The sequence below is a fragment of the Ursus arctos genome, unplaced genomic scaffold (genome assembly GCF_023065955.2).
Source record: "Ursus arctos isolate Adak ecotype North America unplaced genomic scaffold, UrsArc2.0 scaffold_18, whole genome shotgun sequence".
NCBI lineage: Eukaryota > Metazoa > Chordata > Mammalia > Carnivora > Ursidae > Ursus > Ursus arctos.
The window spans coordinates 26,692,825-26,837,003 of NW_026622852.1; the positions used below are offsets into that span (position 1 = coordinate 26,692,825).

Sequence of the window (144,179 nt, forward strand, 5' to 3'; positions counted from 1 at the left end):
TTTTGATTTGTTTATTTGTTTCTCGTGTATTGAGTTTGAGAAGTTCTTTGTAGATCTTGGATACCAGTCCTTTATCTGTAGTGTCATTTGCAAATATATTCTCCCATTCCGTGGGCTGCCTCTTAGTTTTTCTGACTGTTTCCTTGGATGTGCAGAAACTTTTAATCTTGATGAAGTCCCATAAATTCATTTTATCTTTCGTTTCTCTTGCCTTTGGGGATACACAGCTTCTTTTTAACACTTGCTCGTTTCTCCTCTTTTTTTCTCTTGATTCATATTTCCAGTCCACAGAATGTTATCTTAATGCAATTTTTTCTGCTTGAAAATCTTTTTTTTTTTAAGATTTTATTTATTTATTTGACAGAGAGAGACAGCCAGCGAGAGAGGGAACACAAGCAGGGGGAGTGGGAGAGGGGAGAGGAAGAAGCAGGCTCCCAGCAGAATAGCCTGACATGGGGCTCGATCCCAGAACTCCGAGATCACGCCCTGAGCCGAAGGCAGACGCTTAACGACTGAGCCACCCAGGCACCCCTCTGCTTGAAAATCTTTTATCCAGAACCCTATTGTACTTCATTGCAGTAAAATAATAATCATACACACACACACAGATATTGCTTCATGGGCAGGTAGAGCAGAGCAGAGAATTTTTAGGGCTGTAAAACTACTCTGTATGAACTATAGTAGTGGATACATGTCATTATCTAAACCCATAAAATGTACACACCAAGAGGGAACTCTGATGTGAACTACGGTCTTTGAGTGATAATATGTCAATGTAGGTTCATCAGTGTAACGCATGTACTACTTTGGTGATTGGGTGAGGGATAGTGATAATGGGGGTGGCTATGCATGTGTGGGGGCACAGTTTTTAGGGTCTGTACCTTACCCTTAAGTTTGCTATGAACCTAAAACTGCTCTAAAAAAGAAATGTCTCTTTTATTTTTTGAGGGGGAGAGAGAAACAGAGAGCGTGGGTGTGAGCTGGTGGGGGAGGGGCAGAGGGAGAGAGAGAAGCCCAACGTGGAGCCCGACTGGGGGCTCCATCTCATAAGCCTGAGATCATTTGAGCAGAAATCAAGAGTCTGCTGCTTAACTGACTGAGACACCCAGGTGCCCCCAAAAGTAATGTTTATTTTAAAAATACATATGCAAATTTATACTTAATGTTTTCTTTCCTGTAGCTGTAATTTTTTTTTCTTCCAGATAGAGTTACCATTACAATTGTAATTCATACAGACATGAAAATCACATAATGATCGGACAGTGAACTGTGTTAGAAAGAATTCCATTGTGTGGCCGGGTTGGTGTTTACGGTACCTTCAGTTACCTAATGGACAGTTAATTTGACCCCCGGGCGGGGGGGTGGCGGTGTATTTCTGGTGGCCGCACATTTTAGTAAGATTTGGCGAGAGGAGAGATATACTTGTATTTGATTGATGGGAGAAGGGCCACTGGGCAAGGAGAGGACGAAATGAGAACCGTGAAGACTAACAACTTCTCTGCAGATCAATTTTAGGAAGCAGGGCGTAAGAAGGCTGAATTCTATGGAAACTTTGTACGTCCACGCCCCCTGGAGAACCTTCACCTGCCCTCCGGTGAAGGCGCACCCAGACAGAAGACCAAGGTCTTAGGTCAAGTTAACGCCCCGTGGTAACCTTCACTTGTCCTCCGGCGAAGGCGTACCGAGGCCTTACGTCACCGGGCCTCGGCAGGCCCAGAACCACTCTGCCGTCTCATTCCCAGTCCAGCCCTCACGGCTGCCGGTCCGACCGCGACCGCGCGCCCACGCCCTCGCCTCATCCGGACCCGGCGCCGCGCGCGCCCCCGCCGCGCCCCGCCCCTTCCGGCCCGGGAGTTTTGATTTCCTTGGCGGGCGGAAGCGGCTGGATCCCATAGCTTCTTAGAGGTTTTGGGCTCTCGCTGCGTCGCTCGGGACGGCTGGCCGGCTCCAGTGTGCTTCTACCCGGCCCCGCCCCGCCCGGCCCTCAGTCCCTCAGGTCAGTGTCTCCCCACGTAGGGCCGGGGTCCGGGCTCTGTGCGGCGCGGGGGAGCGGCGGCGCGAGCCCAGCTTGCTCCTGGCTCACAGGAGACTGGAGAATTTCCTCGGAACCCCACCTTACGAGCCCACTTCCCGGATGATATAGTCAGGCTTTCCGACCCCCGGTTTTCTCCTCTGTAAGTGGGGATAATGATCGTACCTACCTCAGGGTTATTGGTGAGGGGCAGGCAAAACGTTTGCCACGAAGGAGGCTGCGAGAGGCGTGAGTTCCCATTGCACGTTATGTGTTACCACTCCCTTTTCAGAGTCCAAATCCTTCCTCTTCCTTCACCTTCCTAAAGTAGTGGCTTAAGAGGCTCACACTAAAAGGTATATACCCTGACTGCCAAAGCAGTAAAAGGAGCAGCACCACCAAGAAACCGGTGGGAAAAAGGGAAACTCCAAGGGAGAGCATCCCAAGAAAGCGAACAGACCTGTAGCAGCTAGCATGAATAATTGTTCTTGAGCTTCACCTTTGTTATTTCTCTTTGGTAGTGGAATGGGGGAAAGTGGCGGCGGGTTTCAGAGGTACCTGGAGTCTTGCTTACTTGCTTAGAAGCCAGCGTTCCCTAACTTTTTCGTTCAAAATATGGTTTCTGTTTACTATGTTGTGTGGGAGAAATCGGAAACTCCCTTACTGCACCATCATGGGCTTCTTTCACCAGTGGATCTGACTTTCTTGTTTATTTACTGTGGACCAGCCAGATGGGCAGATGGGTCCCTTAACGCTTTTAGGAATGAATGCCTCTTCGTTGGTGCTCCCAGAATCCTCTGCAAAGGAGCAGGACAGGATGTTGATTAAATGTATCAATTACAAGGCCACCTTATACGCCATTCGGTATTCTGCTTCTTATTTGAAATATCCTCAGCATCAGTATCTTACCAAGCTCATAGATGAGATAAATGTATACCCGGTAGGTAATAGCATAGCTCAGATAATACCGTTAGTAAGAAATTGCTCCCATTTTGTTGCTCTCTATACAATTTAATGATAAATCTATTACCTAAGCAGATCCTTGTTGCCTCACAGAAGTTCAAGATCCCAAATATACATGCCGGCTATTCTTACTCCGAGAAGGACATCAGGTATCTGATTGGGGTCTGGTTTTCTTCATTATCCACAATTGAGAGGCTGCCTTTCACATGGATCGTATATTTCCTTTAGGTAGCTACAAAGTTGGGTTCCTCCAGTCCCATCCTTCCTATGTTCTATATTTCCAAACTCTAGAGGGTAAACAGGGCACTTAAGAATATTTAGAGCCAGCTCCACAAAATTTAAAAACCAAGTGAACTCTGCTGTCATTATAGCAGTTCGAAGTGCAAACACCAGTTTTCTTTTACAGTAGCAAAAATGATATTCCCTGGATTCAGTAGATATAATTGAGGCCCACATTTGTATTACTCATCCAAAAACATGGTATAATTTGGGGAGGGGTAGATAAAGAAGAGAAGGTGTTTGGTTCTGTCTTACATTGGCACAAGTTGATTTCTGCTAGTTGACTCAAAGCCATGACCTGCAAGTTCAAAACTCATTTGGGAGAAACCCATCAAGTTAATTGTGAATTCTTTTATCTCTCATCTGGGGAAATGAATTCCAGTGTCATGCAAATGGTTGTCTCCTTTTGAGTGTGGCAACAAAGCCCAGTCCTTTGTATGGAATTTAGACATGTGCAGTTGGCAATTAGAATTCTTATATTTTGTGAGGCCTTTGTCCATTTCCATCTCATGGTTTTTAAACTTTGAAATGTCTTTTGGTGTTTCCTCTTCAGCCCCTGTGTTCTGAATACCCTAATACTGCCTTGGTTGGGGCTTTGTTCTCTAATGAACCTGATAACCTACTTTTATAGCAGGCAACTTTCTAAACAGATTTATAGCCTGATGTTCCCCCATTTCTAATCTTCTGCTCTTTCTCTTCTACCTCATCAGGATCCCAAAGATTTCTTTCTCTCTTTCCTTTTTTTTTTTTTTTTTTTTTTTGAGGGAGAGAGTGTGTGAGCGGTGGAGAGGGGCAGAGGAGGAGAGAGAATCCTAAGCAGGCTCCAGGCCCAGTGCAGAGCCTGATGTGGGGCTCGATCCCATGACCCTGAGTTCATGACCTGATCTGAAATCAAGAGTCAGACGCTTAACTGAGCCACCCAGGCCCCCCGTTTTCTTTCTTTCTTTCCCTCTTTCTTTCTTTCTTTCTTTCTTTCTTTCTTTCTTTCTTTCTTTCTCTCTCTCTCTCTCTTTCTTTCTAGTTTTTTTTTTTTTTAAGATTTTATTTATTTATTTGACAAAGAGAGACAGCCAGCGGGAGTGGGAGAGGACGGAGCAGGCTCCCAGCCGAGGAGCCTGATGTGGGGCTGGATCCCAGAACGCCGGGATCACGCCCTGAGCTAAAGGCAGACAACGACTGAGCCACCCAGGTGCCCCTCTTTCTAGATTTTATTTATTTTGAGAGAGAGAAGGAGAAAGATCACAAACAGGAGGAGGAGCAAAGGGAGAGGGAGAAGCGGACTGCCCGCTGAGCAGGGAACCAGACTCGGGGCTCAATCCCAGGACCCTGGGATCATGACCCAAGCTGAAGGCAGATACTTAACTGACTGAGCCACCCAGGTGCCCCTCTTTTTTTTTTTTTTTTTTTAAGAGATTTTACTTTTAAGTAGTCTGTACACCCAGTGTGGGACTCAGACTCACAACCATGAGATCAAGAGTTGCACGTTCCACTGACTGAGCCAGCCAGGTGCCCCAGGATCTCAAAGAGTTGTGTTGACTATACTTTTACTGCTGTTGTTGCTTGTTTTGAAATTTCTTAGTCCTATGAACCCTGACTTTTGGGTGTGGTTCCAGTTTATTCCCACCTTGCCCCACTGACAAATACTCTTTAAAAGAGTTCTGAATTAGTAGTGCTGTTAAGGATCTTTTTAATCCTGTGCCTCAGGTGCCAGTGAGAATAAATATGACCTCTGTGATGTCTCCTTACCTGAAGTAACTTTTGCCACTCCAGCGGAAGCAGAATATTTTATTTCCCCAACTTTCTGTGATCTGACTTTGCTTCTTCCATTGCGCTACCCCATTCAGGCAGGTTCAGCTAGATTACAAGTTCATCCTGCTGATTAAGTTGGTCCAATGCCATCTCTTCCTAGGAAATGGCTATTTATTGGATCAGAACGTCTTTTGCCCATGATCTTTATCTTTCTTGCTGTAATAGCTTTGACATTGAGATTAAAACTGGTTTTTTTTTTAGGCTGATGTTTTCCTTGAGTTTTAATCTTCCTTCCAAAGCTCCTGCTCTAGTGTTCTATTCACTGACCAAATTTTTGAAGGCTTTTTACTTGCTGACAGTAATTTATCTTTTATCTCTAAGTAAAATGATTCATGGAATCAGAGTGCTTTAGGCATTTTAAAAGGAGACTTAAAAGGATATTTGAAAAAATACTCTTTGCAGCTCTTGGGCTTTTCATTCAGTTTTTTCTCTACCTCAATTTAAGAAGATGTCCCATCCTCATTGTAGTAAGGATCTCCCTTTTTACTTTTTTTTTTTTTTTAATAAATTCACCACACTCCTGAGGTAGAACTCTCATTCTAGATCTTCCAAAGTCATGAGCATTTAAAAAAAAAAAAACTTTATTTATTTATTTGTCAGAGAGAGAGTGCGAGTGAGAGCAGCAGGCAGAGGGAGAAGTAGCTCTCTGCTGAGCAAGGAGCCTGATATGGGACTTGATCCCAAGACCTTAGGATCATGACCTGAGCTGAAGGCAGATGCTTAACTCACTGAGCCACCCAGGCGTCCCAGTTATGACCATTTTTAAGGCTTATTAACGTGCCGGCCACTCAGCTCTGGATGAGACAGGATAAGGAACAGAGAACAGGAAGGTAGTGAACACGGTGCTGGCCACTCATCAATCCCAAGCCTTTGGCAGGCTTGCTAGAGCTCTGCCTATTGGTGAAGGGAGACTATCTGGCTCTAGAAATGAGCACTAACAGCAGGTTTCCACTACAAGAGGCAGTTATCAAGGTGGATGAGCCTTGCCCTTTCCAGTTGGAACTTCATTTCCCAAGTCCCAGTTGGATATGCATGTACTCACTTAATTTTTTGAGGTGTTAGAGAGAATGGGATCTGAGGATCCTGAACCCTGTTCTGCCATAGCTAGTCTACTGCTAGGTCCCCAAGGGAGATTTGTGCACAGGGGTCAGGCCAGGCAAAGGAGAATTTCCTTACTAGCTGGGTATGGGCTCAAACCCCTTTGTGAACTCTAGAGTCCTGGTGTGCTGTGCTGGGTTATATGAGAGATTCTTTGTGCCTGGCTCAGTGACCTCCACTTCCCTGGGCTTCCTGATTCTTGCTTGGCTTTCTACGGGGTATTGGGGTATCTCTTCCCAAGGTTGAAATCCCCAGCTCTGTCCTTCCGTACCAGCCTTTAAGAAGGGAGCCCTTTAGAGAAGCCATTTCTATATAGGTTCAGAGATCTTTCACCCCATGTCTACCCATAAAGAAAGCTCCACTTTGCAGTACTGAGACTTAAGTCTTAGGACTTTACCTATGTATATGTGAACTTTTAGAAAATTTTAGAAATCTACTTCCTAGAAACTTTTACTTGTTTTACTTTTTTCTTCTTTCTTGGCTTTCATGAAGCTATATTCTTCTAATTCTTTTCTTTTTCCTTTCTGCCTTTTCCCACTCCTAACTATAGGCCTGGTATGGGGAAGACCTTAGCTGTCTACATTTTAAAGATTTGTCTTTCGCTTTTAAGTCTTTACACTAACTGTAATTGATTTTGTGTGTGGTATGAGAGATACAGTATTCTTTTTTTCCATGTGGCTAACCAGTTGTCCCAGCTCCAAATCTGCATTTCCATTTGCTGGTACCCCTAAAAGCAGTTTCAGTTCAGTACATGTAGGCCTTTTTTTTCCCCCCGGGATCTTTGCACCTAAATTCCCTCTTTTCGGAATACTTTCTTCCTGTCCTTCTTTTTGGGCTCACAACTCCTGTTGAGGCCTACTGACCAAAGACCACTAAACACATCTGTAGTAAAAAAACATTAGGAAGCTTACCTGAGTTTTGAAAACAAAACAACCCCCCCCCAAAAAAATTAGGTGATTCTTAGCTTTGTGCAGCAAGAGAAACCATACTCCCTAGGAACCGAAAAGGGGCTTGAGGGTTTGAGCTGTGCTGGTGATTTTCAGAAGGATTAGGGAAGCAAGGACCAGTTTTAGAAAGGATACTGTCAAAGAGCTGTGGCATTTCAGTGGGTGGGTCTCTTAAGGAAGCAGGTGGTGGGAGGAAATCATTGGTGAGAAAACAGCAGTCAGTCAAAGAAAGGATCATGATCATTTCAACAGCACCTCCGATTTGATTACCGGAGGGCTGATTTTCTTTTTCTCACTTTTCATCCTTTGGATTGGATCTTGGCTTAAATATTACCTTCTCAGCAACCCATTCTGACCATTATTGCCTATTTCTTTCCCAGTGTGTATGACAACTTTTAATTATTTATTCTCTACTTATTTGCTTTTTGTCTTCTCTGCTGGAATGCAAGATTCATGAGGGCAGGGACCACATTTCTTTTCTTCTCCATTATAGAGTTAGTGTAAAATGCAGGTCTGACACATCGTAGGTGCTCAGTGATTTCATCTGCATGATAAATGAAAAAAAAATTCAGGGTTGACAGTCTTGACTACACTAGCACTTCTGCCTGATATACTGCTAATCTCTAGTTAAAGTCAACTAACAGCATATCCTCCACAAATGAGACAAAGCTGACATGATTGTGACCTTAGGTATTCATGTACACAACAGGGCTCTACTCATCCCCATGATTTTTTTTGTAATTCTGCTTAATTTTATTTATTTATTTATTTTTTAAAGATTTTATTTATTTATTCGACAGAGATAGAGACAGCCAGCGAGCGAGGGAACACAGGCAGGGGGAGTGGGAGAGGAAGAAGCAGGCTCATAGCGGAAGAGCCTGATGTGGGGCTCGATCCCATGACACCGGGATCATGCCCTGAGCCGAAGGCAGACGCTTTAACTGCTGTGCCACCCAGGCGCCCCTGTAATTCTACTTAATTTTAAAACTCAAAAAGATAAAATCAAGTAAGATCTACCTAAGACTTTTACAGCTAATTTTTATATATATTTTTTGATACATACTTAAGAGTGTAGTTGACCCTTGAACAACACAGTTTTGAAATGTGTGGGTCTACTTATACATGGTTTTTTTTTTTTTAAGATTTTATTTCTTTATTCGCCAGAGAGCAAGAGAGAGAGCACAAGCAGGGAGAATGGGAGGCAGAGGGAGAAGCAGGCTCCCTGCTGTGCAAGGAGCCCAATGCTGGACTCCATCCCAGGACCCTGAGATCATGACCTGAACCAAAACCAAGAATCAGATGCTTAACCCACTGAGCCACCCAGGCATCCCTCTTCCTTATGATTTTCTTACTAACGTTTTCTTTTCTCTAATTTACCTTATTGTAAGAATTTAGTATATAATACATATGAAACACAAAATATGTGTTAATTGACTGTTGATGCTATTGATAAGGCTTCCTGTCAACAGTAGGCTGTTAGTAGTTAAGTTTTGGGGAAGTCAAAAGTTAAATGTGGATTTTTGACCATGCAAGGGAGTCCTTGCCCTTAACCCCTGTATTGTGTGAGGATCAACTGTATGTGTACACATGTAAATTGTGGAGCATAGTAATAAAATATGTATCTCATTATATGTTTCTTAAAATTGTATATTATTGGAATCTTAATTTGCATTTCCCTGATGACTAATAAAACTGAACATTTTTTCATGTTTTTACTGGTCATTTGTGTTTTTTTATGAAATGCCTTTTTATTTCATTTGCTTTTTTCTTTTGGGTTGTCTTTTTCTATATTGTATATAATATATTCTGGATAAAAATCTATTGTTATAAGTGTTACAAATATTTTCTCACATTTATAGTTTTCTTTTTTTAAGACATGCAAAAGTTCTGAATTTTAATGTTTAATGTATGATTTTTTTATGATTAGTACTTTCTGTATCTATTTAAAAGATTTTCTTCTGTCCTAAAATCACACAATATTCTTTAAAATTTTTTAAAGGTTTATCTTTCGTATATGCCTTTCCTTGATCTACAGTTGATTTTTATATATGGTATGAGATAGGAATCCTGTTTGTTTGTTTTACCATATAGCTGATCAGTTTTTCTGGTATCATTTATATGCCTATGACATATTTATATATGCGCTTACAAGAGTGGAGGAGATAATCTCATAGTAGTTCCTTTTTTGATCATGTACTATTTCTGTCTTACAGGTTCTTTGTGTAATATTGTATAAACCTCCAGGAGGACTATGAAAGATTATGATGAACTTCTCAAATACTATGAATTATATGAAACTATTGGGACAGGTAATTGTTTTTTTCCGCAGAGGCAGAGGACAGATCAACTATTTGAGAATATAGTGCATTTGGGCAGTCATGAGCTTTTCAGTATAATTTTAAAATTCTTCAACCTACTTTAGAAAGAAAAAGTGGAGCAAGAGAGAGGAGAGTAGTAGGAGAGGCCTAGTAGATCCTTTTATTTAGAATAAACGTCACCGGAGAGTTTTGAGCCAAGGAGTGATCTATCTGACCTTTGTTTTAAAGGGTCACTCTGGCTGCTTGGTTGTGAAAAGCTTGGGCTGGGAAAGGCGGGGGCAGAAGCAGGGAGATGTTAGGAGTTTACTGCAGTAATTCAGGTGAGTGATGCTAGAGATGATGGTGACTTGTATGAGGGTGATAGCAGTGAAGGTAGTGAAAGGTTGGGATTATGGTGGCTAGTGAAAGGGTGTGTGTGTGTATTTTAATTTATTGAGGTACAGCACAATAAAATATGCAAAGTACACTCATCTTGATGGAGTTTTATGTATACATCCACCTACGTGTTCCCTGTTCAGATCAAGACAAAGTTTCCAGTCAGTACCTGCCTCTTTTCCCCCAAGTAACACTGATTGATGTGTTTTGAAGACAGAGCCAATGGGGTTTGTTGATGGGTTGGATATGGAGTGTGCTACAAAAGAGAAGGGCTAAGGATGGCTCCTGGGTTTTTGGAAAATGTTGAGTTGCCATTTACCGAGATGGGGAAGACCATAGGAGGGACTACCAGAAGCTTCTTTTTAGAAATGTTATGTTGGCAATTTCTTTTCTTTTCTTTTCTTTTCTTTTCTTTTCTTTTCTTTTCTTTTCTTTTCCCTTTCCTTTCCTTTTTTTTTTCTTTAAAGATTTTATTTATTCATTTGAGATAGAGAGATAGAGAGAGCATGAGCAGGGGAGAGGCAGAGGGAGAAGGAGAAACAGACTCTCTGCTGAGCCAGGAGCCCAATGTGGGGCTCGATCCCAGGACCCAGAGATCATGACCTGAGCTGAAGGCAGATGCTTAACCATCTGAGCCACCCAGGCACCCCTCTTTTCTTTTTCTTTCTTTCTTTTTTTTTTTTTTTTTAAAGATTTTATTTATTTGAGAGAGCGAGCACGCACAAGCAGAGGGGGAGGGGTTCCGGGAGAGGGAGAAGCAGGCTCCCCGCTGAGCAGGACCCTGGGATCATGACCTGAGCTGAAGGCAGAGGCTTAATTGACTAAGCCACCCAGGTTCCCCAAGTTGGCAATTTCTTTTAGATACTGATGTGTAGACATTTATCCAGCTTTTGATCCAGTTTTTAAACTGAGTGGATGTTTCCTGTTGTCTTTTTGTCTCAGCAACTTTATATTGTGTTCTAGTAGTGTTAATTATAAAGCAAATTTAATTGCAATGTCAATTGTAAAGCAAATTTCTAAACAGCAAATTCTGTTTTCCTATTTCTTCAACCCAAAGTTAAAGATACTATCATGGTAAAAAAAAAAATCTTCAGCTAGGCAGTGGATGAGGAGAGGTTAGAGACATGGCTAGCAGTTTGGAAGCAACAGGAAGAAAGAGCCACAAACTTCCAGGAAAATATGGATTGATAGAGCTTTTTAAAAGCAAATGGAGGGGCACCTGGCTGGCTTAGCTGGAGTGTGCAACTCCTGATCTCAGGGTTGTGAGTTTGAGCCCCTCATTGGATATTGCGATTACTAAAAAATAAAATCTTAAAAAAAAAAAAAAAAGAAAATAAAAGCATGTGGAAAGGTTTTGTGCCTGCGTCCTCAGGTTGCTCTGATGATGATTTTAGGTTACTCTTGCTTATCTCTTCATAATATGTTTTCCTATACTTAGGTGGCTTTGCAAAGGTCAAACTTGCCTGCCATATCCTCACCGGAGAAATGGTAGCTATAAAAATCATGGATAAAAATGCACTAGGGGTAAGTTTAAAATTATTTTTAAAATATGTATAGATCAGTTTTGTAAATTAAAACCTGAATTTGCTTGAATGTTCTGGTTACTACTTTTATTAGAATCATCTTTCTATAGCTTTTCTTTTTTTGGCTTGTTTTTTAAATCGCCAGTTATGTATAAATCTCTGGTTTTAAAACCAGGGAAGGGCAATTTAATTTTAATGCTGGGCAGTGGTACACATCTGGAGTTGGTAGGATCCATTCTCTTACAGTTGTTTCATAGTCTTGCATGTGTTTCTGGGTATTAATATCTCCCCATGACACTGTTACTAAATGTTGATCTCTTTTTACTATCGGTAGATCTTAGTCCTAGAGTTTTATTCAAAGTGACCTGAGAAGTTATCTCATGAAATCCTTTTTGTAATCAGCCTCTTTCTCTTCTACATGGATGCTTCCAGGATTGAGCTGCTCATTACCTCTTAAAGCAGCCCATTCAACCAATATGTGGTCTTGGTTTTAATGTACCTAAAGTTTTTTGTTTTTATATTAAGGGAAGATAAGTCTCTTTTGATGGTCTTTTTGGGCCTGTTTTACCCCTTTCCAGTGTTTGAAGTCACCCTGAGTGGTCTTTTGTTTTTAATTCTTTTACCTTCCTTCATACAGTTTCTTTGTTTTTCTTTGTTCTGGTCTCCTTCTGTTTGGAATTCACTAGTCTCATAGTATGGATCTGTGGCCCTTTCTTTTTTTTGAAGATGAGTTAGAAAACACTAAAAAAATCATTTTTTTCTCTAACTAAAAATCTCTGAGTGTTAAAAACGTTTTTTCTTGTGGATTAAGTTAGCATTATAATTAGTAGTAGTGTAAAACAGCACATTTTATAAATGTTGATAATTATCAAACATAAAAAATAACAATTTACTGAAAATACATTTTAAAATTAGACACATTGGACTTCTTTTGGTCTTCCTTATTGAATTGAGACAGAATTCAACATCAATTGTTACCTTATTTATTTTTATTTATTTTTCTTATTTTTTATTTTTAAGGAAAGAAGTGCTGGTCAACATACTTAGATAAGTCAGAGGGAATGTGAGGAGTTTTATTATTGCAGTATCACTCAATTCTTTGATGATTAGTGACCTAATCAGAACCTGTTTTTAATAATCTATCAACCGACAATTCAGGTTCTCCTTCAGTGTTTTTGTTTTTTATTGTTCAGTATTGTATTTATTAAACTAATAAAAAAGCATTAAAAACCATTTTTCTTGAGCATTTAAAGCATTGATTACAAATCTGATTAATTTAATCCCCTTAAGCAATTTAAACTTCAGTTATAACTTCAGTATGCCTTATTCATGTGAATGCTATAAATGCTTTAATAACAAACTATGAAATGTTTTTCCAAAATGTATTACTACACTGATACTCAAAACTTATTCTAAAGCATCAATATAATGATGTTAAGTCATTATTTCTAAACTTGTTTTTTTATTTTTTGTTGTTCTTTTGCTTATTTTACTTTCTAGGACTTTAATTATATTTTTTTTCTTCCGGGGTTTTAGTTATCAGATTCCCATTCCTCCCAAAAGAGAAGAAAAAAAGATTGTCATTTTGAAATAGTTAAAGTTACAGTTGATCCTGGTCAAGACCTGACATCTATATGGTCCTACATAATTGGATGTTAAGCCACTGATCATTAGATTGAGCCTCTTTTTACAATAAAGTTTTACTTGTTATTTCATGGATATCTAGATTTCTGTCTTTAATATGGACTTGGAAATTTTTTCAGCTTGGCTCTTCCCCCTTTCCAACTAACTTTGTGTTTTGAAAAATTTTAAGCCCATAGAAAAGGTAGAAGATTGAGACAGTGAAGACCTGCGTATCTTTCACCTACATCACCAGTTTTTAGCTCAGCATGCTTCTTGAAGGGACACTGCTAAGACTGAAAATGGTAGTGCAGGCATGTCTCTGTTATTTTCCTTGTTTGGAATGCTAACCTTCTAAGGGAGTCTGAGATTGTTTTGATTTTTCTGGATATTGTACTATTGACCCACATCAAACTTGTCTTTCATAAAATCCTCAAGGCTTTTTTTTTTTTTTATGTACATACAAATAATTTTTGGTATATTTTTCTGTGCTTTTGAACAATTTGTTTTGAGGCTGTTGGTTGCTTTTGCTACTCAGTATTAAAGCTGTTGACATTAATGCTTGGTGTACTTCCCAAATAGGTTTATTGCTCATGTAATGTGTTTTGTCACAGAGTGATTTGCCCCGGGTCAAAACGGAGATTGAGGCCTTGAAGAACCTGAGACATCAGCATATATGTCAACTCTACCATGTGCTAGAGACAGCCAACAAAATATTCATTGTTCTTGAGGTTAGTAGTGTGGTCTAGAGACTTAAAGGTATTTGGTCACCGTCTTAGTCCGTTTGGGCTACTATAACAGATGTCACGGACTGGGTAGTTTATTTCTCACAATTCCAAGGTCAAGGCACTGGCATGGTCAGGTGAGGGCCCTCTTCTGATTCATAGCTGGTGCCTTCTTGCTGTGTCCTTAATGGTAGAGGGGCCAAGGGATCTCTCTGGAATCTCATTTATAAGAACATTAATTCCATTCATGAGGGCTCCACCCTCATGTCCTAATCACTTCCCAAAGGCTCCACCTCCTAGTACCATCAGCTTTTGGGGGTTAGGATTTCGACATACCAATTCTGGGGGGAAATCAAATATTCAGACCATTTCTATTCACTTTATCAATAGTTAAGGGAAAAGTATGTTTCACCTGAAAGATTAAAAGAAATGTTAAGCGGCTTGCCTGTTTGAGTTCTAAAACAATTTAGATTAAGTAGACGTATAAAATAAGTTGGAGATTCATTGTAAATGCATGCTTTCCAATATACTCCTAATGGGGTTAGGATTAATGAACAGAATATTTTAGAATTTGTTCCTAGAGGGCAGGATCCATTTCCGTTTTACATGGCATATTAGTCTAGGGCTGCCATAGCAAACTACCACAAAGTTGGTGATTTAAAACAACAGAAACTTATTGTCTCACTGTTGTGGAAGCTAGAAGTCTGACATCAAGGTGTGGGCAAGGTTGGTTTCTTCTGGAGAATCTGTTCTGTGCTTTTTACCTAGTTTCTGATGGTTACTGACAACCTCTGGCATTCCTTAGCTTGTACCACTCCAATCTCTGCCTGTCTCTAAATGGCATTTTCTTCTCTGTGTGTGTCTTTGTCCAGATTTCCCTTTTCATGTAATAACACAGTCATTGGATTAGGGTTCACCCTGGTCCAGTATGACTTCATTTGGACTTGATCGTATCTACAAAGACCTAAATAATGTCATGTATATTGGTACCTGATGTTAGGACTTGCACATATCTTTTTGGGAGACATAGTTCAACTCACAGCCTATAGGTAACTTTCAATACACGAGTTATATGAATCAGACTCTTTCAAGTTTTAACTGCCCTTTTGGGTCTGAAACATAAAGTCTTTAGAACTTCCATCATTCATCTCTTGTTTCATTTTCTTTAGTCTCAGCCAAATAATTTGTAACTGCATATCATTTTCATAGATTAGCTCTATTTCAAGAGCATATTTTAAAATTCATAATGTTGGGGCGCCTGGGTGGCTCAGTCAGTGAAACAGCCAGCTCTTGATTTCAGCTCAGGTCATGATCTCGGGGTCCTGGGAAGAGCCCTGCATCAGGCTCTGCATTTATTTTTTGTATTTTTTATTTTTTTTTAGATTTTATTTATTTATTTGACAGAGATAGACAGCCAGCGAGAGAGGGAACACAAGCAGGGGGAGTGGGAGAGGAAGAAGCAGGCTTCCAGTGGAGGAGCCTGATGTGGGGTTCAATCCCAGAACGCCGGGATCACGCCCTGAGCCGAAGGCAGACGCTTAACGACTGAGCCACCCAGGCGCCCCCAGGCTCTGCATTTAGCAGGGAGTCTGTTTGAGGATTCTCTCTCTCTCTCTCTCTCTCTGCCCCTCCCTCTGCTTGTGCTCTCTCTCTCTCAAAAAATAAAATAAATAAAAAAGATGAGAATGGGTTTTAGTACTTTGCTACAGAAATATAAAACCCTGAATGGACTTAAAAATCATAGTGTTAGGGTGCCTGGGTGGCTTGGTCAGTTGAGCGTCTGATTCTTGGTTTTGGCTCAGGTCATGATCCCAGGGTCTCTGGATGGAGCCCTGCATTGGGCTCTGCATTTAGCGGGGGAATTTGCTGGAGATTCTCTCTCTCCCTCTCCCTCTGACACTCCACCCCCTACTCTTGCATTCTCACTTACTCTTTTTCGAATAAATAAATAAATCTTAAAAAAAAAAACCACACACAGTGTTTTTTGGTTTTCCTTCTACTTACTAGTCATAAAGCTGCTTGAGACCATAAAACTGCTATTGATCTCTTTTCTGGGGTAATTGTTGACTTGTTTGATCCTGAGAGGATATTTTTGAATATGCCTCACTTGTTTTCCTTGCCTTGAAGTTGAATTAATAGTATCTCTGAGTTAAGTATAATTTTTTGTTTTAATTCCCCTGGAGTGATTTTTCTGGATAATAACAACATTTCTGTGTCTCTGTTGTTACTGAAGTATTGCCCCGGAGGAGAGCTGTTTGACTACATAATTTCCCAAGATCGCCTGTCCGAGGAGGAGACCCGAGTTGTCTTCCGGCAGATAGTTTCTGCGGTTGCTTATGTGCACAGCCAGGGCTATGCTCACAGGGACCTCAAACCAGTAAGTGGCTGTCACACATGCTCTCCTGAGAGTTCAACACCATTTACCAGTAATTACTAGTTTTCCAAATGTTCTTCTGTTTGTAGTCTATCTTGGCTTCTTTTTTTCTTCCACTCATAATGGATCACTTTTTTTTTTCCTTTTTTCCTTTTGACTGCCGGTAGGCTTTTTGAACATACTTGATTATTGGCATTCTATATATTTGTCAGTTGTGGGCAACACTATGAATGTCTTTGTAATCAGCTGGGGAATATAAACCTCAGGATTTTATCTCTCGCAAAGAAGAGTTTTGAGTATTTTCGAGAATATTGTCATTGAATATTTTCCTCTCAATACTCTTTTCCTAACCTCATCTTCCTTTAATTTTAATTCCCTTATGCCTCAGAAGGGAACAGTTCAATGGAATGAACAGTCTCTAATTTTCAGGAACAGAATAAAAATGTGAATACTCTTAAGTCTGCAGGCTCTAATATGGATAATGGTGAACGTAGATTTTATGTTATTTGATATTAGGGTCAGGGACCTAGGGGTGCCTGGGTAGCGCAATCGTTAAGCGTCTGCCTTCGGCTCAGGGCGTGATCCCGGCGTTCTGGGATCCAGCCCCACATCAGGCTCCTCCGCTGGAAGCCTGCTTCTTCCTCTCCCACTCCCCCTGCTTGTGTTCCCTCTCTTGCTGGCTGTCTCTCTGTCCAATAAATAAATAAATCTTAAAAAAAAAAAAAAGGAACCTAGAATTGGTTGGCAAAATATGTCAATGTTGCTATCCTTCTCCCTCTGTTTATACCCAGCCCTTTGCTTTGAGTTCATTCTTTTAGTTTGGCACATATTGTGTTTGCTTGTAGTTGAACCTCAGAGCACCAAGGAGAAGAAAATGGTTTATGCTGAAGTGTCTTGAGGGGAAGCAGGGTATTTATCAACATTCTTCCTCTTCCCCTTCTGTACTTCTTGTCATTTCATTCTTTTTTAATGATTTTCATTCTGTTGTTCCCAGGCTGTTTAATATAAACAATCTTAAATCTTATTTATTGGTTTTGCTGCTGCCTGGACTACATCACGCAGAGCCTCCAGTGGCAGGGACTGCAGGCAGAAATGTAACTGGACAAAGGGTTTTAGAAGAGCGGAAAATGCTTATCATATGGAAGCAGAGGCCTGCATTACATTTACTGAATTTGGAAAAATACAAAATATTGTAACTTTCTTGTTGAACAGCTAGGTAGCTCTGCTGTCATCAGCCAACTCCAGTTCTGTTATACTCCAGGTTCTGTTGAGAATCTCAGATGGCGGGCCTGTCTTGTTGTGAACGTGTGGTGCAAAGGTCAAGAAGTCTGTAACTTGTTGGCCAAACTCTAGGAAAACCTTTATTCATCAAAGAAGAAAGAAAAGAATGGGAAGGCTAAATAGATGACCCCAGTCGTGCAGACTTTCAGGTTCCTTAACCGCACAATAAAAAACCACAAGTGCAAAATATATGCTGCTTCAAAAGTATTTGTAACTCTTGAAGTAAAGGGGAAAGAGAAGAAAAAAAATCTCTTGAAATTCCAGCCAAAATATATTGTGTTTGCATCTTTTTGTTTATTTTTATACTTTTTAAAATGTTTGCTTTTATCCCAAATATATATACTGTATAGTATATAAAGTGTTTCTCCCTTAAAAACCTGTCAATCCTTGAATACCTAAATTTCCTTTCTATTTTTAAAAGCTTATGATGGGAAATACTGTGGAAATAAATGTCTTATATGTGAAAAAAAATCTTATTTATTTAGAAATCGTTTTTAGAAATGGCTAGAGGTAGGATGTGATATAAGGAAGTCAATACACAGTTAATGAAAAAAATATCTTTGTTTTCCCAGGAAAATTTGTTGTTTGATGAATATCATAAGGTAAAGCTGATTGACTTTGGTCTCTGTGCGAAACCCAAGGTAAGTACAGAAATCAAAATGCATTTATTTCCTTTGTAAATACACTTCTTAGAATGTTATCTTGCAATGACTTCTCCTTAGCCTTTATTGAGCCTCGTTGCATCCATTAAGAATGTTAAATTTCATCCCTTTTAGAAGTTCTCTAGATGATTCTAATACACCAAGATTGAGAATCACTGCTCTAGGTGTAGGGTTGGTCCTGCTGAAAATCCCATGGGTATACTGTGAGAGAATTTGCAGTGCCAAGGTGACGTGAGGTCATCACAACATGAATTCTGAATTGATCATGTGTTTGCAGTTTGAGTATATTGCCACTAGATGATGCTTTTGTTCATTTAAATAGGAGTTTTGGGAATTTAGTGCAAATCTTTCTTTGTTATCCAAATGGTTATATAATTAACAGTTACATTTTGAGAGACAATCCCCTTTCTTTATAAAAGAAGAAGGAAGAAGTCCATTTGCACTTTTGAATTTACACTGTTCTCTATTTCTTTAATTTGCACTTCACAGTTAAGTACGGGTGTTCTCTAGTGTACCTTCTCTTTGAGGTGACTTTGAACTTCCCAGCTGTGCTGTCTGCAGAGCTCCTGTGTGGCTGCCTGTTGGAGGCTTCCTCCTGAGTTCTCTAATGATGGCACTCACAGTCTCTAAAATGAGCTGTCTACACTCATTAAGAACGTGGAAATTGCAGACCTGTCTCAGCCCTTGTAGTCCCATGATTATTTCCTGCCCCAATCAGAATTAGCGAGATGCAAAGGGAAGCAGATTTTGCCACTTCAGCTCAATGTTTGATTCTTTCTGATTTTCCTCTCCTTCCCTTGGCTCTTCAGAGATTGTCAGTGGAGCCTTGGGTCTGGGAGCCAAATGCTAGAAGGCATTTTTTTGATCGGCAGCCATGTAAAGAAACATACTTTAAGCAGATAAACTGGGCTAAGTCATGTTCTCCACAGGAGGCGGCGGCGAAGGTTTGTGGCAGACTCCATTAGCTTTTACTTATGGCTGCCACAGATTCGACCCACACAGACACCATCTAAAAAAAGCAGGGCTGTCTGGGAGAGGATTGCCTCCGCTTTCTGCTGCGGAGCTCACTTCTGGGCATGTTGTTGCAGTTGTAAATGAAATTTCGCGATTTCCCAAGTCGTTTACAAGTCGTAAGACTACAAGCGTTGAGTAGTCATATCATTTGCGTTGTGTCTTGAGGTGTCTGTGGGAGAGCAGAGGGTGTTGAGCACATTCCTCATCTTCACGGGTCTGGGAGCTCAGGCTGTGATCTGCATTATAACTGGTTCTAGAAAACAGACTCCTAAGGCACTGTTCGTTGCAGCAGATTCCTTTTTCCCTTTTCAGGGAAGAGAAGCTTCTGTATTTGTAAAGACTTGGTATTTGAGATAGGGTCCAGGAAAAAAATAGTCCCTTTTCTTTGAATACTTGGGGGGTGGGAAGACATGGGTTCTTGGATGTCTGCTAAGCTGGTGAGTATTTGAATGGACAGCTAGGAAAGTATGAACCTGACTTGACTGAGCTAAGGGGAAAAGGATTTTGTTCATGCCAGGTTTTAGTGGTGTTGGAAATTCAGAGAAGAGGGAAGCACGTGTGTGCATGCATATAGGCAGAGTATTGGGTTGGCTTCAGAGTCTCTTATTCTTTGGGGTAATTCTTCGTCTAGCTTCTCCTTGCTTGAGCTGAAAGAATGTTTATCAAGGTTTTAATTTCTTAAGGGCTGTAACTAATGAGTCTTTCATTTTTTCTTATTGGCAGGGTAACAAGGATTACCATCTGCAGACATGCTGTGGGAGTCTTGCTTATGCAGCACCTGAATTAATACAAGGCAAATCCTATCTGGGGTCAGAGGTAATCATTCATTGATTAATTCAGTATATAATCAGTAATCATTTATTGGTGACCGATAGTGAGTCAGGCATTGTGCATTGGGGGTATTACAGTAAGGTAGGAAATGATCTTGTTCATCAAAGAGTTTAGTTTATTCAGAGAGTCAGATATAAAGTAACACATGAAATGAATAACTTGCAATAAATATAATAATACATAGTATACTTGTGAAGCAAGGATGCATTTCTGGTGTCCTTGTTGTGGATGCTTTTGTGTTAAACAGTACCATAGTTTAGACTGCTTAGTCCTGCAGGTAGAGCACAAGGCCAGGGTTATAGGCTCAGTTTTCAGAGATGCTGGCTAGCTCTGAGAAAACTTGTACTTTGTTCATAGCCAACTATTTGAGGCCAGCAGTCCTGTGTAGGAGGCCCAGGCTCAAAAGGCCTGGGAATTGCCTGTTTTACTTACCATTTGCTACTACAAGCTAGTCAGTTCTTTCCAGTCTCTGGATTACTAATTTGCTGATGTTAATATCATAAGGAAAACAAGGTTTAGTTATTAAAAGCTCAGGATATGCTGGATTGAACAGTTTTTTTCAGTTCAGGACATCTCCAAATCTTTTTTTTTTGTTTTTGTTTTTTTTAAAGCTTTTATTTGTTTATTTGAGAGAGAGAGAGAGAGAGAGCAGAGAGCACAAGCGGGGGTGGGAGGGTGGATGGATGGAGAGGGAGAAGTGATGCGGGGCCCGATCCCAGGACCCTGAGATCATGATCTGAGCCGAAGGCAGACGCTTAACTGACTGAGCCACCCACGCACCCCTGGACATCACCCCTGGACATCTCCAAATCTTTAAAACGTTCTTGTACAATGTTGTCCATTGGGGAGCATCACAGAGAGCAGCTGATCTTGACTTGCTTTGCCTACAGAGCCCCCTTTCTATGTGAAGCATCTTTTGGAGCTAGTGTTATGTCAGAGAAACTTTGACATGTTCATTTACTTAATTTATAAGAAGAGAAGGTGGGAACTGACTTGTTTTGGTGACTTTTTATTTGGATATAATCTCAAACTTACAGAATAGTTGCAAATATGGACTGAGGAACTTCTGTATATGTTTAGTCATATTCACACTTGTTTACATTTTTCCCTAGTTGCTTGATCATTCTCTGTGTTTGTATATATGCATATTCTTTTTTTGAACCAACTGGGAGTAAGTTTTAGACTTCATACCCTTTAAGATTAAGTACTATATATATATTTCCTAAAAGTGAGAACCTTCTCTTTTATACCCACACTTTAGTTTTCAAAATCAGGGAATTTAACATTGATACAACTTATTTAATTCATAATTCATATTCCCATGCTGCTAATGTCTTCAAGGCTTATCCATGTTGTAGCATGTGTCAGAATTTTTTTCCTTTTTAGGGGTGCCTCTGTGGCTCAGTTGGTTAAGCACCTGCCTTTATAAATAAATAAGTAAGTAAAATCTTTTAAGTCCACAAAAATCCTTTGGAATGAGTACTGTTGCTCATTTCATTAAGGTAAAGAAGTTGAGGAAATTGAGGCTCAGAAATTTAAGTGCCTTCTCAGGGTCACACAGCTGGTAACTATAGGTCAAGATTCGAACTGAGTGAGGCTTTACTGCATACCTCTACTCTTTCTCTCTCCTCTCTCTCTCTTTTTTAGTGTATAATAATTTTTTTTAAAGATTTTATTTATTTATTTGAGAGAGAGAGAGTGAGCACGAGACAGGGGCAGAGGCAGAGGCAGAGGGAGAGGGAGAAGCAGACTCCCTGCTGAGCAGGAAGCCCGATGGAGGGCTCAATCCCAGGACCCCTGGGATCATGACCTGAGCATAAAGCAGATGCTTAACCGACTGAGCCACCCAGGCCCCCCATAATAATTTTTTTAGTAGAGTCTTTTTTTTTTTTTTACACTTTTAAAAAGTTTTAAATTCCAGTATAGTTAACATATGGTGTTACATTAATTTCAGGTGTACAGTATAGTGATTCAACAATTCTATACATTACTCAGTGCTCATCTTAAGTGTACTCTTTAACCCCCTTCACCTATTTCACCCATCCCTCCACACACCACATACCTGTATTTTTTCCATTGTTCCATCCAATCTCCCAGGAGCAGTGTGGTAATCGTACGCCTAATGCTCACAAGATTCCTAGGGGACTGATGATGAGGCCCTGCTGGTTTGAATGCATATGAGATTTTCCTATAGGATCTTCAGGAGTTTTCTTGTCTACTTTATTTTATTTTACTTTATTTTATTTTATTTTGGAGAGAGAGAGAGAGAGAGAGAGAGATTGAAAATGGAGTGGGGGATGAGAAACAAACTGAGGACTACAGAGGGGAGGGGGGTGGGGGAATGGGATAGACCGGTGATGGGTAGTAAGAAGGGCACGTATTGCATGGTGCACTGGGTGTTATACACAACTAATGAATCATCGAGCCTTACATCGGAAACCGGGGATGTACTGTATGGTGACTAACATAATATAATAAAAAATCATTAAAAAAAAAAAAATGAAAATGGAGTGGGGGGAGGAGCAGAGGAAGAAGGAAAGAGAAAATCTCAAGCAGGCTCCACGCCCAGCACAGAGACCAAAGCAGGGCTCATTCTCTCAACCCTGAGATCATGACCTGAGACGAAATCGAGAGTCAGACGATTAACCAACTGAGCCACCCCGGCGCCCCTCTTGTCCCTTTTAATATGACTTTCCATCCTTCTAGAACAGTGTCCCAAGGAATTGTCTAAGGCACTTGTTAAAAGAGGTAGAGCTTAGTCCTGTATGCTTAATAGATTTTGGTTCTGTTTTCTAAGGTGGGGCTTAAAAAAAAAAAAAGAAAAAGATTCTTCATTCTAAAATAAGTACTTTAGGTAATTCTGTTTTTCATCGGTCCAGATCATGCTTTAAGGAATGTCCCATGGTAAATATCTCTAATTCCTTCAGTGATTTCTCACAGGAAATGGTTTCAAACCCCTACTCCCTCTGATTTTTTTTTTCTTATTTGGCAATTGGTAGCTTATGGATTTACTTGCATTTGCTTTGGTTTATGATTTTAGCTGATTAATTTAATTCTCATAGCCAATTCAAAACAGTGAGAGGAAGGTGTTTGGATGAGTTAACTGAGGAGTATTTTTTCTGCTTTTTTCTCTCAAGTAGACTTTGGTAGACTTTTTTCTCTCTAGTAGACTTATGGGGATGTTACTTTTTATTTTCCTTATCTTTTTATTTAACCTCAGACATAATCTCTGTTGACCTCTTCTTTTTTTTTAATAATTTTTTATTATGTTAGTCACCATACAGTATATCTTTAGTTTTTGATGTAGTGTTCCATGATTCATTATTTGCGTATAACACCCAGTGCACCATGCAATATGTGCCCTCCTTAATATCCATCACCGGACTATCCCAGTCCCCCACGCCCCTCCCCTCTGAAGCCCTCAGTTTGTTTCCCAGAGTCCATAGTCTCTCATGATTCATTCCCCCTTCTGTTTACCCCCCCCCACCTTGTTGACCTCTTCTTATGGCATTTGATGAAGCCATGCTAGCCCACTCCTTCCTGTGCAGCCTCTTTGCTTTGAATTTAACACCCTGGTCAGGAGTGCTATGCTCTCAAGGCTTAATTTATAGATTAATTATTTGACATCTCTGAGGCATAAATGGTTAATTTCTGACCTCCTGCAACTTGGAAGAAAAAATTAGGTGTTTGCCTAAAAGATTATTTACTTGGGACATCTGAATAATTTGATGTGATTTGGTAGACAAGACTGAATTAGATTTGGATTACTTAGTACAGAGGCACTACCTAGATGTGATGCTGCTTGAGTTATTTTAACTCTGTTTCTCTCCTCTACCCAACCCCTCCTGCCTTTAAAAAAAATGCTGCCCTTTTTACCTCTTGAAATTTTCCTAAGGCTCAAGCAAGGGTGGGAGCTGTGACTTGTCCTCAGCCAACAGTGGCGTCATTATTGACTAAGGCCAAATACTGCTTGAATAAGTAGTTAGCGCTTAGGACTCATGGGACACATGGATATCTTATATAAAGGTTAAGCTCCTTTCTGGGATTTTGAGATTTGTAGGGGTGTTTGTGCTGGCAGGCTAATTTCTAACCTCTATATTTGAGAAGTCAATCTTTGAACTTTATTAAGGTTTCTTTGCATAGAGAGGACTTTACAGTGCAGTTTAGTCACATTTGCAGATTATCAGGAGTAACTTTTAAGACTTGTTTTGACATCTTCATGCATGTTTATATAATCCTCACATGTAGTAAACCCTCAATAGCACTACAGAATTGTCTTTCAGAATCAGAGACCTGGCTTTATCTCCTTCCTTATCATGTCCAATCTAGCCTAGCCAACTGTGAATTATTTTCTCTTAAGTGTTAAAATCCAACAGAAGAGAATGCATTGAACTGCAAGTCAGGAGACCCAGCCGGGTGGCCTGCCATTGACTAGGTGACTTTGAACAAGCCTTCCTTTCTGGGCTTTAGGTTCCCTGTCTGTGGAATGAGCAGACTGAATTGGATGGTCTCTGCGCTCTTTTTCAGCTCCGTGAAGATTCTGTGATTCTGTTAAGTGTACTACCATTCTGTAATATGTTCTAAAAATTTTTTTAAATTATTTTTTTCCTCCCTCTCAGGCAGATGTTTGGAGTATGGGCATACTCCTATATGTACTTATGTGTGGCTTTCTACCATTCGATGATGATAATGTCATGGCTTTGTACAAGAAGATTATGGTGAGTATTATAAGGCATAGAATTTCAGTGTAAAAGTTCTATACTGCATACTATTTGTTTCTATCCATAAAAGTACAAAAACTGGCAAAAGTAATGTGTGCTGTTAGAAGTCAAGATAATGGTTATGCTCTGGAGGAGGAATGAATGGAAGAGGAGTGTGGGGGGGTTCTGTTCTGTTTCTTGATCTGGATGCTGGTTATACTATACTTGTGTATTCAGGTTTTGAAATCTTGTCCAGATGTGTATGCGCTCATAATATGTATACTGCTCTGTGTGTATATTATACTGCTTCAGTAAATAGCTTAACGAGACAAAAACAAATGGGGAACTAAACACGTAAGATGATTTTTCTGAAATGATACCTTAGTAATTTACTTGGTTAAATCACATTCTCCTATTGAATTCTGGTAAAATAAGAGAAACTGTTTCTTTTTGACGGTAACATTTGGCTTTAAGGTATAATAAAACTACAGTTAAGAGTACTGTTAGTTTTGTTAAAATCCTATCTATCAGAGACAGGAAGTAGATTTGTGGTTGTGGGGGTTGGGGATGGAGTGGCAGTGGGGGTGTGACTGCTAATGGATATAGTTTATTTTTGGGGTCCTGAGAGCATTCTGGAATTATATAGTGGTAATGAGTGCACAACTTTATGAGTATACGAAAAACTACTGAACCATACACTTTAAAAGGGTGAATTTTAGGTTATGTGAATTATATTCACAGATCCTCAGAATCCCATATAACAAGGAAAACAGTGAAATTCTTTTTAAAGATTTCGTATTCAAAGCAAGTTAACGCAGGAAGATATGTAAAGAGGGAGAAAGAGCATCACTTTGTGTCCATAACAAACCAGGGTCAGACCAGCAGGGCAGCTTCTCTCCATGTAGTTTGAATTCAGTTCTGTCGAACAAATATTTCTGAAGGTCATCTTTGTATGAGATACTGGAAGGCATGAACAAGGATCTGTGAAACTTGATCATTGTCCACCAGGACCTGATTTCTTGTTGGAGACAGATAGAAGGCTATCTAAAAAGGGTGAAGGGCCAGGGATTCCATAGTATAACAGAGGTATAAATGAAGTTAATGTAGGAATGGGTGAGGGGTTTGGGAGAACATATTACAGGAAGTGAGGTTTGAGGAGGGCTTTCAAAAAAGGGTAGAAGTGCTTCAGAAAGGGATGTGGGAGAGAGCATGCTGATAGACAGTATGAGCAAAGAGAAGATGGGAGAAGCGTGGGGGAAAATGGTCTGACGTTTTCTGTGGCTGGACCACTGGGTCTCTAGCACCCTTTAGGTAGGGAGACTACCTAAATCAACTCTCATTCTTGGGACGTGGTATACCAAGTTGAAAGTGGTAATCCCAGTTGGCTCATTTCTTGCCCTATAGAACACGTTTAAGGGCACTGAGTTCAATCTTCAATTTTTAAATTTATTTGATTTAATACTTATTTCCTATGTCCCACCCTGGAAAAACCTTTAAAATCCCTGCCCAAATGACAAAGAGTGGGTTTGGGAAGAGATGGAATGGTAGTAGTTCCAACTCTTTAAAGGCTAAGGAGCTCTGATTCTACAGTCAAATGGAAGTCAGTTTGCTGTAGCTGTTAGTGCTGCTTTGGGGGAACTGTGCGTGCATGTGCTTCTCCTTGGGAAAGGGGAGCTAGATGGGGCAGGAGGCTGGCGGCCATCTTCCTGGGGCTGGCTGCTGAGGGAGCCAACAGCCTGTATGTCCTCCTTTCCCGTCTCTAGAGGCTTTCCCTAAGCTCTGCAGGCTAGCACGTGTTGCTTTGGCTCTGCTCCCTCACTCACTGTGGCCGCAGTTCCTGACCACACAGAGCCGCACTCTGCTCGGTCATACAGCAGAGTAGTGTTGGGATCTCAGTATAGCTTCAGCTTTGCTTGAAACAGAAGTGGTGTGGGATGGAGGCTGGTCTTTGGGCAGCTCAGCAACAGTTTTCCAGCTATGCTTTTTTAAAAAAGAATTCGGCCAGGCTCTTCAGTACTTCACTCTTTTGGCTACTCTTTTCTGTAAAGTAGTAGAGCTATGTTTCTTGTTCTAAAAATAATTTTAGTACTGTAAGCCACTAGTATATTTTACCCCACTCTTTTTTTTTGGAATTCCGTGCCAGGGAAATAAACTGACAGACAAATTTCTCCCAAGATGAACTAGAATTGGATCTGTTAGGTGGTATAGCATGAAATTTTATACCATTTAGAATTCTAGAAAGACAATGTGGGGACACATAATCCTAGAAATTCACTGTTGGAAAGGATCTTACAAATCATGTTTTCTCACCTCTGCTTCTTGTTTCATAATTAAATCTTGCCTAAAACATCTCCTGCCTTGGCTACGTCCATGTAATTTCTCTGCATAGTAGCATCATTTGGGGTGCTTTAAAATGTATTGATTGGGTCCAGCCCCCAGAGCAATTAAATCAGAATCTCATTGGTATTTTTAAAATCCAGGATCTCTGCTTTCTGTCCGTAGACAGAATATGGCAAATTAGTTTCTTCCTCTGTAAAATGGATGGAATGGTAGTTTTTGCAGTATAGGGTTGTTAGGATTAAACGAGTTAAGCCATGCACAGCATTTAGAGTAGTGCTCAATAAATGTTCACTATTATTATTCACACACATGTCTAAATTTGGTTTGCCAGTATTTTGTCCAGGACTTGAAATTTGTTCAGAGATTAATATGTACTTTCTTTTCTTAAACTGTTTTGTTTGTTTTTGGTTTCAAGATTTTACTAGCCACATAAATTTAATTGAGGGGTATTCTTCCTTTTACTTTTTCGTTAAACAGAACTCCTGATCATCCCAAATGAGTTTTGGGAGTTCAGTTTTGGACACAAAGAATATGCCCATTTTGTCTGATTTCTCAAAGTTATTGGTATAAGAGTATTTACTAGAGACAAACTATATATCAGATTTTTCTGTATGTTTTTCAGATTTTACATATATAAGGAATTTTATATTGTATTTCTTTATGCTATTCCCTTTCCAGTTTTTTCACACACACATGAATGGAAATTTCCTGAGGTTTTTGGCTATGCTAGGGGCAAAATGACTGTCAGTATAACTGGAGCTAGGATTGACATTCTTTTGTGAACATGGAGACTTCTGAGGATACTTGACTTCTTGATGATGAGTATGTGGGAATCTTAGTAAGACATTATGTCATAAAAGATCATATAATTTTATCCATGTAAAGTTTTGAATATTCACCTTGGCCATGCAAAGGCTCAGTAAAGATGTCTGACTTTGAACAGGCTAACTTCCATATACCCCATGGATATCCACCTAGTAAAACAAAATGAGGTACTGTATGCATTTACCAACTATAAACTTTGATTTTAGAATAATTATATCTCTTTTTTATAGTGATGATTAAACAGGTTGTAATCTTTGATTTGCAATGTTAAAATGTTGTAATCCACATATAAGAAGACTACTTGGCAGGAGGACGTGCATTCAGCTCTTCCAAGTGATATCGAGGCAGTAGGGACAGGTTGAACAGAAGGGGTAGGTAGACCAGGGTTGAGGGCGGGATATATTGCTGTCTTATCCTATTGGAAAGTAGTAGCTGATCTGTCAGGAAATTGTTCCTACCAACTCTGACTCTTGAGTTAGTAGCATGATGCATACATTCTTCTAGATGTGTGGATAGCTAGGAATCTGTGCTGCAGCTTAACTTACTTCTTTATAGGGTGCTAAAGGCGAAGAAAGATTGGTTAAAACTTCAGTCAGCCTTCTTGGCCAGGCGATGTAGAGGTTGGCTGTGGTCTACCAGCCAAATCTGGCCTACCACCTGTTTGTTTAAATAAAATTTTATTGGAACATAGCCATACCTATTTGTTCATGTATCATCTGTGGCTGTGGAGTTGAGTAGATGTGACTGGGATTGTATGGCCCACAAAACCAAAATATTTACTATCTGTTCCTTTTCAGAAAAAGTTTGCTAACTCCGGGCTTAGTGTCCGTGATCTGTAGTAGAAGGGCCCTCTCCAGAGCCTGCTTGCTCCTTTTCTAGAATATTGGTCTAAAATGCCCAGGCTTGTAGTTTATCAAGAAACTGACATTCAGTTAATTGTTTTTACAATGAAAAACAAAGAATGTATGGTAAAAAGCTAAAACATTACTAAGGAGTATATAATTAAAAAAAAAACAACAACTTCTCACCTAGCCCTCTATTTTCTTCCACAGAGACGACTATTTAGAAATTTCTCTTATACCTTTGTGGGAATTATCTGTACTTATACAAACCTTTATATATCTGTATATATCCTTTGGGATTATATAATCCACACAGTGAATGGCCCTCGCCCCCTTCTCCTTTCCTCCTTTTCATTTTATTTTATTTTATTTTTAAATATTTTATTTATTCATTTATTTTAGAGAGAGAGAGAGAGTGAGCAGGGGCGGGCAGAGGGAGAAGGAGACTCTCAAGCAAACTCCACACTAGGCACGGAGGTTGATGCAGGGCTCAATCTCACAATCCTGAGATCATGACCTAAGCTGAAACCGAGAGTCTGACGCCTAACCGACAGAGCCACCCAGGCGCACCCCTGCCCTTTTTAAAAATTTTATTTTATTTTATTTTACTTTTTAAAGATTTTATTTATTTATCTGACAGAAAGAGAGACAGCCAGCGAGAGAGGGAACACAAGCAGGGGGAGTGGGAGAGGAAGAAGCAGGCTCCCAGCGGAGGAGCCTGATGTGGGTCTCGATCCCAGAATGCCGGGATCACGCCCTGAGCCGAAGGCAGACGCTTAACGACTGAGCCACCCAGGCGCCCTTATCATAACCTTTTTTAAAGATGAGGGAAGTGAAGCAGAGAGTGGTAAAATAATTTGCCTGAAGTTATTCAACTAATTATTGGCAGAATTGGGATGTGAACTCAGGTGGTCTGCTTCCAAAGTCTGTATTCCGAACTACCATGCTATAGAGCATCCGAAGGAAATTAACCATTTTGTTCTCTGTGTTAAAATATATATTTCAGGTTTTTTCTTCATGCTTTTTTTTCTAGTATTTTTGCCTCTTTTAAGATTTTATTTTTAAGTAATCTATATCCAACATGGGGCTCGAACTCACAACCCTGAGATCAGGAGTTGCTCTCCACCGACTGAGCCAGCCAGACACCCCAGTACTTTAAAAATTTTTAATACTAATTTTTTGATCTACCAGAAATTAATATTGGTGTAAGAAGTAATCGAGACCCAGCTTTTTTCTAACAGTTTTTATTTTAAAATAGTTTTAGATTTACAGAAAAGTTGCAAAGATAATACAGCATTCCCGTATATCCCTCACCCAGTTTTTCCTATTATTATTTTTTAAATTTTTTAAAAAAGATTTTGTTTATTTGACAGAGATAGAGCCAGAGAGCACAAGTGCGGGGAATGGCAGAGGGAGAGGGAGAAGCAGGCTTCCCACTGAGCTGGGAGTCCAATGTGGGGCTTGATCCCAGGACCCTAGGAGCCCCTAGCTTTTCCTATTATTAACATCTCACATTACTGTGGTAGTTTGTTACAACTAAAGAACCAGCATTGGTACATTACTAATAACTAAATTCTGTACTTTATTCCTGTTTCACTAGTTTTTCTCTAATGTCCCTTTTCTATTCTAGGACTCTTTTGGGATACTATATTATATTTAGTTGTCATATCTTCTTTGCCCTCTCTGATCTGTGATAGTTTCTAGGGATCTTTTGTTTTTAAATAAATAATTATTTATTTATTCTAAAATAAGTAATTGGTTGTCCCAGACCTGCTTATTCAATAATCCATCATTTTCCCATTGATTTGAAAGGATGGTTTTATTATATATTAAATTTCTACATTCACATATTTCTTTTTCTGGGCTTTTTATTTTGTACTTATCTTTTTGTCTATTCTTGTCTGATACATAATCGTTTTAGTTGCTGTATCTTTATAATGCCATTTATTTTATGTCTGGTAGAATTAACCTTTTCTTATTATTCTATTTTTCCTCTATAATTTTTCTGGCTGTTCTGCTATGGTTTTTTTCCCTGGTGTACTGTTTAAATGAAATGTTTGGAAAGCTAATGGGTCCATAATTTGATGGAATAAAGTCTATTCCATTTTAAAAAGGGATGATTTGGTAATGTATCTGTGGTATTAATAATGGAAAATGAATGAGTCAGGATTGGAAGACCTGGCCTTGGGTGTTCTTTCAGTTGTATGAAATTCCAGCCCTTTCAGAGGATCTGTATTTTCATAGCCTAGAAGCACACATTTGTTTATTGCTTGTCCACGTTTTTATTTCTTAATTCTTTGTGTGTTTGTGAGTGTTATTAGTGCTTTCTTTTTCTTTTGAAAAACATTGTTATTAAATTATAGTACATCTTTATAATAGACTATTCTATAGCCATACAAATAAATGAGGAAGCTCTTTAAATACTGATATGAATGATATCCAAGATAGATTGTTGGGGGGAAAAGCAAGGTTACAACAGTATGTATAGTGTACTGTCATTTTTGTAAAAATGAAGGAAAGGGAGGCATATTTGCATAGAAGGGGATACAAGAAGTTAGTCGTTGCTGTTCCTTTTGGGGAGAAAAACAAGAGGAATGGGAGACTTTTCATTCTATGCTCTTTTAGATTTTGAATCATGTTAAGTTTTTACTTCTTGCCTAATTGTTCTGGCTAGGACTTCCCGTACCATGTTGAATGGAAGTGGTGAGAATGGCCATCCTTGTCTTGTTCCTGATCTTGGAGGAAAAGATTTCAGTCTTTCCCCATTGAGTGTGGTGTTAGCTATGGATTTTTCATTTATGGGTTTTATTATATTGAGGTAGTTTCCTCTTATTTCCAGGTTATTGAGTGTTTTTATCATGAAAGGGTTTTGATTTCTGTCAAATGTCTTTCAGCTGACATATCATGTGTTTTTTCTCTTTCATTCTGTTAATGTGGTGTATCACATATATTCATTTGTGTATGTTGAACTTTCCTTGCATTCCAGGAATAAATCTGACTTGGTGATGGTGTATAATTCTTTTAGTAGGCTGCTGAATTTGGTTTGCTAGTAACAAGTTTTTAAAAAGTAGAATGATGATTGGGGCGCCTGGGTGGCACAGCGGTTAAGCGTCTGCCTTCGGCTCAGGGCGTGATCCCGGCGTTCTGGGATTGAGCCCCACATCAGGCTCCTCCGCTATGAGCCTGCTTCTTCCTCTCCCACTCCCCCTGCTTGTGTTCCTCTCTCGCTGGCTGTCTCTATCTCTGTCAAATAAAAAAAAAAAAAAAAAAAATCTTAGAAAGTAGAATGATGAAGTTCCATGTGAGTTTTGAACTCCTTAAACTGATGTGGGAAGTGGAGGAGATGCCTTCTCCAGTAAAGTGTGAGTCTGTCTGTAGCAGTGGAGTTGTATGTTTACTTGAGTTGTGCTGAAGTCTCTTCTGTCTGAAGCATCTGCATCAGTCTTTTTGTTGTTGATTTTTTTTTTTTAAAGATTTAGTTTTTTTAGGTAATCTTTATACCCAGTGTGGAGCTTGAGCTCATAACCCTGAGATTAAGAGTTGCATGCTTCACTGACTGAGCCAGCCAGGTGCCCCTTGTTGATTTTTTGTGCTTTTTTCCCCCTACTTCCTTTTTTTTTTTTTTTCCCCTTCTAAGGAGATAGAGCATTCTGAAATGTTTATGTTTTGTATTTTCATGACCCTTTCACGTGGATTCTCAGAAAAAATAAAATGTTTGCGGGCACGGATATTCTTATTCTTTTGTTACAAAAGTACTACCTAACATTCATGAACTTCTTTTGTCAGACTCTAAGTGGCATAGTTAACTATTACTGTACCCTTCTTATAGATGAGGACTCTAAGGGGCAGAGACCTTAAATAACTTACTAGTCTTTTGGCTAGTAAGTGGCAGAGAGATTTGAACTCAGCTTGTCAAGCTCAGAGCTAGTTCTCATCACCATCCTGAAATACTGTTTCTCAGCTTTGTAGTTACTAGTTTCAAGAGAATCATAGACTCCTAGTTGGGAAAGTGACCCCTATCCCAAACTTCTTCTTGTGTCCATTCACTTGGAAATATTACCAGACACCCCAACTTGTCAGATTTACGAAGACTACAAGTTAATTCTCCTAATTCATATTATCGAGCGTCAGCTTTTTTACTCGCTTTAGGTGTCACTCCTGGGGGAGCAGCTGAGGTGGGTCCTCGTTTTCTTCATCAGTAGCGTTAGAGCCTTGCAGTCATCAGTCATTTCCAGGTCCGGTCCAGCTCTGAGTAGCTGTAAGTTGTCTGACTTCTCTTTGTTCACATTTGGGTTCCCTTGTTTCAGCCTAGCATTTCTGTGGAAATGTTGAATCTTGATTCTGCTCTCTTGAAATACCAGCTGTCTCTCCCAGCATTGTGCCACTTTGCACGTTTCTTAAGTATCTCTAATCCAAGTTGTCAATTGAAAAACTGAGTAGAATAGGTGCTTTGAGAATTGGGTTTTGATCTCTATCAGGTACACTTAACCAAGGTTTTGTGGTCTTATCCATAAATATAAACTGAGTGACCGTTAATGCCTTACAGAAATTGAACTACATTAGATCCATGGTGTTCCTCATTTACTGACTTAATTCTAAGCTTTGCTTTCTCTCTCTCTCTCTCTCTGTTTTTTTTAACCTGTCTGGGCCTAAGTTTCCATACTGTCTATTTGCCTTCACTTGCTGCTCCTTCAAGTTCACATTCACATGGCAGCCGTGGAATCAATGCCCTTGATTATTAATATATTATTTCTCCAATACAAGGTAAATTTTGGTAAGTCAGATATTTATACAGTGGAGTGAATATGGTAGAAAATATCTAATTCTTGTTCAGTAGAGATTTAACCTTCCTAATTAATATTATTTACTAATACTGTATATTCTTTGTTTCTCCTACTCTGAATTTCATTTTTTAGTTTTTCATGTATTTGCAAGTTGGAAATTGATTCAAATTAGGACTTTTATGCATTATTGTGGAATTTAATTTCACACATTATAGATTTTGAAATTTATTGTAATCTTGGCTCAGAACTATTGTTCCGAGGCGCAGTGTAATACAGTCTGCTGGTTGAATCTAATTAAGGTGTCGTATCACTTGCATGCAGTATGTATCTTTGCCTAGAATGTTCTAAAATTCCTCACTTGGGAATAACACTTCCTTCAGTTCTTCTTGGTCTGATTGAAAAACCCAGCAATATTTCACTGTATGTAACTCTTGTTTAAGAGGCAGACTGTGTTTATCTTTTGCATTTGTTGACTATTTTAACCAAAATGCTCAACTGCAGTTTCTAGCATGATTGCCAACAGACTGGGTATTAATCTTATTAATGTCACCTATATTCGTTTACCATCACTGCATTCAAAGACAAGCATGACTGTACTCTAGTTCTGGGTACACAAATATTAAGAAAGTATAAATAATTTAGTAAATGAAAGTTGAATAGCTTGCAAGTAAAATTGCTTTCTAACAAGTATAATTTATAATTTTAAAGAAAATGGGCACATTATCTTTTTATGAGATTATATTTTACAATTATGGAGTTGACTATATACTGTAATTATGTGTTGGAGAGATCGCCTGCCTTTCTTAGAACCATGTGAAAAATGAACAATTTCAAGCTCTCTAGAATTCCCAGGATTATCTTGCTTAGCCCACAGGGTTTATTTCCCCCTCCTGCTTGGTTTCTCTCTCTATTACCCATTTCTTGCTCTCATTTGCAAGGTAATCGTCCCTTAAATAAACAAGAATTCTCTAAAGACTGAGCAGAAACCAGGGTTAAGTTGCACAGCCCTGGTTGACAGAGGGCCTTTTATGGAGATGCTCTTCCCCAACAGCATTGCTCGTCTCAAGGTCTTTTCCATTAGATCTTTGGGTATACTTCCAATGTTGAAATAAGGAGGCTTTCTCCCTTTTTACCTCTAGACTTTCTTAGATTTTCCAGCACAGTACAACAGAAAAAGTACCGTATGTCTCTTCTAGTGCTGTCTACTCCTTTTTTGCTCTGTAACAATGTTTTTCAATTTTGGCACTATTGACATTGTGGACTAGATAATTCTTTGTTGGGGGGGCTGTCCTACGCACTGTAGGATGTTTAGCAGCATGCCTGGCTTCTACCCACTAGATGCCGGGAGTAGCTCCCAAGTCATGACAGTAAAAAATGTCTCCAGTTGCTAAGAGAGTAGATCTTAAAAGTTTTCATCAAGGAAAGTACTAAGTGAAGAAAACTTGTAAATATGTGTGGTGATGGATATGAATCAAACTTATTGTGGTAATCATTTCATAATATATACATATATTAAATCCTTATGTTGCACACATAAAAAGGTCTCCAGACACTGCTAGATGTTTCCTGGGGAATAAAATCACCCCGTTGAGAACCAGTGCCTTATAATATTGAACAAGTGCTTCATTTCCCTGGCTGAGACTTAGTTTCCTTATCTGTGTAATGTAGTTAATAATCCTTGCTTACTGCACATGATAAAATATTTGTGCAAGTGTTTTGTGTATTTTAAAGTATTATGTACAAATAAGAGGTTGGGTTAAGGCTAGCGGTAGAACTCAGATCTGAATTCTATTTCTGTCAGTATCTCAGTGCAGAGAATGAAGCTGAGGATGTCGGGTCTTGGTGATGGGTCACAGGCCTCATGGCTTACTGTAGATGGTACTCTACAGAGCTATTCCGTCCAAACAGGGAAAGTGCATGGGTACACTTCAGGATGTAATGGCAGCAGGGCTTGACTAGATGATGTGTTCTTTACTAGGCAGTCCTGAGGCAGCCGCAATGGGGCATGGCTCCATTGGGAGGACATGTGGCACTCCTCAGAATGACTCTAGCCTTTCTTACAGTACTGAGTATTTAGCACTCTGGCATGCATGGTTTTGGCTAACATACCCATCTCTGGTCTGTTACTGTTTTGGGCATCCCTCCTCTCCCTCCTGTTTCTTTCAAATTCAACAAACATTTATTGTCTCTTACGTGCAAGGCATTGTGTTGAGTGCTTTCACATATTCCCTTTTATTCCTTTTAGAATCCTATAGGTGGAATTACTTGTTTTACAGATAGTAACAATAGTAGTAGTAATAGTAGCATTAGTCATAGAGGCAGCAGTAGTAGAAACTAACATATATGGAGTTCTGTGCCTGGCACTGTGTTCAGTGCTTTACATGTATTGAATCACTGAATCCTAGCAACATTTTTTGGAGCAGGCACTTTTATTTTGCTTCTTTGTACAGATGAGGAAACTGAGGCACGGTGTGATTCAGTAGCTCATCCACATGACTGGGAAAAGGTAGATTCTGGATTTGAACCTAGGAAATTTGTCTCCAGAGTCTACTCTCTTAGGAAACAGGTCCAGAGTGATTAAATAACTTGTACAAGTTCATGGAGCTACTAAGAAGCAGGCGTAATGTTGAGTCCAGTCCGTTCCTGTTTCCAGTGTGCTGAGCACCATGCTTCTCATTGACCTGTTCTTGCCTCTTTCTGGCGAGGATGGCTTCCGTGTGCTAACTTAGGGCACAGTAGGGGGATCTGTTAGAAGATATGTCATGAATTCAGGATGGGATGGTAAAAGAGGTGATAAAATGAGGCAAAGAGGAACTTGGAATCAGTCTGGTGGAGCTTTTCTTATTCAGTGCTTTGTTCTGAATATTTCTTTTTACCTCTGGTTTCTGTAGAATACTGCTTCTTTTAGTTAAGAGTACTTTTGTTTTGGGTGGTACTTTCTGAATTTAAAGGCATAACATTTCTTTTATTTTGATAGATCTGGTGATGGGCCTATTATCTGTGTTGGAGCAGACCAGAAAGGGCTAGAACCTAGAACCAGACCTATTCTTGGGGTGGGCAGGTGCTGGTGGGAGAGAGGTATGTGAGGAGTTAAACCCTTATAGATGGTGTATTAGTTTCCTAGGGTTGTTGTAACAAAGTACTACAAGGCAGGGCCTTAAAACAACAAAAATTCATTCTCTCACAGTTCCGGAGGCTAGAAGTCCAAGTCAGGTGTCAGTAGAGCCATGTTTCTCTGAAGGCTCTTGGGGAGAATTCTTCTTTGCCTCTTTCTAGCTTCTGGTGTTTGTTGGCAATCCTTGGAAAGCCTTGAATTGTGGTTGTATCACTCCAGTCTCTGCCTCTGTCTTCACATGGCCTGCTTCCCTGTGTTTATGTCCCTGTGTCCTAATTTCCCTCCTTTTATAAGGACATCAGTCATATTGAATTTAGGGCCCACTCCTACTCAGTATGACCTCATCTTAACTTGATTACATCTGCAAGAGACTCTATTTCCACATAAGAACGCATTCACACATTCCGGGTGGACGTGCATTTGGGACTGCATCCAGTGCAGATGGTGTCCAGAGAGTAAGCAGCAAGGCTCCACTACCAGCATGAGGGGAGACCCCTGGAGTTCATGGGGGTTCTGACCAGTGAATGAAACATGACAGAGGACACCGCAGGAACAGATTGTAATTGGAGATTCAGGTAGGTCATAACCATTTGATCGGTATAAACAGGTAGGGGAGTCCTTACCCCAGGCCGCTCTCTACCTTCTCTGGGGCTCTGGCAAGAACAAGCCAAACTGTTTGAGAAAGCAGGCAAATGGTCATGTTACTAAGAAAGAGAACAGGTTAAGGCACCCAGGATTTGAATCATGAGAGGCCTCAGTCTCAGTAGTAAGGAGAAGCTCAGATAGGAGGGTGGGGCCAACTAGGTCAGGACCAGTCAAACAGCAACTGTGACTCACTGCTCAGTCCCAGAGAGTTGGCTGAAGCATCTAAAAATGCCCCCTTCCTAGGGATAGACCTGCATGGAGTAAGGAAAAGAGAATTAAAGGCTTTATCACTGTGATTCAGTTTCCAACACTGGCTAGAGTTAAGGTGCCCTGGCAAGGTGTAAGAATAAGAAAAAGAGTGGGCTTTCTGGATGATATTGAGTGCCCTGGATAAAGGAGATTGAAAAATTTAATAACATTAAATCTCATTTGTGAATTAAAGAAAACTCTTGCCCATTCTGGGAAACACTTCGTAGGCTAGCCTCTCTGCTCTCATCAGAGAGGCTGAGTCAGAAATGGAGTTGTTTTGACATTGACACCTTTTCTTTTTAAATTTATTGCTTGATAATGCTTCTTTGGAACTTTGCTTATTTCTTTAACATAATCAAAATCCAACATGCCATGTAGTCCTAGGACTCTGAGTGACCCATACATGTCTGTTTCTCCCCTCGCCTTGGAGCTGGGCTGATTTCTGGAGGATGATGTTCTGGACAGTTTATAAGAGCAGAGAACCCCAATGCTTGGGCTAGTCGATGGCTTCTCCATCTACCTGCTCCACCCTTCTAGCCTGATTTAACTGCTGTAGGTTTTGTGCGTGTGTGCATGTGTCCATGTGTGCTTGCCCTTGTCTCCCTGGACCTATATTATATTTCTGACTCAGGAGCCTTATTCAGTGCCTTTTGTCTTCTGTCATTAGTTTTGGGGACCCTCTGGAATTTGCCAGCAGACTATGTTCCTTCGCTCCCAAAGTTATCACAAACAATTCTGTGATCAATGTTACTGTTCATATATTTTTGTATGCCAGATTATTTGCTTAGGATAAATTGGTGGAAGTGAAATTGCTGGATCAAGGATATGCAATTTTGAATGTTTTTTATACATATTTCTATATTATTCTCCAGGAAAGCTTATATTCTCTAGTTGTATATATAAGCACTCTTGTCCCTGAACTCTTAATAACACTGGATAATGTTTTTAAGTTTGTCAGTTTGATAGACAACAGATGGTATCATATTTTTGTTTAAATTAATTTCTTTTTTATTACTAGATTAGTTGGACATATTTTCATGTTTATTGGCCATTTAAAAGTTCTTGTTTTGGGAATTATCCATGAATATTCTTTGTTCATTTTCTTTTGGAGTGTTTGCTTTTCATCCCATTCCTTTATTTATTAAACAAATATTAATTGAATACCTTTTATATGCTGGGGCCAGACACTATTCTTTGGGAACAGTACTGACAAAATCCCTGTGATTAAGGAGCTTAAGTTCTATTGTAGTGAGATAGAAAATAAGTAATATGATGAGTGGGGATAAGGACTGAACAAAAGGTAGGCATGAAAGGGAGGTAGAGAATGATTGTGGGGATGCTATGTTATAAAAGGGGTCGTGGGAAGCCTCACCAATACCACTAGTGTATAAGTGGAGACCTGAAGATTAAGACAAAAGCTCTGCTGATGTTTGGGGAGAGCATTATAAGGCAGAAGAAACAAACAGTGCAAAGGCCCTGAGGCTGGACTGTGTTTGACATGTGACTATAGTTTGGTGAATGAGGGGGAGAGTTAGGAGGTGAGTCTGAGAGGTAGCAAGGAGTGGGTGGGTGTGGGGATAGAGAGCATGCATTTAGGGCCTTGGAACCAGAATAAGGGATTTGGATTTTATTTTGAGTGATCTGGGGAAGCATTGGAGAGTTTTGATGGTGAAGTGGCATGACCTGAACTCATGTTTTAAAAGAACATGGGTGGTGGTGAGTGGAGACTAGACTGGGAGTGGTGGGAGGGGCAGTAGTGGAATCTGGAACATCAGTTAGGAGCTCTTGCAGTATGCCAGATGGGAGATGCTAGTGGCGTGGTGGAAGTAGTGACAAGTGGTTCTGGGTAGATTTTTAACATAGAACCAATAGACTTTGCTGATGGATCGGATGTGAGGTGTGAGAGAAAGAGGAATTAAAGATGACTCTGTTTTCTGGCCATTTCCAGAGATGGGGGAAAATGTGGGCAGAACAGGTTGCCTGGTGGTGAAATCTTAGTGATTTGTAAGAGCTTTTTATGTGATGAAGTTTATTAATATTTAGCCTTTAGGTGGAAAATTTTTCTTTCCTCAATTTGTTTTTAGTTAACTTAGTGCTGTTTTGCTATACAGAAATGTCAACTGTTAGTCTTTATAGTTTTTGGTTTTGCTGTCATGTTTAGAAAAATTCTAAAAATAATCACCTCTTCTTTACTTAAGTACTGTATGGTTTTGTATTTGCATTCCCTCTTTAATCTGGATGAAATTAATTTTGGCATAAACTGTGAATTAAAGTTCAATCTTAATTTTTTCATATAATTAACCTTTTATCCTAGCATCATTAAACAATTTGTTCTTTGCTAAGAGAAATAATTGTATCATTTCCTCTGAATTGGGAAAGAGGGGTGTGTGGTAGGTTGTGTAAAGAGATATTCTAGGACATATTAGTGTTTAGCAAGCCCCTGGTCTTGTCTTTGGTTGATGACTCGGTGACTGTAATTTCTGAGTATCCCAGATTGTAGACATTTGTCTCCTGAGCCTGTGCCATTCCCAAAACATGTACTTGACTTAGAAAATGGCTTACATCAGTTTCCCTCAATGATTGTGAATTCTGTCCTATGGATGATATGTGACCTGTTTTTAACCACAGCCTATGTCCTGCCACCAAATATGCTTTTCTGCTACTTGATATTGTCACCTGATAATTGTTTTGAGATTATAAACTAAAATTTGTTTTAGTAATATGAACATTGACTACAGTGTGTACTAGCTGTCCATTTAACCACATTACGGATTACAAAAACTTCCACATTTATGTATTCCAGTTACATTCTCTGTGCTCTAGTCCTTCTCTGATAGGTGGATAATGTAGAAGTGATGATATTTAATTTATTGGATTTTCTTCTTTAGGGCAAGACATATGTCTCATGTTGTTAATAATGTTTGCCAAACTTATAGTTGGGTTAAGTCTTCAAGTTTGGAAGTAAACTTCTAGCATTTTGTCATCTTAGAGATTTATGTCAAGGCTGATTGAACCTAAATCTCTTAAATGTTTCTTTATTTTTTGTAGAGAGGGAAATACGAGGTACCTAAGTGGCTCTCTTCCAGTAGCATTCTGCTTCTTCAACAAATGCTACAGGTAAACTTTGTTATTTATTTTTTAAATAATAGAAGTGTACTGTGCTTGTTTGATCCAACTGTAAGATGTCTGTGGTGCTGCTACATTTGGAGGACAATGCTGTTTTTCTATTAGCTTAACAAAATTCCATTCATTGTATCTACTGCCCTCCACAAGATCCTTTCTTAATTGTGTTGCAAATGCATTTCCTTTCAGACCTCTACCATATGTCTTTGCTGAGTGGTTTTCCTTCCTTTTTCTTGAGCATTGTCTGTTTTCTCTGTCCGGCTCTTTCCCTTTTCTGGCTCCCACTCTTGCACATGAAGTGTATAGTAGACAGGGAGTACATGCTTGAATGAGCTGATGGCCAATCGAGTGGACCCCATGACCTCGTGCAATGGTTCTCAAACTTTACTGTGTATCAGGATTGCCAGATGGGCTTGTTAAAACACAGATTGCTGGGTGCCACCCCGAGAGTGTCCAGTTGAATGATCTAGGGCATGACTAGGGATGTGCCTTTCTGCCCAGCTTCCGGATGCTGCTGATGCTGCTGGTCTTGCTATACCACACTTTGAGAACCACTGATTTAGGGAAATGGACTCTGAGAGCTAAAGGTAGGAGTGCTAAAATCTAGGTATCTACCCTGCCAATCTGTAGGCATGCCACCTCACCTGGTTCTGATCTGTCAAATGGGGATTCTGAGCCTGGCCTCACTGCTATGTAGTTTTAGGAGGACAAAATGAGATAAATAGGAAACACTTTGAAAATATGAGTACCTTATTAGTGCACTATTTTTTTCATTTTTATTTATTCAGATTATCTTTCAGTTTTTCCATCTATTAAGGCATCTCCACTTTTTATTCAGAATTTACCTCAGGCTCACCCACCTTGATTAAGTAGGGCCAGACCACCAAATCTCCAAAATGAGATTGAAAACACCTCATCCTTTCTTCTAAACTCCAAAAACCTTAATCTTTGTTGATTAATTTTCCTCCCCTCACATTTGAAAATTACAAATGGAAAAGAAAGGTGTGCTTTTCAACTTGTTCTACGTGATTGTAAGCTCATCGGAGGTAGAGATTGCATATTCACTATGAATGCCCTACATTGTGGCTGCTTGAATATTAAATTGGTGAATATTTCCTGTCAATAGGTTTTCCAGCAAAGACTATTACATCATACAATAGATTGACTGAACTTCATGAATAATGTCCATACCAATGAAGTTCATGTTTGTTAAACATTTATCTTCTAAGCGCATGTTGGTTACTATAGTTTTCTTGCCTCTATTGCCTTTTTTAAAGAATTTATTCCAAGGCCATTTTAAGGTCTTTGACAGCATTTTTGTGATGATAAAGTTTACATCTGTTCTGATGAATTTTGAGTTCTTGGAAGGAAAGGAGTTCTGTGTTCCCTATTTGAAATGTTAATCTCTAGCTTCTTCTCAATGGCCACTAGGTGGACCCAAAGAAACGGATTTCTGTGAAAAATCTATTGAGCCATCCCTGGATCATGCACGATTACAACTGTCCTGTTGAGTGGCAAAGCAAGAATTCTGTAAGTAAAATGAAGTCTGGTAGAATTTTTCAAAAAAAAAAACTTTGTTTGGTCTTTGTGTGGATTCAGGACCTACAGTGATGTGGTTTAAATAAAAGGAAATGTATTTTGTAGACTTGTTTATCAGATTGGTGTTTGTGGAGGCTTGTAACCTAATTATATATTTGTCTGTTAATCTCTAGGACAGTGGCTGTTAATTCAGGCTGCACATGAGAATCATTGGGACCTTAAAAAAAAATGCCTGTGCCCATCCTAGAACAGTTAGTGGTTAATTTCAAAAGCTTCCGGGTATTTTTTTACGTGTAGTCAGGATGGCGAACAGTGCTCTGGAAATCATAGGCAAGTCACTTAACTTTGCCAGATCTATTTATTATTCATCTGTAAAAAGTAGATTAAATCAGTTCTGTCTACTTCCCAGAGTAGTTATGAGGTTATAGCGGATCTCAGACTTTTAAGTCTGAGGACTTCTTTACACTCTTAATATTTATTTATTGATTCATTTAAAAAGTAACAGTAGTAAACCTATTACATTTTATCTCAAGTTAATTTTTTCATGAAAAATAACTTTAAAAAATAAGTTTAATGAGAGGAGTAGCATCTTTGCAAATTTCCTTAAAGTCTAGCTTGATAGAAGACACTAGGATCTCATCTGCTTCTGTGTTCTGTCTCTTTTGGTATGTTGTTTTGATTGAAGCAGATGAAGAAAAAGCAGCCTCACACAGATATGTACTAGGACGATGGATTAACACTTTAAAATTTTTTCAGATAATTAGGGATATTCTGTGATAGTCCATTAAAACTTAACAAATAGTGGTTTCTTACGGGTTAGTTGCTTGTGGAATCAGTGAAGTTGTTGTACTCTATTACATTAAAATCAGTTGGTCTATCCATTGGATCTCTTCCCAGTGTAACATTACGCGTTGGTCATTTGGAAAATATTGGTTCACTGACTTATGTAGATATTCCAAATGTTAACACTTTTCATTATACAATAGAAAAAAACCCTCACATTCCTTTCCTTAAAGTTTCTATTGATCTCATCAGAAAAGCTTTAAGAAGTGGAAAGCTATTAAACTAATGGTGACAGGTAACAAGTTTTTGAAAATCCTAATTTTATTTTTAAAGATTTGTTTCTTTTAGCGGGGGAGGGGCAGAGGGAGAGAGAGTCTTAAGCCGTCTTCACGCTGAGCACAGAGCCCAACGTGGGGCTCAATCTCACGACCCTGAGATCACAACCTGAGCTGAAACCAAGAGTTGGGCACTTTAACTGATTACGTCACCCAAGTGCCCCCCAAAATCCTAATTATTGATTGAAAGCCCAAATTGTATCATTAGCAACAAATACTCTCAGTTGTTTGTTTCCCTTTAAATGACAAGTTCATTTTGTTCATTTTTGAGAAAAGGCCAAATACCCAAGTATAAATATAGTTTGTCTTTTAAGTGAAAATGGTGTTCATGAAGAAAACAGGTAATTCAACTCATAACTCAGTCACACAGATGCTTTTCCTCTAAACAGCCATCATATTTTGGTATGCAGAAGGGCTTTATGCATATTTCCCGTTTTGTCACATAGAATATCAAAAGCACATGTACTGAGTGGCCAAGATTTAATAAAATTAGTACTTTTTACTACTTCATCAATGATATTCTTAATTGAAACTGTCTTAAAAATTTTTTTTGAACTGTGAGTGCATGACAAAGAATACGATATCTTAATATAGTTTGGTGTCACTGCATTGATTCATACTAAGGCACCAACAGTGTTACTCATCTTTGCTTTTGCACCATCACTGCAAATATTAACATTGTGAAAAATGAAAAACAGTATTATTATAAAAATAGTTTTGACCTTGGAGATCCTCAGGGCTCTGTGGACTACACCCTGAGAACTGGCCTAATATATATGTATGAAAGAACTTTAAACAGAGTCCTATGCGAGTTTAAGCAGTTATTTAAATAATTATTCTTGCATTAACGTTTAAATCTTTTTTTAACAAATGGCAACTTGAACTTGGCAAAAATGGAAATATTACTAAAGGATAGGTATGCTTTGATATTAGTTAACTATTACGGTATAAAATGAAATCTCAAAATTTAGTGACTTAAAACAATAATAACTTATAATTCTATGGACCAGCAATTTGGGCTGGCTCTAATGGGCAGTTGTGCAGACCTTACCTGGAGTCCCTCATGTGTCTGCAGTCATCTGGTGCCTTGATTGCAGCGGAATGGTCTATGCCTCACTCACAAGACCAGCTGTTTGTGCTGGCTGTTTGTTGGGCCACATTGTGTGCGGCAGGCTAGTCTGGGCTTCTGGAAATGCTTCCTGGATTCCAAAAGAGGCAAGAAAGTGGGCAAACTCTAATCCTGAATTTTTCAAGCATTTTTCAAGCCTCTGCTTATATCATATTTGCTAGTATCCCATTCACCAAGGCAAACCACATGGCAAAGCCTGGAACCTCTGTGAAAAGTGTGTCCTTCTAAGTCAGTACAATTCATATCCCTAATATATAGATAAGGAAATCAAGAAATGAAAAATAACGATTTAAAAAATAAATTTTGAAGGTGGCATCACTTTACATCTTTGCAGATTACTTTTGAATCTGGCTTAATAGAAGACACTTGGATACTTACCTGCTTTTGCATTCAGTCTGTTTTGCTATGTTGTTTTGATTGAAGCATAAATAAAATGTAGCCTCACATAGATATGTGGTTAGAGAAGTAATCTAATACTTTAAAGGAGAAATATTTTAATGGCCTTTTCGGGTAATTGGACACATTCTCTGATAATCTACTAAAATTTCTGCAGTGGAGTGGGGTATGTGCATGGGTCAACAGAATAGCTTGGTGGTTTTTCAGACATGCCACAATGTGGACTTGGTAGAGCGGTGAGGTATTTGCTTTCTGGAATAATCACACTAATAAATATAAATAAATACTCTTCCCAGTAGCCAACTGGTCTTGGAAAAACAGAGTAAGCTTGTTTTTAGCTTCTTGTCACTAGTCTGCCCACTGTTATGAAATGCCTTCTGATTCTCCTATGACTGTCAGCTCCTAAAATTTTTTCTTATTCGGGGTGCCTGGGTGGCTCAGTCGTTAAGCATCTGCCTTCAGCTCAGGGCATGATCCCGGGGTCCTGGGATCGAGCCCCACATTGGGCTCCTCTGCTGGGAGCCTGCTTCTTCCTCTCCTACTCCCCCTGCTTGTGTTCCCTGTCTCACTGGCTGTCTCTCTCTCTGTCAAATAAATAAATAAAATCTTTAAAAATAAAATTTCTCTTCTTTATATTCCCCTTGGTCGTCCATGACATCTTTTTTTTTTTTAATTTTATTTATTTATTTGAAAGAGACAGCCAGCGAGAGAGGGAACACAGGCAGAGGGAGTGGGAGAGGGAGAAGCAGGCTCCCAGCGGAGGAGCCTGATGTGGGGCTCGATCCCAGAATGCCGGGATCACGCCCTGAGCTGAAGGCAGACGCTCAACAACTGAGCCACCCAGGCGCCCCCGTCCATGACATCTTTAATATCTATTGAGCAAATGCAGTTAGAGCAGCAACTTATTTCTTTTCTTTTTAAAGTTTTTATTTAAATTCCAGTAGTTTCAGGTATACAATATAGTGATTCAACACTGCTGTACGTCACCTGGTGCTCATCAAAACAACTGTCCTCCTTAATCCTCATCACCCATTTCACCCATCCCTCTGCCCACCTCCCTTCTGCGAGCCATCAGTTTGTTCTCATTAGTTCTGCTAACCATCAGTTTATTCTCTAAAAGTCTGTTTCTTGGTTTGCCCCTCTCTTTCTCTCTGTCTTTCCCCTTTGCTTGTTTGTTTTGTTTCTTAAATTCCACATGTGAGTGAGATCATGTGGTATTTGTTTTTCTCTGACTGACTTATTTCACTTAGCATAATACTCTCTAGCTCCATCCATGTCGTTCAAATGGCAGGATTTCATATATTTCATTGTATATATATGCACAGCACATCTTCTTTACCCATCTATTGATGGACACTTGGGCTGTTTCTATAATTTGGCTATTGTAGATAATGCTGCTATAAACATCGGGGTGTATGTATTCCCCCCCTTTTAAAAAATATTTTATTTTTAAGTAATCTCCACACACAACACAGGGCTTGAATTCACAACCCTGAGATCAAGAGTTGTATCCTCCACTGACCGAGCCAGCCAGGCACGCCTCTTTGAATTAGTATTTTTCTTTCTTTAGCTAAATACCTAGAAAGATTGTGCGATTGCTGGATCATAGGGTAGTTCTGGATCATAGGGTAGTTCTATTTTTACCTTTTTTTTTTTTTTAAGATTTATTTATCTATCTGGGAGAGAGAGAACATAAGCAGATAGAGAATCTCAAGCAGGCTCCCTGCTGAGCACGGAGCCCAGTGCAGGGCTCGATCTCGACCCTGAGATCATGATCTGAGCCAAAACCAAGAGTCAGATGCTTAACCGACTGAGCCACCCAGGTGCCCCTTATTTTTAACTTTTTGAGAAATCTCCATATTATTTTCCAGAGTGGCTGCACTAGTTTGCATTCCCACCAACAGTGCAAGAGCATTCATTCGCCTTTCTCTACATCCTCACCAACACCTGCTGTTCCTTATGTTCTTGATTTTAGCCATACTGAAGGGTGTGAGGTGATAGGTCGTTGTTGTAGTTTTGGTTTGCATTTCCTGATGATGAGTGATGTTGAGCAAAAATGTCTATTCATGTCTTCTGCCCATTTTTAATCAAATTATTCATCTTTTAGGTGTTGAGTAGGGTAAGTTCTTTATATATTTTGGATACTAACCCTTTATCAGATATATCATTTGCAAATATATTCTCCCATTCCATAGGTTGCCTTTAGTTTTGTTGATTGTTTCCTTCACTGTACGGAAGCTTTTTATTTTGATGTAGTTCCAATGGTTTATTTTTTATTTTATTTCCCTTGCCTCAGGAGACATATCTAGAAAGAAGTTGCTGTGTCAAAAAAGTTACTGCCTGTGTTCTCTTCTAGGATTTTTATGGTTTCAGGTCTCACATTTAGGTCTCTAATCCATTTTTTAATTTGTTTTTGTGTATCGTGTAAGAAAATGGGTCCAGTTTTATTCTTTTTCATGTTGCTGTCCAGATTTCTCAACATTTGTTGAAGAGACATTCTTTTTCCCATTGGATCTTCTTTTCTGCTTTGTTGAAGATTACTTGACTATATAATTGTGGATTAATTTCTGGGTTTTCTGTTCTGTTCTATTGATCTATGTGTCTATCTCTGTGCCAGTACAATACTGTTTTGATTACTACAACTTTGTAATATAACTTGAGATCCAGAATCATGATGCCTCCAGCTTTGTTTTTTCTTTTTCAAGGTTGCTTTGGCTACTTGGGGGTCTTTTGTGGTTCCATACAAGTTTTTGGGATTGTTTGTTCTAGCTCTGGGAAAAACGCTGTTGGTATTTTGTTAGGAATTACATTAAATGTGTAGATTGCTGTAGGTAGTGTAGACATTTTAACAGTATTTATTCTTCCAATCCATGAACATGGAATGTCTGTCCATTTCTTTGTGTCATCTTTGATTTCTTTCATCAGTTTTTTATAGTTTTCAGAGTACAAGTCTTTTACTTCTTTCATTAGGTTTATTCCTAGGTATCTCATTGTTTTTGGTACAATTGTAAATGGGATTGATTCCTTAATTTCTCTTTCTTCTGCTTCGTTATTGATGACTAGAAATGCAGCAGACTTCTGTACATTGAATTTATATCCCGTGACTTTACTGAATTTGTGTTTCAGTTCTAGCAGTTTTTTGGTGGAGTCTTTTGGGTTTTCTACATAGAGTATCATGTTATTTGCAAATAGTGAAAGTTTTACTTCTTTCTTGACAATTTAGATGCCTTTTATTTCTTTTTGTTGTCTGATTGCTGTGGCTAAGACTTCTAGTATTATGTTGAGTAAAAGTGATGAGTGTTGACATCCCTGTCTTGTTCCTGACCGTAGAGGAAAAGCTCTTAGTTTTTCCCCATTTAGGATGATATTAGCTGTGGGTTTTCATATATGGCCTTTATTATGTTGAGGTATGTTTCCTCAGAACTTACTTTGTCAAGGGTTTTTATCATGAATGGATGTTGTAGTTTGTCAGAAGCTTTTTCTTCATCTATTGAAATTAACATATGGTTCTTATCCTTTCTCTTAGTGATGTGATATAGCACGTTGATTGATTCGCGAATATTGAACCAGTCTTCCAACCCGGGAATAAATCCTACTTGATTGTGACGAATGATTTTTTTTTTTTAATGTATTGTTGGATTTGGTTTACTAGTATTTTTTTTTTAATTTTCTAGTATTTTATTGAGAATTTTTGCATCTATGTTCATTGGGGGAATATTGGCCTGTAGTTCTCTTTTTTTAGTGGTGTCTTTATCTGGTTTTGGTATCAGGGTAATGCTGACCTCATAGAATGGATTTGGTAGTTTTCCTTCCTTCTCTTATTTTTTGGAGTAGTTTGAGAAGAACAGGTATTAACTCTTTTCTTTTCTCTCTCTCTTTTTTTTAAGTATGCTCCACACCCAGCATGGAGCCTAACATGGGACTTGAACTCACAACCCTGAGATAAGACCCGAGCTGAGATTGAGTCGTATGTTTAACTGACTGAGCCACCCAGGCGCCCCTAACTCTTCTTTAAATGTTTGGTAGAATTTGCCTGTGAATCCGTCTGGTCCTGGACTTTTGTTTGTTGGAAGTTTTTTGATTACTGATTTAATTTCTTGGCTGGTTATTGGTCTGTTCAAGTTTTCTATTTCTTTCTGTTTCAGTTTAGGTAGTTTATATGTTTCTAGGAACTCATCCATTTCTTTTAGGTTGTCCAATTTGTTGGCATATAGTTTTTCATAATAATCTTTTATAATTGTTTGTATTTCTGTGTTGTTGGTTATTTCCCCTTTCTCATTTGTGATTTTATTTATTTGGGTCCTTTCTCTTTTCTTTTTGATAAGTTTGACTAGAGTTTTATCAATTTTATTAATTGTTTTCAAAGAACCAGCTCCTGGTTTCATTGATCTGTTGTATTGGTTTTTTTTTTTTTTTTAAGTTTCTATATCATGTATTTCTTTTCTAATCTTTATTATTTCCTTCCCTTCGATGGCTTTAGGTTTCACTTGTTCTTCTTCTCGATGCTTTAGCTGTAAGGTTAGGCTGTTGAGCTGCAGTGTCATTCTAGCAACTAGCAATACTGATTCTAAGAACAGCAGACTGTGCAGGTGTGTGAACAGTGCAGTAGCAGGGCCGGGCAAGCTGGGATGTGTCCCTTGTGAGGAGGAGGGAGTGGGTGGTGCAAATGCCTGTGTTCAACCATTGGGGGTCATCATTTCTCCACGTGTGGGAGGGCTTTGCATGTCTTCTCAGCCATGATCCTAATAAGATAGGATACACTACTGCTTGCGGGAGAACAGAGGCCAACATGAAGAAAGTCTCTGATTTCACCAACAAAAAAAATTATTTTAAATTTGGGTGCAGTATAAAATAAATATATAGTTTTGAGTGTTCAAAAAAGTATCCAATTTTCCTTATATCTCAGTATAATGATTGCTAATATTTACTAAATACTTAACTATAATTGAATAGTGTGCTAGCATAGTAAGAACGCTCTATAGAGCCCTTAGGATTTTACCTTTAACAGTCAGGTGCTACCCTATGGGCTTTGAGTTTTTAAATCTTTTAGCTCATTTAATCTTCATACCAACCCTCTGAAGTAGATACTGTTATTGTCTCCATTTTGCAGATGAAGCAACTGAGACACAGAATCGTAAAGTGACTTCCCCAAGGTCAAACAACTAGTAAGTGTAGAACCAGGATTTGAACCTAGACATAAGGGCTCCAGAATGTGATGGAGCTGACAGGTCAAGTAGTTCAAATGTAGGGCGTGCAGCCTGTGTAGCTGTGGCCTTTCTGACGAGGATTGCTTGTCTGGTCTGTTACAACAGCTAATGGAGCAGGGTTGTCAGAGGTGGCGTTGTGGTTTGGTAGAACAAACTCTGGGCTAGGAACGAAAAATGCCAGTCTTGGGCACATTGCAGGAACTTTTCCGAGTCTTCGTTTTCTCACTTCCGATGTGGGTATTCTGATGTCAACCTCTTTTACGTATGTTTGGGTTATGTTTTGCCATTTATAGAATGCCTTTACATGTTATGTCATTCATCTGTCTTGCCTGCCTTACAGTACTGCTTTGGGGATCAAATGAGTAATATACAGGAATATAAGCAGTGATTGTTGCTTTTCAAAGTATTTGCTTTTCTCCCCTCAATTTTCTGTTTCTTCAAGAGTGAATTATAAAATAATTCAGATTTACTTGGATATTTAATGTATAGGTGCTATTCTATAACTCTATGCATGATCTCCTTCTATCATTTTCACACATAGCTCTAGTACCCGAGTATTGTATCAAATAGAAGTTATATTCATTTCTATTTTCTGCCCTACTGAACAGGAAATGTCGTAGGCACGGATAATCCAAAGTAATTGGCTAGCTTTTGGTATTCATTTTTGTACTTATTTAACTTGAGTATGTGTGGCTGAGAATTCAGAATATAGATCTTCTTTGACTTAAGGGGTTACATCCCGATAAACCCATCGTAAGTTGAAAATATTGTAAGTAAAAAATGCATTTAATACATCTTACCTGCTGAACGGCATAGCTTAGCCTGGCCTCCCTTAAGCATGCTCAGAACACTTACATGAGCCTACAGTTGGGCAAAATCATCTCACACAAAGCCTATTTTATAATAAAGTATTGAATATCTCATGTAACTTCTTGATTATTGTCCTGAAAGTGAAAAACAGAATGATCGTATGGGTACAGAATGATTTTAAGTGTATTGGCTCTTTATTCTCATGATCACGTGACTGACTGGGAGCTGCAGCTTGTTGCCCTGCCCAGCATCACAGGAGAGTATTATACTTTATATCGTTAGCCTGGGAAAAGATCAAAATTCAAGATTTGTAATATGATTTTTACTGAATGTGTATCACTTTTGCACCGTGGTAAAGTTGAAATATTGTAAGTTGAACCGTTATAAGTCTGGGACCTCTGTACTTGAAGTATTGAGTCTATTTGGAAAACTCAGCTTGAGATAAGCCATACATTTCAGACTTTGGTGTCTTGTCCACCCCACTCTTTATCGTCTCCAGTTCAGGAGTCTAGCAAAGAAGCCAGCATCGTTTTCCTACCCTTCCCTCCTTTCCCACACACACCTTGTGGTAAAGGTACAAAGCAGAAGGCTAGGGAGAGAGAGAAAGGGCTTTTTTTGGTTTGTTTTTAGGAGAGTTACTTTTTTTGTGTGAGAGAGAGCAAGAGAGAGCAGGTCAGGGGAAAGGGCAGCGGGAGAGGGAGAGTGAGAATCTTAAGCAGGCTCTACAAGTGCGGAGCCTGATGCGGGGCTCAATCTCGTGACCCTGAGATCATGACCTGAACCTAAATCAAGAGTTGGACACTTAACCGACTGAGCCACCCAAGTGCCCCTGTTTTTAGGAGAGTAACATTAAGATTATAGAGGGAACCCCAGAAATCTTCTCACTTGAGCAGTGGTTATCAACTGGTGTCAAAGAAGATGCCCAACTGGTGGTAAAGTGTCTGAGCTTCTGGGGTTGGGACCTTCCTAAAGAGGGAATCTACAGTAGGGGGAACTGCTAAGGTCAAAGCAACACAGTGAAAACTTATCTTAGCATTTTGGACTTTTATACAGTACCATTAGTATAAGCCTCTGTGGTCTCCACATTCTCCGTAACCCTTGAGGTTGTGCTCATACCAGCCAGTGATGCAGGTTGTTGTTTCTAGTGTTCCTCTATTTTCATGATGGCAGCATGACTTTCTCTTCAATCTATTATTACAAATATGGTGTCCAGAACAAGGAGAGATTCATGATATTGCTCTGTTTTGTGGGGCAGACCTCTCCCGGCATATTATGTTTGGTTCTGAACACTTCACACTGAGGACCAGTGACAACCTAGAGTGTGTGATCTAAAGAAAAGGCCAGAATGGTAAGGGGCGGTAGTCATTGAAATGGTGGTTAAAGGAACTGGAAAAGAGAAAACTTGGAGAGGATAGATTGTCTATAATAGGAATATTCAAATTCCTGAAAAGCTCTTACACCCAGGAAGAAGTAAAATTATGACTGTTAATAAAAAGAGTTAACCATTTTTTGAGGGGCTACTCTGTTTAGATGTTGTACTAGGCTCTCCACATATGTTACATGTATTGCAAGGCAGGTTCTATTTCTGTTTTACTGATGATGGAACTGAGGCTCCGAGACGTATAATAACCTACTCAAGGTCATACAGTTATTCAGTGATTTCACAATTCAAACCAAGGTCTTCCTAATTCCAAAGCCTGTTAGCTGTCAGATTGTACTGACCCTGAATGGAGATTGTAGGCAGACAGACCTTAAGGGGACAGGTGGGAGAACTAGCCATCCCAGCTGTTGTGTTCTCAGGAAAGGAAGACTTAGGGCAGACATGAAAGATCACTTATTGGGGTTGTTGTGAAGAGAATTCATCATGGCAAAGATGACTTTATTTATTTTTTAATTATTTTTTAAATTTTTTAAAAGATTTTATTTATTTATTTGACAGAGAGAGACAGCCAGTGAGCAAGGGAACAGAAGCAGGGGAAGTGGGAAAGGAAGAAGCAGGCTCCCAGTGGAGCAGTGAGCCCAATGCGGGGGGCTCGATCCCAGGACCCTGGGATTATGCCCTGAGCCGAGGGCAGACGCTTAACGACTGAGCCACCCAGGCGCCCCGGCAAAGATGACTTTAAAATTACATTCCTTATGAGTCTCTTCCGCTGTCATCTTCTGAACTCCTGTTCCAGGTCCAGGCTAGGCCCCTTCCGCCTTTTGGTTCTCAATGATTCGTATTTGGTTCTCAGAACCTATTTCTGGCCCCTCATGCATGGATCTGAATACTTGAATAATTACTCTCCTTAAGCAAAATAAAACTTGTATAGAGGCTATCTCACTTTTTAAAATTGTACTTTGCTAGTACCCTCAGCATCATGAGGGCTCCTCGGATTGGTGCTAAACCCAAATGTAGCTTGAGGTGCACTGTGCTACAAGTCTGAGCCACTCTTTACCAGCCTGCTGTACAGCTACTGATGTTAGTGCCTAGATAACTGTTCCTTGATGAAAATGCCATGCAGGTCTTACAGTGGGGAAGGAGGACAGAGTGTCTTGGCTACATAACATAATTTTAACAATTAATCAGATGATGATGGGGTGTGAAGGGCTAGGCAAGAGCTCCTCTTCTTGAACTGCTTATTGTCACCTGGTGATAGCTTCAAAAATTATGGAGAATGTTTTTTCCTACTTAAGAATTTGACGAACTCATGTTTTTACAGGCTGGTATTGATTTTACAAAGTAATTATGCTAACTTTAAGATTTGAAAACAATATATTTGTAATTTTTTGTTAATGAAGTTTATAATATTTTTTTGTAGCTTATTCACCTTGATGAAGATTGTGTAACAGAACTTTCTGTACATCACAGAAATAATCGGCAAACAATGGAGGATTTAATTTCATTGGTAAGAAATACAACATGAATTTGAGAATAATATTTTGTTTTATTGTTCTTTATTGATATAATAAATGTACTGATAAAATACATTAAAATAGTATAGCATTTTTCAGACCTATGATTTTATCATCAGCGTACATATTATATTTATGTATGATTTTCACTCAATTCTTTTCTCATATCTGCTGGATATCCTCTTAAAAATGACATTGATTAAAGAAATTATAGTGGGGGAAAAAATGAAGAAACGGAAGAAACTAGTCCACAGAGAATTGACAGAGTTCTGATTTTACTCCTTGAAATTCTCTAACATGGACTGTGATTCTGCTATAGGAATAAGTAAATACAAAGCACTTTTCTTCTTACCTAAAAGCAACCCTGTAGCATCACATCATCCCTAAACTTATGAACCAAATACCAGGAAATCATTATCATGATTTCTGTGTTGGATTCTTTTAGCTTTTTCAGATACTTAATCTCTAGATTTTTTCCTAGAGATGGAGGCACTCACAGCTGACTCTGAGTATAATCTAACCTTCTAGACAGGGATTGTGTCTAACTTTGCTCCTGGTTCAGTACTGTGTCTTTGATCATCTTCGATTTGTGTTTTTTCTCTTTTCTATTTTGCAGGGTAATGGCTGTAAGCAAATTTTTTTTAACTAACAAAGCTTTGCTAAGCCACAGTTCTTTTCAGTGAGGAGATATAAAGGATTTCTTTGAATGACATAATAAGCAAAGGTTCTGGAATGTATCTGGAAAACAGAATGATAATTTAGTTTTTCATGAATAATGCTTTTATTTTATTTTATTTTTTAAAAAAGATTTATTTGTGAGAGAGAGAGAGAGTATGAATGGGGGCGGGGAGAGACAGAGAGGGAGGGAGAAGCAGACTCCCCACTGAGCAGGGAGCTCAACACAGGGCTAGATCCCAGGACCCCAAGATCATGACCCGAGCTGAAGGCAGATGCTTAACCAACTGAACCACCCAGACACCCCAGATAATGTCTTTAAAGGAATGGCAAGAATTGGGAATCGTTGTAAGGTCTTTTATAATGAAAATTTGAAGTTTCCATTGAAGTAACTTTAGAAAAAAAAATACAACTTTTTCTTTAGGACAATCTTTAATAGAAGACCATATTTCAGATGCATAAGATTTCTTTTAAAATTTTTATTTTACAAGTTTTTAAACCCTTACAAAAGTAGAATGGTTTAACAGTGATCTTCATGTACTCATCATCCAGTTTCAGCAGTTAATGACACTTTGCCAGTTTTATCTGTATCCCAGCACCCTCTCCCATCTGCCCTTTCTAAGTAGGATATTTCAAAGCTAGTCCCAGACATCCTGTCCTTTTATTGAGAAAAAGTTTGGTGTGAGATCCACAGACTTAAAATCTGAATCTTTAAGGTAGTATACTTAGTCGGGCACCTCGATGGCTTGGTTGGGCATCCAGCTCTTGTTCTCAGCTCAGGTCTTTTTTTTTTTTTTTAAAGATTTTATTTATTCGACAGAGATAGAGACAGCCAGCGAGAGAGGGAACACAAGCAGGGGGAGTGGGAGAGGAAGAAGCAGGCTCCCAGCAGCGGAGCCTGATGTGGGACTCGATCCCAGAACTCCGGGATCACGCCCCGAGCCGAAGGCAGACGCTTAACGACTGCGCCACCCAGGTGCCCCTCAGCTCAGGTCTTGATCTTGAGGTCATGAGTTTGAGCCCCACATTGGAGTTTCAAGAATTATTGAAAAAAATTTAGAATTTCAAGAACTATTGAAAAAAATTTCTTTAAATAGTATCTTTTATGTGATCTTTACATACAGTTTTCAAACAAAGTGAAATGGAAGTAGGAATTGTTTACTTCTGATACAGAAAAAGTAAATAATGAAGCATGATAGAAATTGTTTTCTGGTGTTAATCTCTCTAAAGATCTCAGTGATTCTAAAAGCTAGACATGAGCGACATCAAGAATGTTGTGGAGAAAGTAATAGTTTTTCTTCTTTTGTACTCTTCCCTCATTCTTAAATGCCTGTTTATACTTATTTTGCAGTCCTAGGGATGAGTAGGATACAGAGATTGTCAACCTTATCTGAACACTAGAGTCCCATGGGTACTTGAAACTAATCCCAATGCCTAGGTCCCACCTCCAGAGATTATGATCTAATTGGTTTGTTGTGTGGCCTAAACATCAGAATTTTTAAAAGCTTCCCAAATGGTTGTAGTATGCAGCCAGGAGTTGAGAAGTACTCCTCTAAATCAGGAGTTGAGAAGTACTCCTCTAAATCGTTGCTATTCAGAGTATGTTCTGACCAGCAGCATTAGTATTACTTGGTGCTTGTCAGAAATGCAGACTCTTAGGCCCCACTTCAGACCTACTGAATTGAAATCTGCATCTTAGTAAAATCCCTAAGTGATTCATATGTACATTAAAGCTTGAGAAGCATTGGTCTAAGTCCGTGGTTTTCAGCTGGGAGTGGCTTTGCCTCTCAGGACATTTTTGGTTGTCACAACTGGGATGTGTATATGTGCTGATGGAATCTAGTGGTTAGAGGCCAGGATTCTGCTAAATATCCCAGAATGCACAGAACAGCTTTTCACAAGAAAGAATTATCTAGGCCAAAGGTGAGTAGTGTTGAGGTTGAGAAATCTTGGTTTAGGAGTTCTCAGAGAATTCACATTGGTCCTAAGTACTTTCCAGTTTAAATAGCCTCAGGGGACCCAGATTTGAGGTCATCTGTGGTCTGCTACACTTTTTCTGGCACTTTGGGAGCTTTGCCTTTATTTTGGGGGCTAGTTAGACAGGACAGGGAGAGATCAGTTTAGTGAGATCTATGCTGGTACGATGCTGCTGATCTTTGTGCAGAGAGAGAAACATTATTCTCAAATATTTAACTCCTAGAATTCCCATTTATATATTATACATGAGCACTTTAAAAAAAAATTATTTATTTGAGAGAAAGAGCATGAGTGGGGGTAGGGGCAGAGGGACAGGGAGAAGCAGACTCCTGCTGAGTGCGGAGCCTGACGCGGGGCCAGATGCAGGGCTGGATCCCAGGACCCTGAGATCATGACCTGGGCCAAAGTCAGACACTTAACTGACTGAGCCACCCAGGTGCCCCTATATGTGAGCACTCTACACTTTTTTATATGCAGAAGTTACAGTTTCATATGTGTTATGATTTCAAGCTATCTCATCGTAGCCCTCTTGAGACTCCCAGTAGTGGTGCTAGAGCTTCCTTCCGCCTGATTGCTTTCCTTACTTTCCCCCTGTTCTTCCTGCTGTGAGTGGCTGTGAATTGTGGGAGCAGCCAGTCATCTGGTAGGGGGACTTCACTGAGGGTTACGCATGCATATGAGAACCTATTCAGACCAATCCCTTCCCCCACCCCTGCAGTGCAAATCCCCCTGTATTCTGGTGGCAGAAGTTTAAAGATTGAGGGCCTTATGACCAAGGTCAGGGGAAGGATAGTGAGCCATTCCTCAATATCTCAAATACTCTGTACTGGTAACTGCCTGCCCTCAGCCCAGGTGCCCAGGCAGTTCTTTAACATGTAGCCTGTGTGAACAATAACTGGGGATTTAAAAAAAAAAAATTTTTTTTTTTTTAAGAAATGGAACCTTCTTTATGATAGGTAAACCTATTGCTTTACTTTCAGATATTTGACTTTCAAAATAGGGAGCTGCTTAAAAGATAAGGGAGACATGGGTTGTGTTAGACTTGTGGACTAACGTCACCTGGAAGCGTAACTAATGTGCCGATTCATCCGTTATTGAACACACATCTCCCCCGTGTATCTAATTGTAATGAGTAATGTGCAATGGCTATGGCAAAAAAAGTTATTAAAAGGATCCTTTTTGCTTAGAGATAAAGAGGGCTTAGGGTTGTAAAACTCCTAGGCAGGTTTAGGAGACTCCATCTAAAACTGTCCAGGTATTATTTACAATGCCTGGATTGTGCGATACTGTTGTTGATAAGCAAGTGGCAACTTGTTTCTAAGCCATTGTCTCTAATCAATTTATGGCATCTCTTTCAAAAAAGTAGGACTGTCATACTGGAGAGTGATTGTGACTGCATAGTTTTTACCCAGTTCCCATAGTACCTTCTCTATGAAACTTTTTCTGTCCTTCCTTCCAACCCATCCTGTCTGGATTAAAAGCAACATTCTGTGATAGTTTATCACAGTGTTTTACACTTTTTCCACTGGATTGATAGGTCTATTATATAGATTTCAAAGCGTACATGATGATAGTGGTCAACTAAAATATTAACTGATAAAATTTATTAATAAAAACAGTTTTTATTTATACTTTTTTGGTAGTAGGCCTCTTTGGATCATGTGCCTTGTGGGGAGATACATGCATTAAATATTATTCAGTATTATTAAGATTTAACACTCTTGTAGGGTAGAGAGTCACCCAGTCTTATGAGTCCATTACTTAGAAACTTTCAGTTATACACAGTGGATTGAACAGATATGTTTACATCCAACACTTCCCTAAAACCTCACTAAAATGATAATAAAGCGATAAAAATAAAAAATTCACAAGGATGTTGAGAATAAAAGAGGAAACAAAAAGTAATGTCAATAAAATTTGGGGAGTTATAAAATACATAAGTGGCATCTGACATAGCATTTTAAGCTGAAAGCTAAGTGCCTGCAGTGGGAAAAGAAAATAAGCAAACTGATTAGAGCCCTGGGCTCTGGAAAGGCTTAGGAATCAGAGGTACTAGGAACCTCTGAAGTTAGGAAAGTAAGTAGGGTGGAAAACAGGAAGATTGGTTGAAAGTCTGTACTAGAAGCAGTTGGACCCCAGGTCCTTTCTCTACCTTGTGCTGCATGATAGCCACCTCTCCCTTACCCCAGCAGGAGATGGGAGACATTGAACAAGAGGCACTCGTGTACCATACGCAGCTTGGGTAGGGGTGATGAGCCATTCTGAATGGACGCATGGACACATGCAGTCTTCATATTCATAGTGAACCACTATCCCTAACCACCTTCCCTATTCAACTGTGAGAATGCTGGAACTGGGACTTTATCCTGTTTGCAGTGGGGGTGGGGAAAATGTTGGAAGATTCGATTCTAGGGAAAAGCCAAGAGAGAAGACCTACTATACCAATGATTGGGGGTTCAGATTCTTGTCTGTTTACCATAGAGAGAAGCTCCCAAGGCGATGAGCAGCCTCGAACTACATGGTCTTGAATTAGCTGTGCTAGATAATTCTTTTTTAAATAGAGACAGGCAGCCAAAGATTACCAGACATTTGAGGAAAGCCTCTAACGTGAAAATTAGAGATGAAAACAAATGGTGGGGGTTGTGATGGGGCGGGGGAGAGAAGAAAGAAAAGTAAAGATACTGAGAAATAAAAGATAATGCAGGAGTGGAAGAAAATGGCTAGAAATGGTAATTAATATTCTCAGAGTTAAGAGAAGCTGTTTCTTTTTTTGCAATAGGAATAAGATAGCTAAAAAGGAATATTTCAAGAGATAGCTCTTGAAAATTTAAGATATGACCACAGAAATGAAAAGCTTAGTAGAAATGATTGAAAGTAAAATTAAAGGAAAATCTCTCAAAAGTAGAATCTAAGGACAAAGAGATGCACAGATAGAAGAGAATGGGTGAGGAAGGTCCAACATACAAATAATAGAAGTTGCAGGCAGATAAAACAGAAGAAAAAAGGGAAGAAAGCATCAAAGAAATAATACAAGAAGAAATATTCCGGAACTGATGGTTTCTAAGTTAGTAGAACTGAGTTTTTAAGAATGGAGGGACTTAGCCAGGGTTTGGAAATATGGATGAAAATAGATCTACACAAAGTGAAATTTCAGAAAACTGGGGGAAAGAGAATACCCAAAAAGTTTCTGGAGAAAAAAAAGCCCCTAAAAGATCATAAAGAAGAGCTTGGAGTCAGAAAGACTTTGAATTTTTCAGTAGCTGTACTAGAAGTGAGAAGACCATGAAACAATGTTTTTGAAACTATGGAAAGTATTGTCATCCTAGAATTCTGTACTCAGCCCACCCAGAATCAAGTGTGAGGATGGAATGCAGTCATTTATCAGACATGCAGGATCTCACAAAATTTACCTCCCATTCATCCACCCTCAGGAAGTTGCTGGAGGATATATTCCACCAAAACAAGAAAGTAACCAAGAAAGAGGAATATTTAAGATCTGGGAAACTGAGGATACATTGTAGAATAGAGGTGAAGGGGGGTGCCTGGGTGGTTCAGTCGGTTAAGTGTCTACCTTCAGCTCAGGTCATGATCCCAGGGTCCTGGGATCAAGCCCCACATTGGGCTCCCTGCTTGGCAGAGACCCTGCTTCTCTTTTTTCCCTCTGCCCCTCCCCCTGCTCATGTGCACGCTCTCTCTCTCCCTGTGTCAAATAAATAAATAAAATCTTTAAAAAATTAAAAAAAAATAATAGAGGTGAAGGGAATCCCTAGACTGACAGTTGAGTTGCAGGTTGAGAAAGAAGCTAGTCCAGAGTGGAGCATGGAATGCAGACATCAGGTGGCATGTCTCCAAAAAGGGCCATGGAGGAGGGAACAGATTAGCCTGTGTATGTGGACGTGCTGAGGGGAGGTGTAGAGTGCTGGGGAGTGTGGAACTGGATTAGTAAGACAAGTAACTGCCTCTTTTTAATTTTTAACTTCAGGAAAAACCAAGATACAAAAGAAGGAAATGCAAGGGTAGTACCCCACGTGGTTTAGGTGCAATCCCATTCTGGTTGTTAAGATATTAGAATATTTATCTACTCACTGAAGAATTCCTACTCTGAGTGCCCTCCCCATTGTCTGTTACCTCCCTTAGGTCCCCTGGGCACCTCCCTCCAGTCTTCCTTGAGACTCAGTGATTATAAGGTTAATAATTGTCATGGCAGGGGTGCCCCAGGACCCTACTCACCTCTCAGCCTCTGTTCTAATTGCATAAAGTCAGGGTACCAATGAAATATTTTGAACATTATCCCTACTCAGTTGTAAATACTAATTTACATAATCATGATAGTGTAAATATCGATTTAACTAAAAATTGTGATAAAATTATAATAGGGGAATGCAAGGAGGAAGAATGTATGGGGCAGGAAGGAGTTGTAGTAGAGCTAAATCCTTATTTTCCACACTAGGAAATTCGTAGATAATATCTGAAGCTGAAAAAAAAATTTAAAGCTGTATAAGCAACATAGAAACATAGAAGAAATAGCTAAAAGTATTTAGAAGTGGTTCCCTCTGAGGAGTCGAAACTATGTGTGAGAGAAAGAGAGAGAGTTGGTACAGGGGATTGCTTTTTTTCTGAATGGAAAAAAAATAATGTAAAATAAAACATTATTTCTAAAAACAACTTCAGTCTTCTAAACAACTTGATTTTCTTTTTTCCAGTGGCAGTATGACCACCTCACCGCTACCTATCTTCTGCTTCTAGCCAAGAAGGCTCGGGGGAAACCAGTTCGTTTAAGGCTTCCTTCTTTTTCCTGTGGACTAGCCAATACCCCAGTCACAAACATTAAGGTAAATGTTAGAACCTTTTTTTTTTTTAAAGATTTTATTTATTTATTTGACAGAGAGAGAGCCCAAGCAGGGGTAGTGGCAGGCGGAGGGAGAGAAATGTTAGAACTTTTTGTATGAACACCTGTTGCTCTTTTTTTTTAAAGGGGGGGCAGAGGGGAGAGAGAATCTTTTTTTAAATTAATTTATTATATTTAGAGAGAGAGAGAGCACGTGCGTGTGGGGGGAGGGGCAGAGGGAGAGAATCTTCAAGCAGACTCCCCACTGAGCATGGAGCCCAACTCAGGGCTCAGTCTCACGACTCTTGAGATGATTACCTGAGCTGAAACCAAGTGTCATACGCTTAACGGACTGAGCCACCCATGCGCTCCTAAACACCTACTGCTCTTGCATTGTGCCTGCTCCATTCATGAGTGGATACACCACTGGTGTCAAGGAAGCAGAGGCAAGACATTTTATGATTTAAATATTTTGGTGAGAGGGGCGCCTGGGTGGCACAGCGGTTGGGCATCTGCCTTCGGCTCAGGGTGTGGTCCCGGCGTTGTGGGATCGAGCCCCGCATCAGGCTCCTCCGCTATGAGCCTGCTTCTTCCTCTCCCACTCCCCCTGCTTGTGTTCCCTCTCTCGCTGGCTGTCTCTATCTCTGTCGAATAAATAAATAAAATCTTAAAAAATAAATAAATAAATAAATAAATAAATATTTTTGGTGGGGGGGGGGAAGAATAAAATAAAAATAAATAGTTAAATAAATATTTTTGGAAAATGGGAATTCTGAACTTGAACTCAAAATTTAAATGTTGGGGCGCCTGGGTGGCACAGCGGTTGAGTGTCTGCCTTCGGCTCAGGGTGTGATCCCGGCGTTAGGGGATCGAGCCCCACATTGGGCTCCTCCGCTATGAGCCTGCTTCTTCCTCTTCCACTCCCCCTGCTTGTGTTCCCTCTCTCGCTGGCTGTCTCTAACTCTGTTGAATAAATAAAATCTTTAAAAAAAAAAAAATTAAATGTTAACATGGCATTGAAATAATCCTCTCCTCCCCTCTATTTTTCATAAAAGTAATTTCTAATTGTTGCAGGAAAATTTTCAGCCACAGATAAGCCAAGGAAAATAGAATTTATCTATGAACCTACCACGTATAGGTTTTATTTGTGTCTTTCCAGTCTTTTTTAGAATGCTTAATTTATATAATTCGTGTATAGGCAAGTGCTTTTAAGAGATAACCATATTATTGGGTTGTGGATAAAAATTTTAAACATCGTTGGGACTAAGATTTCTGAAAGAGGATATACTTTATATGACATGAGATATTTTAATGAATATTTTGATACTCATTTATGTTGATGGTTTAGGTTTGTTTTGAGCAGTAGTTATAGCTCATGTAACTCAAATTCCTTGTATGAGTTTGTTGTAACCATATAATTTTCTTCTATTTTTTTCTTCTTTGTCTCCTTTTCTTTGTCATGAGCATTTAGAATGGCGGAGAAGCTTTACATTTTTGGAAGCACCGTGTCATTCCTAAGAGTTCGCATTAGTCTCTATCTTCTGTCTGATTCTTTGTTATCTAAAATTCTGCCTTCCAGATCCTTTGCTGGCTGGGTGTGGAACTTTGTAATATAATAAGTCTTCCCTTCAATTAATTTAGGTTGCAATTTAAGTTATTCTTGCAGTAGGAAATTGTACTTCTGTTACTCTCAGAGAGAGGTAGTTCGTTCTCTTTACAGAATCCAGTATAGCCCAAATGACTGTGTAGGTGAGGTGATTTTATTTCTTTAGGTCTCAGAACTCTGTTGGGGAGAAAAAAAAGCCACCTTTTCTGATCTTGTGTTGAATCTCCCTCTGACCCCCCTGAATTCCTTTACTGCTTCATGTAGATCTCTCTTTTTGGCACTTGTCAGTCATGTGCTGCAGGTATAGGGGAGCTTGTGTTCTTCCCAGACCCTGCCAGTCCCTTCTTCCCTCCCTAGTTGATGTTTTGACCTAACTAAGCACTAAAAGTGGCTGTTATGTAAAGGAATCTCTGAAGTGAGATAATGTCATTCCTGGGTTGGTTTTCTAGTCTGTTCTTGGAGAGTTTTATTGCATTGGTGAATACCCCATATCCAGACAGATCTTTTACCTTTGGACTTTATGAGTCGTCCTGTCACTCATCCTGCCCACATTACCAGCCCCTTTAAACTCTCAGATTGAAGTGAATACCTTTAGGTCCAGGAGGACACAAAACCATGAACTCTGTTTCTGATCAAGGTAGTTTCAGAAAGGAATTAGTTTAGTCTGTACTATAAGTGGATTATATATAAATTATGTATATTAAATTACAATAAACTTTTAAAATAAGCTTCGGCTAAATTTTTATATTTATGACACCTTAGTTAACAGACCTGAGACATTTTCCTAAGCCATTGAATTTTCTTACATCTGGATTGGCCCAATCTCAATTCCTCTGCTTATAACAATTATGAAGTATTCAAATGGAAAAGATCTGGGAAGATACTTACTCTTCTCTTTCAACTAATGAGCATTGACCCTGGTCATGTAATTATTTAGGCATTTATGTTATTTAATCAATTTTTATGATAGGTAGACATTTTAGTGACAAAAAAATGGAGCAGAAATCAAATTTTGGGTTGTTCTCTGATTTTATGTAAATCATTGAAACTTGAAACAAGGTTCCTTTGTACTATTCTCCCCCTTAAGAGAATCCCCCTTTTTCTCTGGGGTGTTATAAGCAAGTAGGTAATCCTGAACTATTAATCAATGGATGGCATTTTCAGAGGAAACAATAATATAGTCTGATCCAAGAATCACAAAAGGCTATATCATCATATCATTAGCATTTTCAGGCCTATGCTTGGTCTATAACAGTTAAGTTGAGGCAAGACATAAAGATAACACTACACTGGAGTAATCGATGATGGATGCCAATAGGGGGCTAGAGGTGTGCTCTAGTGGTTTTAGGAAGGGAGTGATCACCATAGTGACCCAAACTGGATATACAGTCAAGTCTAGAAAAAATGGAAAAGAAGGAACACAGTATTCAGGGAAGGATAAATAAATTAGCAAAATCTCAGGCACCTAAATGTGCTTTTGGGTCATCAGACTTTGGTTAAGGTGGAGAGGTCAAGTAGGGGAAAAGTGAGAGGAAGAGAAGGAGGAAGTGAGGTAGAAGGGTAGGCGAGATCTAGATTGTAGAGAACCTTGAAATGCCATGTCAGAAGGGTTAGACTTTATGCTATAGGTAATGGGAGCCATTGATTTTTGAACAAGATAGGATAAGTCACTGACATGACTATAATTTAGAAAAATGTATCCAGACTTGTTCAGTTAGGGATGTATGTGCTGTTACTCCCTTCTGCAGTGCCCATGACAGCCATTATTCACACAACACTGTTCTTTTCCCCACTGAAGCTAGATTTAGCTTTAGTATTTTTCTCCACCTAGCACTCCATGTAGCTAGTTCTAGTTCATGATAATTGGAGAACGCTGTCATTTCTGGCTGAGAGGGTGGAAACATTGGTGGCACAGACCATAGCATCTGTTTGAATAGTTCAGGTCTGAGAAGATGTGTCCATGAATTAGAGCGATAGCAGTGGGACTTGAAAGTAAATGATGAGGTAAGAGGAATTCAGGCAAAACTTTCTGGACAGCTTAACTCGATGTTGAGGGGAAGGAAAGGAGGGAGAAATAAAAAATCCGATTATACTCCATAGTCTTAGGATTTAGGGTGTGTCTAGTGTGCCCTTAGTTTGTAGAGGGGGAAGAATGAGGGAAGATAAATGACTGGTGGTATTGTTAGCACAGGACCCCAAATATCCTGTTCCTAGGAGATCTTTCATGAAGTTAGTTTGTTCCTTGGAGAAATTGCTACATATTCTGCATGTACTTACAATGAAGATACCTATATTTCTTTTTTTTTAAAAGATTGTATTTATTCATTTGAGAGAGAAAGAGAAAGGCAGAGAGAACACAAGCGGGGGTAGAGGCAGAGGGAGAGGGAGAAGCAGACTCCCCGCCGAGCAGGGAGCCCAATAAGGGGCTTGATCCCAGGACCCCAAGATCATGACCTGAGCGGAAGGCAGACACTTAACCATCTGAGCCACCCAGACGCCCCAAAGAAACCTGTATTTCAAAGTCATTTCCCTTCTGTTTTCTACTTTGTCAGAGCCTTTTTTTTTTTTTAAAAGGATTTATTTATTTATCTGGGGGGTGGGCAGGGGCAGAGGAAAGGGGAGAGAGAGAATCCTGAAGCAGACTCCCGCTGAGCACAGAGCCCAACTCAGGTCTTGATCCCAGGATCCTGAGATCAGGACCTGAGCCGAAATCAGGAGTCGGATGCTTAACCGACAGAGCTACCCAGGGACCCTGTCAGAGCTTTTTATTTGTTATTTGTCTGGTGTTATAGTGATTATCTGATAGTAATCTAAATAGTGTGGCATATAATGTAAAAATATTCTAATATTCTAAGACACATTGTTTGAGAGTCAGAGATTCTCCTATGTAATAATTTGTATTAGCATTTTTTGGCTTATTTTCTGTCCTGGATGGTGAGTTCCCTCAATATACGATCTCTGCTTCCAGGGCCTCGCCCTGTGCCTCAAGCATACGCTTTTAAAAATTGAATCATGATGGTGTTGTCTCTAAGTTCTTCTGTTTTTCAATAGTCAAAGAATCTGAGTCTAGAAGATATGACAACAAGTGATGAAAACTATGTGGCTGGATTGATAGACCATGACTGGTGTGGAGACAGTTCATCAGCAGGTGTGGCCACTCCTCAGACACCACAGGTTAGTTATTTGTATTACTGTTTAAAGCAGCGTATGTTGTCTCAGTGATAAAAACATCTAGACTTTAATGTGAGTGTGTGTAGTAGCTGCATGTTACATGTAATATTGTGTGTGTGCTTTCAAATTTAATGAATTCCTAAGCCATTGAAAGCATTTAATGAGAGATTGTTGGACTATGAATGAAAGGGAAGCCAGTTATTTCCAGGTTGAAGAAAGCCAAGATTCCATTTTGGAGCACTTTACTGCTCCTCTTTTCGCTTTTCTTGTCTTTTTTATCTCCTTCCCTCCCTTCCCCTCCTTCCCCTCCTTTTCCTTCCCCTCCCCTCTCCCATTCCGAAAACGAGGTATAGCTTACATGTAGTTAATTATTCACCATTTTAGTGTACAATTCTGTGTGTTTTGACAAATGCATACAGCCATGTAACCACCATCAAAATCAAGAACAGTTCCGTTGCCCCCCCAAATTCTCATGCTTCTCTGCAGTCAACTCCATAGTACCCCTGACTCAGAGAAGCACTGAATTGTTTTCTTTTCCTTTTGATAATCTTTTTTTTTTTTTTAATCTTACTTGGTATTTTTAAACTTATTGGATATACAGTGAATGTTATTCCTCCGCTCTCTGTGAGGGGCCACTCCTTCCTATAGCAGTGAAATACAGGAGTAGGTGTGCGTGGTTCTGCTCAGGGAATCACACTAGAGCCTTAAATCCAGAGTTTTTACTGGGGGCTGGTTACACAGGCTCTCTTTGTCGGTGTAATCAGCCACAATCACAGAAACTCTAGACTGCTAGAGGGAAAGCTGGTGTTCATCATAAATCACACTGCTTGTAGTCTGTACAACCTGGTACAGCAGGGATCAGTGCCCCAGCTGTACAAACAGACTTATCCCAACAGTGTTGGGAACTTCCTAAAAAGCCGAGTTCCCAGCTGCCAGCCGGGACCTGCTATGCCAACTCTTGTATGCAGCAAGGCCCGTTACATACGTGCAAGAGTCCTACCATGTATATACTTAGGAGAGGAATGAGTATCTTCAACCTTAACAGCCAATTTTCCCCCCAAAGTGGTTGTATTAATTATACTTCAACCAGCAGACATGTATTCCCATTGCTCCACATATTTATTAATACCTGATATTTTTAGCTATTTAATATTTAATATTTAAATATTTTCTAATCTGGTGAGTGCAAAGTTATGTCTCCATTGTTGAAAAGTCCATTCTTTCACCGCCAGATCTACAGTGGTACTTCGATCATATATCAAGTCGTTATAGGAGTGTGTCTGTTTATGGGCTATGTTTTGTTTTATTGGTTTATTTTCACCAATACTACACTTCTTAATTAATTTTATAATTGTTCTTCTATCTGGTTGGCCAATTTCCTCCCATCTTATTCTTCTTTAGGCAGTCTTGGCTATTCTTGTCCCTTTGCATTTCCATATACATTTTAGAATCATTTTGACAAATTTCACATACACTCAAAAATTGAAATTACATTGAGTTTAAGATTCAGCTTGGGAAAAACTGAAATCTGGACCCTCAAATCCCCCTATCCATAAACACAGTACATCTCTTCATTTATTAGGCTTTAGATAATGACTTTCAGTGAATTTTTATAAATTTCCCCAGGAAGATCTATATTTTTTATTAGGTTTATTCCTAAGTACTCTTATTTTTTTATTGCTATTGGGAATGGTAGGTTTTTAAAAATCACATTTTCTGTTACTGGTATAGAGATATGAAATTGATTTTTGTGTATTGATCTTATATTCAACAACTTTCCTAAACTCTTAAATTCTTTTGATGTTTGTTTGTTTGTTTGTGTTTTTGAGAGAGAGTGTGTGAGCTGGGGGTGGAGGTTGGAAGAGGGGCAGAGGAAGAGAATCTTAAGCAGACTTGTGCTGAGTGGGGAGCCCAGTGCAGGGCTTGATCTCACAACCCTGAGATCACAACCTGACCCAAAACCAGGAGTCAGAGGCTTAACCAACTGAACCACCCAGGGTCCCCTGTCTGTATATTTTTTGAGTGTTCTGTGTAGAAAAGTGTATCATCTATGGATGGCAGTTTTGTTTTTTCCTTTCTAATTCTTATGCCTTTAATATCCTCTCTTTTATTACTACACTTAGTAGGCCTAACAATATAGCAGCCACTCTGTGTTCCTCCCAATTATAAAAAAAAATGCTGCTTTTATCATTAAATATGATGCTTGTTCTGTCTCTCTTTCCCTCTTACAACCTTCCCCTTCCCCCTCTCCTCAACTTTTTCTCCTTCTCCCCTCCTTGTCATTCTTCCTCTTCTCTTCACTGCACCTCCCGCCTCTTATTTTTCATGTTCAGACATGTTTTTCATTTAGACCTGTTTGCTAAGATTTGTTTAAAAACCATGAATCTCTGTTATAGAAAACAAATTAGATAAAATTAACCTACTGAGATAATCATCTGTTTTTGTTCCTTTCATTAGTTAATGTGGTCGTTTTATGTTATATCAATACTTTTAATGTTAAAACAGTCTTTACGTATTCTTTACATAAGTCCAGTTTACTATTTTTTAATACATTGCTGAGTTTAGTTTACAAAAATTTGTTTAGAATTTTTGCTTCTATGTTCTTAAATGAAATTGGCCTGTAACTTTTTTCTTCTGAAAATTTTAATTTTATTATTACAGAAGTAATACATGGATACGTTCATCCTGCAAAACATTCAAACAATATAGAACAATGTTGAAGAATGAGTGAAAGGCTTTCTTCTCCTTTTCTTGCATTCCATCCCATTTTGTATTAGTCTTATCTGATTTTGGTATTGTGATTATATTAGTCTTCCAAAATGAATTAGGATGTGTTCCTTTTTTATTCTCTGGAATAGTTTTTTAAGAGCTAGGGATTATATTTTCCTTGAATGCAAGTAAGACCATGCAGGTAGTATGAATTTGGTCCCCAAACCTTTGTGAAATTACAGATTATTAAAGGAGACGTTTGCTTTTCTAGAGCCAAGGCCAGGACAGACACATTTTTGCACCAAACTCCTTTCCAGGGTAGATTTGTATTTAACTCACCCTTTCATTTGAGTTATAGCCCCTTCTGGCTTTTCTTGAGAGCTTCGGTTCTAGTTCTAACGCTTCCTTGGCTGTTAAAACCCACGCTGTCAGTTATCCGAGACAGTAGGTAGACGCCCTTAGATCAGCGGACAGTTTCAGCCTTCATTACATCTCTGGATTCATGTGCCTCTTTTTAGTTTGGACTCTGAGGATTTTCCTTACTTTTGTGGCAAGCTCAACCATAAATTCAAAAGCATTAAAAAATATTTTGTGTCCAACATTTCTGTTAGAGTATTTTAACACAGTTTTTCTGCTCTAATCATTGACTAATTACATATTAGAGACAAACCGTGGCAATCTAGGCATGGGAAACAATTCTTAGGTATTTATTTGTGGCCATTCTCAGTATTGCCTGAGATCTGGGTATGTTTGATTTAACATTTAACCTGAAACATGTTGAAATGATATGTCAGTAGAACAGACTAAAATGATCTACATGTACTGAAGAGAACTGAAGGGCACTTGGGTGGCTCAGTCGGTTAAGCATCTGCCTTTGGCTCAAGTCATGATCCCAGAGTCCCGGGTTGGAGTCCCACATCAGGCTCCCTGCTCAGTGGGGAGTCTGCTTCTCCCTCTGCCCTTCACCCTGCTCCTGCTCTCTCTCTCTCTCGCTCTCCCTTTCAAATAAATAAATAAAATCTTAAAAAAAATAAGAGAACTAAATATTACATTTTCAAATTTCCTGATGTTGCCAATAATATCCTTTCGAGAGTATTTCATTTTAATAAAAATGGTGCAAGGTAATTTGCAAATGATTAAGGCATGTTGTAGAGAAATTGACTTTTCTTCGTCAGTGTGCTTTATCCAGGAACTTTTTTTTTCCAGTTTGCCAAGCATTGGACAGAATCAAATGGTCTGGAATCTAAATCATTAACTCCAGTGTTATGCAGAGCATCTGCCAATAAATTAAAGAACAAAGAGAATGTATATACGCCTAAATCTGCTGTAAAGGATGACGACTGCTTTGTATTTCCTGAGCCAAAGACTCCAGTTAATAAGAACCAGTATAAGAGAGAAATCCTCTCTACACCAAATCATTACACTACACCCTCAAAAGGTATTTGCTATGGGGACTAATCAATGGTAAAATACTTTAAATTCCATTTTTCTTACCATCTAAATAAACGTATAACAGGTCAGACATGACTAGCATTGCTCTCAGGAAGTTCTTTTTTTTTATCATATGTTATTTGCATTGGTTGAAATGAAAGCATTTTAGTCAACTTCTAATTTTTCTTAAATGATATTTTTTCTTTTTTTTTACATATATAGAGTTGAATTATAGCATCATAGAATGTCAAAGCCAAAAGGCAAGTTAGAGCTCATTTCTTCCACCTGCCTTTTTCACAGCTGAAGAACCTGAGACTCAGAGGAGTGATTTGCCCAAGGTCATAGGTCCAGGTTTAGACTTTGCCTTCTCCTTTGCCCCCACTTACCATGGCTAAAGCTAAAGTCTCTTCTGAGCTCTTCTTCCTCATGTGGATCTCCAGTTCTGGTATCTGATTCTGCTCTTGCCCATATCCCAGCAGACAGGAGAGACCTGTGATGTCCTTCTAGATATCTAGATCTATATCCGGTTATTACAACTTTCTCATTGCCCTTGGTTTCCTCGTCAGCTCAGTCATCACCAATTATGTAAGCTGTTTCCTTTATGACACCTCAGTGTTTTCTTGCTGGCCTCATTTGAGCACATTCTATTTTGTCAATGTGTCTCTTAAGAGAGTCACTGAGCCCAGTGTTCGTACTGGGTCTCCTCAGGATTGGACTGTAAGTGTCGTGAGAGTAGAGATTCTGTCTGCCAAGTTCACTGCAGCATGATAGAGTATGTAGTAGGGGCCATGTTTATTGTCTGGTACATAGTAGGTGCCCAATGCCTGGTGTATGGTAGGGCCATATTTGTTGAATGAAGGGGTGAATAAATTAGAGCCTGAGGGGTTTTATTTACCATGATATAGTCTATGTCACTTTTAAAAATGACCCCTAAACATTTTTGGCCTTTTTTCCAGCAGTCGTGACCTACTGTTTTGCTTTGTTTTGTTTTTTGAGAGAGATGGTGCGCATGTGTGAGTGGGGAGAGGCAGAGGGAGAAGGAGAGAGAGAATCTCAAGCAGGCTCCACCCTCAGCACAGAGCCCAATGTGGGGTTCAATCTCACGGCCCTGAGATCATGACCTGGGCCAAAATCAAGAATCAGAGGCTTAATTTACTGAGCTACCTAGGAGCCCCTGACCTACTCTTGTTTTATGTTAAGAGCCTCATGAACCCAAATTCTGAAACATTGCCATGTGAACTGCTGCTAAATCATGTCCTGCCATTGTGCTTCCAGTTTACTAGTGGGGCTGATAGCCAGTTCCAGGGCTGTATTTCTTATAAAGATAGTATGAAAAACTTTGTCAGAATATTTCCTACAAGTTCTATTATTATGTTAATGGTATTCTCTCCTTCATCAACTCAAACAATACTTTCCCCAGAATTGTGAGGCTAGTTTGGTGTGATAAGCATTTGTGGCTGCCTGGGATTGTTATGAGGGTTCAGTGAGATAACATCTGGATATAGTGGGACCTTAGTAGAGGCTGCTATTGCATTTTTTCCTTATGGGGGTTGTTTCTTTTCTGTTATTTGTTGATATAGCTACAACATCCTTTGTGAGTCAGGGAGTTGGGTAGGGAGATAAGATGGACTTTAGCTCATTGAGGGCTTTTTTTTTTTTTTTTTTTTTAAAGACTGATGCTTATAATCCCTTCTGTTACTGTGTGTGTGTGTGGGGGGGGTGTTTTAACTTTAAATTTTTTTAAAGATTGATTTTTTTAGAGAGTGAGTGCATGTGTGCACGTGTGTGTGTGTGTGTGTGTGTGTGTGTGCGCGCGCGCGCGCATGCGTTGGGGGAAGGGGCAGAGGGAGAGAGATAATCCTCAGTAGACCCTGCTGAGCACTGAACCCGACATGGGGCTCAATCCCAGTACTCCGAGATCATGACCTGAGCCGAAATCAAGTCGGCTGCCCAACCAACTGGGCAGTTGGTTTTAACTTACTATGTAATTCTGAAGGTTTTGACATATGGATAATTTGGAATTTATAGTGTTAAAATGTCATCAGTTTGCTTATCTTGTCCCTGTGAGGAGGGAGACAAGATTGTGTCAGTCAAAAAGAATTATTGGCTGTTTTTATTTTATTTTTAAAGATTTTATTTATTTATTTGAGGGGCGCCTGGGTGGCTCAGTCGTTAAGCATCTGCCTTTGGCTCAGGGCATGATCCCGGTGTTCTGGGATCGAGCCCCGCATCAGGCTCCTCCACTGGGAGCCTGCTTCTTCCTCTCCCACTCCCCCTGCTTGTGTTCCCTCTCTCGCTGTCTGTCTCTCTCTGTCAAATAAATAAATAAGATCTTTAAAAAGTTTTTATTTATTTATTTGAGAGAGAGAGTGAGAGCACGAGCAGGGGGAGGGACAGAGGGAGAAGCAGACTCCCCGCTGAGCAGGGAGCTGGGTGTGGGGCTTCATCCCAGGACCCTGGTATCATGACCCGCGCCCAAGGTAGACACTTAACCGATGGAGCCACCCAGGCGCCCCTGGTTATTTTTCTTTAAACGTAAGAGCCACCCACGGAAGCTAGTGGCTGAAGCTCCAATTGATAGCTTCCATTAGTGCTTTACATTTGACTTTGACTCTGAGTCATTATTGATATTAGCAGTAATCACTTTTCTGAATCTTGTACAATCCAGTTAGTGACAATTTGTCAAAGAGTAACTTTGGATAGTAGTAGATAATCTTTGTGTACAAAGATGAAAACTATTTTCAGAGATGCCCGTGAGTGATCTTATTTTCTTATTCTTGTGGAACCAGTCAAAATAGTGCTGAATAGTCATAAACAAAACAAAACTTCTAATGTCTTTTTAAAAAACTTGTTATCATATACTTATTATAAAGTGTTATTACTTCTAAAGCGTATGTAATTTTTCAATCATGAACAGAAAGTTAACTAATCAGTGGTAACCAGATTTGTTATTGTGAATTTGTCGCAAACTGGATACAAACACCCTAGTGGAATCAAACACAAAATTCTAGAATAGGGAATATAAAAATAACCAAAGCTCACAGCTGTTTAATAACTTTTGTCAAGATTTCACGGGGACTGTTCTCTTTGCCTAACAGGAATTGAGTAGGACTAGGAATTGAATTAACACCTCTCAATACTGTTTCACTTAAAAGCATAAATTGGATCCTTGTATAAATACAGATCAACTTATTTATAGAAAGGAAAATCAGTAGTCATAAAATCTGTATTTATATGATCTATTTAAATTTGTCATATATTTATAATATAATTTTAAGCATGGCCTCAGTTTTGCAGTGAAGGAAAAGAGGAGCCACACATGCAAAAGCAAAATGATTTTGTTTTTATTATAAATCACACGGAAACATTTCTTTAAGTAATGAGAGCCTAAACAGCACTGGCCAAGTGATTACAGTATTTCTGAGTCAATGAATAAGTGATGTATGCGTTATTGATAGAAGTTTTGAAACCATAATATGTCACCTGCATACGGCTTGTGTTTCTTGTTTCTCTAATAGCCAGAAACCAGTGCCTGAAAGAAACCCCAGTTAAAATGCCAGTAAATTCAGCAGGAACAGAGAAGTTAATGACAGGTGTCATTAGCCCTGAGAGGCGGTAAGTGTTCTGTTTTTTAGATTCTTTGATCTTCAGTATATGTAACCAGATTTCCTTTTTTCACATATGATAAGCCTGATTAAGGTAACAAACCATTGTTACCTCCAATTATGTTGGAGACTGTAGGAATGTCTAGCTGAATGACGGTGGTCTGTGGCCATTCCTGGAGCTGTTGCTGCTGGCTTCCTCTTGGGGTAGAATTCTGAAACTCTTCAGGAGTAGGACTGGCACCTTAACATGTGGCAGGCTGGGAAGACAGTGGCTCTGGCCCCAGCCACCTAGTACCCATTCTTTTTTTTTTTTTTTTTTTTTAAGCTTTTATTTATTTATTTGACAGAGAGAGACAGCCAGCGAGAGGGGGAACACAAGCAGGGGGAGTGGGAGAAGAAGAAGCAGGCTCCCAGCGGAGGAGCCTGATGCGGGGCTCGATCCCAGAACGCTGGGATCACGCCCTCAGCCAAAGGCAGACACTTAACAACTGCGCCACCCAGGCACCCCCCCTAGTACCCATTCTGAGGCCCATCTCTTCCTATGCTTCTGCCAGTAGAATATAGACATCCACTAACAGATAGCAGTTGCTCCAATAGTAAAGATACTAACGGGTGTTTCAAAGAAAACTCATTCTCTTGTATGGACAGTTCTGCAGTATTGGTGACCCTTCCTTGTCTTTTATAGCTATTTTTTTAAGCAGGATCCATTTTGAGGACAATTGGGAAAATTAGACTGTGAACTAAATATTAGACAATACTATGGCATTGTTATTAATTTTCTTGTTGTCGGTATTTTGGTAATGTAGAAAAGGTCCTTATTCATTGGCTATTTGTGCTGAAGTGTTTCAGAGTGAAGCCTCATGATCTCTTCAGGCAGGTTACTTTCAGATGGTTCAGCAAAGATGCACATGTACTTAATGTATTTACTTACCTATATACGTAGAGAAAGCAAATATGGCAAAATATTAACAACTGTTGAATCTAAGATGATATGGGTATTCGCTGTACTATTCATTCAACTTTTCTCTATATTGACTTTTTTTAAAAAAACTAAGGGAAAAATAGTTTTGCCAAGTGGCATTTGGCCGAGGGAGAAGTGATGACTACGTTCCAGTGGGAGATGGCTTTTGTGCTCCCTGGGCAGTGAGGTGGTCCGGCCTTGGCATGCTCAAGTGGCCTGTGAGGGCCCCAACTGGCAGGATGGCCAGCTTTACTCATGGGGTTTTGGGTTTTTTTTTAAGATGTCGCTCAGTGGAACTGGATCTCAACCAAGCACATGTAGAGGATACTCCAAAGAGAAAAGGAACCAAAGTGTTTGGGAGCCTTGAAAGGGGATTGGATAAGGTTATCACTGTGCTTACTAGGAGCAAGAGGAAGGGCTCTGCCAAAGATGGCCCAAGAAGACTAAAGGTAAGTGGACTGGAATTCTTTAACATGGATTTCTGAAGCTGACTGCTAAGTGGACTTCCCCCTCCCCCAAGAGAAGTACTGAATGAATTAATTGATTATTTATTTTATTCATTTTGATGCAATGGGCTTTGAGAATGCAGAGTAAATTATATATACTTTCTCCTTTCAACTAGCAAATAACTATAATTAAAATACTCAGAGTGATTAATCACGGAGGCAACATGGAGGTGGGAAAACATGGGGCATATATGAGGAACTGAGAGCTGCCTCAAGGATGGGGACTTGAGCTTAATTATTGTATCTCTGGCATGTAGGAGAGCCCCTGACACATGGATACCTTTGTAGGCCCTCACAAAATATTTGAATGCATGGGAAGTGAATTTGAACTTTGAATGTGGTGTATGTGAAGAAAATAGTGAGTAGCAGACTGGGAAGGTAGACCAAGAGGTCCTCACAGGCCTAAGAGATTTGGACCTTATTTGATAGTCCTATTATGCTTTAAAAGGCTTAATGTGTTAGTGGTGTGGACAATATGTTCAATTTGTAAAGGAAAGGAAAAAGAAGTTATTAGTGGGTATAAAATACTTTTTACTGTCTCAGATTCTCTCAGCATTCCCTCAGACATCTAATGAATGACATGTTTGTTTGGGGAAGTAAGAGGTAAAGGTATGAATAAGACACAGCGCATATCATTGAGGATCTCGTAGAGTGGCAGTGAAGATAGGGAAGGATGTTGCTCTGGGCTGTGATAAAAACATCTTCCAAGAGGTGTGGGGCTCAGATGAGGCCAGAGAAGATGGCAGTGTTCCTATGGTTTGGAGAGTGGGTCTGTGTTTAGTTTTTGTACTGAGACTCTCATTGGGAGCAAATCTGGACAGGTTTGGGGAAGGAAAATGTTGAACTGTTGGGCAGAAGTGTGTTTCAGGGGAGAAAGTTCGTTTATGTCCTGTTTTAAAGTGGAAGAATATTTGTTGACTTGTTGAACTTGTATAATGCACTGAGAAGTTTTGCACATGACTATGTAGTAGGTATATTTTGTCCTTTTGTTCTAAGATTTCTCTAGATGGAGACAGTTATGAAATATTTCAAACCCTGATATTGGGATTAAGAAAACCATACTGTCATTTCTCTGAAAAACATTAGATAAAGAAAATTAAGGAAACATGTCTAATCATATACATTACTGAGAAGCTAAGCAGTTATCGAATACTGATGAATAATATCCTACAAGTGTTCCCCTGTGTAAATTGCTTGGAGCCTGAATGCATTTTCCAATGGGAACTGCTGTATTTATTGGCTTCCCAGGTATTCCCTAATACTTCCAAGACATAGGTTGGGAATGAGAAGACCAAGGTTCTAGCCTCAGCTTTGTACTGTGTAGCTTGGATAAAAGTCATTTTATCCTTGACTGCCTCAATTTCATTAACTGTAAAAACTGGAGGTAATTTCTACCCCAGCAGCTTCTCAGAGCTGGGATGTATGGGGGAAAAAAAAAGCCGTCTCTGTGAGGTGCGCAGGAAATGCTCTATTACATAAGGTGTTCCAGTGTTGAGTAGCATTGTTTCTATCCATATTGAGCATTTTAACCCCAATGGAGCAGAACCACAGTCCTAATTAGCACACACCTAACATTGGAAACTTGACCTAACTTTGGATCTTTAACCGTTTATAATGCTTTAAGTTTTTGCAGAACTTCAGAGCTTGCTTTAGGAAATTAGTTTCATTTTTTCCTCCCTATCTCTTATATTAAAAAATTATAAACTTACAGAAAATTTAAAAGGATGGTACAAAAAACACCTTAGGTTGTTAATATAGCAAATCATATGTAGTTAAGCCCTCTTGTAGGAAGCAATATGTAAAAATCTGAAATTTTAATAGATAAATTAGGATTAATTCTTTATTTTACAAAAGGAATCACTAAAATTGTGATTTGGAAGTGTTCTACTTATTATCGTGACAAAACCAATTTAGTTTGGTGAAACAGCTCTGGATGGGGACCCAGCAGACAGAGGATCCTGTCATTAGCTTTTATAACTTGAAGCTAGGTCCCTAAACTCCAGTCATTTAACTCACCTTCATAACGGCGTATCATCTGCACTGTTATTTATCTGGCATTTTCTTTATATTGACTCTTTAAAAAAAAACAGGTTATAGAGGTATAATTGACATAGTAAACTGTACATATTGAAAATGCATGATTAGTATACTTTGGCATTATATAAACACCTGTGAAACTATCACCACAATCCAGATGGCTAACTTTTTTTTTTTTTTAAGATTTTATTTATTTATTTGACAGAGAGAGAGGCAGCGGAGAAAGGGAACACAAGCAGGGGAGGGTGGAAGAGGGAGAAGCAGGCTTCCCGCTGAGCAGGGAGCCTGATGCGGGGCTCGATCCCAAAACGCTGGGATCATGACCTGAGCCAAAGGCAGACACTTAATGACTGAGCCACCCAGGCGCTCTAGATGGCTAACTTTTTAAAACTTGAGTTTATTTTTATTTTTTTATTGTTTTTTTAAAGACTTATTTATTGTAGAGAGAGCACATGTGTGTGTGAGTGGGGGGAAGGGCACAGGGAGAGAGAAAGGAGAGAGAGAGAATTTTCAATCAGACTCCCCACTGAGCCTGGAGCCTGGCCTGGGGCTCGATCTCACAACCTTGAGATCGTGACCTGAGCCAAAATCAAGAGTCTGATGCTCAACCGAGTCACCCAGGCACCCCTTAAATTTATTTTTAAAGAAACTGTATATTATTAGTTTTGCTAATTATGTTTTTCTAAATCCAAGATTGGAACAAATATATAAATACTAAAATAAAAATACAGTTGACCCATTGAACAACATGGGTTTGAACAGTGTGGGTCACTTATATGTATATTTTTTTCAACAAATACTTTAGGAAAATTTGGGGGGGGGTTATGACAGTTTGGAAACACCAAAAAACCACATAGCCTAGAAATATCAAAAAAATTAAGAAAAAGATGTCATGAATGCATAAGATATATGTAGATATTAGTCTATTTGATCATTTACTACCATAAGATATAAACAAATATATTATAAAAAATTAAATTTTATCAAAACTTATGCACACAAATATACTGTACATAGCACCATTCACAGTTGAAGGGTGAACAAACTTAAAGATGCAGTATTATAACAGCCTAAAATTGACTGTAATACATGCCGTACCACTGTAATAATTTTGTAGCTACCTTCTGCTGCTCTTGCGGTGAGCTTGTGTTGCAAGTATCTGCTTAAAAACACTGTGTGATGTGGGGTGCCTGGGTGACTCAGTGGATTGAGTGTCCGTCTCTTGATTTTGGCTCAGGTCGTGATCTTGGGGTCCTGGGATTGAGTGCTGCTTCGGGCTCTGCTCAGTGAGTCTGCTTGTCCCTCTCCCTCGGCCCCTCCCCCTGCTCGTGCTCTCTCTCTTTCTCAGATAAATAAATAAAATCTAAAAATAAAGTTAAATAAAATCCCATGAAAAACACCATGTGATGCTGATCATCTCCATGTGAGCCGTTTGTCTTTTCAGCAAGTTGCATATCACAGTAAAAAATGATCTCTCATGGTTCTTGCGTATTTTTCATCATGTTTCGTGCAATGCCATAAATCTTGAATAACACTAGGGGACCTTATGAAGTGCCACTAGAGATGCTGGAAGTGCCCCCAAGAAGCACAGAAAAGTCATGACATTACAAGAAAAAGTTGAATTGCTTGATATATACCATAGATTGAGGTCTGCAGCTATAGTCGCCCACCATTTCAAGATAAATAAATGCAGTAAAAGGACCATTGTTTGTTTGTTTGTTTGTTTTTTGAAAAAAAGAAATTCGTGAAGTCCTTGCTGCAGCTATGCCAACAGGCACAAAAACCTTGCACTTTTTGCAAAATGCTTTCCTTTTTAAATCTCATATTGAAAATGCAACTTTTATGTAGGTGCAGGATTGAAAGGCATAGAAAGGCATACCTATAAACTTTCATATGATTTGAAAAAAGATGAAGTCATATTATGACAACTTAAAGCAAAAGGTGAAGTATCTAAAGTTGGAGAATTTAATGCCAGCAAAGGATGGTTTGATAATTTTAGAAAGAGGTTTGGTTTAAAAAAGGTCAAGATCACAGGAGAAGCAACTTCTGCGGACCAAGAGGCAGTGGATACTGGTTCCCAGATGTCATTAAGAAAATCATTGAGGAAAAACGGTATCTTCCTGAACTGGTTTTTAATGCAGACAAGAATACCCTATTCTGGGGGGGGGAAATGCCACAAAAGACATCTATTAGTAAGGAAGAAACACAAGCACCAGCATTTAAGGCAGGGAGGGATAGGCTAGCTGTATTGTTTCATGTAATGCAGTTGGGGTTATGATCAGTGCTGCCCTTGCTTATGTAGCTGCTAACTCCTGAGTCTGGAAGGGAAAAGATGACCATCAGCTGCCAGTCTTTTGGTTGTACAAGAAGGTCTGGACAACGAGAATCCTTTTTCTGGATTGATTCCATCAGTGCTTTGTCCCTGAAGTCAAGAAGTACCTTGCCAGTAAAAGACTGCCTTTTAAAGTTCTTTTAATATTGGACAATGCTGCTGGGTCACCCAGAACCCCAAGAGTTCAACAATGAAGGTGTCTAAGTGGTCCGCTTGTCCCCAAACACAATGTCTCTAATTCAGCCTCAAGAAAAGGGGGTCATAAGGACCTTTAAGGCTCATTACCCCCAGTACTCTCTGGAAAGGATTGTCAGTGTTGTGGAAGAGAACGTCATGAAAGTCTAGAAGGATTACATCATTGAAGATGCCATTGTTGTAACAGAAAAAGTCGTGAAAGCCCTCAAGCCTGAAACAATAAATTTCTGCTGGAGAAAACTGTCCACATGTTGTGCATGACTTCACAGGATTTACGACAAAGCCGAGCAAGGAAATCATGAAAGAGTTTATGGATATGCCAAAAATAAATAAATAAATAAGGTGTGTGTGGGGAGGGTTTCAAGATATGGGTCTTGGAGGAATTCAGGAGCTGATAGACACCACACCAGAAGAATGAACGGAAGATGAGCTGGTGGAGATAAGTGCTTCTGAACCAGTGCTAGATAATGAGGAGGAAGATGTAGAAGAAGCAGTGCCAGAAAACAAATTGACATTGTGCAGTCTGGCAGAAGGGTTTCCATTATTCAGGACTACTTTTGATTCTTTTATGACGTGGACCCTTTTATGAAATGAGTACTGAAACTAAAGCAAACAGTAGAAGGAGGATTGGTACCATATAGAAACATTTTTAGCAAAATGAAAAGCGTCAAGTCAGGCAGAAATTAGGATGTATTTCCATAAAGTTCCACCAAGAGTGCTTACCCCTCCTGCCTCCCCTTCTACCTCTTCCACCTCTGCCACCCCTGAGACAGCAAGACCAACCCTTCCTCTTCCTCCTCCTCCTCCGTCTCAGCCTACTCAACATGAAGATGAGGATGAAGACCTTTATGATGATCCATTTTCACTTAATGAACAGTGAACAATCATCATGTCGTACAGTTAATAAACTCCCCTATTGTGTATGTGTGTGTCTTCACGTGAACATCTAATAGCTGTACAGGAATCCTGAGACATTTTTGTGTCCTCATCATTACCTAAGTATTCATCGTGTAGAGCATTGTGTTCAAGACTCACAGAAGTGGATTGTCTATCTTTACTTAGACATAAGGTGAGTGATATTTAATATAAAATTAATAATGTGTTAGTTTTCTTACTGTTGTATAACTTTGCTTTCAAAGAATTAGGTTACTGTACGGTATGCTTCTCTTGTGATTGGAGAAACTGCTTATCAGCCTATCATCACCAGCAGGTGTTTAAAAAAATACATAACAATGTTTCTAATACTGTATTATGATTATGACTGTATTACTGTATCCCATAAAAATTTTACAACCATTCATTAGTGTATAGGCTAAGCTACTGTGAAGCAATCATATTGATTACACTAAGCTACCATGCAGCACTCCTATTGCTGCTGCTTTTTATCAATGCGTGAATCACTATACCTGTAAATAAATATAACTTTCTTTTTCACATTATCTTTTCCTTTTGGTATCTAGTGTTAGTAATACATATAATATCTATAGTGTTTTGTGTCATGTAAGACTATTGATGCAGGTAGTAACAGACAGGTGATAAATGATTCATCTTATAAACTGTAAACTTACAGTATTGATAAATATAGTACAGTACTATAAATGTATTTTCTCTTCCTTATTATTTTCTTTATAACATTTTCTTTTCTTTTTTTTTTTTTTTAAGATTTTATTTATTTATTTTGACAGAGAGAGAGACAGCCAGCGAGAGAGGGAACACAAGCAGGGGAAGTGGGAGAGGAAGAAGCAGGCTCCCAGTGGAGCAGGAAGACCGATGCGGGGCTCGATCCCATGACCCTGGGATCACGCCTTGGCCAAAGGCAGACGCTTAACTACTGAGCCACCCAGGCGCCCCTTAATAACATTTTCTTTTCTCTAGCTTACTTTATTGCCTGGGTGACTCAGTCGGTTAAGTGTCCAACTCTTTATTTCAGCTCAGGTCATGATTTCAGGGGTTGTGAGATTGAGCCCTATGTCAGGCTGAGCATGGAGCCAGCCTGGGATTCTCTCCGTCCCTCTCCCTCTACCCCTTCTCCCCCCAGACCTCTGCTCACACGCCCTATCTCTTTCTAAAAAACAAAAACAAAACAAAATAACAACAACAAAAAAATACATATACAGAACACGTGTTAATTGACTTATGATATCTGTAAGGCTTTCGGTCAGCAGTAGACTATTAAGTTTTGGGGGAGTCCAAAGTTATATGTGGATTTTTTACTTCGTAGAGGGTCAGTGCCCCTAACCCCTGCATTGTTCAAGGGTCAGCTTATATATACCAACCACATTTCCTAGGGCATTTGTTTCATTTCCCACAGTTTACATTTTAGGACTATTAATATCTCCAGCATAGCATGGGAAGGGAGAAACAAGTAAAGCTCAAACAGACATGTTAATTAATATTTATGTATTTCTTTAAAAAGATTGGTAGGAGAGGAGGACGAAAGGTTAAAAAGGATGATATGGATGTAGTTACTAGTGAACATGATTTCTCCAAGCTCTTCAATGCCATCTTACTTCAGCTTACCCAGAGTTGGTTGTAAATTGTTTCCGTATTTTTCTGGAAATGTTTCCCTTTGAACTGGTACTGTAATGAGTTTGGGATCTCTCAATTAGGTAGGATGGTCTTTGTGTTGACGTAAAGATTTACTTCTTACCTCTTCTTTTTCTTTTTTAAGCTTCACTATAATGTGACTACAACCAGATTAGTGAATCCAGATCAACTCTTGAATGAAATAATGTCTATTCTTCCAAAGAAGCACGTTGACTTTATACAAAAGGGGTAAGAAGCATACTTAGGGGCTTTTGCATTTATTGCTTGATGTCTTTTGAACTTTGAGAAGACATGTGTTGATTCTTCTCTTCTCTTTTAAAAAAATATTTCTCCCACCTCATTTTCATCAAAAAAGCTTTTATGCTAGTGTAATTGTTCATAATTTAGTCTCGTTGGTATTATGTGAGCTAGCACCTTATTGTCACCACTTTCAAAGTTAGACTTTTCAAAATAGGAAAAATCTGAACTTCTTCCAGCTTTCTTTTCAGTCCTCTATTTTCCTCTGATGTTCTGCTTTTCAATAATATTTATAAACTGTAATCTAAATTTATGAGATACCTCAAACCAATTAAGGATTTATGTAGAACCCTTTCCTTTATGACTTGCTGTTGGGCAGGACTGGGTTTTCAGCACTTTATTAAATTATTTCACCTGAACTGTTCCCGACTGTTGAGTGAGCTGCCAGCAAAGCCTCCGTGGCTGTGATCTCATGGTCTGAATAGCCACACCTCTTCTCATCACCTAAGATGTTCGTATTTCTAAGCATTTTCACTATGTCTCTTTAAAATTTCATCATTGAGGCAGATAAAAAGAGCCACTAATAGATATAACAAAATATTTAACTAGGATATTCAATGTAGAGTAAGATTTTAAGAAACAATCTTTTGCAAAAATAATTTTATTTTTCATTATCTCTGAATGTTGGCAAACATTCCGTACTTGAACCCCGGCTTTCCTCTTTAGGCGTCATCGGCACGCATATAACTCAGCTCTGGCCTGTTCTTCACGCTTGGGCTTTGGTGATGGTTCCAGAACCTCTAGCCAAATCTATATCAGAAAGCTTTCAATCATCTTTCCTTCAGCATATGATCTCTCTTTCTGATCACCAACTAGCTATTAACCAATAATTTATTCTTCTAACTTCCTGATCAACTGCAAAGTTTCTGCCTTGATCCTTTTTTTTCCTTTTTAACTTTTCTGTTTGTTTTTAAGTACTTTGTGAAAAAGCAGAGCAATAAAATTTAAGTTTTTTAGTGGTGTGATGTTACTAATCTCGGGTATATTCCATTATGATCTTTTCCAAGCCAGAAGAACTGGTTTTTCTCTTCCATAGACTGAATTGCTCTATACTTCATCTTCCCATCAGGCACCTTAACTATAGGGTACTCCTCTTGGCATTTCTGATAATGACTGCTCAGTTTTAAGAGATCAGGACCCCAAACACAGATCTAAATTAGTAAGAAAAAGGATGGTATTTTGTGAAACCTTGTAACAGATTCAAGTATTTTCTCTACACTTCCGTGGAACACTGCCTAATCCTCTGCCCCTAAATATTTAGGGAAATGAAATTTAAAATCGATTCTATTGTTTATTATTTATTGGAGATTAGTAAGACATCTAAAATATCATGCAAACTAATTAAAAAATTGATTTACATGAATCAATTTATCTAACTTTGCAGGAACATACCTATTTCTTAAGATGTGTTTAAGGCTTCATTTGGCTTGGGCCCTTCCATCATCAGAGTTGTTATATTGCAGTTATAGTTATATTCACCACGTGTTTCAGCCATGGGAATATACCATCTCCATGGGCTTTCTGTTACAACTCTGCCGTAAAGTGTAACCATCATAACCTCTTATCACTATTAGAAAAACCACAAAAACATACGCCCTTCTGACAGATTGGTAGCTTCAGCTTTATTTATATGAAAGACAGAATTTTCTGATGAGTACACACAAAAAATATTCTTAATCTTCCCTGCAATTTTCTTTGTTGTGAACATTGTGGAAATGACCTAATGTTCACAGATTACACTGTTGAAGGAGATGCATAACGAAGGCCAGAAGATTTCTTGAGCATGAATGGCATGAGTAGCTATAAAAGAAGGCCTTTTCTTTGGACAAGGGACAATTCTGATAAAACCTTTCATCTTTATTCTTTCTTAAGATCCTCGTTCAGCTTCTGGAAAAACACCAGTCATGCTCCATGACTAAGGTATAGCTAAGTCATTTGGAAACTATAAGCAGTAATAGATTGCTTAATGTGAAATAATGGTTCATTTTCTCCACTGGCCTCCTAGAGGCTTAGAAATCTCTTATATTATACAGAATATTCATGGTGCTCCTACTAACTGGTTTCTTATCTTGTTTTTCATAGCTATACACTGAAGTGTCAAACACAGTCAGATTTTGGTAAAGTGACAATGCAGTTTGAACTAGAAGTGTGCCAGCTTCAAAAACCCGATGTGGTGGGTATCAGGAGGCAGCGGCTTAAGGGTGATGCCTGGGTTTACAAGAGATTAGTGGAAGACATCCTGTCTAGCTGCAAGGTATAATTGTTGGGTGGGTCGCCCTCCGCCCGCCCCCGCCCTCTGCATGAATATGGGTGTGAGACAGCCTATGTGGACACCCGTGTGATTGGTTTGATTTTTAAAGTTCTTTGGAACTACAGACCTCTTTCTAAAGAGCTGTCTTAAGGACCAATATCTTATTGTTTTTAAACAAAAGATATTTTGCTGATGAATCTAAGGCGTGCCCATCTGTCATTATCTAATACTGTCTTTTTTAATCATGTGGTTTTGTATATTAATAACTGTTGACTTTCCTAGATTCACTTCCATATGTGAAAGTAAGCTCTTAACTATGTCTCCTTTTAAATGTGTAATTTCTTTCTGAAATAAAACCATTTGTGAATATAGCAGGCTTCTCCTCTTCTTTGTATTTGATTTTGATCCAAATAAAACCTCAAATGGCTTCCTGACTATTAAGTAGAGACTATTTGGAGATGTTTTATCTGTTATCAAATATGCCTTGGGCAGAAAAACAGATAAGAATTCATTTGCATAATTTTTTCCTGTCTCTGATTTAAGTAGGATTTATTGAGATCGTTAACTAAGTCACAGCTGTGGTTACCAGAGTTAAACAACACATTTAATATGTTGAATAAAAGACTATTGACTTCAGTAAGTGTGTTTGGTCAACAATGATAAGTATCTGAACTATGAACCCCCATGAAATGTTACTTTATGGTAATTTTCCTTAAGTCTCAGTGTTGGCCCCAAATTTGTATTTTTATTTCATTTTATTGGTCTCTAAAGGCTAGCACTCAAGTTTTATTTGTATGGATTTTACCAATTAAACTAGTTGGAGAAAAATAGCACTACTTCTAGTCAGAAGTGGGAGTATTTTGTCACTCATTTATTCGTAAACATTTACTAAGTGCTTACAAACATTAGGTTCAGGGCCTGAAGATGATACTGTCTAATAAACTCAGGGAGCTCAGACTCGATTAGGGGCAGATGCACGAAGTAGTATTTATAGTATAGAAGGGATCACCAACTTTGTCTGGAGGAGTAAGGGATGATTTCTTGGAGGAAACAGTATTTGTTCTTAAAGGATATATAGGTGTTCATCAGAAAGAGAAGAGGGAATATGACATTCTTGGCAGAAGAAGAGTATGTGCAAAGGCGTGGAATTATGAAATAGCATGCCTTGTTTAGGGTGGAGGCAGAAGATGGTGCAAGGGGGAAATAGCCGGAGATGAGGGCTAAACATTTAGCTGGAAATAAGTGACGGAAGAACTGGAAGGGACTCGAATGGTCCACTAAACTGTTTTGGCAAAGGGAAGCTGTCAAGGGGTTTTAAATTTTTTAGAAGAGCTTACTGAACTATAATTCACATACCATAAAATTCACCTCTTTAAAGTGTATAATTCAGTAGGCTTTATTATATTCACATTTGTGCAACTCTCACCACAATCTAATTTTAGAACATTTTCATCACCTCAGAGAGAAACTGCATCCAACAGTGGTCACTCCCCATTCCCCCACCTCACAGCCTCCAGCTCCCACTAATCTACTTCCTGTGTCTGGATCTGAGTGTTCTGGACATTTCATGTGCATGGTCTCATATAATATGTGGCCTGTTGGGTCCGGTTTCTTTCACTTAACATAATGTTTTCGAGATTCATTATGTTATAGCATGTGTCGGCACTTCATTCCATGTTCTAGCTGAATAATATTCCATTGTATGTATGTATCACATTTTATTTATCCATTTATCAGATGATAGATATTTGGGTTGTTTACACTTCTTGGTTATTATGAATAACATTGCTATGAACATTTGTGTACAGATCTTTGTGTGGACATGTTTTCAGTTCTCTTATGTTTTATATACCTTGGAGTGGAATTGCTGAGTCATTTAACATTTTGAGGAACTGACAAACTGCTTACTGATTTTACGATCCCACCAGTGATTTATGAGGGTTCTAATATTTCTACATTTTCTATAACATTTGTTATTGTCTGTCTTTTTTATTTTAGCTCTGTGAAGTGGTATCATGGTTTTGATTTGCTTTTCCCTAATGACTAATAATGTTGAGCATCTTTTCATGTGCTTATTGGTCATACATCTTTTTGGAGAAATATCTGTTCAGACCCTTTGCCCATATTGAGTTGGGTTTTTTGTCTTTTTATTGTTGAGTTGGCAGAATTCTATAGTTATAGCTAGAAGTCCCTTACCAAATATATGATGTCCAAATATTTTCTCGAATTCTCTGGGTCGTCTTTTTACTTTCTTGATGGTGTCTTTTGAAAGACTAAAGTTTTAAATTTTCTAAAGTCCAATCTGGCTATATTTATAAAACATAAGAGAAGAATCACTCTGGTATTCCTGTGGCAGATGGCATGGTCTGGAACAAAAACTGTTGACCATGAACCACAGTAAGAAGTCCATTTTACTTTGGGATGCATCACACATAAATATAAAACACTGCTTAGCCTTACTATAAATATGATACTATTTTCTATTCTCTTTTCTTTTGTAAACATCTAGTCTGACAATTGCAGTCTTTACATTGGAGTTTTTAGTATATTTACTTTAAAAATTTTAAATATCTTTTTTTGGGATTAATTCGGCCTAGAAATGTTATTATTGGCTCTACTACCCATCAGTCTGGATCAAGTAAAAATAGATACCCTGACTGCTATTTAGGCTAAAGCTTGCTTTTCTTTAAGGAAAATAAATGTTAATGGTTGCCATAGCATCTAAAATCTATCACTTAGCTCTAATTTTATGGAGCCATTTGGAAAATTAAAGAGGTATAGTTGTGAGTAGAGTGAATGAGGCTGGGTTACTTCCTAAGAGGCAAATATGGTTTGTTGACACTAAACTAAATCTGTATAGTTTTAAGTTGGCTTCCCTTTCCATTGTGCAGCCACCCCTGGACTTCTTGGGAGGGTGTGTGTGAATTTTATGTCCAGAGGAAGGCAGTGTGAAGAAGTGATGAAGGAACTTGGTGAAGAATGGTTGAAGGAATCAAGAGTTTGGAACCTGGAGATTACTTAGGGCGTTAACCCTCAAATACCTGAAGGTCTATCGTGAGGGGAAAATAGGAGATTTCTTTTATTGATAGTTGCAGGCAAAGAAAGTCCATGAGAAGTTGGAAGTAGAGGTCATATCTTATTCATCTTTGTGTTCCTAGCATTTAGTAATGCCTGGAATACAGCAGGGACTCAGTATATATTTATAAAGTTGAACTATATTGAAGTTAAGCTCACAATCAAGAGCTTTCAGAAAAACTCCAAGCTACCTGACAAAGAGAGGGCGCCTAGGAATATAGTGGTTTTCCTGTCATTGGAGGTGTTCAGACATGTTGGACAGCCATTCATAGGAAAGGTCATAGAAGGGATTTAAGTACTGAACTGAAACCAATAGTCCTAAAGCTCCTATCTGCCATAATATCTATGGTCCAGTAACAGTGTGGAAAATAATGAATCAATTGTTTGGATCTTGGGAGTAGAGTGACTGAAGAAGTTTTGGCAGCAGCATTTTAGATAATTTTGAATATTTTGCATATTGGGGATGATAGAATGGTGAGTGAGTTGCAGGAGCAATAAAAGATTGTGTTTGTTGGCTGTGATAGGGAGAAGGAAAGTAATGATCATAGTAACTACCTAGTATTGAACCCCCACTATGTGCCAGACACTACACTGGATGATTTATATCGGGCATCAGCAAACTGTGGCCTCTGGGCCACCCTAGAGCCTCTTTTGATAATTTTATTAGAACACAGCTGTGCTCATATTATCTAGGACTGTTTTTGTGTTAGAGTGGCAGAGTTGAGTAAATTTGACAGAGACTGTATGACCTGCAAAGCATAAAGTATTTATTATTATAAAGTATTTACTATCATAAAGTATTTATGGAAAAAGTTTGCTGACCCTGGATTTAAATAAATGTTTTCAAATCATATACATATTAGCTTATTTTGTCTATACAGTAACTCTGCAAGGTTGGTGGTATCCCTTTTTACAGAGGAGAAACCCGAGTATCAGAGAGGCAAAGTAATAACTCTCTCAAGGTCATAAAACTTGTAAGTGTATTGGATTTGAATCAGGCATGACAGGCTCCAAAGTGCATGTTCTTTCCTATACTAGAAATAGGTGTAATACCTCGCTCCTGAAATTGTTCCATATAGAAAAGCATGATTATATATTATACTTATCAAAACATTGCTTTTTTAAAAGCAGCAGTCTTACACAAACTGGTTAAGATGTAGGAAAACTTCACTAATTCAGACCTTATTACAGTGTAATTTACTTCAATTGAGTTTGTTGTGTGATTCTTAGTGAAAGTAAGAAATTCAAAGTGTCTTCCTCTTCATAAGAGAATATGGTCTACTAAGGAAATAAGAATTAAAGGACTTTCAGCTTCTTGGTTTCACAGTGATTTTGTACATTTTAAAGAACTTATTTTTATGACTATGATTATTATGTAATATAGGCCTATAGAATTATATATTTAAAAGCCTTTCTGTAGGCAGTGGGTTAGGATCCATTTCCTTGTTTTTCTAATTCCTGGAGGCTGCCCACATTTCTCAGCTCATGGCCCTCTTCCTCTCATCTTCACACAAATTTGAGTCCTTTTCACATAATATTACACTTTCCACAGTCATATTTCCCTCTGACTCTGAACTCTTCTCCCTACCTCTTCCACTTTTAAAGACTGTAATGATTACATTGGGCCCAGTCATGTCATGCAGGGGTATTTCCCTGTCTTATGGTTAGCTGTTTGGCAACTTTAATTCCGTTTGTAAGCTTAATTCTCCTTTGACATGTAACATATCATATTCATAGATTCCAGCAATTAGGATGTGATATCTGTGATGTGGGGGCAATTCTTCTGCCCATCACAATGGTCAACTGATTTTTGACAAAGATACCAGGACATTTCATTGGGGGAAAGAATATAGTCTTTTCAACAAATGGTGTTGAGGGGTGCCTGGCTAGCTCAGTCGGTAAAACATACAACTCTTGATCTTAGAGTTGTGAGTTTGAGCCCCACATTGATTGTGGAGATTTCTTAAAATCTTAAAAAAACAGAAACAAATGGCGTTCAGATAATTGGATGTCTACATTGCAAAAAATGAAGTTGGATCCTTTCCTCACACCATATAAAAAATTAACTTAAAATGGATCAGAACCATAGGGCACCTGGGTGGCTCAGTCAGTTAAGCATCTGCCTTTGGCTCAGGTCACGATCCCAGGGTCCTGGGATTGAGCCCCACATTGGGCCCCCTGCTCAGCAGAGTCTGCTTCTCCCTCTCCTCTGACTTCTCCCCCCTGTTCATGCTCTGTCTCTGCCTCTCACTCTCTCTGTAAAATAAATGAATAAAAAAAAATAAAAAAATGGATCAGAACCTAAATATAAAAGCTAAAATGATAAAAATTCATTTAAAAAAAGTGTGGGTATAAATGCAGTCTTGGATTAGATAATGGTTACTTAGACATGACATGAAAAGCACAAGCAACAAGTGGAAAAATAGATACATTGGACTTCACCAAAGTTAAACACTTTTGTGCTTCAGAGGACACCATCAAAAAAATGAAAAGACAACCTACAAAATGGAAGAAAATATTTGCTAAATACATCTGGTAAATGACTTGTATCCAAAATATAAAAGAATTCTTAAAACTCAACCAGAAGAAAACAACACAATTTAAAAAATTGGCAAAAGATCTGAATACATACTTCACTAATGACTTGTATCCAAAATATAAAAGAATTCTTAAAACTCAACCAGAAGAAAACAACACAATTTAAAAAATTGGCAAAAGATCTGAATACATACTTAACTTCCAGATGGCAAATACATCTATGACAGGATGCTCAACATCATTTGTCATAAGAAAATTTCAAATTAAAACAGGATATCACTACACACCTATTAGAATGGCTAAAGTCCAAGAAACTGACAACGCCAAATGGTGACAGGGATGTGGAACAACAGGAACTCTTACTCATTGCTGGTAGAAATGCAAAATAGCACATCCACTTTGGATGACAGTTTCATAGTTTCTTACAAAGCCAAACATAATCTCACTATATAATTCAATAACTGTGTTCCTAGGTCTTTGCCCAATGGATTTGAAAACTTAGGTCCACACAGAAACTTACGTGTGCATGTTTATTCATAATTGCCAAAAATTGGAAGCAACAAAAATATTCTTCAATATGTGAAGGGATAAACAAACTGTGATACATCCAAACAATTGAATATTTTTCAACAATAAAAAGAAATGAGCTAGCAAGCCATGAGAAGACCTGGAGGAACATTAACTGCATACTACTAAGTGAAAGAAGCCAGTCTGAAGAGACTACCCACTGTATGATCATAATTCTATGGCATTCTGGAAGGGGTAAAACTAAAGAGATGTTGAAAAAATCAGTGGTTGCCAGTGGGATGGGAAGGAGTGTTGAATAAGTGGAGCACGGGAATTTTTAGGATGGTAAAACTATTCTGTATGATACAGTAATGGTGGGTACATAATATTCTGCATTTGTGAAAGCCTATAGAACTTTACAGCACAAAGCGTAAACTCTAGTTGTCAATCCGTTCAGCCAGTGATAGCAAAGTACCACAGACTGGGTGGCTTAAATAGCACTTATTTCTCACAGTTCTGGAGGCTGAGAACTCCCCAGGATCAAGGTACTGGCAGATGCCTGCTTCCTGGTTCAGGCAGCTGTCTTCTCACCGTGACTTAACATGGTGGAAGAAGTGAGAGAGCTCTCGGGTCTCTTTTGTTAAGGGCATAAATCCCATTGATGAGGGCTCCATTCCTCCTCCTGATCACCCCACAAAGCCTCACCTCCTTTGGTGATTAGGTTTCACACAAGCCATCACATTGGAGATTAGGTTTCAACATATGAATTGGGGATGGGGGGGTAGACACAAACATTCAGTCTGCGGTATTATTGTACGTGAATTGAATCATTTAAGAGGTTGGGATATCTCAGGAAGGAATGAATACCGAGACAAGAGACACTAGCTATTTAAAAAATGGATGAAATAACCTCACTGAAGGGGGTGGGGGAAAAGTTGCTGACCTGAGAAACTTTGGAAATAAAGAGTGTGTAAGACTCAAGACTACAGGAACCACAGGTAAGCATTGTACTCCAGATAATAAAATTGTTTCCCACGAGAGGGCAAGTTAACAATTCTGGTACTTGTATACTGGAATTGAAGTAAATGGTAAATTGAAGTAAATGGATGGTAGGTGGTGGAAGCTAGATTTCTAACTGTTGAAGTGGGAATTTGCAGATAGGGGAAGGAGGCTAGAATGATCCATGTCCATGTTGTGATGGACTAGGGAAGGAAACATCAGTAAGAACTCATTTACCTTTTTTTTTTTTTTAAAGAGCGGGAGAGTGGAGGAGGGGCAGAGGGAGAAGGAGAGAGAGAGAATCTTAAGCAGAATACATGCTCAGCACAGAGCCCTGTGTGGGGCTCAATCTTACAGCCCTGAGATCATGACCTGAGCTGAAATCAAGAATTAGAACCTTTGAATGAGTTCCCAGAGCTCATTTACCTTAATATAGATACAGATGGTTACATACAGAAATGGTTATAGATATGTATATATACATATACAACTTAGTATCAGCACATGTGTTTCTTTGTTTTGTCAGCTGATAGGTTCTGAAAGACACCCTGGTAGCAACAAGTGACCTAGTGCCCAGATCTTATTTCTGATACCATTACCATTCTCCAATAAAAGGAGCCAGGACTTCTTGGAGAAACAGCTGATTCTATCTAGGACTGGGGCAGGAAATATTCAAGATGAGTCTGAAACATAATACTAGAGAGTAAGGAAGTGCTAACAACAGCAACACTCACATTGATGGGAATATGTCATCAAGTGGAGAGAACTTGGAGTTTTGGGCAGACTTTTAAATTTAAGATGTTTGAAACGGCAGTTATTGTAAAAGCTCTGTTATGTCTGAGCAGAGACACTGGGCACTTGCTTGGCTTTTGAAAGCTTCAGGTTCTCAGCTGTTAAACAAAAAACTGCCCTCTTCAGGGGCAGTTGTAAGAATTGTCAGAACATATGTGCACTCATGATCCAGGGTCTGTCCAAAGTCAGCCCAGAAGATGAGCTTCCCGGTATCCTTTTAACTGGACTCTATGTGGAGTGGTCTTGTCAAGACACAAATCTGATATGTATGCCCAGTCCTTCCACTACTAAACCTAATGCCCCCAAATGATTAGCCAGTTGATGCAAGGCCATTTGTTGAATATGTGTTCATTCTTAACTTTTAACTTCATTCAGTTACTCAGTCAACATTTGTTGAATTTGAACTTAATGTTGGTACTAGGCGAGATATGGGAAAGAATACATGTATTTTCCTGCTATCAGGGTGCTTAGGGTCTCAATGAGAAATCTGTTGGGCAGCAACAAGATACATTGAAGTTCACACATGGGGTTTGGGGGGTCACCTTTCCACATGATCCTCTAAGCCAACTTTCCAAGAGGCAACTGTTTCTCATAGCATTTGTGAAGAAGACTCTCGGGTATGACCTCTTATTCCTACTTTAAGGCATTGTGAAGACTTCTCTAAGACCAGCTATAGCTTTTTGTATCACTATCCTCAAGACTGTGAACTTGAGCAGAAAGAGTGCTGGATTCTGGGATTCAGGCCTTTGGACTCCTGAGCTGATTCTGTGTATGACCCTGGGGAAGTTACTGGCCACCTCTGGATTTGTTTCTGTAAACATGACACACACATGCAAACATATACAAACCTCTTTTAGGGTCTCTCCTAGATGATAGCACAAATGACATTGAGGTTTGATGTGTAATTAGGAGTGATGGTTTCAAGTTTTGGCTAAGATAAGTAGCTCCAAAAGAGTAGCTACAAAGACCTCACCATGTGGTATAAGTATATACCCAAAATACAACACTCCTTACAAAGGACACTCTGGACTGGACAACACATTTCCTCTGTATTTAGGTGTTCATTCTGCTGATCTGCTGATCTGCTTGGTGTTCTGAATTCCCAGTCTGGTTTATACACTCTGAGAAGCCTCAGGCATTCACTTGTTGGAGAGAAATAACTTGCACAGAAAAATATTTAGAATTATCGAGCACAGAGTTATAGAGCAGAAAGATTTAATTCCAAGGGAGACTTTCAACGAAGTTCAGTGGTTAATGGAAATTTCTTGCATTTGTCCTAAAAGACCTAAACCACCTAGAAGGCCAGGGTGTACTCGGAGGTGAGAGTGATACACTGATATTTTAGTGTCAGAGGTGCAAAAAAAAAAAAAAAAAAAAAGACCTTTGGGGAAGGGGATACCTCTCAGGATTTACTATTTTTATTTTTGTATTTTAATGTATTTTTAATGTTAAATTTGATTGTGTTTTGGGCTAGATATTAGAATGAGGAAATATTGATTTATACAATTTCAGAGCTGAAAAGGGCCCTTGAGATAAAAGACTACTGCCCTTCTCTCCACCCCACCCTGTCCCTGCCATGTCCTTAGCTGAGAGGAGGATCTTTTTTTAGAGAGAGAGATGGAAAGAAATCATAGGGGACAAGTCCAGGGTGACAAGATCCACCGTCCATCATGGCTCCTGACCACGAACAGTTGGAGCCTTTCTCTTTACTCTGTGGTTTTTTTTTTTTAATTAACCTTTTTTCATTTTTCCTACTTTAGAATTTCACATTATAGTCCTTTGTTCATTCTCCTCTTTTCTCTCGATAATGAAAATGGATATAATATGAACTTAAACTCACTTGCCCTGGGTCATTGCCAGTGCTTAATAAAAGTGTATTAGTATTTGTAGTAATGATAATAACCCACAGATAATGATGTCGCTAAAGACCAAAGGGTCCCCTTGCATGAGAAGCCCCCCCCTTCCAGTCTCCTAGCTTTGCTGGATTTAACGGAGACCTTGACTGCTTCAGATAGTCATTGTCCCTTTTAAATTATCAAGGTTTCATGGAGACAAGCATTCTTCACTTAAGGGTTTTCCAGACTGTCTGATGTGCTGGGCTCTGGATAACCTTGTTCCTATGTCATCATATGTCATGCTGCCTCTCAGAAATTGTTCCCTGATGTTTGCAAAAATGAACTACTTAAAGGAAAACTAGAAGAAATTCCCTTTGTTCACTTACACACACACACACACACACACACACACACACACACACACTTACTTCACTATCAGAAATGGTTACACCTGGATAAGTGAGTCAGGGTCATGAGGAGATTTGAAGCTGTGTGATGTGAGGAATGGCAGGAGGAGATGAAACTTTACAGAGATGAGACTGAGGAGAATATGTGACAGGCATCTTCACAAATCTGAAGATATGTGGAAGAGGGATTTGATCTTTTCTGGGTGGACCTATCGGGTATAAGGAAGACCAAATACATGGGTATAATAAACTGGATTTGGTTTGATGCAAGGTAGGCCTATTTAGCTGTCTAAAAAGGAAACATGCTTGCTCAGGAAGTGGCCAATCCCCTATCCCTGGAGTGCTCCAGCAGCAGCAGGGGAGTCCCCCAACTGGGACTATTGAGGAGGGGTTGTAAAGATTAGTTGATGTCTGGCATGAATCACATGAGGCTCCTTTCTAACCTCAAGGGGCAATAATTCTATGAGGTTCTTGATATGAGAATCCTTGATCCCATTTCTACATTGTAGGATGGGAGTCCCAGGGGTTTCTTGATAGAAAGCTCAAGTCTAGGATCTGGCTTTAGGAAGGAGGAAATGGCCTTTTCCAATGGCCCCATGTCTCCCCTGGCCCCAGGGTTATATGAGTGGCTCTAAGCCCCAGGCAAACTGCAGCCATTGTCAACTACACATCTGAGGAATGGGTGAAGGAACTGGAGACAGGAGAGGAAACAATAAGTCATCAAAGTTAGGAGAGGAGGCCTTTGAAGGAGGCATAGACAGCAGTCCTGTAGGCTGCTGAGAGGACAAGGAGGCTCGGGAATGAGAGGGGGCATAGGATCTGTCAAGCAGGAATACAAAAGTGTGGGGGCAGAAGCTTGACCCCACGAACAAAGAGAATTGCTGAAAAGTAGAGGCAAAAAGTTCAGATCCCATGGTCATGGATTTGGCTGCAAGAGTGATGGGATAGAGGCTAGACAGGTAAGACCTATGAAGATGAAATTCGAAGGCAGAGGGGGAGGGGAATGCAGATGAGGAGAAATAGCTGATGTTGGAGGAAGAAAGGATGTTGGGTGGGGGGAGGGAGAGAGAAAGAGAAGACATCTCAGTTTCAGATCCACAAATAGACTCCATGCAAATGGGAGTAGGTTTAAAGAGAAGATGAGAAATCCTTTGGTTTACAGGGGATATTGAAGTGTGGCTGTGGAGGGAACGACCCAGAGGTCAAGTCTTTGTCGAGGACACCATTGTCATGCTCATAGCTGAACTCAGTGACTGTGTAAGCTTTTCCTGACCCCTGACCCTGTTATCCATTTCCTCCATTTGGAACTCTCTCTGTTTTTGATTTTATTCCCTTCTGGTTTTCTAACCATGCTTCAGCTTCTTCCTCTGTCTGCCCCTTTGATGTTAAGTCCAGGCTTCTGACTCTAGCCTACTTCTCTTCCTGCTCCTCACATTTCTCTAGATGTTCTCATCTGTCCTGTGGCTCATGATGGCTCCCAGATCTGCATCTCTGGCCCAGACCTCTCTCTCTCAGCTCTAAGTCCTTCTACTCAGTCCACCCTCACTGTACAGATCCATTTGGACATCCCATAGACACCTAAAAGGCAACATTTCTAGACTCAAACTTACACCCCCCAGACTGTTTTTTCCCCACTGTCTGCATCTTTAGGGGACTGTACATCCCTCGTTGCTGAAATAGTCTCAGTTTAAGCCTATTGTCCCAACATAATTATTAATAATCTCTCTTTTCCCCTCAGAAATGTTCTGGTTTGAATGGTACATTATAAGATCACTTTATCCATTTTGAACAATGGCATGACCAGTCACTTAAATGCCCATGCCAGAAACTTCATATTTATCCTCAACTTAGGATAAATTTGCTTAACTCTCACATTCTTTATTGTTTGTCTCATTCTGGTAGACTGAGCCCCGGGACAGCAGGGGCAGTGTCTTATCCACTGTGATATTCTAGTGCCGAGCACAGAACCTGGCCTATAGAAGATGCTCAATGAATGTCAAGTGTAGGATTTGAAGATGGAGTTAAGGAATGAAATTAGAAGCCATAGAATATTAGAGCTGGAAAGGGTGGGCCCTTAGGCCTATCTTCTCATTTTACAGATAAGGAAATTGAGGCCCAGTGTGGTGAATGGACTTGACCAAAGTCATATGACCAGTTATTGGCAGGGTCAGTACTGGACCCCAGATTTGCCAGAACCTATCAAAGGCTCTTTTCTAGGTGTTTTAAATCTTCTTCATTAAGTAGAGGGACAGCTCAGCAGTCTTCCTTCATTAGACCCTTCATGTGTGTGTGTGTGAGTGTGTCTCCTGAGGGTTTGAGGATGTGGTATGGAGGGGAAGAATAGATATTCTTGCTTCCAATAGTGTTCAAAGCTGCTGAGGAGACCCGTCAAGGCTTATTTGAGAGGCATTATACCACTTTTCTCTTGGAGACATTTTCACCTTCTTAACATTGCCAGACCAGGTTAAAGTAAAATCTGATCTGACAGTAGCTCAGGTGGTGTCTTTTGTTACTGTTTTTAAGCTGAGAATCAGGTGCTGTGAAACACAGCCTCAGTAAGGCGGGTAATGGGAGGCTATCATATCATTTACTGCTCCATCTGACACTTTGTTGGTGGACATGGGGATTCTGAAAAAGAGGCTGCCTGCGTTCAGTGGAGTCTTTCCCCTTTCTTTTTGTTCACCTCCAAGTCTTCTCTTAGCCTGGTCTTGGTGAATAAATCATTTGATTTTGAAAAAATGATCCCCTTTTCTGAACTTGGTGTTCCTTTTTTTTTTTTTAAGATTTTATTTATTTGACAGAGAGAGAGAGAGAGACAGCCAGCGAGAGAGGGAACACAAGCAGGGGGAGTGGGAGAGGAAGAAGCAGGCTCCCAGAGGAGCCTGATACGGGGCTCGATCCCGAAACGGAGGGATCACGCCCTAAGCCAAAGGCAGATGCTTAACCACTGAGCCACCCAGGCACCCCTGAACTTGGTGTTCCTTATTTGTAAAATGAGCAGGCTAGACTAGAAACTCTCATAGCTGTGTCTAGCCCTGAGTTCCATCATGTTAAGGCTCCCCTGACCATTGCTTGGAGCAGACTTGGACATTCATGTCTACCACAGGTATTTCTAATACACATATATTTAAACTATCAAAACCCAGGTCTCTGCTTTGTTCTTGGACAGACTGAATCTCTCTTATACATGATACTTAAATTCGTCATTCCTTCAATGTCCAGTCCTCTTTCTTTTTAAAACACTCTAATATGCTTATTATTTCAGCCATTTATATTTAACATTAAAGTTTAATCATGAAGTTGTTAACCATAGAAAATTATTAAATAAGTGAGTTTAGAATGAGCTTGGAACAGCTGAAAAAAATGAGTGAGTATTTCAGAATGAGCACTTTGGAAAAGAAATTTATGCATAGAAAACAATGGAGAATTACAATTAAGAGCTCTGGGGATCTCAAACTGATTTGTCCAGCTATTACATAGTCATTTCAATTTAAATTAAAATTGTAACTATTTTCTAGTCTACTAAAAATATGAGGTGTCACATTAAGAGTTTTAATGGTGCGTTCTCTGGGGAATGCAAAAATGCGAGATTGTAGCACATAAATAACTATATAGTGAAGAGTGAATAAATTCTCTGCCAAAAATGAATATGATAAAAACAGAAATGACAGTGGATTATTTTATTCCCTCTAGTGAAGCGCAGCTCACACATTAGAGAAAAGAAACAGTTCACAGGGTGTCTAATTCCGTATCACTTTGTCAGAGCTGATGAAAAGAACAACACAAAAAAATTTTAACTGGTTGATGAACTCAGGCATAAATGAGGCCATGTATTTTGTTCCCAAAGTAAAAAAAAAAAAATTTAGCCACAGAAAGTAGGTTGATATTAATATTTGATAGCCCTGATTCATAGAAAATTGGATTAGTCAAGGTTTTAACCACTGTAGAACATGTTTAAGGCAATCAAAAACTTCTGGAGGGGAAAAAAAGATTAAAGTCAAAAGCAGGAGACATAGCTTCCTGGAATAGGCTAAATCCTGGTGTGTGTGGGGTGTGTGTGCGCACGTGTGTGTGTGTATGTGTGTGTGTGGTCATGTATGCTAGAATGGTTGGTCAGAGTGGGTAGAAGAACACAGAAGATTTGGGATTTTACTGAACTACCAGTGACTTACAGATAGAAGAAGTAGTATCTGGACATCTGGATAATGGACAGAGTTAACTGAAGTGAGAACCAGGTGCAAGAGAGTTACTATAACTAAGTTTGGTTGAGCTTCCAGGTAGCCAGGATAAAAAGGAAATTGGTAGGTTTCATACGTCTTGTTGTCGTATCAATGTTTTCCTGTTCCTAAGTTCTTAGAGGAATTTGTTGTTTGGAGCAGTAGTTCTCAAACTTGAGTACCCTTAAGAATTATCCGGCCTCTAGAGATTCTGTTTAATTTGTCTAGGATGAGACATGTGCATCAATATATATTTTTTAAAGCTCCTCAGGTGGGTCTGATGCACAGACGGGCTTGTGGGTTAGTGGTGTAGAACCTTACAGAGAACAAATGACTAATCGCTGTTCAGCAGAAGATACAGAAACTCTTTATACAACCAATTATCATATTGATTCTTAATACAAGAGGAGTATTGATTTGTAGTTCAGTGAAGGCATTTCTAAAACAATTCAAATCTAGTTTTCCTGCCACATAAAATTACAGGCATCTGTACTTTGAATAATCCATTCCTGAAAAATCAGACATTTTGCATACACATGTTAGCTGGGAGCCAATTTTTATTATTTTAAATAGGAAAAAAATTTAATTTGTTAAATGCAACCCAAATCCCTCAACTAAATGTTACTGAGACAGTCAAATTCCTTTATAAATTTAAGTTACAAATTACCACATTAGAATGTAAAAAAGGCTGACAACATTCCTTCCTGTCATTAAATGATACATAGGTTTTTAACGGTCGTTTGTGCGCGGTAACAAAGCGTCTTTTAGGACCGGCCCCATCTGAGACACACTTCCTTTTTATTGTTTCCTGATGTACGGTTCAAAATTTTGTGCAGTTTTGATGGTCTACCAATTATAGTTGGAAGGAATTTGAGGCTTTTCTCAAACACAATGTCACAGTTTTTGTGATAATTTTTTAATGAATGAACAATTTTTTCCTTTATGAATATTGACAAGTATTATATTGGAAGATATGTATATTCTATGATATTTGGTCATTCCTATTCTGAGGGGCATTCTACCAGGAAAATGCTAAACAGGGAGATATTCTATTTAAAAATGCATTTAGGGGCACCTGGATGGCTCAGTTGGTTAAGTATTGGACTCTTGGTTTTGGCTCAGGTCATGATCTGGAGGTTGTGAGATCAAGCCCCGCGTCAGGCTCTACACAAAGTGTGAAGTCTACTTCAGATTCTTTCTCCTTTTCTCTCTGTCTGTCCCCATTCGCTCTCGCTCTCTCAAATAAATACGATCTTAAAAAAAGAAAAAAAATAAAAATTCATTTAAAAAAGTACAAGGTGGATAACAAGGGTTGAGAATTGAATTAGTAAGGATTTTTTTTGGGGGGGTGCTGCAAGTTACATAATACCCTCCCTCGTTAAAGTGGGTATTCATGGCGAGAAGTCCAGAAGTGGATGGTCACAGAGTTGGTCCAGCAGCTTAATGTTGTAATTAAGGACTATGGTTATTCCCACCTGCTTGATGCTTTACTCAACTCATGGTCTTGGTGATGTCTCCCCTCATGGTCACAAGATGACTGCAGCAGCCCAGATACTATGCCTTCTGTCAACAGAGCCCAGAAGTAGGAAGGGCGGCAGTGAGAGAACTCATCTTATTCAGTGTCTCTTCATATCAGGAGCAGAGTCCTTCTCACAAGCCTTCAAGACGAATTCTAACATCTCATTAGCAGAAATGGGTTATATGGCCATCCATAGCTATAAAGGAGGCTGGGAGAATGGTTATCTTGCATCTACAACCTCCATCATGCAGGGAAGATGGGGGAGAGGAAAGGCCAGTGGGAAGGTCAATAGAGTCCAGATTCTAGCATTAATGAGCTGTATGTCCTTGGACAGGTCTCTTACCCTCCATAAATTGATAGGGTTTTCTGACAGAGCACTTCTGCTTGCATTTTAAGATGTTACTTATAAAGATTTGTCTTGATTGGAAAAGAAAGTGTCTTTGGAGATTGCCAAGGCACCTTGGCATATAAAAATTGCTAACAAGTTCTGCAGCAAAGAGAACAGTTTAACTATCCAACCCAGTGTTCCCAAGATGCATTTGACCATAGAACCTTTTATATAAACCAGGAACTTGTGCATCCAGTGTTCTGTGGAACTTTCCAGGAAACACTGCCCTGTTAGATTGAAGTTTCTTAAAGATAAGGTCTTCATATTTAAATTTTTCAAAGTACTCAGTAGAGTTTCCAGATACCCACTGCTCATCCTTCAGTCAAAGCTTTAACCTCACTTCTTCAGGGAAGACATCTCATCCAACCAAACTAGGTTAGAAGATACACATGTATATTTCCTGACCTATTTTGACACGTATCCTGTATAAATATATCCTATCGTCCTCCTTTATGGACACCTCAGTTGCAAAAACTTGCAATTTGTTACCATAAGTATGTATGATCTGTCTTTCCAGTGGACTGTAAGCTCTCTAAGAGCTGGGGTAGTGTCTTGTTTACTGCCTTATCCCAGTGCCTACCACAGTGGCTAGCACACAGTAGTGCTCAATACATATTTTTGAATGAATGCCTCACAAATGGTGGGCTATGGAAGTATTTGTGTAATGGACACCTTGTGTTTTTTTTCCCAGCACTGAATGCCCCAATCATTTTCTTTTAGGATTGCCACCTCCCACTCCATTTCATCCTCATGGTTGTTCCCACTGGTGAATGGCCCAGGAGGTGCGTACCTGGGCCAGTAAGCCCCCTCCTGGGGCTTATAATATTTGGGATAGAAGAAGGGCCAGATTTAGTTCTTCCCAGTGGTTAAAAACATAAGTGGTAAAACTCAGGAACTTTTGACCACCATATTCCCTTCTGTTTGAATCAGAGAACTGGAGATGACTGATTGGGGAAGATAGAGAGATGGATGGATGGATAGATAGATAGATAGATAGATAGATAGATAGATAGATAGATAATACATAGAGACAGAGAAAGAGACAGAGAGAGAGAGGGACAAAGAGAGAGAAGTCATAGATACCCACCCAGATATGGGAGAAGATTGTGCTGAGCAAGACTGAGCTTCTAGGATTTGCACTTGGGACCCTGCCACATCCCCGTTCTTGGGTTTCAGGAGATCCTCTTTAATCCCTCCTCTTTTTTGCTTAAGCTTATTTGAGTTGGTTTTTTCCTTCCTATGAATATTAACTAGTATAATTTGCCAAATGAATGAATAACTGAGCACGGAAAAAGAAAGGAGATATAGGGCATTTGGGTTCATGGGTGTATATAAAACAGTGAGCAGAAGGACTAAGTTGAATTCAAACTTGGTGAACTAGGACACAAGCAGAGCATGCCAAATTCAGGAGAAGGAAACATTCAATCTATTTATGTACAAGGTGGTTTTGAGGATCAAATGAGTCAGGAGGCGTAAATGTGCTTTAAAAACTGAAATAGAAGGAATCTTTTCAATAAACCCAAAATATGCAGTTGGGGATGGGGGGAGGTAAAAGCCTACAAAGAACCCAAACCACAGGCATTACCATGAAACCCGATGGCTGTCATTCCACAGCCGTCATCATCCCCTCGAACGCCCAGACCTCTCCTGCCTTCCCTGCAAAGAGCACTCAGCCCCACGCTGCCACAGCACCTGGCTCATCTGCACTCTGCAGGTGTGTTCAAAGTCATTTTGCTTCTTGTTCCTTGTCTGCCCTACCTGAAGACACTCTCAGACTGTGTGAAGGACACCATCAGGGCCACTCTAGGGTGACTCTGGTGACTGAATAATGCATGAAACCAGCAGTGGCCAAGGGGGAGCCTCCCCAAGTGGGTGGTGGGTTGAGGACAGGGTCTGGTCTCCATCTGTGGGGACCCGACTTTCCTATCCATGGGGTCTTTCAGATTGATGGCTCAGTCCATATGGATGAGGCTCCTTTAGTAGGTTTCCTGAAATGTTTATTAGCTGTGCTGGAAACAGGTATGGACTGACAAATTAGACAACAGTGCTTAATGGTTTACAAATGATGCCCATGTCCTTCCAATTCATTTCACTGGGGCCTCACAAATGCTCTGGGAGGTAGAGGGGCAAGGGTTGTTATCTATCATCTATTGACAGGGAAACTGAGACCCCAAGAAAGCATGATTTACCCAAGAGAAGATCAGTCTTTTGGGGTGACTTATTTTTTTAATGTTTCTAGATTAACTGAATTCACAATATTTTTCTGTTCTTAAGGCAGATTAGAATATTTTGCCTGCTCTCGCATTCCTATTGGAAATAAAAACATGGGGCGCCTGGCTGGCTCAGCTGGTTAAGCGTCTGCCTTCAGCTCAGATCATGATCCCAGGGTCCAGGGATCAAGTCCCACATTGGGCTCCTTGCTCAGCGGGGAGCTTGCTTCTCCTTTTCCCTCTGCCATTCCACCTGCTTGTGCTCTCTCTTGCTCTCTTTCTCTCTTTGTCAAATAAATAAATAAACTCTTAAAAATAAAATAAAAACATAAATTTATCATCTTAACCATTTCTATCTTTATGATTCGGTAGCATTAAGTACATTCACAATGTTGTACGACCATCACTTCTATCTAATTCCAGAGCTTTTTCATCATCCCACACAAAAACTCTGTACATTAAACATTAACCCCCCAACCTCCCCTCCCCCCAGCCCCTGGCAACCATCATTCTACTTTCTTTTTCTATGAATTTGCCTATTCTAGGTACCTCATGTAAGAGGAATCATACGATATTTATCTTTTTGTATCTGGCTTATTTCACTTAGCATCATGTTCTCAAGGTCCATCCACGTCACATCATGTATCAGGCTATCGTTCCTTTTTAAGGCTGAATAATATTCCAGCCACATTTTGTTTATCTGTGCAACCATTGATGGACCCTTGGGTTGCTTCCATCTTTTGGCTCTTGTGAATAATGCTGCTGTGAATATGTGTACATACTGCTAAGAGTCCCAGCTTTAAGTTTTTGGGTATATACCTAGGAGTGGAATTGCTGGATCATGTGGTAATTCTATTTAACTTTTTGAGGACCCGCCATACTGTCCCTAGTGGCTGTCCCATTTTACATTCCCATCATCCTTTTCTATTTTTAAGCTGAAATTCATCCTCTGCCTCCAACATCTCCCATTCATCTCCACTCCCCAAACATCCACCCTGTGTACAAAGCGGATGTGCCTGTCCCACTTATTAGAGAAAAAAAAGTTGCATTAATAGTTAAGTGTGGTATTACGCCGGGTCTGGCAGTAGGTGATTGATGGCCTCCATTACACCCCATTAGATATTTTATTCTTGTTAAATGAAGAGCAGCCAACTTTGTCAAGTATTTTTCGTTCCCTCTGGTCTTATTGGTCCGATCTATTCTTCAGGACGACCTGTAAATGGCCACATATGGCTGAGTGTCTGCAGGACGGATGGCCGTGCAGCTGGCGTTCATTGGCCACCAATTTACCCCGGCCCCCTTCATTGTGAGCCTGACAGCGCCGGGGAGCCTTGTAGATCTAACCAAATATATCTATTTTCTAATTGTCTATTTATCACCTTCTGGGGATTTGTGGGCCTCCTATCTGAAGGCAAAGGGGGGATGGCCTTGAACAATGATCCTTGTCAAGGCTCTCGCTCGCTCTAAATTAGGGCCTAGTTGCTAAATAACTAATTTAGTCCTGCTATCAAGCTGAAAAAGTGGGTATTCAGCGCAAAGTGCCAGCTGGGGAATTGATTATGTCTTCTCTCAGCGAGTGTGATAAACCTGCCGCCGAGCCACTGTGGAAAGCTGGAGATGGCTCCCCCGGGGCGGAGGCATTTCATCATGGAGAATTGGCAGGGGTGCCAGGTCCATTGCCCGCGTGGCAGCTGAAATCTGGGGCATTGGACCTGCCTCGCCAGGGTGCCCACGGGGAGTCTGGCCAGCATGGCACCCTCCTGCTTTGTGGCTTCTGCCTGGAGCCGTGGGGATGGTTGCATCTGTCAGAGATGGGACCAAGGTGAGAACTGGGGAGGGGACAGGAAAGTCATCCTGACAGTCCCAATTCCAATTAGAGTGAGATTATTGAAGGTAGCTTGGCCTGGGGTAGGGGAGGTGGGAGGGAATAAATGAGAATAGCAGCTTCTTAGGAAAATGTATTAGTAACAACGGCCAGATTTTGAACGGAGAAGGGGGCCAGGTAGCTGACAATAGAGAGTTATGGTTTACTGCCTGAGAAAGCTAAGGACAACAAAAACAGCAACGGAAGTCAATTACTCAGCCCTCCCCTGTGCAGGGCACTGTGCTGGGATTCTTCAGACCTTTGATCTCTTTGAATCTTCTTAGTATCCAGGCAGGTCAGGGTTCCTGCCCCAATTGGTACTTGGAGAAAAGGAATTTCGGAAATGTTACCTAATCAACTTGTTGAAGGCTGAACTCTGCCCGTAAATTTCTCCCCCACCCCAATTTTTTTTTACAATGCCCAGAATGCCTCTATCATTACTTTATTCAACTGGTCTAGGTCCTGGGGGCCACAGTGGAGATTCAGTCAGACCAGGCCCTGCCTTCATGGAGCTGATCTGTCAGAGGGGGAGTTGGTGGGGGAGACAGACCACACCAGTAGTTCTCAATACGATCAGACCCAGAGGCCCCTTTGTAACTCAAATCTTTTGAATGGCTCCTTTATCATCCTGAAATTAAATTCACAGATAATACATTACACTTACTTGCATAATGTAAAAAATCAGTATAGCATTTTCACTGTAATTTAATGGAGAAATGAAAGTAATTGTAATAAAATAATATCTATTTCATTATTCAAATGTTTGGTCATAAGTACATGAGAAAGCATCATGAAACATTCAGATGCTTATACTTACTTATAATGAATGTTCGAATTTAAGAAAAAAGAGATAATGTCCAACTGAATGTTGATGACTTTTTCTCTTTCTCGTTGACAATTTGAAATAAAGGCTAAAAAAAGATATTGGTCAATATACTTAGAATTGCTTTGAATGTGAAAGCTACAAGTGCAGACTGATACAAGACTCAGATACCATGAACGGTGCCGCCATGTTGTCAGTTTTTGAAATGAGAAAACTCCAAATTGAAGAAAGTAAAATAATCTTTGTGTTTCCATAGCGTTGCATTCCTGGGAAAGTCAGTGTAATTTAAACCAAGCATACTGTCCTTTGTGCTTGTGTGTAAGATGGAGTTTGAGTCTAGATTTAGAGAACTATAAATGTTTTTTGACCCACACAGATGTCTGGTTAAAATTTGGATGTTGTAAGTTTATAAGACAACCCGTGCATTGCCTCCCCCTCACTGGGGGTTGGTTCTGCCCCACTGAGAATCACTGGACTATATAAAAGACAAGTAAATAAACAAGAAAATAATAAATCGTGATAACGACAATGATCAAAATAAAACTGGGTGATGGGTTAGAGAGTATTCAAGGAACTACTCAGATTGGAAGGTCAGGGTTTCTGGTTTGGGTTAAGGGGGTCCCTCTAAGGCCGGATGTTCCTGGGGAGGAAGAGGCAGAAAAGGCACAATCATCCTTTGAAGGGCTCATTACTCCATGAGGGCAGCGGTGGGGAAAAGAGGGTCAGGAAATTGGCCCGGCTGGAGGCCCAGAGGACCCAGGTTGGGAGGTGTTCTACCAGTTACTGAGCGACCTTGGGCAAGCCACTTTTTTCTTCTTGAGCCTCAGTTTTCTCACCTGTCGAATGGAAAGAGTGATGATCTCATTGCCCTCTTTCCAAGTTAATGAGAAGATCCAAAGTGATGGGAGCAAATGCTTTGTACACCATAAAATTCAAACAGGCTTTAGTTTGCAATGGGAAACATTAGAAACAACTCATAAGCCTCCAAAGAAAGGGGACTGGAAACAAAGGCATGTCAAAAATCACTTAAGAGAGCATTATGTAATCATTAAAATGTTGTGAAATAATAGTTAATGTGTAGAAAGATGTCTACAGGGTGAGAAAAGCAAGTGACAAAATGATACGGAGAGTATGCTCCTTTGTTTGCAGTTAGAAGAGGAAGAGCAAGCGAACAAAACAACCAACAAACAAAAAAAGAATTGGAGGAATGTATACTGAAATACTAACTGATGTTATCTCTGGGAATTAGAGTTGATTGTAATTTTCTTTTTGCTCCACTGTATAATGAACTGTATCATTTTTGTAATAAGAGAAGCAAGCCACAAACGTGTATTTTAAGATGCTTGTCACACACCCAGACCCACGCTAGAATCACTGGTGCTGTGTCTGGCTGCAGGGCCAGGGTACTGACTTTCTCTTATTTCACATGTGCAGAGATAAGCATTGTGGCCACTTGCTGTCCAGGGAAAGCTGTGTCCATCCCAGGAGCAACTGGTTCTCTTTTTGTTTTAGCTTCTCTACCCTCAGAGCTTGAGTCTGGCAGCTCCAGGTTCTTACAGTCAGAGCTTGTGATATCCCAGATTCTGGGCTAGGTACCATTATTTGAATCCTCACGATCACTCTGTGAGGTAATATTATCACCTCCATTTTATAGGTAAGAAAAGTAAGCCCAGAAGATTAAATAAATCACCACTTGTCATTTATCTTCTACGTGGAAGGATAAAAATTTCAACCTGGGATTTCTAGCTCTGAGCCACTGGGCAGACATCGTAACCACTTGCGAGATTAATTATTGGCCAAGCTTCCATGTCTCTATAAATGCAGTTGAAAAATGCCTAGAGCTTCCATTTTCTATTGGCTGAATGTTGGTAAACACCCCCCTCAGAACCTGGCTGGGAGACAGTAGGGTTTTGGAGGAGAAGGCTCGAGTCTTCTGGGTGTACAGAGGAAGGACGTGGTTAACATGACTTCCTTCTCCGGCTTCGGACAGTGTCGGAATTACAGCCCTGCCACCCGTCTCCCTCTGCCCAAACTGGAACCCATCATGCTGGGGGGTTAGTTGGAGGAGATTCCAATGAGGGAAACTAGGGACCTGGAGGGCAGCCCCAACCTTGGAGGGGGGGGTCTTGAATTCTAAAGACTCCAGTATCGAACTGTTCATCCACCAGCCACTCACCCATTATCATCTCCCAGAAAAGGGAGATTTACCTTCTGTTCAAGTCCTTCCTAAGTTTCTCATGTTATGGGGCTTGCTCTCATTTAACTTTGACCCAAAAGCACTATTTGGGGATGACATACATATTCATCCCCAATAGCTTCAATCAATGCTAGACTTCCAATGCTTATAAAGGTCACTTCCTGGAGCAAAAATGGAGACAGAAACACTAAGCACAGATTTGGTCATTTTTCCTTATAATTGCAAGTGTTGGGTGTTATAAACAAGCCTTTTAAAGATCACTTTAAAGGGGCGCCTGGGTAGCGCAGTCGTTAAGCGTCTGCCTTCGGCTCAGGGCGTGATCCCGGCGTTCCGGGATCAAGCCCCACATCAGGCTCCTCCGCTGGGAGCCTGCTTCTTCCTCTCCCACTCCCCTACTGTGCTTCCTCTCTCGATGGCTGTCTCTCTGTCAAAAATAAATGGGTAAAATCTTAAAAAAAAAAAATAAAGATCACTTTAAAAAACAATACACTAAGTGTTTCCTTTGCAGAGCTCATGAATAGAGAATGGGTACTTGGGGCTAGGAGTGTAATTTTCAGTGACAGCATCATGCACAGATGCAAAACATCCTGTATCTTAAGTGATTTGGGTGGACGTGAAGGTGCTGTGCTCTGGAAAGTGGTGTTAGGTGACTCACGAAGTGGCTCTAGTGGTGACAGAGAATTAATATCATTATTTCATGGATTCAATGTGAGCATGATAAAAAGCAATGTTTCCAAATATCCTTCCAATTAATATAAGACTTTATATATTTGTCTGTTAACTTTCAATTAACATATTGACTTATAATTACTACATTGGTATATTAACATATTTTATATAAATTACTTTATGTGAAACTAAAATTTTAAATTTATTAAATAGTCAGACCTTTGACTATCCCTTCTATAGTCCCAAAAGTTAACACATGCAAGTTGGTCAAAGCTTTGTTTTGGAACTTCCTGTTGGCAAAACATAGATCTCTCTATACTTGGGGTTTAGGCTTACTATGTGCCAGGCACAGTGTCAGGCACATAGTGAGGGAGCCTTGGTGGAAGAGAAAGCAGCTGAGTCCTGAGGGTCTGTGTGGGAAGAGGCCCCTTGGAACGCCTTCATCTTCAGTCTCCCAAAGGGTGGTAAGTATTCTGCTATGGAGAGGATGCATCCACTTGCTGGAGCAGGCTGGTGTCTAAAGTGGGGTCAAGGGGCACCTGGGTGGCTCAGTGGTTGAACGTCTGACTTGGACTCAGGTTGTGATCCTGGGGTCCTCGGATCAAGCCTTGCATCAGGCTCCATGCTCAGGAAGGAGTCTGCTTCTCCTTCCCCCTCTGCCCCTCCCACTGCTTGTGCTCCCCCTCCTCTCTCAAATAAATAAAATCTTAAAAAAACAAATAAATAAAATGGGGTTGGCATCAGTGGGGTTAACCATTTTTGCTCAGTGTTCCCTAAAACAGTTTTGAAAATCTATGCCCCTTCTTGAATATCTTAATGTTGACATCTAGAATATCATAAACCATTTTAAATAATTTTAAATAAACAGTTTTAAATAATTACAAAGGATATAATATCTGGTATATTATAAATGTATAAATTGTGAGATAAAACTCTCACATTGCTGTTTAAATGTGTCCAATAAAATACACATATCATAGCAATTTGATACCCACCACCATCCTTTTAAAAAATACACGAATGAGCTCTTATTTAACAGTAGGAAATTGTATTTCCAATCCACTTCCCCCACAGAATTTTATTCTAATGTAATGTATTTTTATGCTTGAAAGTCTTTCATTGATTTTCCTATCATACTTCTCTGCAACAAAAAGATGTATATAAATTGAATTTTTTTATTTCCTGTGGCCATAAGCCTCTAAGAATTAAAAAAAAATTCTTTTGGATTGAGTTATCATTTCAACTATCAGTAATACAAACCTGATAAAAATAACACGAATGTACCGCACATTTTGATAAATAATTACTAAAGAGTTAAAAATTATTGGAAAAGCTCCTCTTTTTTTATTATTATATTATGAAAAGCTTCTCTTAATGAGATGGATAGGGGCCTATAACCATGTTGTCTGTGCACCGCAAATCTCCAGGGAGAGATGTTCACATAGACTGTGATGTAGATGGCAACCCCTGGAATTATGCAGTGAACAACCTGCACAACTGTATGTGCTGGGCCTGGATTTGGACAGTGGTGGTTATAGTGCCTTGATTAAAGGTGAAATTGAGAACACCATTTGTTGGATTGTCCCTTTATTTGATGCCCCAGATTTTTTTACTCAACAGGACAATATAACCATAGTAAGATTCAGGTGAAAAGATAACATGAGTCTGTTTGTACAGTAGCAGAAGGATTATAGAAGGGAGGATGGGAATGGAAATCTGGCATGATGCTTCCACCCAAAGGCAGGTCAGTTTCAGGAAAGAATTCACATGGAAGCTGGGAACCAGGAAATTGATTCCCTCAAAGTTATCCATGCTGGATATGGCCTGGGAAATTTTCTTTTTCTTTTTTTTTTTTTTTAAAGATTTTATTTATTTATTCGACAGAGATAGAGACAGCCAGCGAGAGAGGGAACACAAGCAGGGGGAGTGGGAGAGGAAGAAGCAGGCTCATAGCGGAGGAGCCTGATGTGGGACTCGATCCCATAACGCCGGGATCACGCCCTGAGCCGAAGGCAGACGCTTAACCGCTGTGCCACCCAGGCGCCCCGGCCTGGGAAATTTTCATACCCTCAGGGGACTGTGAATCTCTGGGGTATCTCCATAGTCCAGCCAGTGGTACCTGCAGAGCTCTTTTCAGTGCTGGCCAGACTGGAGGCTTTCTGCCATTAACCAGATCCTCTGCCTCTTGGTCTTGGCAGGCCCTCTCAGCCAGGATCCCCAAATCCACCGAGCCCACCACAAAACCCAACCCTGTCTGTGGGCCTGGTAGATGCCTCATACCATCCTAAGGAAGAGCATAATAATAGTGCCCACTTGCTTAGAATTGAATACATTCCAGGCAGTATTCTCTGCATTTTACTGATCTCATTGAGTCTTCCCTCAAACCCATTAAGTAAGTTCTGTTATTCTCATTCTACAGACAAGAGAACAGAGGCTTACATATATGAAATAACTTGCTTAAATACATGTGGAGAAGGGAGTTTTCAGACCTAGTCCAGGTCTGCGAAGTTTTGAAGCCTGAGCCTTTTCCTAGCCCACCATGTCTCTTTAAAACATGAAAAGAGAAGGAGGAGCCTGCTAGGAGCCAGGTGCTTTGCACATTATCACATTCAAATCTCACTACCATCCTGCAAAGTAAATAATGTTACCTTTTGTTGCAGATGAGGAAAATGAGGCCCAAGGTAATAAGCAGGAGAGCTGGAGTCTGACACTGGGTCTGTCCATCGCCAAAAGAATAACCTCTTTCCCCTCCTGGAGGCAGCTTCCTGGGCTGGGATGCCAGCTCTCCAGCCACTGCCAAGCCCATGACTGAACAGAGTCCATTACCTTTACTATAAGCTCCTTGGTATGAACTACCTTGGATTTCCCTATAAAGAATAAGGGATATAAAGACAATAAAACCACTGTTAGAAAATTTGGCCTCTGAGTCCACCTGGCCCAACTCCACATTTTCCACTATTATTTAATTTAATTTAATTTAATTTAATTTAATTTAATTTAATTTAATGCCAAGAATGCTTCTGAACTCTGGCCATATGCCAGGTACCCAACTAGATGCTACTAAAGGCACTGGGCACCAAGGGCAAGGTGGTCCCTGACCTCAGTTGGTGCCACTTGACATGTAGTCTTGTCTTAAATTCCATAAAGACAGTGGTCAACATGGGGTCTCAGGAGGCAGGGGAGGGAGTAGACTGTGATGGGGGTATTGAGAAGATTGTATGAACATGGTGGAACTGGAGCTGGGGTATCACTGCTGTCCAGTTAATTCAGTCAAACAGGTGACTCAATCTGAAGAATCTAGAGAGATGTGGCCATATGGTCTTACCATGGAGTGCCTGAACCTGTCTGGTGTGCTGACTGGGAGTTCCTAGCTCATGTCTGTGCAGAGCGCTGAGGATAATAGCTCATTGGGCAGTGACATACTATTAAGCTCTTCATGGCATTGTTTTGTGAAAATAATTCCAGATAAATACACTTTGGCTTCTCACAGGAATAGGACAAGAATTAGTTCTTAACTAGGCTTCTCTCCTCATTTCCCTTGCAAGTAGGATTACTTAGGGGCCCATGCCGAATGGAGTCACTTCAGGGCTCTGCAGACCTCAGGAGCCCCACTGAGTATTACCCCACTTGACCTCCACAAAATGCTATGTCCTAGCCAGACAGTCCCTCCAGGACTGCTCCTGAGCCGGCCCGGTGGTGGGAAGTGGAGCCTCCTCACCAGGGCCCTTCCTGCCCTTTTTCCCTGAACCACACCCAGACAAGTGAACCCTACTCCCCTGCAGAGTGGGAGTGGCCAGTTACAGGGGCCATGTTCTGCAGAGGTGGTATTTGTGGCCAGGACCTGAGGAAGGAAGGTCCTAGTCCTCAGGAGTATCTCAAGAACCTAGGTGAGAAAGAGATGCTAGCACTTCCTCAGGCGATGCCCACTGTCTGAGTATATTTTTTTCTGCAATCCTGGGTTATTTGATTTCTCTGAGGAAAGATAAAGTGTTGGACTACACATTCATTTCTTGCTGTCAGACCTCTAGTTCTGTCATGATTTTTTTTTCCTTTTACTGCTATTAATTTTTTTTTTTCTTTTTGGGTACCTGTAGAATTTTAAGGCCATGAATTTTGGTTGTGCCTATGACATTAGTGCCATTTATTGAGTACCTACCAAGTACTAGGTACTTTTCCTGGGACATCTCATTTCATCCTGCAAAGTAGGCAGTGTTGGCCCCATTTTACTGATAAGGAGACTGAAACTCAGAATGACTTACAAGATCACAGCTGGTCAGTGGTAGGGTGAGAATTTGACTCTAAAAAAGTGACTAACTCTAGAAAGTGTGTTTTCTGCATGGAGAGTCTTGAACTAGCTCCTCTAGCCTTGCCCCCTACCTGCCACCACCCTCTAAAATATAGCATCTGTCATTAAACACAGCTCAAAGAAGATGGAACCACAACTAGATGCACATGTAGCATTAATGCAGCATAAAGACTGGTAACCACCTTGCTGTGTGGCCTTGGGCAAGTCACTCACCCTCTCTGGACCTGAGGTTCCTCAACTATAGAAAAAGACCATGGGATGGATGATTTCTCAGGGATTTTGTACTTCCAAAGTCCCGTGCTTCAAATGCCACAGTCGGTTTAGGGGCTTTGTGGAGCTGCAGCCCATCTGATATTCTCCCCAACTTGACCTTTTCTTAAATTCATTTCATTAATTCTCTTATTCATAAGAATGCGTTTTCATTTCATGGTTCCTATGTTTAGTGCTTTCTCCTGATGATGCTTCTCTTCCCCGGTATAATTTTTTGTTCCATTAATTTCCAAGGACCATTTTGCCAGATCAGAGTGTTAAGAATCATTCACACCTCTTCCATTTGTCTAACCAACCGCTCATCCATTTCTCTCCAGAAATAATTGTATATGGTTCAATAAGTTTAATGTTCGAATCTGTTTACACTTTAGGATGCGTCTCATCAGGATTTGCTATAAAGGGTGGAAGCCAGTTTCCAATGATCATTATTATATCTGTTTCTCCAAGTTTTCCAAACATACTTTTTCTTCATCTTCAGGAGCTGTTTTTTAATTTTTTTTTCTTTTATCCCGAAGACAGACTTTAAACAAAAAAAGCAGTAATTCTTTTCAATATTTCTGTGCCTCTTTTTTCCTGACTCACCAGGGCTGGTGAATCACCTGCGTGTGATGGTGGGCTTTTTCTCTCTCCGGCACTACTCTGCCTTTATTTTGAGAAGTTCCCCATTCAGGGTTCACCGGGTCTTTGTAATTCACTCAGGCTGCAGACACCCGTGGGCAAGGGAGGTCTGAGAGGGAAGAGAAGCGAGAGAAGAGAAAAAGAGAAGCAGAAACGGAACTCTAGGAGCAAGAACAAGAGAGAGGATTTGCAAGTGAAGACACTGCCTGGATTCAGGACAGACGGCAAACCAGTTCCCAAAGCAGCCCCAGGTCTGGCTTCTCCTGAAGCCTTCCCGAGGCAGAGGTAGAGCCTGGGGGCTTGGGGCCGGCAAAGTGGTTTCCAGGGCTGTTCTGCCAACTAGTAGCTAGGCCGCGTGAGTCCATTCCCTGACCTCTGCCTCAGTGCCTCAGCTGTAAAAGTGGGGATAAAGTTCTTGCTTTGGAGGTTAATGTGGGGATCTATTCATATATGCATTTATTCAACTATTTATTAGGTTCCTGCCATGGCCCAGACTGTACTGAGCGCCGAGGAGATAGTCGGGAGCAAATCCCAGGCCCCATTCTTGTATTTATGGAGTTGGACTCAGGGTGGGGTGACATATATCAATATATTCATTACTCATATAAAATTTACCAGAACTACAGAGAGTCCACGATGCGCTTCGGGGAGCCCTGGGAGTGCACCAGGTGAAGAGAGGCAGGAGTGGCTGTGGGGCAGGGAGGGGTGGGGGAGCCCGGGTCCCAGTGAAGCTGGGGGGAGAGAGCACCAAAGAGGCCTGCCTGTCACAAGTAAAGTAGCGCTCAGCTCCGGGAAGCTGCTCCCCTGAGTACTTGAACTGTGGCTGCAGGCTTCCGGGGGGGAGGGGGGGGGCTATGGAATGCTCCCTCCAACCATGGGGAAAGCGGCCATAGACTCAGGAGGAAAGAGGAAAGAGCTAGGGTCAAGGGTCCCACCGGCTGGGGCACTAGGAGTCTGGACCCACCTGAACCGGGGCCCAGCTGCAGGAGAGCCTCGCATGAGGGGCCATGAAGCAGGGCCGTGAGATTTTCTGTCCCTGTCCTCAGTGGGGGCTCGTCACTGCACATGTATCAGAACCACCAGGGGAGCTGACTTCTAATGCAGACGTCTGGCCTCCATTCCTGACGGCTGGTTTATCAAGTTTGGTCCGGGGCCCAGGAGTCTGCATTGTAACGAGAGCCCCAGGTTGGGATCCCCCAGAGAAGCACTACCCAGTGGTAGCTTCCAGGTGGAGAGATTTTCTAAACAACAACAACAAAACCAACCCTGAAGTGTAAGTATGCCTCTGATGAACGTGGCCGGGAGCCTGGGTTCAATGTAAAACGTCTCAGTGTGAGGCAAGGCTTCAAGCTGTGTGGTGTGTGGGAGAGAAAATTATGGGTAGACCTCTGAGCCTCAGGAGGCCCTGCTGGCTTTGCCCTTCGGGGATCCTGGAGGTTAGGGGGTGACAGCGGTCTCCTTCCCAATTCCAGGAGGCGCTTTCTACCAGTGAGACCACCTGGCTGGGGAGTGCAGCTTGCACTCCTGCCACTGGCAGACTGGGGAGGGCAGCAACAGGTGTCAGAGCGCCACTGGGATTGGATGGGAACCAGCGAGAACGTCCTGCCTTCTCCGTCTCTCTGTTCCCACTGTGGTTGTCTCTGGAGAAACGCAGGTGTGCTTGATCCCCTTCCCGAGGAGGCTCCTGGAAGGTCAGGTGCTGGGGCGTTTGGCTCTTTTGTGAGGGAGATGTCAGGGAGGGCGCTGGGTGTTGCCTTGTAGCTCTGAGATAAATGCTTTGCGGGGTGAGGGGAACCCCAGGCTGAGAATGCTGCTTGCTAGGAGTGTGGCACAAGGCATTCAGGGGCAGCCTTATGAGGTCTCATTAATGGACCCTGATGCCGGCAAAGGGGGAAAGTGCTCAGTGTGGGCTGGGAGTGGAGCCGGCCTTGGGGGTCTCTCCTGCTGAAAGTCTGAGGTGGTTGTGGAAGCAGAGGGACAGAATTAGAAGCCCGTCCCAGGCCCCTGGGAACCTGGTTGAAGGTAGAAAGTCGTTCCAGCTTGGGGTGAGGTTGGAGAGCTCCCCTGGTAAAGATGAAACACTTGAATCTATACACTTACTGTGGATTTTTTCCCTGATGTTTTCTTGTTGTTTTGTTTTGTGTTTACTATAGAAAATCTGGAAAAAATACAAAGGAAAAAGAAAAGAACAAAATAAAATAAAAATCTGGCAAACCCCACAATCTAAAGCCATCCTTCAAAATTCTGGTGTATTTTCTCTCAGGATCTTTGTCTTAAACACAGGCCTGTGCACCTGGGTGGCTCAGTCAGTTAAGTGTCTACCTTTGGCTCAGGTCATGATCTCAGGGTTCTGGGATTGAGCCCCGTGTTGGGCTCCCCCCTCAGTGGGGAGTCTGCTTGTCCCTCTCCCTCACCCCTGCTCCCGTGCTCTCTCTCTCTCTCTCATAAATAAATAGAATCTTAAAAAAAAAAAAAATAGACACAGACCTAACCCATACATTTGAGGAGCCTAGGGCAAGAGTACTATTGGTGTCCCACATACCACATGTTTAAGTATTTATTTGAAAATGATTTTTCTAAAAGACTTATTTTAGGGGCTCCTGGGTGGCTCAGTTGGTTAAGTGTCTGCCTTCAGCTCAGGTCACAGTCCCAGGATCCTGGGATCGAGGCCCACATCAGGCTCCCTACTCAGTGGGGAGTCTGCTTCTCCCTCTGTCCCTCCTCCTTGCTGTTCTCTTTCTCTCTCCCTCAAATAAATAAAATCTTTAAAAAGAATAAAAGAGTGCATAATTCTAAAATATGCATAATTCTAAAATATGCAAAATTACTAGGACGAAAAGGCAAAATTCAAATTATAATTAGTAAATATTAAAAATTTAGATCAAAATTATTTCAATAAAGCTGGTTTTAAATTTTTAAACATTTGATTAAATTAAATATTAAAAATATTAAAACTATGCTCTTAAAAAAAAAGATTTATTTATTTTAGAGAGTGAGCGTGAGCCATGGGGAGGGGCAGAGTGAGAGGAACAGGGAGAGAATCCCAAGCAGACTCCCCCCTGAGTGTGCAGCACAGCACAGGGTTCCATCTCACCACCCTGAGATCATGACCTGAGCTGAAATCAAGAGTTGGACACTTAACCAACTGAGCCACCCAGGTGCCCCAAAACCATACTCTTTTAATAGCCAACATTCATCGAGTTGTCAATGTAAAGGGTTGGTATTATGCTTCATCCATTTTTATCTAAATCTACATATATACAAATTGAAGGGTAAAATGAATTATTTGATACTGCAAAATATTCCTCAGCTGTTACGTACAGCTGTTGCAAGTATTGTGCTCATTAGTGAGTACGTCTGGAACCATGAATTAGAACATGAAGAAAAGCAAGGAGATGGACACTTGGCACTACTGGGAGATGATACTAGGTTATGCAAGAAAGGTTTCCATTTCATGCTATCTAAGAGGAAGTGTTTGACAAATTCATTTGTCTTTTCTCTTACGTCAGCACGTCTACCGCTCACATCTTCCCTGCCCTCTGCAGCGGTGTCTGTCTCTGTCAGTGGCAGCATGGTGCACCCAGTGTTGTGGCACTGGGATTCAGTCCTCTCTTGTTTCAAGGACAGAGGGCAAGAGGTGGAGACACATTTCCTGGGGCTTGAGTCATGTTAGTGGAGAGCTGATGTTTCGGGTTATGCTATGTAACGCTGGGCCACAGATCCTAAGTAACAGAAGAGTCCATGTCTTCTGTAACAACTATTTGTGTGTATGTGTGTGTTTGTGAAATGCAGAACACCCTCAGTTGTGGGACCCAAGGCAGGGACCACCCTTGCTCAGGTATAAAGTCCAAGGATATATATGTATAATTATACACATATAATAGTATTTGTATTATTTCCCCAATTTTCTGTCATGAACATTTTCTTCATAAATATTCTTCTGAAAATATTTATTTTTAGAAATATTCCATAAAACAGATCTATCATCATTTCTTAAATCAGACCCCTACTGCTGAAACGTATGTGGTTTTCAATTTTTCTCTCTTATAAACAACACCACAGTAAACATCCTTATGCACATCTGGGGTACATTTCTGGAAGCATCACTAGGTCAAAGGGTACATACATGGTGTACACAGAATTAAATCAGGAGGGTCCCCTTTAAAAGTCCCATGTTAACTTGATAAGCTCTTTTATCATGTGTTAAGGAGTGGTCCCAGGAAGACTGAGAGCATGAGAATCAGCCCAGGGAATAGAGTCTGGAGTTCTGGATCCTAAGTCTCGGTGTGAACTCGGGCAAGGTTCTTTCTGTCTGGGCCTCTCTATCTGTACAAAGAGGAGGGGGACTAGATTTTTCCCCCAGAGTCCTTGCAATCAGAAGCGCTGGGATTCCCAGACCCTTTGCTTGCTGGGTGCGTGTGGAGCCAAACTCAACCCGGTGCGGCTCCATCCATTAGACCACCCTGCCCCCTGCTGGCCAGTTACCAGATGCCAGTCCCGTTCCTGACTTGCCTGGAGAGGCCCTGAACTCTTGCAGGGCTCACGGCAAGTCAGCTGCCCACTGGGAAACCAGCAAGTTATGAGAGGTTGTGAAGTGGCTGCTGTTTCATTACTGGAAATTACATTCTTTGGGCCATGCTTCCAAATGTCTCATTTCATGCATTTGTTCAGCAAATGTTCCCAAGGTCCTCCTTTGTGCCAGGGCTGGGAACTCATTTTGCCCTTGAGGAACACACAGTTTAGAAAGGACAGAACTGGCCACACCTTACTACCATACAGAGCAGAGAGAAAGAGGTGGAGAAAATGCTGCAGACGCTTAGTTAATTTGGCTGTTTCTGGGTTCTCAAGTCCCTGATATTCGTTTGTTTGGTTAAAGAGCCCAAATAGATGGCTGTTCTGGGTTGAATAGTGGCTCTCCTAGAGCCTGTGAATGGGGTAGAGGCTCTCTGCGGGTGTATTCAAGTTAAGACGGCATCCTGCGAGTGCACCCTAGTTCAGTGACTGGTGTCCTTCTGAGAAGAGAAAACAGAGACACAAGAGACATCCTGGGAGACAGCCCTGTGACGATGAAGGCAGAGACTGGAAGGATGCATCTACAAGCCAAGGACTGATAAGGATTGCCAGGAGCCACCAGAAGCCAGGGAGAGACAAGGAAGGATTCTGTCCTGGAGCCTTCAGAGAGAGCACCTGGCTTTGGGGCCGACACCTGGCTTTGGGGCTTCCGGCCTCCAGGACTGTGAGAGAAGACATTTCCCTTGTTTAAAACCAGCCAGTTTGTCGTCATTTGTTACAATAGCCCCGGGAAACTAATACTACAGTGACTCCCTGAGGACGAAAGTTGGAGAACTAGGATCTAACTGAGAGAGAGAGAGAGAGAGAGAGAATGCCTTTGTGTGGGTGGGAGGAGCTGGAAGGCCCCAGTTGTAGCCCCAGGCGGCATTGGGTAGACAGAGCTTTTACTATTGTCATTCTGTTGCTGTTTCGTTTTCCAAAATGACTTTCTTTGGGACTGTGCCAAAACTTTTTTTTTTTTGAGATAAGAACTCTTTTCTTAAAAGTAAACGTAGCAGCCCACATATAAAAGGTAAGTTGTGCCAGTCATGGGGTCCCAGGGCTGGGTGGAGCACTTTTGAGAGCTCCTAACCCATCTCCAAGGGCACTGAGGTTTTGCTCATTGCTGTACTGGCCCTCTGGTGTCGAGTCGGGTACATTCGATGTCAAATGGATAACAACCCAGAAGTGAGTCACTTTCTTCACTACTTAACAGGAAGATTCATTTAGCCCTTCGGTTTAAAAGCATGGGATCCCAGAACTTTCCCATGGGCTCAGAGAGGGTAAGTGTATTAGTTCCTTGCGGAGGCTGTAACAAATTTCCACAGACTTGGTGGCTCTAGGCAACAATATTTATTCTCTCGTGGTTCTTGAGGCCGGAAGTCCGAAATTGACTTCACTGGGCCAAAGTTAAGGTGTTGCCCGGGCCACAGCCCCTCTGGAGGCCCTAAGGGAGAATCTGTCCTTTCTGCATCAGTTCTTGGTGGCTGCCTGCATTCCTTGGCTTGTGGCTGCATCACTGCCATCTCTGCCTCTGCAGTCACGTTGCCTTGTCTCCTGTCTGTGCCAAACCTCCCTCTGCCTCTCTCTTATAAGGACACTCTCGACTGCTTTCAAGGCCCACCTGGATAATCAAGGACAATCTCTCCATCTCCAGATTCTGAATGTAGTCATATCTGCAAAGTCTGTTTTGCTATGCAAGGTAAGATTTGCAATCTAATTCAAGGGTTAGACCTGATATTTGGGGGGTCATGACTCATCCCACTATTGAAGTGACACGTCCATAGCAAGTCCGTGGCAGAGACACACTCTGTCAGTCGCCTCCCATCTTATTCTCATTATTCCCATCCTCCCTCCCTGCACAGTAAAGAAGTGGTAGAAGGAATTTGGAGCCCTTTTCTGGGTGACAGGTGGAGGAGGAGGCTGTCTGCCATCAACCTCCTGTTGAGCTCAGGGCACATCACATGGAAGGCAGGGCCATTCCCATGGAGAGACACAGAAGGAGGCCCAGCCGGGCAGCAGTGTTTGGAGGCAGCCTTTTGTTAAAGGTTCATCTGACTCTGAAGGGATTTGCATGAGCTGGATCCTGTGTGCGGAGCTTCCCCCTCTGATGTAATCCCTCACAACCCTCTGAGACATTATCTGTTGAGAACCCTTAACCCTGCTGGGTTATTGTGAAGTTCTAAGGAAATCATGTCTTGTACTCCCACTGCCTACAGAGGAGGGGCTGAGGTGAGATTTCAATGGACCAGCAAGCTGTAGGCAGCCTTCTGGATGAATGAAGGTGAGAACAGGGGCTGCTTGTGAGCCTCCTTTTCTGGGCTTGGCACAGATCAGATAAGGGCAACTGACCCTCCAGAAGGTACCAACAGGCAGGGAGGTGTATCCAAGGAGAACTAGCGCTAGCTGGTGGTCATTTAGGTTAATTCAGAAGTGGCTCACTGGTAGTGGTTCTAGGACATTCTGGGTGGTAATGGCAAGGCGTGGTGGCCTGTACATCAGGGACCTCTAGGCCGTGAGGAGGGATGGGTATGTAAATAATGCAAGAGAAGGCCGTGAGTGTCCAGAACCAGGAGAGAGACAGAAATGGGTGAAGGGGGGACCCTGAGAAATAATGGATCAACTGTGACTCAGCACAGGGGCTGCAAGGGTGACAGTGGGCTCCTAAGGCTCCATGTGGTCCAGTTTCCCTTGAGTCTGCAGTTTGAACCTCAGTCCCACCCTGGGGAGACAGAGGAAGGATAGTTATTAGTACCATAAATAACTTTGATTCTTTTCCAATTAAGAATGTAACGACCACTGTAGAACGTGTTGAAGATGCAAATAAGCACAAAGAAAAAACTAAAAAAAATGCTTACAAGTCCATTGCCCACTGACTCGCCATTGTCAATATTTGGTGTGTTTCTTTCAGTGTTTTTTTCTACATATATGTCATGCTACCTCCTGTCTTGTAGCCTGCCTTTTCACCAAACTAGACAATGAATTATTTTGTGTCACTAATGGTTCTGGACAGCTAAACGGTTAAATTGGATGCATAATATTCGTACTTTAACCAATTATGAACAATCAGATACTTACATTGTTTCCATTTTTTAAACTATTATAAGCAGGTACTGGAATAAAATTCTTGAAATTCTTACCTCTTTGTTCACTCAGTTCATTGCCTGGGTTTGGAGTTGCTGTGTCAGAGGGGAAGCTCATTGTAACAGCCAAATTTGCCCTCCACAAAGGTCGTTCTGATTTAAATTCTCAGCAACAGTTTTTGAAAGTACGAGTATCTCCCCACATTCACCAATGCTGGCTTTTATCATCTTTTGATTTTTGCCAATTTGATAATCAAAAATGTCCCCCAGCTGGTTTAATCTGTATTTCTAAGATGATTGAGATTTTGAACATTTTTTCCCTGGGTTTATAGGCCATGTGTATGTATATGCCTGTGTGTCTTTCCTGGCAAAATGTCTGGTTTGTGTTTTCTTGGTATATTTGTAAGACCATCTGATACACCAGGACAGGAGCTAGTCATGCCCTTTATTGGTGAGGAGGCTGAGGTTCAGTAAGGATAAGTGACTTGTCCAAGGTCACTTGGGTACCTAAGTCCTAGAAGCTGAGACCTCCATCCTGGGCTTCAAGTCACTCTTTAGCACCGTGCCCACCGTGCCGTGCCTGCTGATAGATGACCCTCTCCTATAGTTCTGGGGGAAAAAAATCAAGCCTGCCTTGTTTCAATTTAGTCTTGATTCTTAAAATAATCTATCCTGTAACATACAGTAGTGTTAGCAGAGAAAATATGTTCTGCCACTTACTGCTAAAGGAGCTGGAGATCCGCGGTGGGCTGTGACCCTGTAAGAGCGTGCCCTCCATTCTGATAAATCAGGTCCTGGAAGGCTGTATGGGAGATTAGTGCTGACGGGTGTGGGGACAGTTAGCACGATTATTAACAGCACACCATGGCTGAAGACAGCTGGCTCAGCATGCAGGCGAGCTCCTGGAGACCCCACGTGAGGGCTAGACTTTGAGAGCAGACTGAATGGGGGGATCATTCACCCACCCAGCCACGCCCCCCAGGGGCGGCTCTGCAGTGCCCATACATACACCCCACTCTTCCTTGTTGGCACTGTGGCCACTTGTGGTGCCTGAAGTTAGAAAGAGCTGGGTCCCAAACCTGGCTCTGCCATGGCTTTACCTGTGACCCTAAGCACCTTCCTGCTTCTCTCTGCCTTAGTTTCCCCACTTATCCAGCCAGGATATTGGGCATAATAATTTCCAAGGGCCCCTCCGGGTCTATAGGTCCGCCTGCCCTGTTCATCTGTTGTCTGGCCTTTTCTGCCTCTTGGCTGCCCGAATGCCAGAGAAGATGCAGATGTGCAAATGTGGTGCTCAGTGGGACCTTGCCATCCGCTCACCCAATCTCGGGCGACAAACTCTGGTTGGCAAGAAAAGTGATTATCTTTTTCTCCAGGGCTTACTTTCTGTTTTGAGCTGTCATTCAGCTGCCTGTATAGAAGGTAATCTCAGTGAATTCCAAGCACTCTCATTCATTTGGGGTCTCTCTCCCCACTTTTCATCTGTTAGATTGTGTCTAAATTTCGGGTGGGGATGGGGCGCCTGGGTGGCACAGCGGTTAAGCGTCTGCCTTCGGCTCAGGGCGTGATCCCGGAGTCCTGGGATGGAGCCCCACATCAGGCTCCTCTGCTGAGAGCCTGCTTCTTCCTCTCCCACTCCCCCTGCTTGTGTTCCCTCTCTCGCTGGCTGTCTCTCTCTCTCTGTCAAATAAATAAATAAATAATATCTTTAAAAAAAAATAAATTTCGGGTGGGGCTCACTTAGTGCCTTGGCATAAGAGAACTGGTGGCTCTCTGTGTTCTGAGAGACACCCATCCCAGGTGTCAGCCTTTGAGACACATGGTCCTACGGGTGTCAGCGCTGACACCCACAGGCTGTGGCTGCACCTCCCTCCCACCCAGGGCAGACCTCTCCAGAAGTGGTGGGACCTCGGCTATGTTAGAGGCTGCTGGGGGCATGGAAAAATCCAGCTGCTCTCTCATGAGGCAGGAAGCTCCCCAGGCTCTCCAAGACTCTCTCTGCTCAGGCCATGTTTGCTCTGTCCCTCCATTCCCACTCCCATGTAGGAGCTCTGCTAGGCTCGTGCTTCCCTTGCGTCCCCCTGGGAAGAGGCCCAGGCCGCCCTCACTTTCAGATCTCTGCAGATCCACCTGAGATTTCTGTTATCCCTTTACCCCAGGCTCAGCTGGGTTCCAGGCCCTTCTCAAGGACCCCTCTAGCATCTGACCTCTGATCCTCTTCTCTCCGCCAGCCCAGGCAGTTTTTAAAGTCCTTGGGGGTGGGGAACAAAGAAGAATGACTCTGACAAATAAGGCATAATTCTCAATCCTTTTGTCTTATACTTTTTTCCTTTTTCAATTGCTCTCTGACTACATCCTTGCCTATGGTGCAGTGTGAGGCAAGAGCAGAAGTCATAAGGAACTATGGAAGCTGACGCCCCACTGACAGGCCCGAACGTTATCTGGCTGCATGGAGACAGAGCACTGAGCGGTTGTACTGAGCTGGCGGCAGATCTGTGACTGACCTTGGTTTATCCACTCTGCCTTTCTCATAGCCACGCTCAGATGCTAGAAATCCAGCTTTTCTTCACATGAAAACCATCCTTGTACATGGGCTTCCTACGCCTCTTTCTTTGGAACCAAAGCCAAACCTGGGGCAGCCAGGCAGTTCCCATATTCCTGGAAACTGCCCAGATCATGTGGCCCAAGAGGGTAGACGGGGCCCCACCCTTGTCTACTGGCCCTTCTCAGAGCTCCCGACCCGTCTCGCCTGCCTGCCTCCAGTCAGCAACCAAGCACAGGGGCAAGTGTGCAGGTGGGGCTGCGGCAGGTGCGTCTCCTCTCTGCAGCTTCCGTCAGTCAGCAGCTCCGATTCAGCTCTGGGCCTCATACTTTGTTATTGTGGTTTTTAAAAACGTTTTATCAAGGGAAAACCCTTCTAACTCCAGAGCCATACCTGGTGTTCTAAAGCAGAGTCTTCCCTTGGGCACTTCATCCTCAAAGCACCCTGCATATAGTCAACTGCCAGGGCCATCTGCCTTTTTTTTTTTTTTTAAGATTTTATTTATTTGAGAGAGAGAGCACAAGCGGGGAGTAGGGGGGAGAGGGGCAGAGGGAGAGGGAGAAGAAGCCTCCCTGCTGACCAGAGCACCCGATGTCGGGCTCCAGCCTAGAACACTGAGATCATGACCAGAGCTGAAGGCAGACACTTAGCTTAACTGACTGAGCTACCCAGGCGCCCCCTTGGGGTCTATCCTTATCTCTGCATGTTTATTTTTCATTGTAACAGAAAATGGATCGGACTGCATGCATTATTTTTTATTTAATATAATCTTGAAGTCTTTATATTCTAGGAAATATATGTCTGTGATTTCATTTCCAACAGCTACATTGTATTCCAGTAGGCTCTGAAATGTAGCCAACCATCCCTTTTATTGGACATTTAGGTATTCCTAATTTTTTTATATTATTAAACTGAACAATATGGAATTTCTGGCATTTGGTTGTCTTTGACCTAAGAAATGGCAATTTCATTTGGTTTGATGTGTGATGTAAATAGTACTATGATGAACTTCCTTAAGACTACTCTTCACGTAATGGTTTCAATGACTTGCTTGTACTTCTAGACATTCCTAGAAATGGGTTTGCTGAATCAAAAAGGATGCACACCTTTAGGCAGACCTACACTTTAATACACTGACCTCTGGCATGTGTCTAAAGTCGACCAAGAGAACCAAGGGATGAGGACGAGGAGCAGTTTCAAGAGCCAGCTGCTGGGTGTCCTGGAAAGGGGCCTGGGCTTGGCCTCAGATGATGGGGCAGAACTGCCAGCTGCTTCCTGCACTAGGGTGTGACGCTGGACCAGTTAGAGCCCCGAGGTGAGACCCCACTCTGGAGAGCAATCCCCAAGGTTTTCATAATAGGACCGCTGGTGTTTGGTCGACAATACGGGTGGTTTGCGCAGGCTTGGGCATTCTGAACCCTGTCCGACTTCCATCAGCCTTCAGAACTCTTTCCCTGAGCTTAGGACTCTCTGAGCCTTGAGATCAGAAACCCCCTTTTCCCGGAGAAAGGTGATTTAGAGATGACGGCTTTTTAAAGGACTCACAATCTGCTCCATGGTTTTGAATGTTTAAAAATGCAGCTTGGCCTTGAGGGTGGACCCAGGCCTGGCTGCGGAGGGAGGTTCTGATGGATTCCAAGGCGGCAGGCCTCCTGAACCATTGAAGCGTGCCGGCTGAATTTTAAAAATAATTGTCCTTTTTAATGATGTAAAACATGTCATCTAGATTAAAAAATAAACACACTTTATTACTTTCCCAGTCCTTTCTTCCTCCCTCCCAGGGCCAGATGGGGATTGCTTGAATATTTCTGGCGTATTTCATATATTTAATAACGCCCTTGGAGGTTCTTCCAGATCTGATGAAATGTGGGATTGAACTCTGCGCATAGACACTGTTCACAGAAAAGAGCGCTGGTGGTAGGAGTGTGTGTGGTGGTGGTGGGGTTTGGGGGTGGGGGACTCATCCTCTTTTGGAAGCAGCTGGGTCTACAAGTCAAAACGCCTGTACTTTTTATCTTGAGCAACAAAGCAAATTGTTTCTCTGCCCCCCTGGTGCCTTTTGGGGGGTGGGGGAAGAAATCACTGCAGCTAAGCGAACTAGCGCAGCTTCTGGAGAGAGTCAGACCTTCCCCTTCCCCGACAGCTTTCCGCGAGCTCTCCTTCAGCTGCCGCGAATCCAAGACAATAATTAAAGCTTTAATTTATTTATACATCTTCTCTATAGATATTATAGATCCCCCCATCGCCGCCTCCTAATTTATGCGCGTGGAGCCCCCGAGCCCGCGGCGGCGGCCGAGCGCGGGGTCGGGGCCGCGGACACGGGCGGGCGGAGGCCCCCGCGCCGGGCGGCCCCTTGCGAGCGGCCGGAACAATGGCCGTGCGGTGGCGAGCGCGCGGCCCCCGGGGGCCGCTCGGAGCGGGCGCACCTGGGTGATGGGCACCTCCCGAGACTCCCCGGGCCTGCGGGCCTGACAGGCGCGAGGCGGCTCCTTAATAGACTGCGGGAGTGTTCTCCGGGAGAAGTCTGCGGCGGTCCCCGAGGAGAGATCATCAGGCAGAGTGGTCCCCGGAGCAGGATTTATTAGCAGACAGGATGGGGAAGTTGATTAGCCTCCGCGGCTGAACGGACATCCTGTCAGACAGGCCTCTTAATCCAATCACTTACCTGTCGAGGGGGAGCCTCCCGCCCGCCGCCCGCGGGGGCCCCTGCTACCTGCCCGCCCCCGAGCGGGAGCTGCGGGCCACAGGCGTGGGCTCATTGAGGCGCCGCGCGCGCCGGGCGCCGCGTCTCTCCCTTGCCTCTGCTCTCTCGCCGGGTTTTGCTGCTGAGGCCACCTCCAGGTGCACTCCTGGAGTCACAGCCCTGGTGGTCCTCCTCCGCTGCACCGAAGCTTTGCCTTCCGTGGCTCCCTTTTCCCCACTCAGGAATATACCTGCTCCTGGGTCTTGCCTCATTTGACCCCGAATCTCCTTTCCAGCGTGGTCCGGCGCTGGTGCCTCTCCCGGGTGGCCTCTGCTCTGTGCACACTCGTCTACTCTCCCCCTTCCTCTGAATCCTTCTGCCTGCTTCCCCTGGCCCTTGCTCCAGGTACAGGATGTGGTTAGAATGCTGTCCCTCTTTTTTTTCCAAATGCAGCTTGTCCTTGGAGATCTGGCTCACAAGCCTGGTCTTCCCTGATTACATCTCTCCTCCCTCAGTGCCCTGGGAGTCTCTCCCTCCTGTAAAACTGTGCCTGGGTGAGGACTCTATCCCCCACCCTTTCCTGCTGCCACCACTTCCTAGCTCTGTGACCTTGGCCAAATGACCTCACCTGGGCTTTCCCCCTCTGTAGGACGGGGATGATAACAACAGGTTCCTCCTGAGTTTGTCGTGAGGACATAGGTTGTGTGAGAGGCTATACGTAGAAAGCTGGGCGTGATGCCTGGTGCGGAGCCGAGCTCCGTACTCAGCATCCATCGTCCTCTGCATCAGGTAGTGCTGGACGGTATTACCTCCTTCCCAGCTCCCAGGTCCCTTAGGGTAGAGGCCAGGCCTTCACCATCTCACACCCTCCCCCGCCTCTGCCCGCCCCCAACACCAAGTACAATCCTCTACAGATAACACGACTAAGTGTTTGTTGAACCAATGAAGGAAATGCTGTCACACTGCAGACCAAACACTGGGAACCATTTCTCTTGGTGACCCCACGAGGCCCATTCTGGTTGACCTGACCATGGGATAGGCAGAAGGTTGAGGGACAGGGCTCCCATCTGCTTTTGTGTGGCAGGCATTGAGATGTGTGTGAGTTCTTGTCAAGAGTTGAGGAATTCAGGCCCTATTGATCCACTGCATCTTCAAAGCCATCAATCATCATTAAGAAACAGGACCTGAGCCCCTGGATGGGGTAGCCGGTACTGGGTAATTTAGAGGGTTTTACACACACACACACACACACACACACACACACACACACACACACATACACGGCTTAAAGAAGTCAGCTAAGACAAGCACTGAACACCTAACAGGCAGGGAGGGAAAAACCCAGGGAACTTGTAGGGACCAAAGGTAACCGACCAGCAAGTAGATGAACTTCCACTTCCTGGTGGAATCGCAGAGTTTTGTGGTTGGTTGTAAGTATCTAATGTGCGTTTCACTTTGGTAAATGTGGATGCTGGGGTCTCACTGTGGTCCTGCCACCTCTTACTGATGCCTGCCTCTTCTGGCTACTCACAACCCGACAGTCTTGCATGGGTCAACGTCAAAGTCACTTGTCTGTGGTTTGGTCCATCTTTCTTATTTCCCTTTAAAAAAAAGAAAAAAAGAACAGCATTCCAGGCAATGTTCTCATGCCTTGATGTTTTTCAGATTTCTAAACATGCCTGGTAATCTTGACGTGGCAGAATATACCACCGGAATGGGATTCAGAGCACCTTGGGCCTGGTCAGGGCCTGCTACTGACTAGTTGTGTGATCTTGGTGGTGTGGCATTTAATCTCACTGAACTTCAGTTTCCTTATCCATCAAATGGCATAATGTTTGGCCTACTGTCACAGTAGGAAAAACTCAAGGTTATAATGAGGTAATTGATAGGAACATGATTTTAAAAATACAGTGCTCTACAAAATTAAAGCAGAATTACTGTCATGTAATTGTTTCTAAAATATTGATTGCCCTCAGTGCTAGGTGCTGCGGAAGAAGAGGTGGTCGAGCCTCAGCCTGTCTTGGGTGGGTTCACAGGCTAGTCAGGGTGAGAGACAGAGGTGGGGACACTGGCAGGAGGAAGTCAGTGCTGCGGACAGGCACGGCAATGTGCTAGGAGAGGGCAGTGAGACATCTCCCTCCCCAGTCCCCTGGGCTGGTGAGGCTTCAAGGAGGAAAGGGATTCAAATAGTTGGGGAAGAGGATTATAGGCAGAGGGACTGAAAGTTGTGGGATGGGAAAGGGGGTAAGGGAGGTGGGAAGAGCCGGTGGGAACCAGTTATGCAGGGCCTTGTGGCTGATGAGCAAGGCCCACAACAGGGAAATGACAGGGTCAGGTGCATTCTGAGACTCTGGGAAGATGGCAGCCTGTGGGGAGCAGGGGCTGTGTGGAGCCTGAGATGGGGCACAGGCCGGAGAGCAGACAGGAGGCAGGGAGAAAGCCGCTGCAATGTCCAGATGAGAGATGGTGAGGCCGGAGGACCTGGAAACTCTGGGACTTACTTGTGACCCTCTGGGCTGGGGCAGAGAGTAAGAGGGAGCAGAGGCAAGGATGAAGGGAGGGGAGGGGATTAGGGAACCCCGTGGAAGAGAGTGGAGGAAACCCTCCTGCATTATTGTCCACACAACTGATGGTCTGTTTGCAGAGATGCCTCTGTGTTTTCAGAGGCCGGGGCACTACCCTGGAGCCAGGATGCACGTTCATAAGTGCCGGAGTACCTGGAAAGAGGACCTTCCATGACACAGATGGCTCAGTCCCCTCCTATCGTAGCATAAACCCAGAATCTGCTTACACCCTGAGAACCATCCGCAGAGCCTCGGAGGTAGGCTTGGAGCCAGATCTGGCCAGGTTCTGGGTTTTCCACTTCCCAGCTGTGGAACCCCAACAAGGGATGTACCTTCAGTGTCCCTATGTTTTGAATGGGGATAATAATAATAACAACCAAAATATATCAAGTACTTATATGAGTCAGGTACTGTATGATTCTCACTGGACCTGGGAAGAGGGAAGGGGACCACATGTCCCTGCACCTCCCACTCTGAATCTCCCTCTCCCCAGCCTGTGGGCACTTCCTTGGAACTCCAGAACCCTTCTGGAGAGGAGAGGCAGGAGTGGGTAGGATGTGATGCCAAAGAGGAGAATCATGTCGCTCAGATAAACATCCCATTGTTGAGGGAAACGCTGCAAGTTTCCAAGATGATTCTAGCTTTAAAGCCCAAGCCACATGCCCTGTAGATTGGCTGTTGTGAGGCACAAGGTCCCAATTTCTCCGCCTATTAGGGGTTGATGTCTCCAGATAAGGTAAGGGGCTGTGACCCAGATCTGAGGACAATAAACCATGATTTTCCTGAGTCACGGAACCATTGTTCAAGACCAGGGGCCTGGCTCCCAAATATTCTGAGGTCTAGAAGGAGTCCAAGGTGATCTTGGGGACTCCTGGGGCTCCTTGGAGCCCTGTGCAGAGCCCACCTCAACTGCTGCCTGCTGCTCCTCTGTGCCCCTCCCACCCCATCCAGGGGCTCTGGGCAAGAGGGGCAGACGGATCCCTGTGCCAGCTCACAGCCCGGGTGATGGTGGAAGAGGAGCCAGTTGCTCTGAATGGGAGGAGTGGGGAGAATGAGCAACACTCTGGTCTCTGCAGTCGTGTCGTGTGGCTGGCTGTGCTCAGCAGCCCTGGTGGCGGGAGCAGAGAGACTTCTGGTTGGGGTTTTAGGGGCAGGGACAGTATTTTAGTAACCTTGGGATCCTGTGCACGGAGTACGTGCTCAGCAAATGTGTCGTTGGCTCCAAGAATAGCTGGGGAGGGGGACTGCAGGTAGCACAGCAGGAAAAGGGTGCTTCAAGCAGAGGAATTGGCATGAGGCCTGGAGGTGGTCACAGTGGGAGATGAGGCCGAAGAGCGACAGTTAGAGAACTCAGGGTCGGAGATACGCAAGAGCCACCCTGTCCAGATCCCCTCTTCACTTTGAACCATTCTAGAGCCCCAGCAGCTGCCTTCCAGGAGATATTCTGCTGCACTTGAATGCTTCTGGAGGCAGGGAGCTCATTCTTCTCTTGACATTTCTCTGAGCATCTCTGACTATGATAAAAATGAATTCTTTCTTTCTTTTTTTTTTTTAAAGATTTTATTTATTTATTTGACAGAGATAGAGACAGCCAGCGAGAGAGGGAACACAAGCAGGGGGAGTGGGAGAGGAAGAAGCAGGCTCCTAGCAGAGGAGCCTGATGTGGGGCTCGATCCCATAACGCCGGGATCACGCCCTGAGCCGAAGGCAGACGCTTAACCGCTGTGCCACCCAGGCGCCCCAAAAATGAATTCTTTCTTAAACTTAGTGGGCATTGATTCTTTTAGGGGCCCCTACTGTTCCTTAAACTGCCTGCTTCTTGGGTGCCACATTGCCAAGGGCCTTGAGTGCCAGGCCAAGTGGTTTGGTCTTTATTCTGTGTGTAGAGGGAGCCCTGAAGGCCTCTGAGCAGGACCGTGAACAGGCAGAGCTTTACGCAGGAAGACGACCTCCCAGGCTGGGCTGCGCTGGAGCCCTAGAGACAAGGCAATCTGATGTTTGTCTCTGCACCTGTTCGTACCCACAGCATTAATTAACGGACTTGAGGGCAGATAATCAATGATAACCATTTCTCTTCCCAAACAGGTCCAAGGCCAGTGTCCATGGGTATGGACTGAAAGGAGGCACATGTAAAAATGGATTTTGTCCCAAATCTGGGGATCGTGGAAGTCAGTGTCACCCAGACCCCCATTGGCCCCCTGCAGTTTGTCTTTCTGCAGAATCAGAGAGAGCAGGCAGGTGCAGGAAGCTGGGGTCTTGCAGTGAAGGGAATCTCCAGCTATCCTCCAGACCTGATAGAGAGAGGCGGCTGGAGGGCTGTAGCAGATGGCCATGGTGAGGATTGGCACTCAGTGGGAGAGGCGGTCAGCCCTCCACCCTGAGATCAGGGCTTCCCCCACCCCAGGATCCCTTCTGACCTTTGTGTTCTCCAAAAAAAGTCAAGGTGATGACAAGACACATCTATCGCATCTCAGCCATCATTGCAGTTGAAAGATGGGCCCGGAGCAGGTGGACTGCTTCAATTATGATGGATGAGGACGGTGACAGCTCTCGGGAGAGCCACGGGAACCTGGCAAGTGTTCACTCAGCTATGACTCCTCTGGTAGCAATTTGACAAGATCAGAGCACTTTACAGAAGTGGAAAGTTTGGGGACCTCGGGGTTTGCTTGGCCCAGGGACTCTGTCTGCTGAAGCCCTCAGCCAGCAGCGCAGGGTGGGCAGCTCTCCTAGGAGGGCCACCCCTGGGGAGGCAGGAGCAGCTGGTGGGGAGGGGCTCTGTCTCATGAGGCCTTGTGGCCCTGGGCCCCGAGCCTGGGACCTGCCTGCTTCAGTCCCCTGCAGCTGCTGACCAGGGGACCCCAATACGGTTACAACCACAAGCTCACAGACCAACTGGGCACCTCCTCTGAGCCAGGCCGTGTGCTGAGCACTGGGAAACAACGGTGGACAAGAGATTCACATCCTGCCTGATGGCACTTTCTGTGTTGACTCTGAGCAAAGGGAGGGCCTGGGACCAGACAGCCCCATCTGTTATTGACCGTGAAGCTCCTCTTTGAGCTTCAGTACAATCACTTCTTTTTGGGCATGGTGACCAGGGCTTCAGTGAGGTAACCTATGAGGAGTGCCCAGCTTGTCACAGGTGTTCGATCAACGCTGGCTTTCCTCCTTCACTGATTCCCTTGTCCTTTAGTGCATTTCTTTATTCGCTCCGCAAACCGGGCGGAACACTTCCTGTATGCTGGGCGTTGGGCTTGACCCCAGGGAATCAGATGTGGTCCTGCAGATGGAGGGCTCACGTCGAATCTGCTCAGGGAATGAGGCTGTGGTTGGATCAGGCAGTCCCTGGGCCTCACCATGCCTCGGTGGCTGCTGGGTGGAGGTGCCCGCCTTGCAGAATGATGGCCGCACAGCGCTGGCTGCAGTGCTCCCAGACCCCTATGCCTTCCAGGCATGAGTAGGCTTCTCTGCATACGTTCTGCTCTGAAGTCGCAGTTGGGGGGGACGCTAGTGTGGGCATTTCACCTCAGAGGTGCTACTGTTCCTCCATTTCTTATTCAGTAACTGCTGTCTCCCCCCCTCCCCGGGGGGGGAGCGGGAAGGGAGAACTAGCTAGACTCAGGTCCTGTCCTGCAGGAGCTTTCAGGCTGTGGAGCACAAGTGCAGCGTCAGGCGTTGAGGACCATGCATGAGCTAGTGAGGAGCCTGGTAAGGCTCTGGCAAACTCTGAGGGGGGTGTTGTCCATTCTGGCCGGGAGTCTGGGAAGGCTTCAGAGAAGGGACATTTCCTCTGGACTCAGAGGGATGCCCTTAGAAAGAGCTAAGGAAGGCCTGCACTTGGGCAGGCAAATCCTCCTGGACAAGCCCCCTCCCCTGGGCCTCAGTGTCTCTGCACAGTAACAGGGCTGCCTCTGGGCATTTGAAGGCCCTCCTGGTACAGACATTGGCAGGTTCATTCCATCACTTTCCCCTTGGAGTCTACTCCCAGGGGAGCTGACTTCTATCCTCTTCACTAACTTGGGAGTAACTTTACTTGGGACTTCCCTCTGCACACCAGACATACCGCCCACCCTCTCCATACATGCTATAGTCCTTTTCTCTTGCTTTGGAAAATGCTCAGTATAGTTATGCCCACACAGATATTGAATAAATACTTTTCTGTGCCTTAATAAATGATTGTCATTTTGTCTGAGCAAGGGAAGGTTTTGATGATGATGATAAGAATTTTGTTTTAAAGATTTTATTCATTTATTTGAGAGAGAGCGAGAGCACACAAACGGAGAGGGGCAGAGGGAGAGAGAGAAGCAGACTCTCCACTGAGAGGGGAGCCTGACATGGGGCTCGATCCCGGGACTCTAGGATCATGACCTGAGCGGAAGGCAGATGCTTAACTGACTGAGCCACCCAGGTGCCCCATGATGACAAGAATTTTAAAATCACACACTAGCTGTGTGTCTTTAGGAAAGTTACACTCTCTCTGGACCTTAATTTGCTCCTCAACAAAACAAGGGTGTCAGTCCTGCCTGGCCCCCACCCTGGGATTGGATAAGGTGTCAACTCCAGGAAATACCTGAGGGAAGAGGAGAGCTGGGGAAGAAAAGGTGGTGGGGAGAGATGGAACAGGGGGCCAATGTGCCAAAGGGGCTCCGACTTGCTCTTTCAGCTTCTTGTTGGCTGCAGTGGGCTGTGACGATCTGAGCCTCTGTGTAAATGGCGGGGCGGCGGGGGCGGGAGGGAAGGTGTGCAGCATTTCCTTCTCTGGCCCATGTGGCCACACAAGGACAGGGCTATTTTCTACCTCAGGCCACTCACAGTACTGCTCGTCACAGACCAGATCCCCGTCAAGCTCGGAGGAAACCCCAGAATCAAGCCCACAAGCTCACTTGGGCTCTTACCTCCTTCTTCTCTTCTTGTCTGATCTTTGTCCTAACAGAGCAGATCTTTGTTCCTTCAGGGCAGATAGAACAGACCCAATTCGGATGCCACAGACTAGGCCTGCAGACTGAGGGGCTCTGGTCACACTCCCCACCCTGCCTACCCCATCCCCACCATGTCTCCATCTATGAGCTAAAACTCTTCAAGTCCTTCTGAGACTGAGTCTCTTTCAACTTGCCAGGTTCATGTTTCATATTTCAAAGAGCACAGGCTTAGGGATCCAGCTGACCTGAGTCTGATCCCTGCCTTGGCCCCTTTCTAGCTGGGTGACATTGGCCAGTTGTTTGATCTTTCTGGGTCTCAGTTTCCTCACCTGCAAAGTGGGAATATAATAGTGTCTATTTCATAGGGTGGTTGTGAAGAATAAGGAGAGAACATATGGGATGTTTGAGGAACCTTTATGGTGTTTATGGAGTCGAGTCTCCCCACCTTCCCTGAGAAGAGCTCCCTGGAGTTCTCAGGGCTGCAAGGCCCAGGACTCTACCTTTGTGGCTGAGCATATGACCAAGCGAGCTAATCAGAGTCCACCACTGGGATTTTATACTCTAGCTGGGGAAACAAGGCCTCTTTCCTCTCTGTTGTAAAGATAGAAGATGTAAGCTTAAAGATGCCTGCAGACATGGTTCTGGCCTTGGGGACAGGGACTTACCAGAAAAGACCAAGCTGGAGAGAAGCAGAGAAGTGGGGGGAGAGAGAGAGCCCTGTTTGCACTTGAATCCCTGGCCCCAGCAATCTCTCAGTCCAGTATCGTCCCTTTCTGTCCTGTGGTTTCATCATTTGAATGAATGCCTATAACATTTCCCTTTGGACTAAGCAGCTTGGAGCTGGTTTTCTGTCACTTGCAACCAAATGATCCCAATTCACAAAAATATACCTAGCACAGTAGCAGGCTTATAGCAAGAGCTCGGTAAGTGGCAGCTCTCAGAATTAACTCAAGTCTGGCTCTGTGTGGCTTGACATTGGTGCTGAATTTCCACCCTTGCTTACCTCTGGCCACCTTGTTGAGAGGGCTTGTGTGTCCTCCCTGCCACCCAGCCCAGACTCTGGAGCTGCCTCCGTGAGGCAGGAAGCTGGCAGCAGCTCCGGCCCATGTAAAACAGCACCACGGACAGTGGCAGCCCAGAATGCAAGCGCCTGCCACAGGACACAGACACAATCAAGCTGCCGACATCCTTCCCCATGTCGCCGCCTGATAATGAACAAGTAATTTATGTCCAAGAGTCAGTGGAGCCTGTCGCAGGCCGGGGCTGAAATGTTACTACGAGGGATTCCTATGAAGGTCATTGCCCTGCTCTTGTTGCTGTTAAGGGTTTTCTATAAATGGTGTCCCCTTGGAAGTGTCCCCTTGTTCTCTTGGCTTCTTGCTTCTTTGGGGGGAGAAGGGTATACCTGTGAGGAGCTGGGCTGGGACAAACACTGGGCTTCTTCTGAGCCACACCCTCACGGTGGCCCTGGAATCCTTGCAAAGTCTGACCTCAGGTGGTCCACGGAAGAGAAGGGAGATCCAGGGTGGACTGGTGCGTGAATGGCTGTCTGGGACCTGTGAATGGGATCTGTGAATGGGGAAGGCAGGAATTACGCATACCTCTTTGAGGACAAAAATGTCTTCTGAGACCTACCGTGTGAATTAATTTGAATCAAATGTTAGATATGATAGGAATAGTGTTCTGGGGACAAGGTAACAAGAGTATCTCTTTAAGAGCATGAGAAAAGGCCGAGATAAAGAAGGGATAAAGCTGGGCTAGTGAGTAGATGAATCCCTCAACCCCTTCCTGTGAGCCTTAGTTTCCCTACCTGTTCCTGGATTAGAGAGCCTTCCCCGTTCTGGAATGGAGGCAGAGCCTGTTTTAGCAGTCACATTTCATGGGTGATGAAACTGAGGCTCAGAAGTTATGTCATGCGGCTTCTATGTTCCAGAGCTGGGCCTTTAGCCTTTGAATAAACCAGTGCTCCATCCATTGCCCAGTCCTGCCCACTGTTCATAGAAAGTGTGGGACAAGCATTCTCGTGGGGTCCTCCCTAGCAGAGGCCTAAAGTCCCCCCTGTCCTTCCATCATTGTAGAGCAAGGGTTCCTTGGGCAGGTGTCAGGCTGACTTCTGTTAAAAGGGGGGAGAGCATCCCTTGAGAAAGGCTCTTGTCTCCCCGGGGAGGTTTTGCTGCTTGTGTGTACAACGCCTCATCTCAGCTGGGCCAGCTTCCATGGGGGTCTGCAAGTGAGATCATCCCCGTGTTCTGCACTGTGGGGTCCCTTGTCAGTGGCCCCCTTGCAGCTCCATTTCCCCTTTCCACATTGAATGCTGGGATTTCTGGCCGGAAACATGATCAGTGCACCCTGAGCTGAGTGCTGTTTTCTTTTCCTCCCAGGTGAGGACAGTGTTTAAATTTACTTGAAGGTCCTATGAGGGGGATGAAAAATAAAGAACAGAATGGCAACCTTCCTACTAAAAAGAGAACATGTCAGCTCAAGCCAAATGGGCCCTGCTTGTGGCTCATCTCACCGCTGGGAGGTGGGCATGGGCGCTTTGGGCATGTGGGCTCTGTGGTCACCTCACAGGAGGTGGGCAAAGTCCACGGGGTAGAGGGATGACATCAGGCTGGCCCCTGTGGCCTGGGCTTCTAGAAAATATTCCTAAACCCAGCTTTTCCGGCAGGTCCTCTTGGCAGAACTCTGGAAGCCAGTAAGACCTGGATTATCAAGCCCATTCCACAGATAAGGAGACGGGGCTCAGAGAGGGAACATGGAAGGGACTAGAAGCTGGGATGCAGGCCCTCATGCAGAGCCTTTTCTTTTGTGTCTCTGCCCACTCGACCCCCAATAGCAGATGCAGAAAGGGCCACCCAGATGCACAGGGCTCTGGGCACCTGGCCAGATGCTCTTTGAGCAGGGCCAGGGGAGGGGAGAGTCCCTGTAATGAGCATGGTCCTTGTCTGCAAGGGCAGCCCCATCACAAACTGTATTGGTTTTTATTTTTATGGGAAGATATGTTTATTTTGAAATATTGGGAAAATAAAGGTGGAAGGGGATGATCTCACCCTTGCCTCCCCTCTCTGGCTGGTAGTCCTTTCCTTGCATGTTTCTCCTGACCATGCCCTTCTCTATTGCTCGCTAACAACCTGCATCTCCCGAGTCAGACTGACTAGGTCCAATGCTCGGCCCCACCACGTCCTAGCTGTGTGACCTGGGGGAAGTTACCTAACTTCTCTGAGCCTCCATACCTTCAGCTGTAAAAGGGGGTATACTTAGGGTGACTGTTGAGGTCGTCCAGACTGGGACACTAGGTCGGGGCAACAGGCACAAAGCAAACCAGGATGTGTGGACACTCAGTGATGAGAGGAATACCTATTCATGGGTTGTGATAGGATGAAATGATAAAATGCACAGATTAGTGAGCACAGAGCTGAGCGTCCCAAATTCTCAATATAAGACAGCTTTCCTGTTATCATGGTGCGTTGTCTCCATGCCAGGACATTTGGTGACCTTCCTTTGAGGGAGAATAAAATGGTCTGAGCCGAGACTCCTTAACTTCAGCACACGTGTCATTCCACGCGGTGTTGGCGTTTGACCTCTCTTTTAGGGCTGGGCGTTGAGCATGATCCTGATGGCTCTGAAATCCCTGCCTGGAGGCCTCTGACCATGATGGGATGAAGTCCTATGTGGTCACACAGCGTCACTGGCCAAGACCCAGGAGGGCAAACAGCTCTGAATTGGGGATGAAGGCTGCATGTGTACGTGTATTTCTCTGTCTTCTGCTAATACTTGCCATTGCTTCTTATGGGATGTAGGTTGTTAGGGAGGTGTGTGGGTGGTGGGAAAGATGGTGCTGCTCAGTCAAGCCTAGACAAAGCTTCTGGAAAGCTCGCTCCCAGGAGGTGGCCTCGGGGGTGAGCACACCTGCTCCTGGGGGCTGGAATGGGATAGTTAGGCTGGTCTGTCCTGACGCCATAACCTGGGGAATTCCAGGGAAGCTGCAGAGGGGTCCTGATAGTTCAGGAAAAGCCACAGAAGAACAGTTAGGAATCCTGCACCGCTGGATGTTGTTAACCACCGTACCACTGAAGGCCAGGCCTCCCAGTCCGGGACAGGTGTATATGTGGGCTCCGTGGGAAGGCGTGTCAGAGCTCAAGGTAGATGCGCCCAGACATGACTTTATTTTTCCTGTAAATTGGATTTTCTTCTCTCTTGTGCCCTGTTCTGCCTGATGCAGAAAAATCCATCTAATGGTTTTCTAGTGATTTCTTACTGAAGTCATGACTATTCAGGGACTTTTCAGTGACCTCAGGTTTTGGATCTCTGTCACACTCAGGATTGTTCCCCCACTGGGGTGTTCCCTCTGTCCCATCCTGTGGGCTGAGTCTAAGTCATGCGGAAGGCGCCGTCACTCTGCCTCCATCTCCCTCGTTCCTTCGGGCCTGGTGGGCAGGGCCCTTTGGGCTCAAAGCGCACTAAGTGTAAAGCTGCACCACCGCCCCCCCCCCCCCAGGGCCATTCTGGCCACAGAACTCTGCCCTTCTCTTCCAGCCAACTTCAGTGTCCCATTTGGGAGCCATGAGAGTTTTCTGCGTGCCCTGCTGTGCGGTCTGGGACTTCAGCCCTGGGTGGGGCTGGGGGCAATATGGGCTCTGCCATGTCTGGGTCTGCCACCTCCCCCATTCTCTGGCAGCTGCTTCCTCACCAGCGCTGGGCGCAGGTACAGAGGCTCAGTGCTCTGGGGTCTCCACACTCACCTGGGGCCTTCTGGGGTTTTCTCCCTTCCCGTGGGCTTGGTTTAAAATGGGTGGTGGCAGGGGCCTGAGGGCCTTTTCTCTAGCCTGGGTGGGCAGAGGGTAACTGGTGGAACGTGCCCTCCTCGTGCCTTGTCTGTCCTACATTTGGGCCGTGACTCTTGAACTTAACATCTAAGTACTTGGGACCTTTATTCTTGGTCGTATTCAGACAACCACCCTCTGGGGTAATGACCTGAGTGGAGGGGGCATGACACACTCCCGTGTGGGGTGGTGGCCCTGGAGCTAAAGGGGTACAGGGGAGATAGTAAGAACAAACCAATTGATATCTCAAATTCATGTCCTGTCACAGGGATTTTAAAAATCGAGCAGTGTCATATATACTGTTTTATTAACTTCTTTCACGCATCATGAATATCTACCACTGTCGTTGTATGTGGTTTTGTAATATCATCTTTAGTGACTGCACTGCATTTCACTGTGTACAAGTTTCTGAATCGAGCCGTTTCCCTGTTGTTGGGCATTCAGATTGTTTTTATCTTTTTTATTCTCAAAAAAAAATGCTGGGATGAGTTTCTTGGACATAATCTTTGTGCACATCTCTATTTCCTCAGAATACATGAGGATGTTTATTTTAACATAACCATGTGAGGGTAACTCCACCTCATCCCAACACAAGCTCTTGTGCACATCTGCACAGACACACACACACACAGACACACACAGACATACAGACATGCACAGACACGCAGGCACACACACACACAGACGCACCCAGACACACACATGCACGCACACACATATAGACACACACACATGCACAGACACATGCACATGCACAGACACATGCACACACACACGGAGACACACAAGGCCACACACAGTTTTGAGATGTGTCTGGCACAGAGCTGAGCTTGGCAGGGAGCAGTCGCTCCACTGAAAGTATTCATTGTCCTAAGAGAGTGGGGGACACCAGGCTGTGGAAGGGCAGAGGAGAGGAATCAGGCTGGGAAGATGGCATGTGGTGAGGAAGATGGCCCGGGAACTCAGCTTTGAAGGAACAGGAGGGTAGAAAATAAACAGACACAGAGGAATGTGTAGTTCGGCAGAGGAAACGGTGCAGGCAAGGGCCCAGAGGTGGGAAAGGATGTGTGTGTAGGGAAAAACCAGGAGTCATGGGGAAGGGCATGGCATGTGCAGATGTCCAAGAAAGACAGGAGGAGAGAGAGGCCGTGGTACCCCCAGTTCTTGCCCGACCGTGAAAGCTCTCTAGCTGGCATGACCCAGGTGCGCCAGGACGGTGGGTGAGTAACGTTGTCAGATAAAAGACAGGATACTGTTAAACTTGAATTTCAGATAAAAATGAATGATTTTGTTTTGGTATAAGTATGCTGCAAATAAGCATGGGGCACCCTTACACTAAAAACGGATCAACTGTTTATGTGTCATTTGAACTTAACTGGGCGTCCTGCATTTGTATTTGCTGGCTCCGGCGGCCCCATATGTGCAGAACACGGTCATGCCGCAGCATCAGAGGCGTCATTACCATTTTTTGGGCCATTGCTTCATGAGCAAAGACAGATCGACGCGTGTGAATCCCCACCGCACCTAAATGCAGATAAACATGACGAACGGTAATGGCTCCAGAGGAGCCAACGGGAGTGTTTTCAGGAGCAGGTGAGCGATGGGCGTGCTGAAAACGAGCATCTGGGCACCGGAGCTCTAGGCCCCACCTGCCATGCCTGGAGTCTGAGATTCACCAGGAGTCTCTTCTGAAGAAGCGAGACTCAGGTCTGGAGAAACAAGGCTGGAAGGAGTGATTGGGTCCCAGGCTAGCCCAGTTCAAGTCCATTCTGCTCCTACAGTGCAGAGTTTTAGCAATGTCAGGGAGAGCCTTTGTGTGGGGCTTTGCCTGGAGCCCCACTCCTATTTGGAACCCTGTTTTCCGTGGTGATGGGAACTCTGTGATACTTGACTGGTAGGGAAAGATGGAGGCATCAGAAACATACCTCTTTCAACCCAACCCTGGCTGCAGTGGTCTCTTGGCTCTGGGGTAGGGAGGGAGGAAGAGGAGAGGACATGCATATTATTGGAAACTGGGGAATAATAAAGAAAGTGAGCTCCCCCTCACCTCTTCAGTCTAGCTGTCAAACCCTCAGGGGAGGAGGGAGCATGGACCATGCACCAACTATGAGCTAAATGCTTTGGGCTCATTATTGTAGGTAATTTTACAACACTTGTTGGGTGTTATCTCATTTTATAGGGACGTAAACTAAGGCTCAGAGAGGTGAAAGAAGCTACCTAAGGTCAGATAGTGCAAAAAAAGCAAAGCCAGGACTTGACTCAGGTCTACAAAGCTCCCAAATCTTGGTTTTTTTCTGGGTCACGTTGGAAATAATGCCCACCATGGGCAGCAGGACCTGAAGTCAGATTTCCCATTTCTGACTCTCTGAGCTGCCCATAGTTCCTGATTCCGACAGTCTCAACATGGACCAGCCACTCATTTATCCACCAGAATCCTTGCTTTGTGGGTGCCCAAACTGGTGGCTATTGTCATATTCCCTGGAGGAGCTCAGTGTCGCTGCTACTTTTCCCGAACCCCTCCCACACCCCTATTACCCCTGGACCACTTAGCCTCTGAGCTCTCTGAGGCTCGGTTTGCACCTGTTTATGAACCCCCTGGAATTATCGGTGACCCCAAGTGGAGAGCTCCTGGGGTGGGGGATGGGGCAAGAACTGAGTTAGTTCTCTTTTCCTTCTGGATGCTCCAAATGCGTCCATGGAAGGGAGAGAGGTGAGAGCCTCCCAGGCTTTCCCGAGCTATAGCAGTCCAGTCAAGAGAGTTAGTCCACTTGCTTAAATGTTAGTCGTTCTAGGCTGAGCTCATGTGCCTGGCTTGTTTAATATCTGATGCCTCAGTAGGCATCGGATGTCTCGCTCCCGTGAAGTACTAGACAGGTGTTCTGATAGGTGCAAGGATGCCAGATAAAATTTGAATTTCAGATAAACAACATAATTTTTTAGTTAAGTAGGTCTCAAATGATAACTATCTGCCCAGTGATCCTGAGGGCCTAGAGATGATCCAGAAAGGTAACTGGGGTTACCTGTCCCCAAATTGTCCCCAACATATTATACTAAAAAACTATTCACTGTTTATTTGAAATTCACATTTAACGGGGTGTCCTGTTGTTGTTTTTGCTAATTCTGGAAACTGTAGATAAGTGGGTGGTCCTCCTTCCATACTAGTTCAGGGACCCAGGCTCTATCACCCTCTGGCCCTGCTACTTTCAATCTGTGGTTTTCAAGGTCATGATGCTTATTTACATGAGACTGATGAAAAGGGAATGAGCATGGAAGATCATGTGGGGAGGTTTATATGTGACTAGACCACCTGGCTCTGCTGTCATTCCACTGAGCAGAACCAAGGACATGACCATGCCCAACTGTAAGAAACTCTGGGAAATGTAGTCTAGCTCAGTGCTCAGGAGACATGGAAAGAGGCTTCATGAAGACCTGGCCAGTCTCTACCATTAAAAAGGAGGGGGTGCTTTTAAAAGAAGGCATGATTCCTTCTCTAGGGTCATCTTTGGGGGGGGTTCATTTTAAGTCTACAGCTTTATTTCAGCCAACATGCACTCCAGGAGGAAACAAACCTCTGCCTGTGTTTGTTGATGATAATTCTTCCCTCTGCTTCCCTTGCAGAAAGCAAACAAACAGAACATTTATTTTTTCTGTGTTGAGAATAGTTTTTTTCTACACAAAGGCCTGGTAATGGATTGTCAAGTTTTATGTTCTTAAACAAGCAGCAGCAGGGAGAGTTATAACTTGAATCTTGGCATCCACCAGAACTGGGATGAATCCTGGTCGAGCCTGGTACCACCTACTAGCTGTGGGACCTTGGACAAATTACTTAACCTCTCTGAACTGCAGTTTCATTATCTGTAAAATGGGGCTAGTGGCATTTATCTAATTGGTTTCTATGAGGACACAGTGTAGTCCAGCACTTGGCAGGTCATTGGAGCTCAACAAACAGGAGTGACCTCCCTGCTCCTGTCCCCTCTGTGTTCCTCTACCAGAGTCTTGTTTTGATCCTGGGCTGAACCTGTCTGAGGACTGCTGAGAGGGCCTCCAGGAATCTGCCGGCAGCACCGAGGAGAGCTGACAAATTCAGCTTGGCAATAAGCCTGGAGTCATCAGCAAGGAGTTAGTATCTGAGGACTTTTCTCCTGGTCCAAGTCCATCGTGGACTCATGTCTGGGGCCTGTGGGGAGGGAGCGGCACTGGGTAAGCATGGGAAGGCCTGTTCCAATCCAGCCCCTGCAAATCACTGGCACACAAGCCTCTGTGCAGTGGGAGAGTGGGGAGAGGCAGAGTCCCCAGACAGACGCAGACTGGCTGTGGACCACTTACGGTCCCCAGCCCATTTGGGGTAGAGAAGGCGCTGCCCAGTGGAAGGTGGCTTACAGGTGGCCCCGGGACAGGGGTGGCGTGTTCTCCCATGACTTGGTGGGAGCTAAAGGAGGAGATGAAGCAGGCTGATAGGACTGGCTGGTAAAAATACAGGAGCTTTCCAATTAAGGAGGTGCTGAAAGCAGCTAGAAATTTGGAATTATCAGGTGAGGGGGCACAATGAGTCAGTGAAACATTGGCATCGGTAATGATGTGACTCCATTGTAAATGCAGAGCTGGTGTGGCTGGGCCAACCCAGGTTACATTATTTTCTTCAAACAAAGCTCCTGCAAATGTGGTACATATATACAATGGAATATTCAGCTATAAAAAAGTAGGAAATCTTCCCACTTGTAATAGTGTGGATGGGTGTTGAGGGCATTATGTGAAGTGAAATAAATCAGACAGAGAAAGATAAATAGCAGATGATCTCACTTATATGCGGAACCTGAAAAAAAAAAAAAAGCCCAAAACAAAAAATGAACTTGTAGATACAGAGAACAGATTGGTGGGTGACAGAGGCAGGGGTTGGGATGTGAGAGAAATGAGTGAAGGGGGTCAAAAGGTACAAACTCCTAGTTACAAAATAAGTCCTGGGGATGTAATGTGCAGTATGGTGACTATAGTTAACAATACTGTATTGTATATTTTAAAGTCGTTAAGAGAGTAGATCTTAAAAGTTCTCATCACAAGAAAAAAAGTTGTAACTATGTGAGGCAATCGACATTAGCTAGACTCACTGT

The 144,179-nt window shown here is 41.9% G+C and overlaps 1 protein-coding gene across 2 annotated transcripts; it reads left to right on the forward strand.

The window, feature by feature from the left end:
• Positions 1-1,880: 1,880 nt before the first annotated feature.
• Positions 1,881-85,004, forward strand: MELK (maternal embryonic leucine zipper kinase). 2 transcript variants are annotated; one of them, XM_026506224.4, is made up of 18 exons: positions 1,881-1,996; positions 9,321-9,416; positions 11,239-11,324; positions 13,558-13,674; positions 15,902-16,045; positions 17,896-17,964; positions 19,723-19,815; positions 24,450-24,548; positions 40,379-40,447; positions 41,885-41,983; positions 53,454-53,540; positions 60,903-61,031; positions 65,685-65,807; positions 69,720-69,951; positions 73,463-73,559; positions 74,791-74,959; positions 82,252-82,355; positions 84,507-85,004. In XM_026506224.4, exons 2-18 carry the CDS (start codon positions 9,359-9,361, stop codon positions 84,682-84,684), a joined length of 1,953 nt encoding a protein of 650 aa, XP_026362009.1. In that variant the 5' UTR covers positions 1,881-1,996; positions 9,321-9,358; the 3' UTR covers positions 84,685-85,004. The 2 variants fall into 2 exon arrangements, with proteins under 2 accessions (XP_026362009.1, XP_057169586.1); XM_057313603.1 differs by lacking the exon at positions 1,881-1,996 and adding an exon at positions 2,053-2,174.
• Positions 85,005-144,179: the final 59,175 nt, after the last annotated feature.

What these genes read in the sequence shown, in the direction of transcription:
- MELK (XM_026506224.4), top strand. Translation starts at nt 9,359, where the DNA reads ATGAAAGATTATGATGAACTTCTCAAATACTATGAATTATATGAAACT. An exon ending in AATCCTATCTGGGGTCAGAG is followed by an intron (nt 19,816 to 24,449) that starts GTAATCATTCAT and finishes CCTCCCTCTCAG; the next exon opens with GCAGATGTTTGGAGTATGGG. An exon ending in ATGGCCCAAGAAGACTAAAG is followed by an intron (nt 74,960 to 82,251) that starts GTAAGTGGACTG and finishes TTCTTTTTTAAG; the next exon opens with CTTCACTATAATGTGACTAC.